Source organism: Castor canadensis, chromosome 6 (genome assembly GCF_047511655.1).
Source record: "Castor canadensis chromosome 6, mCasCan1.hap1v2, whole genome shotgun sequence".
NCBI lineage: Eukaryota > Metazoa > Chordata > Mammalia > Rodentia > Castoridae > Castor > Castor canadensis.
Window position 1 is genome coordinate 112,245,201 of NC_133391.1, and position 144,179 is coordinate 112,389,379.

The window sequence follows — 144,179 nt, forward strand, 5'->3', positions numbered from 1 at the left end:
AGACATGGCTAGCTGTATTACTTGGTTCAATGAGTTTTTCCCTTTAGCCACAGTCTGAGTTTTTACGAATATCTGGGACTGAGTGTTAGAAATTTATCTTTGAGGAGAACCTCTCTCACCTGTGACTCTGAGTCCACTGTGGTATGCTTTCTGATAGGTTGTTGCTGTAAAGAAAAGTTGTTATTTTACATTGACACCTGGCACTCTGGAGAGCAAGTCTCTGAACTGTTCTGGGCCTCAGTTTCCTCACTTGAAGAATGAGGGATCTGGTCTAGGTTAAACTATGTTTTTCTACTATGAGATGGCTGAAGTGACATTAATGCCACTTATCTTCTTTACCATTTTTTATTTTTTTAGTAATACTGGGGAATTGAACCCAGGGCTTTGCACATGCTGGGCAGACATTCTCCCATTGAGCTACTTCCTCAGCCCCAAATATTATTATTATTATTTTTTACTTTGGCTGTACTGGGCTTGAACTCAGGACTTTCTGCTTGTAAAGAGCCACTCTACTGCTTGAGCCACATAATCATTTCCAACCTGAGTGGCCTGGGCCAGAACCCATTGCTTTTCTAATGAGATAAGAGTCTGGTCTAGTCATAGAGATAAAGTCTTGAATGTATTTGGGTATCAGTACAGCTGTTTAGATGTTTTTAAATTTCCCTTAGATCTGATAACTGGAAGGGGACATACGATTTGTCCTCTTCCTACCATTGCCTGTTGGAGAGGGAAGCACTCGTTAAGAGGTTCTGAGTATTGGAGTAGCTTAGAAGGTAGAAATTTGTATAGGGGACCTCAGTTTACTTTTTTACTTTTATAGAAAAGGTATAATTGGAGTATGGTACTGTAATTTAAGGAACTCTGTGAAGGCCACTTCTATTGGTCACCCAAGGCATACTGAGGCCAACCTCAGTACAAAGCTTCCAACATCTACCAGCCAAAGACTGGAAGATGCAGGTCCCATCTAGAAAGAACAAAACGTTAGGATCCTGTCTTTTAGCTAACAGCAGGTGGCCTCTTTAATAAAGATTACCTTTTTAACAAAGAAATCATTTGTAAAGTTGGAGAAGGGCATTCGGAGGGCATTCAGGCCAATAACAGTACCATACGGGACAACTAGTGTTACTATTTGGAGGGAAAAGTTTATGTTGAGGCCAAAGGTATAGAAAATTCTAAATGAGAAGTTTAGAGACCACAGTAATGTCTATTTTGTTATTTCTGGAACTATAACGTGGAGCTAACAATTGGTTTACAAGGGCTGGGTCTGATGCCCTGAGGTGTGAGGTGGGGCTAGGAGCAGGACTTGTGCAATGTGCCACTCCCTCCACACACACCTGGGACAAACGACCTGTCTGCCTAGGCCTGATCCTGTGGCCTGTTACCCCTCCCCCTTTCCCGTGTACCCTGTGCATGTTTATTCTAGGGGAAGTGGCGGCAGGCTGCAGCCATCGCCACGTGTGGCTGGTGGCCCAGGATGTACTGGGTCCTCTTTATGGATTTTCTTAGGTATGGCAGGCATTTTTGCTGTGTCCAGGAGCCGGCATCCTGTGCACAGGTGCGCCTGTTTGCTTCCCCTCCTCCCCTTGTGGGGGCGGAGTTACAGCATGAGCATGGCAGCTGCAGATTTTTGTAAGTGGTTTGGTAAAGCAGCTGACTCAAAGTTACTTTAGACTGAGAGGCCTGGCAAACTAATTGGAATAACTTAAGTCATAAGGTTTTTCATGGGAGGCAGGGTCCCAGTAAGCCCAGGGAGGGGAAGGCAGACAGAGACAAAGGACTTGTGGTGAGACCATGGAGGAGGCAGAAGGTGTGCTGACATCTTAGGTAAGGGAGGGGAAGGCAGAACCTGGAGGCATGACACACCCTTAAGGGATTAGCCATCACCTGTGTCTCTAGGTTGCTCCCATTGATTGGTACTGGCATCTTTCAGCAAAATGAAACCTCCACTCTTGGTCGCAGGAAGGGAGCATGAGCTCTCCAGAGCTGGAACTGCCTTGAGGCCAGAATTGGCAAGGAGTGGCTTGCTTAACTCCATGACGGGGAAAGTTTTTCAGGAAGATAGGAGGAGATAGGTATAGTAAGCAGTGCAAGAAGTCTGTTTACATGGGGAAGGAGGAGGTTTGGGAGAGGAATTGGCTGATTTAGAAACTGGTTTACAGGCTGATAGAATCTGCACAGGGGAACAGAAAGTACAGAGGGAGGGTTTGATGCAGAGATAGGGAAAGGATTGGACATAGGAAAGTTCCTTCCATTTACCAGCATGCTCACAGAGATTGCATAGGTCCCTTAAAATATTGGGATTGAAAGTGCCATTAAGTGGCCATTTGGAAGTTTTATCCAATGGATATTGGGGCCAGGCCTGATTACAGAGAAAAATGAGCTTTCATGGCTTAAGATCAGGCATTAGGCAGAGGGGCCCAAGGTTGGCCAGGAGACATCCCATTGGGGAGTCTGAAGGAACTTGGGATGGTCCAACTCCCATGGTGAAGGCCTGACCTGAGTATAGATATGGTGGGCATCCCTGAAATATCAGGTCCTCAGGAGAGAGAGAAATGTGGAAAACAACCCTCAGAAGGAACATTTTCACTACTGGGGGGGGGTGGCGGGGAGTTGGTCCACAGTCCCAAGTGGGGAACCCAGTTCCCGGGACAAGAGCGAGCTGCGACCTAGCGCTAGGGTTTTCAAGGAAATGAGAGAGAGACCACAGCTCAGCGTGTGAGGAGGACTCACTGAGGGAGAGAAGACCTTAAGGGAACATTGGCCAGTGGTGGATGGCTGTTGGAGGTGTGCTGGGGTGGAGGAACTTCCCTGTGAGCTAATGAGAGAGTGGCGCTTTCTAGGATCGGGGGTCCTGGTAAAGCAGCTGAGATCCCGGAGGAAAGCCAGGAGAGCAAGTTCAGTGCCGGGAACTCAACCTGGTCCCGGGTTTCAGCACCAAATGTTAGGAAAAACGCAGCTCTCAAAGAAAGCTCACAAGAAAAGTCACGTCCATAGAGCAAAGTTTAATGGCAGGCCCAAACTGCCAGACTGGCCAGGGAAAAGATGGCACAGCCCTGAGTCTGGGCAAGCAGTGGCTTTTATAGAAGGGGGAGGGTAAGGAAGTTAGTACAGGTGCAGTATTCTCTGGTAGGGGTGGGGCTGTCTTAGAGCGTGGGAATTTGTTTAAGGGCGGGGCTGCCATTTTGGCTGATTCACAAAATGGGGACATTATTGTTCTATCAGGTATCTGTTGTGACCAACCCTTTAGATACTGGTATTTGACTTTCTATACTTTGGTTTAGTCATTATTTTTATCTTTAACTCAATCCTCCATATTCCCTAGATTTTTCCCTAGCTCAATCAGAAAGATTTCAGAAAACACTTCACTTTTGAAGTCACTAAATTTTTTTATTTAAAAATGTTTAAACTTTTAAAATTAAAATAGTTTGATATACAATTGATTTTAATTAGGTTGGGTGCACTTCTGTAATGACTAATGTATATTTAAGTGTATATAATTCAGGGTGTTCATAGTATTCAGAGTTGTCTTACCCTCACCACAGTCAACTTTGAGAAAGTTAACCCCCCTCAACCCTAGGCAACTACTAATCTACTTTATATCTCTTTGAATTTGCCTATTCTAGACATGTTATGTAAATGTTATGATTTCACTTAGCATGATGTTTTTAAGGTTCATGTTTTAGCACGTGTCAGTGGTTTTTATGGTGTAATAAATTCCATTATTTCAATTTATTGATTATATTTTCCATTCTTTTATATACCACATTTTATCCATTTATTACTTGGTGAGCATTCAGGTTGTTTCTATTTTGTGGCTGCTATGAATAATGCTTCTATTAACACTGATGTTAAAATGTTGTTTAAAATGGACATATTTCTCTTATATTTACTTAGTAGTGGAATTGCTTATTCAATCCTAACTTTATCTTCATGAGGAACTGCAAATCAGTTTTGCAAAACAGCTATGCCATTTTACATTCCCACCAACAATGTATAAATGTTCCAGTTTCCACACATCCTCACCAATACTTGTTACTATGACTTTTATTGCAGCCTTCCTAGTGAATATACTGTAGTATCTCATTTTTTTCCTTTTTTTGTGGCTGTACCGGGGTTTGAACTCAGGGCCTCATGCATACTAGGCAGGCATTTTACCATTTGAGCCACTCTGCCAGGCTGTTGGGTATTTATGAGATAGGGTCTTGCAAACTATTTTCCCAGGCTGACCTTGAACTGCAATCCTCCTGCTCTCTGCCTCCTAAGTAGTTAGGGTTATAGGCGTGAACTACTGGTGTCGGTAGAAACAGTTCTGTACACAGTAAGTGCGTGTACTTTAACAGATAAATGATTTGTAAATGTCTCCCTTTTGCAGGTTTTCTTTTCCCTTTGAGGATGGTATCGGTTTTGCAGTACAAAAGTTTCTATGACCTATTGGCCAATATTTTCATAGAGTTTACAATAACTGACTCAGAATTTCTCATCACTGTGCATTTTTTAGAGCTGCATGTAGCATGAAATGATGTCTCAGATTTTCTTTAAAATATCCCAGCAAAGAAATAATGATGAAGCAAAAAGGCAAATTTTGATAATTTTTTAATCTAAGAATTGTTGAGTTTCATTATACTATTTACTTTCGAGTGCTTGGAAATTTTATGATAAATATGTACCTAATTACTTTTTTGGCACAAAGAAGGGGTTTCATGGGTTAAAGGCTTATGGTGCTTTGGGGAAAGAACAGTATATATACAGAGCCTTACAAGGATTAGAATGTGAAAATGGGCATTCACATTCTAATTGAGAAGCTGAGACTGCTTTCAATGAATTATCCAAATAGGAATGAATAGTGTAATATTAGTTCTGCGTTGATGTGATGTGCATTAAAGAAGTGGAACAAGAGGTTACGTATGGAAGTGTGACTTTCGCTTCAGTATTCTTAACTCATTTTCAAATAAGAGTATAACTGTCCTTAGAATTTAGTTGTTTTCCCTTCAGCAATATATATTCATATATGTGTATATATTTGCCTTCTGGTGTCAATTTTGTTATTGACAAGTTTTCTGCCAGCTCAATTGCTAATTTTCCTCACTATAAGTAGTCCATATTGTATTGACTCTCCATTACCTGTAATTACCTTTAAATATACCTATATTGATGCTTGGCTTCCCCCTTAGTTTGATCTTTGTCTCAGGTGTATTCCACAAGTCATCAGACATTCTCCTCCCATACAATGCTTAAGAGTAATCTTGATCTACCAAATTGCCGTCTTTCAATATATTCAATCTTGCATATATAATTGGATGCCAAACCCAGGGATACAGCTACTATAAACTTTCTAATTTTGATTTAAAAAGTAATTCAATGAATTTTTAATGGTCATTAAGATGAAAGTTAGTTTTTGAAAATTTAAATGTTTCATATCTTGGTTCCTTTTAGCTGCTTACCATTTTTTAAAAAATTACCTTAAATTTGCCAGCTATTGTTGCCAATTATCCAGTAAACTCTGTTTGCTTGCAGTGTTGAGTGAAGAGTGAATCATCAAAACACAGATTTGTGGGGTTCAAAATGAACTCAGGTATCATCTAGATGATGAACTGTTAGATGTGCTGAGATGGGTACTGGTCAGGAGATTTAGATTCTAGTTTCACTATGTGAGCTATACCTTTATAAATAGCAACTGTATCCTAGAACTAGAACTTCATTGTTTTTTTGTTTGTAGAAGGAGAAGCATTGTTGTAGAAAAATCTTTACACTTCCTCTAGCTCTGAAATTATAAACAAAGCCATAAAAAAGTCTACAAAAGCTGTTTCATTTTTCAAAGTGTCATGATTGCTACAAAGTTTTTTTTAATTCCAATTCAGTTAATTTCTAGCTGTGTGACTTTGGGAAAATTACTCATTCTGAGCTTCTTATCCAGTCTATAAAATGCAATAATAAATCACTTGTTAATTGTCCTTGTCCTGAGGTCTGCTTTGTCTAATAGCAACATAGGCACTCCAACTTTGCTTTAATGATTGCAAAGTATATCTTTCCCATCTTTTTACTTTTTAACCAGTATGTACTTTTATAAGTGATTCTTATGGATAACAGTTTTGTTTTTTAAATTCAACCTATGTCTTTTGTCATATTTAGACCTTTTACATTTAATGTAATTTTTTAAATGACTGGATTAAGATCTCCCATTTATCACTTTGTCCCTTATAGTTTTCCTTTCTACTTTTATTTTGAATTACTTTATGTCAGCTTTTAAAATATATCTCCTTGTATAGTTTTCTAAATGGTTGCATTCTTCTTAGAATTTTTTACCAAGTGAAATATAGAAACCTAACACCATAGAGGTCCACTTACTGTCCCCTCATTAGGATGCAGTTCTCATCAGTATCATATCTGTATACATTGAAAATACTATCAGATGGTGTGTTGAAAATCTTTATTCCAGAAGTTTTATATATATATTTACATGGTGGGAAAAAAAAAAGTCTGTTTCCTCAATCATTCTCCTCTTTTTCTGGAGCTTCTAAGACATGAACATTAGACTTTTTAATGTCCCTCAAATTCCCAAAGTTCTGGTTTTTGTCTTTGTTTTTACTTTTTATTATTCAGAGTGGATAATTTCTGTTGGTTTGTCTTCACATTCACTGACTTTTTCTGCATTAATCTCTATTCTGCTGTTGAGACACTCCAAGTTTTTTGTTACTGTATTTTCAGTTCAAGTTTTTCCATTTGGTTCTTTTTTTTATTGTGCTGGGTGGGGGAACATTGTGGCATTTACAAAAGTTCTTTTATCAAATATGTCATACTTGAATTCACCCCCTCCACCATTCTCCTTTATCCCCCTCCCCTATTCCTGGAATAGTTTCAACAGGTAACATTTTTCCATTACATAAATGTGTACATAGTATTTGCACTATATCCACCCTCCCATGCCCTTTCACCATCCCCTTGCCCCTCTCAATCCTTCCCCCTCTCAATGATGCCAATTCCCCACTCAGGTAGGACCTATTCTGCTCTCCTGTTCTGTGATTTTGAAAAAAAATTTTTACACAGGGAGTTTATGACATTTCCATGTATGTATGCATTATAACCCAAATTGGTTCTATCTTAGTCCCTTTCTTATGGTAGTTTCAACATTTTTAAAAATTCTATATTCATTCTTGTATAGAGTATCTCAACCATATTCGTCTTCTTAGCTTCCTTCTTTTACCCTCCCCCTCTCATATGTGACCTCCCCTTAGCGTGACCTGTTTTTCATAATATTGCTGTGTTTGTATTATGTCTATATTCCATATATGAGAGAAAACATGCAGCTTTTGGCCTTCTGAACATTATTAACTTCACTTAAGATGATGTTCTCCAGTTCCATCCATTTATCTGCAAATGACAAAATTTCATTTTTTGTGTGTGGCTGAAAGGAATTCCACTGTATATAAATACCACATTCTCTTAATCCATTCATCAGTATTGGGGCATCTTGGCTGTTTCCATAATTTAGCTATTGTGAATGCTGCAAAAAACATGGACGTGAAGGTGCCTCTATTGTAACTTGACTTACATTCCTTCAGGGATAGCCTTAAGAGTGGAATTACTGGATCATATGGCAATTCTATTGTTAATTTTTTGAGGAGCCTCCATACTGTTTTTCATCGTGGTTTTACTAACTTACATTCCCACCAGCAGTGTATGAGGGTTCCTTTTCCCCCTGCATCCTCACCAACATTTTTTGCTGTTTGTGTTCTTGATACTAGCCATTCTAACTGTAGTGAGGTGGAATCTTAGTGTGGTTTTGAGTTGCATGTCATTTATGGCCAGTGATGCTGAGCATTTCTTCATGTGTATTTTAGCCATTTGGACTTCTTCCTTTGAAAAAGCTCTGTTCCGTTCATTTGCTCATTTCTTCATTGGGTCATTGCTTTTTTGGGAGTTTAGTTTTTTCAGGTCCCTGTATGTTCTGGTTATTAATCTCTGGTAAGATCTATAGCTGGGAAAGATTTTCTCTCATTCTGTGGACATCCTCTTCAATTTAGAGACCATGTCTTTTGTTGTCAGAAGATTTTTAATTTCATATGGTCCCCTTTGTCATCCCTTTTTCTTAGTTGCTGAGCAATTTCAGTTCTATTTAGGGAGTCATTGCTTATACCTATTAATTCCAATGTATTCCCTGCTCTTTCCTGCACTAGCTTCAAAGTTTCAGGTCTTGTATTAAGGTCCATAATCCACTTTGAGTTGAAATTTGTACTGGGTAAAAGACATGGATCTAGTTTCAATTTTCTGCAGCTATCCAGTTTTCCTTTTTATAGCTTCTTTGCTGAGGACTTTTTCTTTCCATTTATTTCAATAGTGTTATCCTTGCTTTGTGAAACATGACTAAATTAACTAGTTTTAAGTCTTTTTCTGATAATTCTAATATTTAGATAATCTCAAAATTGATTTGGCTTATTGTCTTTCCCCTTAAGGATTGTTTGTTTCCTGAATTCTTTATATGTTAATTAATTTTGGGCTGTTTCCTGGATATTTTGAATATTATGAGACTCTATGCTGCTTAAGTCTTCAGAATGTTTTTGATCTGTTTTAGCAGATAGTCAGTTTCTAGCCTCATACCACCCTGGCCAGGTATAGGTGGGCTGTGGTTCCAGTGTGTAGTTTTCAGCGCCTTTGTGGATCTATTCTAGTATTTGTCATTTGTGCACCATCCAGTGGTCAGTTTGAAACCTGGATGGTGCTCTATCGCACATGCACATTTTAGGAGTGATCCCAGGCCTTTATACATAGATTTAAAGGTTCCTTTTATCAGTTCTCTTCTATTTGTGATACAACCTACATTCTCTGGTTCACAGATTGCCATTCTTGGTGTTCTGACTAGAAAATCAGGTCTTTAGCCTCTCCACACCGTTGCCAGTGTTCCACCCTGCAGTGCTTACACCAGTGGGGAAAGAGATGAGGCAAGGCAGGGAAAGTGCATGAGGCTCCACTTTGTTAGACATGGTTCTACAGGTGAAGGAGGGGTGCTGCTGCTTTTCTGAAGCTTTCCTGAAATACTGTTTTTATCATCACTGAGTAAAAACAGTTTGACTAGCCGGGCACTGGTGGCTCATGCCTGTAACGCTAGCTCCGTGGGAGACTGAGATTGGGAGGAGTGAAGTTCAAGACCAGCCCAGGCAAAAAGTCTGAGCTTCCATGGCAACCATGGCTAGGCATGGCAGTGCACGCCTGTCATACCAGTTACAGCAGGAAGTCTAAAACAGGAGGACCACAGTCCAACAAGTCTGTGCAAAAAGTAAGACCCTATTTCCAAAATGATCTGAGCAAAAAGAACTGAAAGTGTGGCCAAGCACTGGAGCGATTGACTAGCAAACACAAAGTCCTGAGTTCAAACTCCAATACCAGCCCCCACACAAAAATAGTAGTTTGACAAAAGCAACAAACCCTTAAGATCCTAAATATAAACTAAATAACCCAAAGTAACTGACTTGGTATAACTGTATTCAGGTGTACTACATTTTGTTTAAGAAGTGAGGGGTGATTGGTCATTATGGAAAAACAGTGTGGAGGGTTCTCAACAATTACAAATAAGGACTGGAGGTGTTGCTCAAGTGGTAGAGCACCTGCTTTGCAAGTGTGAAACCTTGAATTCAAATTCCAGTTCCACAAGGAAAAGAAAAAAGAAATAAAAAAGAAAAATTATAAATAAAACTATTATATGATCCACTAATGCCACCACGTGAGTGTGTATCTAAAGGAAATGAAATGACTATGTCAAAGTGTATCTTCACCCCCGTGTTCATTGCATTATTTAAAGTAGCAAAATATGGAGTCAAGCTAATGTCCATCAATTAGATGAATGAATAAAGAAACTGTGGTATATACACAAAATGAAGCTCAGCCTTAAAAAGGAAGGAAATCTTGTCATTTGTAGTAACAGGGATGAACCTGGCAGACAAAGTATTATGCTAAATAAGACAGGCACAGGAAGACATTGCCTGATTTCACTTACATGTGGAATCTAAAAATGTTGAACTCAGAAGAGTACTCTCTGGTGGTTGCCAGAGGCTAAAAGGGTGGAGATGGAAAAACAAACAGATCAATCTGGACATACTGGTTAAGGATACAAAATTTCAGTTAGGAGGAATAAGCTCAAGAGATTTAAAACATAGGGACTGTAGTAGTAACAATGTATTATAAACTTGAAATAAAATGAGGGGAGAAAATAAGACAACACATTTTTATCTGCTGTCATTGCACCTAATCTTGGGATGATAGTAATCTTGGGATAAGTAAGGGCTGGAGTGGCTCAAGTAGTAGAGCACCTGCTTTGCAAGTACAAAGCCCTGAGTTCAACCCCAGTCCCACCAAAATAAAAACAAATAAAAATAACTACCTGTTGAGACTAAGGAGTGGGAACAACAAGGTAGATGCATACAGGTGCGAAGCAAAACTTTTAACAGTTACGTTTTAATATTTTTTTGATTTTTCAATCGTGTATTACATGAAACATTTTTTAAATCACAAAGAAAAAAATAAAACCAAGGATGAGCTGGAAGTTTAATTTCAAAATATATTATTTTAGAATGTGAGCCACACTACCAAAGTTAGGCTTTGGTATCATTTCACAGATTCTCAGGTTCTCATCTTATTGGTATGGCCATCCTCCTGGATTGTTTTCCAATCACACAGTCAAGATTCATCTCTCTCTTACAGCAATTAAAAACTTTTGCTGTATATTAATTATTTGTTTCAAACACTCAGCTCCAAGAGGGAAACAAGTGTTTTATTCATTTTGCAAACAATGAAACTTAATAAACTGCTCTGCACATAGCAAACACACAGACACACACCCAGTTTGTTGGATAGCTGTATAAAACAAAGGTGCTATATTTTGCTTCCTATTTCAAAATTCAGAGAAAAAGTTGTATTATAACATGTAAGACCAGCTAGGCACCAGTGGGTCACACCTGTAATCCTAGCTACTTGGAAGGCAGAGATCAGGAAGATTGCGATTTGAGGCCAGTCCAGGCAAATAGTTAGATCCTATCTAAAAAACAGCCAACACAAAAAAAGGACTGGTAGAGTGACTCATGTGGTAGAGTGCCTGCCTAGCAAGTTTGAGGTCCTGAGTTCAAACCCCAGTATTGCCCCCTCCAAAAAAATCATAAGACCAAAAACAGATCATTGCAGACTGAGTAAAGGAGTCATTCTATTTCTTTATACTTATCAAATTAAAATTAAGTACCAATGTGGAGAACATGACCAAATAAGTAGCAAATGCATTCAGAAATCTACATCTACAAAAATGCTTTAAAATGTGACTCTAAACTTAGGCACATAAATCCAATTTTTATTAACTGCAGACACTTTATGAAAACAAATCCAAAATTATCCCACCATTAAAGAGCTTTCAACCATTTGGTTATTTTAAATTAAGTTGAGAATTCATAAACTGTGCAATTACACTAAAAAATAAGTATATACTATACTGCAAAATAAATACACATTATACAAAGAAACCATAAATTGAGGTGGATATGCAACTGCCTTTATAGTACACCATTTGAATAATTTTCACAAATTATTGTATGTTATCATTTTATTTTAATATCAGCAACATTTTACACTGTTTATGAAGTAGTAATTTCCACAAGACTGATATTCTCCAAACTGTGTCTTTGGCTAGTGCTACAGATGTGATTCAGTTAGTCCTGAACAGATTAAACTCTTTGTTTCTCCTAGCTTGAGATCTTAGATCCTGAGTTACAGACTTGATTTGATCTACAAGTTGAGATACTTCATAAATATTTTTCTTACAATAGGACTATTTAGTGCAGCTTCTTTTTTTAAGATATACAATGAGTGTTTTTGATACAAAACATATATTCCGCATAAGAATAAAAAGGCATCAAAATAATCATTAGATTTTATATAACTTAAATGACACTTTTTCTTTTTTTTTTTTTATTATTTGAAGTAAAAAGGAAAGCTCTGTAACAGTTTCAAATACATAGACTTTAACTTATTTTAAATACCCTGGTATAAAAAAATAACTACCATATAAAGAATTTTAAATATGCAAAAGTAATTTGCTCATTAAAATTTATATTTCATACACTGGTGTTAATGAAAATATGTAGAGTTGTCAAAACTTTCTAAGGATTAACCTGAAAGTTAAAAAACCTGTTTCAGGCTTTATTTATTGCTACATAATGACTACTTCAGGGGTCATCTGGCCTGTCGTCAATCAATCTAAGAAGTGATAAATACAGTGGTATACTTTGGAAAGAAGAAGGAAAGTTAATGCACTGTGATACAAAAATATTACCTATTTATAAATTATTAAAGATTTATAAAACACATTCCAAATCATATGTTACTATAAAAACAATATATTTAAACATAGAAGCACAAAATCCTGAAGCACCCACAATTGTTTTAAGAATACCCATTTAATCAGGAAAAACAATATATAATAATTTGAAAAGAAAAAAGGCAAAATTCTGATTCAAATCTAAACAGAGTTTTTCTAATCATGGAGGTAGGACTCCATTCCATTTAAACAAATAAGTTATCAGCTTTATTCAAAGAATTATGTCTAAGATCTTGAAACTGCTCTGTGCCATTGGAATACATTTTTAACAGAGTTTAGAAACCAGAATTCTAACTGGCATATACACAAAACAGATACTCCTTCATAAGGTCACATCTGAAAAGAGCCTTCATTAAGATCACTGTTGTCATAAAGAGGTACAACTAAGCGCAGATACTTTGGCTTAATATTTAGATAACACAATAAATGCTACAAATTTCTTAAAGGCAGAAGAAATCCTTGTTATTTTAATACCTGTGTTAGGTGGAAAGCTTCAAAAACTGTAGATTCCTTAAATTCTTAAGATTATTCCTGCCTACAAAGCAAAGCTTGTATGTTTTAATCATCAAATTTGTGTTTGTGGCATTTCAGCTTTAGTACTAGAATAAGTTTAAAAGATCAGTTTGCAATATAAAATACAGCATATCATTTCACTAAAAAAGGTTTTCTATAATGAAAAATACTAACTCTATTTCTAATGGTAAACTAGAATTCGATGTCCCACCATGGATCACAGGTATCAGAGCACTATCGAGATCATTTAGGTAATGCTGTGGCAGAAGCTGGCCTTCACATCCTGCCTGAAATTCAACCTGGAAAAAAAAATCTTGATAGGGTAACTCTAGAAAATTAGCAATCTTGTTTATCTCGGCAGATAAATACAAAATTAAAATTTTTTAAATATTCAGTTTAAGCTTGTTAGTAAAATACTCAATTTTTTTTAAACTTCTCATTCTCCCATATCTTTTATCTACCTACTCCATAAAATATAACCGTCCCTCTCACAGATATCATATTAGCATTATACTTTAGGTTTTCTTTCAATAAATACATAAATGCACGAGAAGGCTGAGGCTTTTAATAATTACCAATATTACTTAAAATAATAATGGCATTTAAAATATTTCAAACTGTTGCTGGAAAAATAGTTAAAATTAGAATTTATTGTTGGTAAAAATTATATTTGACTAGAAAATACATCCAACTAAAAAAGAAAACATTAACAGTGCTTACTCAAATAAGCAATAGTTATAAGGAGCTTCCTTGAAAAGCAGGCTTTTAACAGTGTAATGAAAACAAAACTCCCTCTCTCCAGTAGGAAGTATAACATAGCTTGGCAGGAGAAAAGCAAACCAGCATATGAACCCATGCTTAGATTAATTTTTTTTTCAGTAGTGGGGGAGGGGGTTTGAACTCAGGGTCTTGTGCTAGCTAGCCAAGTGTTCTTCCACTTAAGTCACATCCCACCCCACGATTAACTGTTCTAATGAAGAATTTGCTTTGCAAATCTATCCTGGATGTTAGGAACAGTTACAAAATAAATATACCTAGTAGATATGAACAGAAAATTTAAAGAAAAACAAATAGGTCTTAAATATAAGATGAACATCATTTATTGTTAAGAGAAATATATATTGAGATGATACTGGTGTATCATTTGTCACCTAATAAATTGTCAAAGTTAAAAAATTTTATTAGACTGAGGAAGGTGTAGCTTAGTATTAGTACAGCACCTGCCTAGCATGCATGAGGCTCTGGGTTTGATCACCAGCACTAAAATATTTTTTTAAAAAATAGTTTAATTATATACTATTTTGATAAGGATGTGGGAGAAAGCTCTTTCTCAGAAATTGCTGGTGGAGATATAAATTAGTATATGGTAGTATCTACCAAGAACATACTTGGACCTGGCAATTCTCCTAGGAATTTCTCTTATGGCTGTACTCACATTTGTGCAAAAGCATAATACTGTCAACAACCTATATTTAAATCAATATACACCAAATAAGGCATGAAGAGCTAGTTAAATTATTATCCATTTATTTAATCAACTACTACTGTACAACTAGGTATTAACATGCACTATCTCCAGAATATATAAAAGCATGACAAAATGGTATAAAAGAGAGGAGACAAAAAGGCCACATACACTTATTTGCTTGTACATGTATAAAATCGCAGAGAATATGTAAGAAATGAGTAACACTGATTGCCTGAAGAGTCTGGAGGTGAAATAAAGAGTTGAGAGTTAAGGGTAGGAAGGGGATCTTTCCAGAGCTGTTGCCTTACATAGTTCTACTAGGAACCATTTACTTTATAATCTGGAGTTAGTATCTCCAAGGTCTACCAGCTACACAGAATACAGCGTGAATGTTGCTCTTTGGAAATGTTCACTGAGATTATCATTTTACATATATACTTTTAGACTTAAAATTTTAAATCACGTGAATGCAGTCAGAGTAAGTAAATTTAAAAACTGATCTGTTAGGCAGAATAGTCACAGGTCAGTAAACTATAGCCTGCAGGCCAAATGTGGTACTTCTGGGTAAAAGGAATTTCACTGGATCACAGCCACACTCATTTATTTGGATATTGACAATGGCTGCTTCCCACTACAATAACAGAGTTAACTGTGAGAGAAATTCTATAGCCTATACAATGCCTAAAATATTGACTGTCTGGTCCTTCACAAAAAAAATTTGCTGGCTTCTGCTGCGGAGATTAATAGACACATATATGTGAAATGTGTAGCACATATCTGATGCTCAACAAATTTTGGTTCAGGGGTTGGGGATGTACATCAGTGGTAGAGTGCTTGCCTAGATATGTGAGGACCTGGGTTCCATCTCCAGCAAACCCCAAAAATATAATAAAATATAAAAAATGTAAATAAATAAATATAAATAAATGAATATAAATAAAAGGTTAAAGAAAAACATTTTGATTATTTTAATATACAATATATTCATTTTAAAATAACACCAGCAAAAAAGGTCTTACCATATCAGTGTCAATGGAAACTCTGAGTCCAATTTTATTCATTCGATTACTCTTTAGAGTTTTCAGGTGGGGGCACAGTGCAGCGCTACAAGCCATGGCTATTTCTTTTGCAAACTGATAACAAGTTGGCAAAGTAGATAAATCCTGGTCCTTTAGAAAATAGAACACCTGAAATGCATTTAAGTAGGAAACAGTCATGATTAACAGTAACTTAAAGTGCAACAATTGCTGCTTTCAGTTTTAAAAAAATTCCAATGTTCCATGAACATCACTAGTTGAGAGCATTCTGTATCTACAGCCTAAATCTATACTATAAATAAAAATTTTAAATGAAGAATTGAAGATTATGGGAATGGCTCAGTAATTTTTGTCTAAAGTTGACTTGCATCAATGAAATCTTTATTAACTCTGAGAGTCCATACTATATGGATATCTATATGGAATTAAGATCAAAGAAATAATGTTCTATAGTTTCTATATTCTCTATAGTGCTATCTATCTTGCACATACATAAAATCACAAAGATTACATAAAAAATGAATGTGCTGACTGCCTAATCAGACAATACATGTAAGATGAACATCATTTATTGTTAAGAAAGATACATACTGAGATGATTCTGGTGTATCATTTTTCACTTATCAAATTGTCAAAGTTCAAAAGTTTTATCAGATGAGGAGGGTGTAGCTTAGTGGTAGTAGAGCACCTGCCTAGCATGTATGAGGCTCTGGGTTTGATCACCAGCACTGCAGGATGAGGGAATATAAAGAAGTAGACCACTGGGTTGGGAATCCATAGTTCTATAGTTTCATACTCTCTTATTTAAAAAAAAAGGAACATGCAAAAATAACTTTCATATATGAATGCTGATTATAATGTCAGTAGAAGATTTTATTTATTGTAACATGAAAATAATATGGTAAAATAACATATTATAGTACAAACAAATATAGCAATGTTGCCAAAACTTAACTATTAGTTTGTAGGCAGTACTACCATAATGACAGCCTAAAAACCCTATGGAAATACAACTCTTGCATGTAAGAGACAGTCTTGGGTGAAAATATGTGTTTCAAAGTATAAAGTAAAAAGTGTAATAAGCTTCACTTAAACATTCAGAGGTTGAGTACATACTATCTGCAAATTGAAAAATAAAACTTTTTCCATTACCTCAGTACATTTTACAATCTTCTCATCAGTTTCAAAATCTGTTTCAAGTTTTATTTTTTCACTTGGAAATCCTTGTAATGATATTCCATCCACTGAACTGATAACACTACAGAATAAAACATAATACGATAGGATTATTATCAAAGTGCTTTTTATGAAATGAATTAATAGATTTAAACAAATGAAATAAGAAAAATTGAGTTTTATAGTTAAAATGATGAAAATATATCTCAATTATACACAAAATAAATCTGTAGTTCATTTATCATAATTTCTTGATTACATAGTAATCTTTTCTTACTCATCAATAAACTATACTGTGCTTTTTCATATACTCAATTTGGGCTAAATTTAAAATAACTTAAATAGTCTCCTAACAGAAAAGCTGTTTCATGAATTCAAAAACTCCATTTTTTGTTGTTGTGTGTTTTTCAAAAACTCTATTTTGGAACCTGTTAAGCATTAGCCCTCTTTTTCCTTTCTTTGCTCCAAACCCCTGAGTCAATTTCCAAATTTAGAAAGACAATGGGTAACTGAAACATAGAAGTGCCAGTACTAACTGTAAGGTCTCTAATAATACACACACACACACACACACACACACACACACACACACACATACACACATTACATATATATGTGTATTTATAGTACAGCTTATATTTATAGTAAATTAAAATAATTCACTCATCCAAAGGGGATCCTTACTTACTTGGCAAAAATAAGGACTGACAGAAAAAGTGTACCTTCTCTCATCCCTGTTAGCAAGCCCACATTATTACCCAATGGATGTTTTAACATTGGACCCCTCCCAAAATGACCACCCATTAATAGCATCCTGACCAAAAGAAAAAACACATGAGGCTGGGTAGGTAAATGTCTGAAAAAAACCAGACTGTATTAATTAGAGTATAAACATTTAAATTAATGGCATAATTCTATACTCACTCATAAATACTTAAGTATATTAAAAGGAAGTTGTCCTTCCCCCTCCATCAAATCAACTACATTTTAGTAACAATAAATTCCTACCCTTTATTTACTTTTTCTTCAGAATCTACCCAGCAGATATCCACATATTCTCTCAGGTCTACTGCATCAACTTTCCCACAAGTAATTTTAAAGTCCTTTTGCTCTCGTAGAGCTAGCCGCAAGGCATCCATGGTCTCTGGAGTTATTTGAACCATTAAGCCATCTAAAAATGAGAGTTATGTTTCACATTTCATTTTCCAAATATCAATTTTATGCCTAAACCAGAAAATTTGTCAAAACATTTTCAGTGCAAGATATATGGTTTAAATCTTTTATTAGTCATCTTACTCATTTTCCACTAGGAAAATAAAAATATTTCACAAAGCTAAGGATTCTTTATTTTTAAGGGTAATCATATGAAAGATAAGAATTTATGCTCTGGCTATGAAAGAATAACTATCCAACAGCACACCAAAAACATTATATATTAATAAGTAAGATTCATCCTAGAAATGCAAATATAACTTGACATACACAAATTAATAAACATTATGTCACATCACCTGAATAAAGAACAAAACCACACAATCATCTTAAGAGATGTGGAAGAAGCTTTTGATAAAATTCAACATCTCTTCATGATAAAAACCCTCAATAAATTAGGTAATAAGGAATGCATTTCAGCACAATAGAGGCAGTCTAAAACAGCTAACATTGTACTGAAAGGAGGAAAGCTGAAACCATTTCCTTTAAGATCAGGAACAAGATAAAGATGTCCATTTCACCACTCTTCACACAGTATTGAAAGTTTTAGCAACAGCACAAACAAAAGAGAAAGAAAAAAAGGGGGCATCCAAATAGGAAAGGAGGAACTCAGATAATCCATTTGCAAACTACATGATTTTATAAATAGAAAATCTTCTACCAAAAAACCCGTTGGAACTGATTACCAAATTCAGTACTGCTGCAGGACATAAAATTAGCATACAAAAGCAAGTAGCATTTTAAAATACCAATAACAAGTTTGATGAGAACAAGAAGGAATAAGTTTAATCAGTGAAGTGAATAATTTCTACAATGAAAGTTTCAAGACACTAATGAAAGAAACTGAAGAAGACACAAAAAAAATGGAAAGACATTCAAGCTCATGGATTGGAAGAATATTGTTAAAATGTCCATAACATCCAAAGCAATTTACAAACTCATCTAAATATCAGTGGCACTCTTAACAGAAATAGAAAAAACATTCCTAAAGTTCACATGAAACCACAAAGGACCTTGAATAACCAAAGCAATCCTGAACAAAAAGAACAACGCTGGAGGCATCATGATACCTGCAATCAAAGCATATTACAAACCAATAGTAAACCCAACAGCATGGGTTATAATAATAACTGACATACAGACCAATGGAACAGAATCGAGAACTTAGAAATAAACTCACCCATCAAAAGCCAACTGATCTTCAGCAAAGGTGCCAAAAACATACATCAGAAAAAAGAGTCTTTTCAATAAATGGTACTAGAAAAACTGATATCCACATGCAAAAGAAACTAGAGATCTTCTACCATGTATAAAACTCTACTCAAAATGGATCAAAGTCCTAAACTGGAACTAGGAAGCTACTAGCAGGAAAATATACAAGAAACACTTCAAAATTTCTGTATAGATAATGATTGTTTGGGATAAGAACCAAAAGCACAGGGTAACAAAAGTAAAAATAAACACATATCAAACTAAGAGGCTCCTATACAACAATGAAAGCAACTGGTAAAGCGAAGAGACAACTAGCATAAATATTTACTATTTATCCAACCAGTGATTAATATCCAGACCATACAATATCCAGAACTCAAAACATCAATCGTCTGAGATTGAGTTTGATTGAAAAAATAACAACAGCAAAAAAACCCTAATCCAATGCTGGACATGGTGGCACATGTTAGTAACCCTAGCACTCAGAAGGCTGACTCAGAAGGATCATGAGTTTGAAGCTAGTCATGGACTACATAGTAAGTGCAAGTCCAGCACAGGCTACAGAGCAAGACCTTGTCTCAAACAACAAAAATCCAATTAACAAATGAGCAGATAATCTGAGGACATTTCTCAAAAGCAGATTATATAAAGAGCCAAAAAGTGTATGAAAAATGTTCAACATCACTAGTCACCAGGGAAATGCAAATCAAGCCACCAAAAGATATCATCTTACACTAGTCAGAATGGCTATAATCAAAAAGACAAAAAAACCAAAAATGCTGATAAGGATAGGGAGAAAAAGAAACGCCTCTAATTAATTTATTTTGTGTGATACTGGGGACTGAATCCAGGCCTTACACATGGAGACACTGTACACCTATGTTTATTACAGCACCATTCATAGTAGTCAACAGATTAGACACAGATATGTGGTATATATATATATATATATATACACAATGGACTATTACTCAACCAGAAGAATGAAATCCTGTCCTTTGCAGAAACATGGATGGACATGTTAAGTGAATAAGCCATGTCCATAAAGACAAATAGCACTTGTTTTCAATTATATGTGGAAGGCTAAAAAAAAAAAACAAAACAGCTGATTTCAGAAAAGTAGAGGTAAAATACTGCTTACTACAGGTTAATAAAGGTAGGAGGTAGAGGGGATAAATAGAAGTTAAATAACAGGTACCAAAATACAGTTATAGATGGAATACATTTTAATGTTCTACATGCAGAAGGGCAACTATAGTTCACAACCATTTTTTATATATTTTATAAAGAACTATAAGAGAGAAATTTGAAGTTTTCCAACACAAATAAACGATAAATGTTTAAGGAAACTGAAATGTTAAGTATTCTGATTTGATCATTACATATCACATATGTAACAAATTGTCACACTGCACTATACATAAATACTAATAATTATATGTCATTTTAAAAATAGAGGAGGAGGAATCCACAATACGTAACATTACATAAACTACAAGTTAGTTAGAAAAAAAGATACACGACCCAGTATAAAAATGAACAAAAACTGAATGGTCATTTCACAGAAGAGGTCACATATGTGCCCATTAAATATGTAGGAAGATGGTCTACCAATTAGTAAATAGGAATATGTTAATAATGACCATATGCAGAAATACCTATCAGATTCACACAAAATAAGTAGTCTGATAACACCATGTGTGGAGAATATGCAGACCAATGAGAAATCTTACACCTTGATGGTAATATAAACTGGTCCAAATACTTTGGAAAACAATTTAGCAGCATCTTATACAACTAAACGTTTACTAAGCTAATTGGCCCAGAAATTTCACTTCTAAATATATATTAGGGAAACTTCTGAACATATGCTCACGGCCAACATATATACATAAGAATGCTATTAGTACCATTGTTTGTAATAGTAAAAAACAAGAAACAATCCAGAAGCTCCTTATCAGGAAATAAACTGTCACACTTTTATAAAATATTTAATACCACTGAAAATGAATAAGCTACAGTCACAGGCAACGACATGCATAAATTTTAGGAACATGAATAGCATTGTGTGAAAACAGTAAGTTTCGAATGATAACAGTATTATAAACCTAAGTAAGCATAATTAAGTATTATGTTGTTTAAGTGTATGTACATACAAATAAAAAATGTTAAACAACATTTTTTAATGTTGTAAATGTAAAGATAGTATTAAGTCTAATAGCTAATTGTTGGAGGGAGAAGGAAGGCCAAAGAAGATCCAAAACTGGTGATGTTCTAGATCTTGGGTTGGATGATAATTTCACATAAGTCTGTGGTACTGTTCTTTATAACTTAAATATATTCTTTTTGTAAGCATCAAATGTATATTTAAAGGTAATGGAAAAAGAATTTTACATTAAAACAAAGATGAAGCTCATACCTTCAACTATGCTGGACTTAGCAAGAAATCCTGATGATGTTTTTAGAGCACCATTGAATACCACAAAACTTGCACCTGTCACTGATAATGAAACATAACAATTATTTATGTGTTATCTTTCTTAAAGTTATGTGATATTTTTTGAAACTCACATTTTACGGACTCAACAAATTTTATGCTATAAAATATTAGAAATCCAGTAAAAGCCACAGCAAATAAATTTAAGATAAATATTGCAGAAAAATAATTTTATGTTTTTATCTAATAAATGATGTATTGTTCTATTTAAAATGTTTGTGCCTGTGTCAGTGAGGGTATGGGAAATCAAACATTCACGACTGGGGAGAGTATAAATCAGAACAGCCTCTATGAAACCCACACTTGATAAATGCACATTAAAATTACAAACAAATATAACCTTTGACAACCAATTCCACCTCTAAGAACTTACCCTAGAGATGGGCTCAATGGTGTATAAAACAGCATGTGTACAAGGTTATTTGGAGTAGCATTTTTATAAATAACTGAAAAGTTGTAACAATTTATGTCTATTAATAAGGGACAGTTAAATGATGGGCACATATAAAATGGAAAGTTATGTGAAATGTGAAAGCTCTTTACCAACATAGAATAATCACTAAGAACTATTAGAAACAACAAAAACAAGGTGAACAATGGAACAAATGTTATAACTTGTCTTTAAAAATGGGATAAAAACATGATGTGAATGCATATATGTATTTGTCTGAATACATATTAAAGCAAAAAATGTCTGAAAAATATACCACAAACTGATTAACATTGGTTTGGTGACTGTGGGAGGGTTTAAGAGGATGGCTAGGTAGTTATGGGGAACAAAGAAGAGGTTTTTTCCATTATGGTGTAAATATTTATACCATTTGAATTTTATCTAAGTACCTACTCAACAAATATTTTAAAAAATCATTAAATTTAATGACAAAAATGCCAATTAAGTGTTAAGTAAAAAAGCCCAATTCAAAAATATAAGTATTAGTATAAAATTATCTATTAATAGAAGAAGGAAATATAGTAAAATGTCACTATGGCCTTATCTTGTTGGCACCTTTTTCTTTTTCTACTTTTCAAAGTATATTTTCTAAGCTTAATGCAAATGAGTATGTTACCTTTATAATCAGAGAAAAAAAATTTTTGTTAGCAGCCAGAATATCCGGTTATTTTAAATATGTCTTCCTATAATAATGTATTCATTTTATGGAATACTTACTTCAACTTAACTTTGAATTTGTTAGCCCCTCTACTGCAAGGGTCTGCTAACCACAGCAGTCACTGAGGCCACTCAGCCACCGCTGAGCATAGCGTCACTCACAGATGCTGCTCATTCCACCATCTTTGTATCCCCAGCCACTTACAATTTTACAAATCATTCTTCATCCTTGTCTACCTTGTGCCCCCTCCCCCAAACTAAGAGGAGTTGGAGCAGAGGCTGAGCAAATGTGAAAAAGTCAGATTCCCACACTGTGGAATACACTAAACATGAAGATACCAAAAAGAATAGTCTTCCAAGCCTAACATAGCCAGAAAGAAAAACACAAATTAAAAATTAGAAAGCAGTTCTATCAATCTGCTATTTATGAAGCTGAAATTTTAAGCATATAGTTTTAGTATAATTCAGCAAATAAGTAAAATATATGTATATTTCCCCCTTTGAAATGAGTTATAAGAACTGAGGTAGCTTTATACATTATACCTAGGAGCCATGACTCTTACCTTTTCTAGGATGGCCAGTAGCACTGTTGGCTTGTGTTTGATAAACTCCGTCATTCTGTACACAGACTAGATGAGAATCTGCTTCTGTACTAAAACTAGCTCCAATGCTAATGACATGTTCATTAGAAGAATTTATTACTTTCATTACCTGGAAAAAAGTAACCACAACATTTGTTTAGAAAAACTATTAACATTTTTTTAAATTTTTATTTTATTCGTATGTACATACAATGTTTGGATCATTTTTCCCCACTCCACTCCACCCCCCCAACTCCCTCCCTTATTCCCCTTTACCCCTCGCTACCTGGCAGAAACTATTTTGCCCTTATCTCTAATTTTTAGAAAAACTATTAACATTTTGTGCCTATTCTAAGAGACATTACTGACCAGCTCTGTAATTTACAGGCTGTGGTCTAAACAACTCCCTGGGAATATGACAGAAACCAGTATTTTATAACAGTTACCTCAATTAATGGATAAAACAATAAGGGAAAAAGTTGAAAAAATGGGATTCAACAAGTTATTAACAAATACTAAAATTGCAATTTTGTATTTATTGCCACTGTATATGAGATTGCCTAATTCAAAACAAAAAATTAAATTGTACACAATTCTAGAGAACTCTAATGTTCAACATTTGTCTTTAAAATTTGAATAAACCAATTATACTTACATCACTGTATTTCTTCCGAGGTATTTTTATACAGCTTTTCCCCATTTCCATATGAATCAGTAGTTGGTCTATATTATGCAAAGTATACTGGTAGTTTCGAAGGTCCTACGTAAAATAATCATGGTTCCATTAACCTTAAACTATTGACTATGAACATTTGCCATCCATTAAATCTTTTTTTTAGTAACTATCATTTTTAAGACTCCTGACACAGAACTATCAAAATCATCCAGAAAGCCAGTACCAACTTAAAAAAAAAAATAACCAACCTTTCAACTACTCTATAATAATAATAAAGAGTATCTATCATTCTCAAGAAGAATTCTGTAGTGTTGGGGACATCCCCTCTTTCCAATTCCAGATCTTCCAAAATAGAAAAGGTCTCTGGCTATGGTTTTTATAAAACTATCCCCCAAAGGCCTATGCACTAAACATCTGATTACCAAGCCTACGGTGCTATTGGGAGGTGGTGGAACCTTTGGAGGTAAGGCCTAGTGGAAGAACGTTAGGTCCTTGGGGATGTGTCCACAAAAGGGAGACTAGAATTCTAGTTCCTTCCTGTTTTTCTGTCTGCTATCCAGTCACAGTAAAGTAAGCAGACTTCCTCTGTCAAGTGCTCTGGTACCATGTACAGCCTCAAAGCAAAAGTGCCAAAGTGACTATGGACTGAAACCTCTGAAACTATGGGTTAAAATAAACCTTTCCTCCTTATAAATTGATTACCTCAGGTATTTTGTCAAAGTAACAGAAAGCTGACTAACGTAGCCTTAAAACCAAACATGGATAAACGAAAGTCAGTTCACTAAATGCCTTTCTATGACAAGTAAACAAACAAACAAAAATTATAGATAGGAGGGAACCTATTATAAATGAGGAAACTAGAGTCATAATTTGCTCAAAATCACAAAACTAATTGACTTTACTAAAGCTTCAGTAATTTTAGAGTTCTATATAGAGATCTCACATTATCTAAATATGTAAAACTGCAGCAAAACTAATCAAAACACAGTCAGAATCAGAACGTTCTTTAAAAAGCAATTCATCAAAAACAAAGCCTATTTATGCTAAATGAATTAGGATTTACTATAAATGAGTCTTCATTATACCAAACATGCCAAATTAAAACAGAAAAATGCACTGGGTAAAATCTGTTAAATAAACATTTACAGTAACAATATAAGAACACTTAATATTAACAGTTCGTTTACTCACCACAAGTAAGTTCATAATAGTGTGTCCTATTTCTCCAAAGAGAGGTTTTCGGCCCCTAATGCTTGTTAGAGGAACAGGATATGCTACATATAAGAAAGAAGAACTGGTAACTATCAATAAGACCTCTCCTCCCCCACCAAAAACAAAAAGTTTTAAGTTTATTATTTTCATTCTCATTTTTTAAACAAACATAATACATAAATACCACCCAGTCAGTTCTTAGGGAAAAGTGAAAAATGACATTAACTAATTATCTTACTTAAATCTATAATAATCCAATGAGTAAGTAGTCTATATCTATTTATAGATTAGAAAGTTGAAACATAAAGATGAATAAACTTGCTTACAGAAAGTAAATTAAATGGTGAAACAGATTTCAAAGTAGGCTTGGCTGATTCCAAAGCATTAGTCATGTCATTATACATGTTGCTTCCACAAAACTATGGCAGGTAGAAAATTACAATAATTGCTTAGGTCCCTATAAAATTCTGATAATTTGGAGAGAAATACAAAACATTAAAGACTTTAAAGGCATGCACAGTTAGTATTCAATTGTGCTGATTTATAAATGTTAATAAACTTTTATAGTCTTGGATCAGCCTGACAAAAGGAGCACACAGACTGAAAGAAACCAATGGAGAAGAAGTGGAATGGATGTGGGGCCAGTTACCTAACTACTTTTTCTTTAGGGCACAATAAATACTGAACATAGAAGAGAAAAAAACACCTTGCTGGCAATGCAGCATGCACCTTGAAAGAAAAGGAAGATGAAAAAAGGAAGGCAAGATTTTTTTCTACACTGATAAAACCTTCACACATTTTTAACCTTTAGTCTTCAGCTTAGGTCATAAGCAAACTAAACTTTCTAATACCTATTAAAACAAATATACTTCCTTCTGGGAAAACACTGCATACCTGACATCTACTTTAAAGACTTAGGTCAGAACAACCACATCTGCTATCATAAACATATTTTGTAAATTTAAAAGGGCAACTAAGTTATTTGGAGGTCAGAGGGTCTAGCCTAATAAAAAAACATAACATTAGCATTAAAAAACATTAAAATGACACGATATGCTTAAGATAAATGCTGACTTTTTACCTCATCCTTTTGTAAGTGAGGAACATTCTCACAAACTGTTAGAGGTAATTGTATTTAAAACACTATTCCCAACAGGTTGTGGCTTAGAATCATATGCTATCATACAAAGGGACCTTATAAATCATCTAATCCAATTTATAATAACATTCCAGACAGATGGTATCAACATAAAAGTACAGACAATCACCATTTGAAAAGCACTAATTTTAAACAGTTATTTTCAGTCTTTAATTTGGGGGCTTTAACTTTTGCCATTGGCTTTTTGACATGTACATTATCTCTATACCAAAATTCAAGTCATGTCTAAAGAGGTATGAGCACCACAAATTTCAAAATGCTAAGTCTATCTAAAATTTAGCAGGACAGGGCTGGTGGAGTGGCTCAAGTGGTAGAGTGCCTGCGTGAGGTCCTAAGTTTAAACTCCAATACCACCAAATAAATAATAAAATAAAATACAACTCAGCAGAACATAAAGAATAGAATACAGAAAATAGCTAAGAGTACTTAATTTCCACGTATAATAGATGATTTTCCCTCATTACCATTAATCAGCTGCCATAGCTTTGCAATTTCAACCCCTGTGATCTTCCAAATTTCAGTGTAAGAAAATCAATCTTATTATTTATAGGTGCTACTGGCCAAAATACTTACAGACTATATGTCCTATAATGCTTTATGATTAACTAGTATATTGACTTACTCATCCATAAAAATAGCATTCAAATATCAGAAATAAAATATTAGGCTGAATGCAGGAAATGCTTAACTCAAAATGAAATACCTTAAGCTCTTTGGCTTTCATAGGAAAAAAAACTCAGATAAAAGTTAAATTTGTTATTTTTTTTTTTACAAAGTTAATAGAATCATATACTTAGATCCTAAATGGTAAGAAACCTCTATCCTAAATGTTAAATAAATCCTAACAAAGTTAAATAAAATTTGTCAAATAGAGAAATTTAAATTAATTTTCATTTTCATTCAAATTGCCCACTCTCAAACAGAAATGATCAGTTTTATATCTTCTTTACATTTAAGTTTCCTCTAAGAAAATACCTAATAAATTATTTAGAAATAAATGTTTAAAATTCATCAGCTATGATGTACTACACATGCAACAAATACACTATTTCTTCAAAATACTCAGGAATAAAGATATGGAAAGAATTCAACAAGTCGAACACTAGAAATGATTTTGAAATTATAAAACTAACAATATACAAAAACCTAGGCCATTGCAACAGCTTTTAAATTTCTAGTTGTGTATATATGTAAACGCACACATATATATAAACAAATAGCTTCTATCATTTTATTTATTTATTTATGATACTGGGGTTTGCACTCATGGCCTCAAACTTGCTAGGCAGGTGCTCTACCACTTGAGCCACTCTCCCAGTCCCACTTGTATCATTTGAAAATAATAAACTGAAAATCAGAAATATAAAAATAAGAACTTAAAGCTTAGAAAAATGGTAACCGCTATTTTTAAGAACTTCTTTCTCTAAAAATAGCTAACCCCTTGGGTTTTTTTGTTGTTGTTACTGTACTAGGGTTTGAACTCAGGGCCTCATGCTTGCTAGGCAGGTGTGGTAAATTTGAGTCACTTCACTAGCCCTTTGTGTTGGGTATTTTCAAGGCATGGTCTCTCGAACTATTTGTCCAGGCTGGCTTCCAATCTCAAGCCTCCTGATCTTTGACTCCTGAGTAGCTAGGATTACAGGCATGAGACACTGGCATGAAGGTTAACGCATGATTACAGTCAGCAGGTGAATGCAATAGCACTGATAATCTAAAAATCTTTGTTTGGCTTTATAATACAGACAAATTGAAAGGGACGATAATTTATTTACCTTCTTAAAATGTACGTAATATAAAAAACTCAGTAATACATAGTTTTAAGAAAACTTTAACAAAGGTAATACTGTCAAAGTTTTCTATGTTTTGTTTTGAAGTTTAAAAAAACATTTAAGGTTAGTTGCTATAATGTATGAATGTCTAGAAACTTCATGACTTACCAATGTTGTCTAGATTAACTTGGTATACCAAATCAAAAGCAGTTCCATTAATCTGTTAAATTTTTATTTTAATGATTTCCCTGAAATTCTTATTTTACATTTGGTGTATTTGAAAATATGTAATTTCATTTATTACTCTCAAACTTACCTTTATATTCAGCTCCCAATCTCAACATTAAACGCATAGGAAAAACTTTGGCCCAAGGAATCTCCAGCTTCTGGATGAGAATTCCACAAAGAAAAGGACTACTTGGTAAGGGGAGATCATCAAGTTTCTGAAAAGTAGGTGTAATAAACAGAAATCCTCCATGATCCTTGCTATTGAGAAAACTCTCAGTAAAAGTGATATTGTCCAAGTTTTCTATGTATTTTCCTGAAAAAAAAAATTATTTGAAAAGATTATAAGTTGTTATTTTGTTATTGTTTTGGCAAAACATTCTGAGTTTGAAATGTCCCAAAATAAATTTTCTCAAGCAAAGTCAATGTAGATTTCTTTTTTCTTATTTCTTCTCTTTTGTTCTCATTCTCTTTCTCTCTCTTTTTGCAGTACTGAGGCTTGAACTCAGGGCCACACACTTGTTAAACACTTGAGTCATGCCCCAGCACTTCTTGTTTTAGCTTTTTTTTTTTTATATACAGTCTCGCAATTCTGCAAAGAACTGGTCTTAGACTGTCATCTTCCCACCTACGCCTCCCTCATAGCTGGGATCACAGATTTGTGTCACTACGGTTGGCATACTGATGAAGATAGGATCTCACTAACTTTTTTGCCCAGGTTGGACTCAAACTGCAATCCTCTGGATGTCCACCTCCTGAGGAGCTATGATTACATATGTGTACCACCATTCCCAGCCTTCTTATTTCTACTCTTAAAGAAGCATCAAGGCTGGACGTGGTGGTACACCCTTGGAATTCCAGATACTCAGGAGATGGAGATTGGAGAATCGAGGTCCAAGGTCAGCTCAAGCCAAAAAAAAAAACTGAAATACTTTATCAAATAAGCAATCTAGGTGTGGTGGCCCATGCTTATAATCCCAGCTACTCAAGCAGTAGAAGAAGGAAGATCACAGTCTAAGGCCAGCCCTGGACAAAAAACACAAGACACTATCTGAAAAATAACTAAAGCAAAAAGGGCTGGGAATGTGGCTCAAGTGGTAGAGTGCTTGCATATCAAGAGCAAGGCCCTGAGTTCAATCTGTACCCACCTCCCAAAAAAGCATATACTGAAATCTATAGCATATATTGTTATAAATGGTAAGAAACGTGTACATTAAAAAAAAATCAAGGATCTGAATGCCAGTGGTTCATGCCCATAATCCTAGCTACTTGGGAGGCTTAGGTTGGGAAGATGGTGGTTTGAAGCCAGCCCAGACAAATAGTTCTACTGATCCCATCTTCAAAATAACCAGAGCAAACTGGACTGGAGGTGTGGCTCAAGCAGTAGACCACCTGCTTTGCAAATGTGAAGTTCAAATGCCAATCCCACCAAAAAAATAAATACATACATACATACATAAATCAAGGCAGCAGATATTTCTATTTTTTAAATTAAAAAAAAAACTATACACAGACACTAATCAAATAAAGGGCTACATTTAAGTGCCCTAATAATCATTAAAAATGATTAAGTGCTTTTATGAAATCAGCCATCTCTTCATAGCAATGAGTTATAAAGAGTGCCAGTGAGGCGAACTTTAGTATAATTAGCATAGTCAAAAGCATTAATTCCTTTAACTTAATTCCTCCAGTCTGAACAGTTCAAAATAGAATGCCATACCTTTTAGAGCATTCTTATACATGGTGATGAAAAGTTTGAAGATGTCCTTAGGAACTGTATCTTCATTTGGCAAACATAACAACAGGATAATAATTTCTGCTTGTCCCAAGCCATGCAATCCATTGGTTGAGAAATACCAATATTTATCTGAGGAATCTTGAGTGACAAAAGCATACAATTATAAATGTCAACTTCTATTAATCTAAGAAACTAAAAGTTGCTTTTGCATGAAGCACAACTTTTCAAATTCCTTATTTTCTCAAAATTCTCCTCACAAAAACTTTGAATTGTGTAAGACTCATGTAACAAAAGAAATAAGATTATCATAGGAAGTTAAGGAATAAGTAACACTAAAGATGCATTAATGCTAAAGTACAGTGGGTTAAAATTGTTAGTTTTAAAGAGAATGAGAAGCTAATAAATGCATTATTAAGTAGTGAGGATTATTTATTTCTGAGGATTATTTGCTTCCTTTTAATGACATGTTACATGTCATTTACTTTAAAATTGTCTTTATTGCTACTAAGTCACAATTCCTGCTTATCTCATTTATTAATAAAAACCCTTCAATTTATCTAAAAGCTACAGGAGATATGGTTAATTGTATAGTAAGCATCAAAATATACCTCAGCTATAAGGCCACGACCCTAGCCTAGGATGGAGTAAGGGATGCTACTTAAAACCTGTAGCCTTGTATATCAAGTACCACTGAATATATAGTTACACAATTTAGTTATAGTCGTATTTGGCAAAAAAAAAAACCAATATTCAATGCTGCTTATTTTTTCACTATTTTCATTCAAAATCTAGTTTCACAGAAGTCTTGCTTAGCAATTAAGCAAAGAAAGAGGCATCTTGACTTACATAATACTAGTTTGACATTCACAAGTAGGTTAGCATTTAGGACAAATGTGACAGGATGAAACTCTTCACCTTCAAGAAGCAACATGATCTGCTCGTGAGATGGCTGTTCTTGTACTACAGACACTAAACAATAGAAGTAATATATCAGTCAGGATATATATCCTCTTAAATATGCTAATAATGAAAAAAAAACCAAATGCATAAATCCACAAATTTAAAAACAAAAGGAAGCATGTTTCATAGAATCAATCAATATGCTGTACAACTGTTCTACACTTAGTTTTATCTTTCTATCTAGTATAGTGATACTGTAATACGTGATGTATCTTATGTAGTGTATACACAAATGTCTTGATTAAACAGTATATATGTAAAATTTTAGCACCTCCAAAGTTTTAAAGCACTTTTGTCAAAAGTGCATTTTAGTTTGCCAGTCACTCCAATTCTAACTTCTGAAATATACAAATATGTGAAAGTTATATGCCTGTACCAATGACAGGCAGTAAAAAACAAAAACAAAACTTGACAATCAATAAGAAAATTTGTATGACATGCAAAGAACAGAGCTTGATGTATTTTTATCTCTACAGCTAAGTTTAGGAAAAGGCCCCTATAGACATACTAAGAACAAAGATCCTAAGCTTCATTCCCCCCCATTATCATACAGAGAACCAGCACCTCATGTTTCAGGATGCAACATAAAGCCTGGGGTGGTATCTATCCTAGGCAACCACTCTGAAGTAGGAGCTAGCCACATAATCTTTAGCTTGAAAAGGACCTCAGAGATAATCTGTTTTCTCTTCTTTTACAAAGGAAAATGAGGCCCAATGAGATTACATAACATGCTTCAAGTCATACATGTAATAACTAGCAAATGAGGAACTAAAATCCCTAGTTTTGTCATCCAATCTAATACTGTTTTTCTATAGGTACCATACTTAAAAAAAAAAAAAAGATATAGTAACAAAACCCTAATATAATGGAAACATTTTTAAGTCTCAGTTTCCCTATTGTATGGCTCTTTGACTCATTCTAAAATTTAAATCATTTGGGATTTGTTTTTATATAACAAGACTTTTTGTAAACTGAAGTTATCAGCCCTAGTACATATTATAATAATATTGTCTAATAATTAAAAAAAAAAAAAAATAGGCTGGGGGTATGGGTCAAGTGGTAAAACACTTGCCAGCATGCTTGAGGTCTTGAATTTAACACCCAGTGTTGGTGGGGAAGGTCAAGTGCACACAAATGCATTTCATACATTGCACAAAAAATTCATCAGTACATTCTTTTAACTTTTTTCTCTTTATATTTTAAGTAACCACTATCCTACCTGATCCCTCTTCTCTGGATGCAACCAAAAGCGGAGGCAAACTGTCCTCATCGTCAGGTAGAAGACTAATCTTATTACGAACATACTTGTCAACAGCACACAATAACCTATAATCTGAAATACTAGCAACAGCTAAATTGCTGTTAAGTATGACACCAGTTGGATTAGATGGCCCCTCAATTTCTGCAAAAACATCATCATCTAGAATAAAAGAACCAGAAATTGGTAACCCTTCAGTTCCTATGTTTATAGGCAATTTTTCCACAGATGAAACATGAGAAATAGGACTCTGAATTATCTCATTTCTTGTAATGTCTCCTATTTCGTTGTTTGGGTTTCCCACCGTTGTAGAATGAGTATGATTCCCTGTATTTACAGTCTGTAAAATACAGAATAAAAAATTAAATCAGTTCACATTCTCTGTTCAACAGTGAAATGTTGATCTCTATAACCAAACATAGCTTTTTAATAAGAACAAATAAAAAACCAAATAGGTTAGTAAATTCTTCTGAAGTCAATTTCCTTAGAAAGAGTACAATTTTACTTCAAGTTTTAGGAGCATAGGGCATTAAAAAGCATAAGGATTTATTTTACTGTACAATTAGATAGGTATTAATGACATATAATGGTTTATATAAAGATTATATATTATTGGGGGGAAGTGAGGTGACACAATGTATATACATGTAAGTAAATGTAAAAATGGTAAAATAAAAGGAAGAAAAAGATTATATATCATTACATATTATATAATGACAGAATAATTATAGACTGCAAAATGAGGCAGGAAGTTGAGGATCCTATACCATGTTACATAGTGAGCAACTTAGTTCAACTCAAGGCCTCTCCTCTTCTTATGCCAGTCAAGAAAAGCACTGGGAGGGTAAGGGAGAATGAAAAAGAGGGAAACAAGGAGGAGGGAGTGGTAAGGAAGCAGAGTGGTAGATATATTTCATAACAGCAACCACCTAGTAGTAGTACTATTACTACTGCTTCAAGATAGCCCTTTCTTTTTAGACTACCCAGAATAAATACTTCTTCGGTTTTTTCTGGTTTTTTTGTTTGTGCAAAACAGTAGCAAAGCTTTATGGAAAAAAGGGGAAAAAATAGGCATGGCAAAAGAAAAAGCAGTGGGCCCTGGCCAGGTGGCACAAAGGTCAGAATAAATATTAAATGATAACAAATAAGACCTCAAATGATATTTACTAGGCTGTTTATGATTGTCATTTTGTTGAAATATTGATTAAAAGTAGGTGCTAGCAACATACATTTGGTAATATGCCTATATATTAAATCTAGTTCAAGAACTCTTACATTACAAATTGCATAGATTATGTATCTTCTATTTAAACCAAGCACATTTATGCAAATGCAAGCATAAATATTACAATGTGATACTTTCCTGAACATTTGAAAACCATTAAATTAAAGGAGGGGGTGGGGGCAGTGGGGAGAAATGAACCAAGCCTTGTATGCACATATGAATAATAAAAGAAAAAAAAAAAAAGAAAACCATTAAATTACTATTAGTCTAAATTAAATTACTAATTCTCAGTTACATTTCCCTACACCAAGGATTCTCAAAACGTGATCCAGGGATACCTGGGGTCCCCAAGATCCTTTCATTAATCAATGAGGTCCTAGGATTTTCTTTATATAATTAATGAATACAACATATCACAACACACTATATGTAGAAGCAGATGTAAGAATCTGTTTTCTATTAAGCCAGATGAAGAAATTTGCAAAAACTTTTTTTTGTTGTTTTTTTGTACAAAAACTTAAACTACTCTTCTTACGAATTATTTGTTATTAAAAATACTATTTTTCCTAAAAATATTATTTCTATTAATTATTTTTAATTAGAAAATATTTTTAAATGTTCTCAATTTTAATTTTAAATACAGTAATCATCAGTAAGTATAACTCATACAACCTATAGCTCTTTAGGGTTCTCCATAACTTTAAAGAGCATACTATGGTCCAGAGACCAAAAAGTTTGAGAACCATTGCCTTAAACTAACATTAAAAAAATGGTAAAATCTAAAACACATTTACTACTTCACTATATCAATAGAGGCATATGTCAGAGATATTGTGGACACAGTTCTAGACCACTGCAATAAAGCAAGTCACTTGAATTTGTTGGTTTCCCAGGGCATACAAAAGTTATGTTTACACTATATTGTAGTCTAGTAAGTGTGTGATGGCATTCTATGAAAAAGCACATATCTTAAGAATATTTTATTGTTAAAAATGCTAATGATCATCTGAGCTGATAGTGCTGATAGTTGCCACAATCTTCAACTCATAAATAATGTCATATCTGCAAAGTGTGAGGAAGGAAGCACAATACAATGAGGCATGCCTGTACAGTTCTTATGTTAAGAAAACATAAGTACTCTAATAATCACATAAAATTATCTACAAAACAAATTTTTATTCAGTGAATAAATTACTTAGATTCTTTACCACTGGCACATCGGGTAAGACAGTGCTAAAATCTTCAGAACATCTTTTACTTCCAGATGATAATTTTGTTGTGTCTGCAACTTCACCATTAGGCAATATGCCATCTGCAAACCACACTCTCTTCTGTTCTTTGGAGCACAGTCCTAGAATCAGTTGAAAAAGCAAATCATTTTAGTTTGGTAATATTGCAATGATGTAATATGAAATGGGTCAAGAAATGTTTTCAAAAGCTTATACAATTCATTGGCAAGCCCTGCATTCTCAGGACTGCAAAAGCCTAGAAAAAATTACTTTTTGTGATTCATCTATCCTGAGTAGAGTTCATTTTTATGTAACTCATACAAAGGGAGCATATTAGACCAGGTATGGCTGTTGGAGCCACATGCCCTGAAAAGGAAGGTTCAGAGAGATTACATCTTAAAGATACTGGAGGAAGATGTAAAGTCTATATTATTGAAGCTAAATTTCTGAGTGTGGAGTAGTGATTTAGTCAGTTTTCCATTGCTATAACAAAATACCTGAGAAAACAACTTAAAAGTAGGAGATATTTAGTTCGACTCATGGTTTCAGTGATCATTCCAAGGTTGTTAGATCCCATCAGAGTGGCCTATGGCAAGGCAGGATATCAAGGCAGGAAGGGCATGGGAGAGTAAAGTTTCTCACCCAATGAAAACCCAGGAAGCACAGAAAGGGAAAGCAGTAAGGGGTAGGGAGAAGACACCCTTTCCAGTGCATACCCCCAGTGACCCTCCTCCAACTAGGACTCACCTCTGAGTCCCCAAAACCTCCCAATATTATCATCAAATTATGAATTCAGCAATGGATTAATTCACTAATTAGGTCATATCCCTTGTAATCTAATCATTTCCCAAAAGCTCCACCTCTCAATACTGCACTGGGGACCAAGCCTTCAACACATGAACCTTTGGAGACACTTGTGGGGACTGAAAAAAATTTAGGGACTAAGGCACAGAGATTAAAGTGGGGATCAGAGCATAAGCAAAGAAAAACATACAAAGGACAGATAAAGAAATAAAAAGTCTAAAAATAGAAAACAGGATCACTTGTACACTCAAGAGATCGCTTCTTACTTTCTTTTAACATAACATGGTAATATTCTTTGTTTTACAATATGATCTCAAACTTTATTACTACTACTGTTTATTCCCAATTTTGGAGGAAATGCTAGGTATCACCATAAATATTTGTTCTGTATTCTATAAAATATTCACAGAGGAAGGTTATGAAAATTAATGTTAAGTGATTTTAGAACAATATGAAAATACAAAAGGTGCAACATCTCCTTTCCAGAACAAAACAGAGTTAACACTGAAAAAACTGGAATCATACACGAGTGTGTATGTGTGTGTGTGCGCGTGTCTGTGTGTCTGTGTAACATGGTAACATGCATGGATATATTAAATAAATTATCTTTCTTGTATTTGCAGTATTTTATAATTTAATAATTTAGGTTGTCAATATAATATGTAAATATTTTAGATACAAATTTACTCATCTTTAGAGCTTTACTGCGCAGCTATATATGCTGAATCTCCTTATTTCAGTTAAAAATGGAAAATAGTTACTGAGTAATAAACGAAAACCCAAAACAGGTGTCAGAAGGAATCAAATTTTCCTTTAGCTGATAATTAGTAATTTTCTAATAAATTACTGCCTTTGTTCCCTAGACTAATGTTTAAGAACATATGTGGGCTTTACTCAAGATCCAAACAACAAGTTGTTAAAAAACAAAAATGAAAAAACAACAAATAACTCAGATTTAAAAATATGTTTTATGGTGGTACACATCTGTAATGTCACTACCCAGGAGGCCAAGGGAGTAGGATCATTTGAGTCCAGGAGTATGAGACCAGCCTGAGTAACATATTAACACTCTGCATCAAAAAAAAAAAAATTAAAAACATTCTATTATTGTGGTAAAATATACAACTAAAACAGATTTTTAAAGGAAAGGAGACATGTCAGTTATTTATTGTCGGAGCCAGCAGTGAGACCTTTGCCTCAGTCCCTTGGAGCTTTCTCACAAGGCCAGATGCCAAATCACACAGGCATGGTCCCACTGCTGGTTCCGACAATTTACCTGTTGTCCCTAAAACCCAAGCCCACGTTTGGTACTAGGTTGGAAAGTACAATTCCCAGCCTTCTTTACTAGCTAACTGGCTATGGACACGCTCTAACAATGGCAGGATGGGGGAAACCAGAAGAGGGAAGAGAAGGGATTCTTTTGCTCTACTTTCTGCTAAGACTCTTGCAGCAGCAGTACCATCCACCATCACCATCAGATACTCCTCACATCAATCCTGGAGCTCTCCTTCAGTCATCTGAACACAAACCCTGTGAGACCCCTTGATGGTTACAGCATTTTATGGTGTTTCCCCAGAGGTCACAGCTTCAGTCTTGTGGTACTCCAACCCCATACTCCCAGGTCTGAGAGCCAAGCAACATCTTGTACCCTGCTCTGGATTCTAGTTATACTTGTCTTCTCCCTTTCATTTCCCCAACCCTAGAGGTGGTAGCTTAGTTTTTTTCTTTGTTTGGGAGGCAGTACTGGGGTTTAAATTCTGGGCTTCGTTCACACTTGCCAGGCAAGCACTCTACCACTTCAGCCATGCCTCTGTTTTGAAAGACTAGTCTTCCAACATACATGTGTAACCAATTCCCTGTATTAAATCCCTTCTGACATTTAGTCTTATTTATCTTTAGTCAAAGACTCAGTATTTTTCTTCTTGTTACCTTCAACACTTGGATGTTTGAGTGCTGAGACAGGCAACACTGTAGGTGAAGGTATACTGGATGCTTGGGTCTCCTGAAGTGGCTGAACAGTGGCATATTCATCAGAATTAGATTTAAGACTAGAACCAGTTGGACTCATCATTCTTTCAAATGCCTGAGCTATAAAGGGGAAAAGAATAGTATTAAAAACTCAGATGTTTTGAACTTCAAAGTAAATTATAACAATTATTTGATTTTCCAAGTTGTAAGGAGAAAGAACTAAACGGCCAATCAAGAAAAAGAAGTGGCACTTGGCAAAAGATACTGAGTGACTAGCACAGATTCCTTGCTTTAGTTGGCAGCACTCCACTTTGATAAGCTACTTATGACTTATTTCAGTATTATATTTGGCACAGGTTTAGTATCTACTATCGAAAATAATCTTTTCTAATATAAGTGTCTCTGTTTTATACTCCTGGGGACAGACTGATTCTTTAAGACATAAACCATTATCATTCCTTGGTTTAAAAGTCCTGTAATGGCTAACTGGATTGAAAATTTAAGTTGTTAAAATGACTCATTAGCTCCTGTATGATCTGCATCCCTACCTCTTCCAACTTCCTGCTTACCTATTTTCTTCATTTCTTACTACAATCCCACTCACTCACAGTGATCCAGCCACCCAAGGCTTCCTTGTTCTTCAACAAGTTTAATCGAGCTCTCCCCTAACTTAGGGTCTTTGTTCTTATTATTCTGTCTGCCTAGAATGTTCTTTCCATAGGTACTCAAATAGCTCTAGTGTCTCACTTCCTTCAAGTCTCTATTCACATGTCATATTATCATAAAGCTTTACTTGTGACCACCTTATTAAAAAAACAAAACACTACTTCTTGCCACTAACTTGTTACTACTTATTCCTTACACTTTAAATTTCACTTTAGGATATTATAATTATCTGATATCCTGATTACTATCCTTCTCTCCCCACATTCATAAGCTCTGAAAACAAGACATCTATTTTGTTCTCAGCTGGAGTACAGAATAGTGCCTGAGTATTGCTGAATGATTTTTTTAATCAAAAAATGCACAGCAGCACTGGTAGCTCTCCCTTCAGCATTTCTCCAAACCAATCTATTGTGACTACTGCCACAGCTAAAACAATCTTGCTTAAGAGCCACTGAATGACAGCGCTTTTAAGAAATGGCTTCCACTAACCAAGTGAAGTCCATACATCATACACTGAGTTTCAAAGTTATTTCCACCTTGCCCCAAATCTATCTAACACCATTCACATGCATGTTTTCTTAAAGCTCAGACAATCTCAACACAACATTTTCATTATCCACAATCTCTACTCAATCTCTTCATATTCACTGAATATGTCTCACAACCCTTGAATCATCTTTCTCTTATTTGACAGTAATATCTAAATGATCATCTCTATCATCTTTAACCCTATAGTTGATGTTAAGAAAACTTTTATTCATATTTTCTTGTATAAATTAATGATAAATAGCCACTTAAATGAAACTGTATGCTATAAGATACAAAAATAGAATAAATAAAATTGGTAACTAAATAAATTCATTCCACAATATTTATAAACCAAAGTTTGACCTTAGTATTCTATTGAGTGCTAATCATTTTATCTTCTCCCCTCTTGGGACTTTACACTCAGAATATGTCTGAGTATAAAGACATATACATCACCCATGAATCTGACCTGTCAACTCATATAATATATCAAATCTTCATGACTTTTTTTTGTTTTGTGGTACTAGGGCTTGAACTCAGGGCCTTCACCTCGAGCCACTCTGCCACCCTTTTTTGTGATGGGTATTTTTGAGATAGGGTCTAGCAAACTATTTGCCCGGGCTGGCTTCAAACCGCAATCCTCCTGATCTCTGCCTCCTGAGTAGCTAGGATTTCAGGTGTGAGCCACCAGCACCCAGCAGTTTTATTTATTTTTTTAAGTGGGGGAGATAAATATGCGGGAGCTTGCTCTAAAATTTCTGAATTCCAGCAGACTTCTTTGGCTAGTATAAAAAAAAAAAACCCAAAACAACTATGAGTACTTAGCCTCTTCAAAAACAATGATGGTAATATGAAAATATTTTTACTCTATGAGAAGTATTTATACTCTATTATCTTCCAGAGCACAGGTCAACAGCAGGGAGTATAACAGCTTACCTCAGGCTAACAGACTCACATCAGAGATTTTTGGAGAATTGCTGAAAAAAATTATCTTCATTCAAAAGAGAAAAACAAATTATTATCAGGTAATTATTCTCCTTGCTGACAGGGAGCAGTGCCTGAGCTAGTGCACAAGCCTGGTAAAAACTGCCCCAAGTAATTTTTGCTGGGAATTCAACTGTCAACAAATCTTTGAAAATGCAAGTACTCAAAAGAACAAACATGTACTTAGGGGGGAACACAATGTAACATACACAACATAAAACCTGTGAGAACTCAAAGAAGACCACGAAGAATACTGCTGAAAATGAAAACTAGCTAGAGAGCCAGGGAACAATGAAAGCACACACATAATATTCTAAAACTAAGACAGAAAAAAAACATGAGACAATAATGTACAAATGCCATGGCAGTCCTATGAGTTTATAAAACTGAATGTATTACCACCTTATATCTAATTCTCATTTCAGGTTATTTTGAAAGGATATGAACTAGTATCTTGCCTTATGCCACTTACTGGTATTTTATAAAAGTCTAGATCACGATGATGATGGTAACAATGATAATGACAAAACAAATAGGCAGATGAAATGTAGCATTTAGGGACTTGGTACCTGTTAAAAGTTAATGAACTGCCACTCCAGAAACTGAATGCTTCCTTTCCAGACTGGTAGTATTAATTGTGAGAGTGGAACAAAAAGAAGAGAAACCAAGCCTTGGGATGTCCCACCTAAGTCAGATAAGTCAACACTAGGTCCTTGCCTTAAGAAAATAAAGAAGTTTATCTTTGTCACAATCCAATTGTCTTTAACATACATCAATTACTAGAAGAAAACATGTCAGGTCAATACTCACCTTTATTAATAGTCTCATAGCAGATTACACATACTCTTGCTTCCTTTTCTAGATACTGAAGTTTACATTTCCTATTACAACAGGCACCACAAAATACCTATGAAGAATAAAATACCAAATCTGTTTTTGTTTCAAGCATATTTATACCTACTAGACACGGGGGAGGAAAGGCCCAAAACTAATTAACCCAAACCCATTTTCCTTATTATATGATTCATTTTTCTACCATAATCACAAGTAGAATTTTTTTTTTTTTTGTCAGTACTGGGGTTATGAACCCATGGCCTTGTGCTTGCTAGGCAAGCACTTGACCATCTGAACCATACCCCTAGTACTTTTTGCTTTATTATTTTTCAGACAGAGTCTTGCACTTTTTGTCCAGGCTGCCCTTGGACCATTATGCTACCACTATTCTTCCTGCATTGTTGAGATTACAGATGTGCCCCACTGTGCCCAGCTTGTTTGTTGAAATGTGGTCTAACTTTTTGCTCAGGTTGGCCTCAAACTACTATCTTCTGATTTCCACCTACTGAGTAGCTGGGGTTATAAGCATGTACCACCAGGCCTAACCCATGAGAATTTTTCCATGATTTTTTTTTTAACTTAAATGAGGTTTCAGTGATTTATAACCATCTCTCTGAAAAAGAGGCAATTCCTTTAAAACAATTTCATTAACTGGAACGGGAACTTACTTCAACAAAATACGTTTTTCATTTAAAAACCTGTTGGGGTTGAGGATATACTTCAGTGATGAGCTTGCCAAGTACGTGCAAGGCCCTGGGTTTCATCCCTAGTGCTGCAAGGAACAAAGCTTTTTTTGTTGTTGTTCTATTTTTGTAAGTAAAACATTATTTTGCTTAAAATGAGTAGGATGGTCTGAAGCCAACATACTACTAAAACAATGCTAAATAAAAGGTGCAATATTATTTCTAAGGCAATTTCCTTACAGTTTATAGCAATCTCTTTATCCTTTGACTACTCTAAGACAGACAGAATGAGGGAAGGTATAGCTGGCGTTCTGTGTTTCCCTGGGCAGTGATCACAACACTAGCTCCAGAGTAGTCTTAAAACTAAATACTCAAGGACAAAGGGGGATGGGGCTGAATTTGGAACACCAGTATTAGACAAATAAGGACAGTATTCTCAGATTTCACTAAACTTACTTATAAGTGTTCCTTATTTCTCAACATATAATGAATACATATCACAACTATCAAGGAATGTGCAAAATGGTAGTGCTTCATGTACTTTCATGATAGGGAGGTGAAAAACACTAATTTTTTTAACTAATTCAATCATGAAGTCACCTGTTAATCAGTATTTTTGACATTACATTTCATTAAAAATGTCTCAAAAAAATAAAAGACTTGGCTAGGGATATAACTCAATGGTAGAACACTTACCTAGTATGTGTAGTATATACAGGCCCTGGATTCAATCCCTGGTACTACAAAAGAATAAAAGGAAAATGTTTTTCTAACTTACTTTTCCACATGCTCGGCAGTGGTGTCGCCGTTTTGTAAAAGTAAATTTGACTTGGCATTTCATACAGTTTGGAGCTTCTGAATCAGGAACCCAAGTCGGTTGCTTCTGGCCCAAAACCAATCCTTCTTTGCAAGTGTTTTCAGGCAGAGAGTCCTCATTTGCAGCTACAAAACTGGACCCACTTTCAAAATTACTTTCTATATCAATGTAATTAGAGTTGAAGCTAATCTGAGGATCATTTGCAGGATCCGCAGTACAAGTGGTTGGAGCCAAGGTATTTGCTATGCTGGGTTCACTTTCTAGCATTTTTGGAACATCTGGGTTATTAACTTCCTTGGAACTCCTTGTTCTTGATGGAAGGCTAAGCAGTTGCTTAGGTCTAGCCCCTCCAACATGAATAGACTGACTGTTAATATCAGAGACTGGTAATTCATTTATGTCAGACTTACTAGTAGGTAACCCTTGTTCAATTGGAATTATGCTTTTTTTCCCTGCAGATAGGCCACCATTTTCTGTTGTATTCTGTTTATCAACTGTTTCATAATTCATATTACCATCATCACTTTCTCCAGTAGCTCCTGCGTCAGCATTGAAATATAAGTCATTGACATTTCTATCATGTAAGCCTTCCATATCTTCCTGACTCATTTGAGATTTTGAATCACTTACATTTTCTTCGAAAGACTTTATGTTAGTGGTCTGAAGATATTGTCCCGTCAGAAAAGCATCAAGTTCAGCGTCACTAATTAGTGTGCTACTTTTCATGCTTTCATCAATATTAAAATAATCTAAGTCTTGCCCATCCATATCACTGCTTGAAAAAGTGAGACCTTCACAACGGTCAGGAGACTCTAGGCCATTAGCACCAGGGAGCTCTGCCTGAGATTCTTCAGCTATAGAATTGGTGTTATCAGGGTACTCCAATGATTCAACTCTGATTATCATCTGCTCAGGTTCAACCTTTCCTTCCCCCTTCTTTTCATTTACTGGCTGAAGAAGTATGGCTTTGCATTTTTCCTTTTTCAAAAGATTGGTCTCCCTGAAGGGCTCCCCATCTAGAACAGAACTCTTCTGGTTTTCTTCATGCGTAGTCACTGCCTCTTCTTCATGATCTTTAGATTCATTCAGAGGTAAAACATCATCCTGTGCCTTACTGTCAATTAATGATCCACACAAAGTCCCAGATAATGGAAGGCAGGACAAGGAAGAGTGTATACCTTCACTTGAATCTTGTAAAGTTGAAGAGCACTCTTGGGTTCTACTGTTATTATCTTTAAGGTCTAAATTTTGTGAGTATTCTTTTGCAGATTGTTTTATAAACACAGCAGTTCTATCTTCCTCAAATGAAAAGTCAGGTAATTTGGATTTTTCTTCTCTTGAATTTGAGTCATTTAGGCATAAACCTTCATTAGTTGGAAGACTGCCAGGTAAAGTACTCGTGCTGCCTCCTTCTTCTAAACATTCTGTGGCACTTGTAACTGCCACATCTACCTCCTCTTTTACTAAACAGCCATCATCTTCTAATAATTCACATGGCAGGCTCCTACTCTGTGGGTTATCTTTGACATCAAATATGTTAGAACTTTGCTGAGTGAAAACAGATGACTTGTCAAAGTCAACAACTAGTTCTAACTGGTTAGAGATCTTTTTGTCCTTCAAAATTTCTACTCCATTGTATTTACAAGACTCTGAAAGTGTTTTATCTACTTTTATGCCCAACCCTTTGGTTCCATGAATTTCTCTACTTTGTAATTCAGAGTTGACATTATTCTGTTTTTCTCTAACAGTATTACTACCATGGTCTGTTGAAGAAACAGAAAGAGTACCTAAAACTGAAGCTGAATCCAATTCAATCAAAGAATCTACACTAGACTTAAAGTCATCTGGCAGTAATTTTTTAATGTCTTCTTCACTATTAGTTGCATGAACTAAGTTACCCATGTCACTTATCAGGTCACAGACAGGTTTACTACATCCTCTTATATATAAAGGCTGGATTTCATCTGAAGTATTGCCATCCACAGAAGAAAGGAGATCAAGTCCAGTTACATTTTTTTCATTCTGTATAGAAGTCGGTTCCTCAGGTGTTTTTTTATTCAGGAAAATCTCATTTGTTTTACAGCATGTTTCTGATGAAGCACAACTATTCAAGCATTGTTGGTCCTTTGCTAGCAGTGAAGTGAGCTGTGAAGAAGCCAACTCTGAAGAAACTGAACAGGGGTTAGAATTATATGCATTTTGTGCATCTTGAAGATAATCTTGTTCATCTAATTAAAAACAGAGATACAAAATCATTCAGGAGACCCAAGTCAAATAAAAATTATTATGAAGACAGTATGTTTTCTAAGATTTCTAAACTAAACTTTTTATTTGAATTTAAAGTATTTTCTGTTTTACTTTTGAATAGAAATGTCATAAAGTGATAAAAATTCCACTCAATAACTCATTTGCATATAAAAACCAGACTAAGGAAGAGCTGAGAAACAATCTAAATGATATGTTTTGCCCTCTAGTTTCCTAACTTCATTTGAGGAAATATCATTTCTCATGGTAACGAAATCTCAACTTATATATAGTTCTTCCAAGTTGTTTTTAGCTTACTCATATGTAGGTTTTAAAGATTTTTTTTTACAGCTACATTTGTAACTGCAAAGAAACATCTAGTTTCTGTCTATTTCTGGCTATTGGTTCCTGTCTATGTAAGAATAAACTAATGTTATAATTTAAACAAGTGAACTTCTTAGGGAAGATAACTATGTTACTAAAATTGAAATAAAATTTTACTAAGAGTACTCTATTCCTGAGATATTTTAAAATTCCATTAAGGGAAAGTGGAAAAGCAACAAACCTGGGTTCTGCTCAAAATCATCAAGGAGTTTGTCCAAGTCACTAACAGCTGCTTTGAAATAACTGTCCATCCTACCTGTAGACTTATTCAGAATTTAATTCTTGTATGTCTAGAAAATAAAAAATATAGTATTTCATTTAATTCTCAAACATGTAGGTATTATGCCACCTATTCCATGCCAAGAAATACAATCAAGAAATAGAAATAAAAATAAAATTTAATAGTACTCCTTAGAGGAATCTACAATTTAGGTTGAAAATGTCTTTATGTAAAAATGACATGAAAACCAACTCCTACAATATAATATTGGCATATATAAGCTAATATGAATTTTAAAACACTCATGTAAATAACTCACAGGTCAAAGAATTCATGACGATAAAAAGATAAAAATGCTTATCAACACTACATATCAAATAATATATGCTACGTACAAATAAAAATACTGCATGGAAACCTAAAAGTTAGTTTTATGAAAAGATAATAAAGGAGATGATCTCTAGTTTGAGGCAGGAATCTATCAGCGATTAATAGGATAATATCAAAAGGACAAAGAAACTGAGTCAAAGGGGCTCTTACTAAGTACTTCGTCTTAATAAAGACTACAAAAGACTGAAAAGGAATCAAATAGATTTTTTATGAAAAGGAATCAAATAGATTTTTTAAAAATCCAGAGGCCATGATGATACTATAGTCAAAAACAAAACACTAACCTATATTTCCTTAATAAATTAAGTAAAAAGAGCTAGGAGTTTATCCTGCCCTGGTTTACAAAATATATTTTAGGGTGATAAAATAGTTACTGAGTGAAAGTTCTTTAGGTAAGAACTCCAGTTAATAAATGCAGAATGATTTAAAAAATTAAATCATCTCTTCATAGTTCATAATGCAATAAATGGACTAAGCAATGGTTATCAATGAATGTTAAACTGTTAAGAGGAAAAGGTTCATGGGAACTTCACACTGCTGGGATCAGATCAATGCATTTGAATCTAATGATCAATTTCACCATCAATAAATGTGGAAGAACACCATCACATAGAAAATACTCCTGCCTAAAAAAAAGCTGACCCTAAATCTAATCAAACTTTTAGAACTAACTGCATGTTTTCAGGAAATTCAAGCACAAAAATACAAGTTAAATGGCATAAAAAACAAAGCAATCATCGAAGTAATACAGAATGTATAGCACTAACACAATGTTCTTCAAATTGTCTAAGGTCAATGACTAGTTTTTTTATACTTTCAAATTGTTGTGAACTCATACTTTTATAAAATATATAAAACAATAAATTTTGTAATAATAAATACAAAGAATACACATTATTAAGCAAATTTAAATGGCTGCCTGAAGTGGACAACAGGAGTGGGAAATAGGGGATAAAAGACAGTGCCATGAGTTTTGGTTACCTATAGTCCAGAAAAGAAAATCAGAGACAGAAACAAAAATACTTTAAATACAGATTAAAAAGATAGAGAAGAAAAGAAAAATGAATGAACTGCAAGACCTATATGAAAAGATTACCTAAAATACAGCCCAGAGAATGAGGAAATGCTAAGTATTAAAAAGAAGTTAAGAGGCATAAAGGATGGAATGAGAATGGAGTTCCATAAGAAGAGAGCATGGAACAACTCTATTTAAAGATAATACTAGAAATTTTTCCAGACTGATGAAAAAGTCAACAGATACAGTGAATGCACTATACCAAAGAATATAAATAAAGAGAAACCTATAGTCACATTACAGAAAAACAACTTAACCCCAAAGATAAAGAGTCAGAGTGAAAAGGTCACTTCAAAGGAATAATAACTGTGCTGGCAACAAACTTAAAACAACAGGTATACTTCAGAGGTATTTTCAGTAACAATAGTATGACATCCTAATTCAATAAAGCCTATTAGTTTCTTTGTAAATTGTGATTATACCATACATATAAAAGAGTACACAAAACACAGAGATCAAGCCAATAAAAGGAATTTGGAGGAAAAGACAATACTTTAGAAGAAAACTTCTTTAGAAGAAAACTTCAAAGAATATTCTTAGAGAGAAAGAAGCAATGCAACTAGGAAACAGGAACAGGAGCCATAGATAAGGAACATATGGAGAACAAAAATGATCATGAAAACTGATCACAGAAAGCTTAAATAGAGGTTTGTGGGTTGCAGTGGAGGCAGTGCTTACAGGGACACTAATAACATTAAATGCATATATTATAGCTACTTGGTAAGTGAAGGCAGGAGGATCATGTATTCCAGGCCAGCAGGGGCAAAGTGAGATCCTATCTCAGAAACAAAATACAAAGAAATACAAAGAAAAGGGCTAGGGAAATGGCTTAGTAGGTAGAGCACTGGCCCAGCATGTGTGAAACCCTGTGATCCCAGCTATGTGGGAGGCCATATAGAGGAGTACTGTGGTCCAAGGCTGGCCTTGGGCAAAAATGGGAGACCTTATTTGAAAAACAACTAAAGCAAAAAAGGACTAGAGACATGGCTCAAGTGGAAGAGCACCTGCTTAGCAAGTGCAGGCCCTGAGTTCAGTCTCCTGTACTGCAATAAATGAATGAATAAATAAATAAATAACCCAACACTTGTTCGTGATAAAAAACCCTCAATAAATTATGAGTACAGGAGAACTTCAATTTAGTAGAAAATATTTATGGCTAACAGTATATTTAATGCCAAAAAACTACTTTCCCTCAAAGACGGGTGGTGAAGGAAAGGATGTATTTTCTTACCTCTCCAATTTGATGTAATCATAAAAGCCCTAGCTAGTGCAATGAAACAAGAAAAACAAAACACTTTTTGGATAGAAATAAAACTGTCTCTGTAACATGATTTTCTACATTGAAAAAATCCCCCAAAATTAACCCCCAAAATGGATTAAATGAAGCAAGGTTGCATGATATAAGGTCAATGCACAAAAGTCACTTGTGTTTACATATTTGAGAATGAACTGGAACTTTTAATTTAAAAATACTATTTACAACAGCACCTTAAAAATGAAATCGCTCAAGTGGTACACTTGCCTAGCAAGCACAAAGGCTCTGACTTCAAACCCCAGTGCTAAAAGAAAGAAAAGAAAGAAAGAAAGAAAGAAGAAAAGAAAGAAAGGGAAGGAAGGGAAGGAAGGGAAGGAAGGAAAGGAAGGGAAGGAAGGAAAGGAAGGGAAGGAAGGAAAGGAAGGGAAGGAAGAAAGAAGGAAAGAACTAGGCCAGGCATAGTTGTGCATGCCTGTGGTCCCATCTACTCAGGTGGTGGAGGTAGGAGGATCTCAGTTCAAGGCCAGCCTGGGCAAAGTTAGCTTGAGAGTCTATCTGAAAAACAAACTAAAAACAAAAGTACTGAGGTGTGGCTCAAGTGGCAGAAGGCTTGCTTAGCAAGCATGAGGCCATGAGTTCAATTTCTAGTACCACAAAAAAAAAGAGAAAAACATAGGCATTAGTCTAACAAAACACGTAATAGCCATACATACAAACCTACAAGCTAGTAATTTTAAAAGAATCACAATAAATGTTCATACATAGAAAGACTCAATATTAAGATGTCAGTTCTTCAGAACCTCATCTCCAAATTCAATGTAATTCCAAGCAAAATCCTAGAAAGATACTTTGTAAGACTCAAGAAATTGATTCTGAAGTTTATATGGAGGGGCAAAGGACCTAGATCAGCCAACACAACACTGAAGAACAAAGATGGAGGACTCACACTATCTGATTTTAAGATATACAAAAAGGCTATAGTAATCAGGGCAATGTGATGCTGACAAAAGAATAAACACACACATTAATAAAAGACAATAAAGACCTCACACTTACATATACACAGACAAACTGCCTTTGACAAAGAAGCAAAAGCAATTTAATGGTGGTCTTTTCAACAAACACTGATGAAAAACTGGATACCCCTATACAAAAATATGAACCTAGGTACAGACCTCATACCATACATAAATGTATTCAAAACAGATAATAAACCTAAACATTAAAGGTAAAATTGCAAAGCTTCTTGAAGAAAGCTTAAGAGAAAAATCTACAAAAACTTTAGGTTTGGTGATTAGCTTTTAAATACAACACCAATGCCATGAGGGCAGCAGTTTGAAGCCAGCTGGGGCAGATAGTTTGTGAGACCCTATCTTGAAAAAAAACATTACAGAAAAAGGTCTGGCAGAGTGGCCTGAGCTGGAGGCCCTGTGTAGAAACCCCAGGACTGGAAAAAAACAAAAACAAACAAACAAAAAACCTGAACCTTACTAAAATTAAAAACTTAAGTGGCTGTTGATGTAGCTCATTGATAAAGCACTTGCCTAGCATGTTATGACTCTGGGTTTGATACCCAGAAACAACCCCCCCAAAAAAAAAATTCCTGCTCTGAAAATTAAGTGAATAAGAAGGCAAGTCACAGACTTGGAGATATTTGCAAAACACATACCTGCTAGAGGACTGGCATCCAAAATCTAGAAAGAACTCCTAAAATTCAGAATCCAAAGAAAGAACTCCAATTACAAAATGGCAAAGAGGGATTCCAAGATGGCGGCTAGAGGTAGGAAGCAGAAAGTGGCCCTCCTATAGTGAAATCTTGGAGAGACGCCGGAGACACACTTTGCAGGCATAATCACTGAGAAAAGGCATAACTTTGACCCCTCCACATCTCCAGCCGGTGCAGAGAATCTCCACTTCACGTTAAACGGAGAAACGAGGGGGGCCCCCGGGGCCGCCAGTGGCCGGCGCCCATACGGCTTGGGAAGACGCGGACCAGGTGAGCTCCTTGGTACCGCGGTTCCCCCACAGACAAGCCTGGGCCAGAGCAGCATAGCCCCCTGGACAGACTGACCTCCACCCGGGAAAAAAAGAAAAAGAGAAACTGAGTAGTAAGCAATAAGAACAGTTAAGACACGCTGGAAAGAGGGTGGGGCGCCCTGAGTGCTGAAGATTGGGGGAAGGGAATCCTCCCCGGGACTGTAAATAAACAAGCTGGGCGGGCCAGAGAGCCTCTGGCGGGAGCGGGGCGCGCACCCAGCAACCAGGAGCGGGGAAGCTTGTGAGAGGAGGGAAGACCCACTTCCCACGTGAACTGTAAACAAACATGGCGGCCGGCAGGAGCAGCAGCAGCGCCCAGTAAGCAGGAGCAGGAAAGCTTGTGAAAGTGGCAGTGGGAGGAAAACTTCAGAGGAGAGGGGGGAAGACCCACCTCCCACATGAACTGTAAATAAACACGAAGGCCTGACAACACCGGGGCAGTGTCACCTTTCCCAGTGCTTGGAAAGGGGAAAGCCTGTAGCAGAGGCTCCTGCACAGGAGAACTCTGAGCAAACAAAGCCTGTGGGACCAGGGGAGTGCTAGCTCACCCCAGAGATCTGCATAAATAACGCCGCCAGCTACAGGCTGAGAGCAGCAGGCAGGCAAGCCACAGTTGCAGATACCACTCTCAGAACTGCCTCCAGACACTTCTTTTTCTTTTTCTCCCTACCTTTGATGAGAGAACAACTGAATTACACCTGCAAGCCGAAAAACTTACTGAAACTGTATTGCATTTGAACTGGGGACACTTGGTGGGGCTTTTTTTTTTTTTTCTTGTGTGTGTGTGTGTGTGTGTGTGTGTGTGTGTGTGTGTGTGCAGTTTTGTTCTACTTTATGCATCCCCTTTGATGAGACAACTACAGAACAATATCTGAGGCACCAACTCCAGGACTGGAGATTGAGACGGACATCCAAATTATTAAGACTGAAACTGCATTGCATATAAACTTGGAAGTTTTTTGGTTTTTTGTTTTTTTTTTTAATTTTCTATTTTCCATTTTATTTTAATTCATTTTTATATATAGATATTACTTTCATTTACTTATTTTTTAATTTTTTTATCTTTGATTTTCAATCCTCTCTCTCTCTATTGCCTGTTCAGCTTACTGTCGATTAGTACACTAACACTCCCTGTTTATACCTTTGAAACTCTCTTGTCTGATACCTTGTTCTGCTTTCTCCCTCTTGTCTGTGTATTTGTTTTCCCCTTTTCTTTAACTTCTTGCTTTCCATCTCAGCTCACTCTTCCATTCTCAATATTACCATTGTTATTATTACAAGCTAGAAAATACTTAATTACACACAGTACAGGGACAGTAACAACACCAAGGACAATGACGGGAAGACAGAAAAAACAGGGAAACCAGTTTCCCCACAGCAAAAAATTAGTACAAGAACCAGAGGGGAATGAAGAGAACAGAAACTCAGAGCCAGACTCCAACAAAATGAAGATAAACTATGCCAAAGGACCCAATGAAGCCCACAAGAATAATTTAAAAGAAGACATACTACAAGTACTCAATGAGAATTTTATAGAGATGATACTGGATAGGGTCAACTAAAATGTACAGGAGACACTCAAGAAATTCCAAGACAATAAAAATAGAGAATTTGAAAAAGCAAAAGAAGAAATAAAGGAAACCATAGAAGCACTGTATAAACACCAAAGTGAAAGAGAGAACACAATGAATAAATGGATAAATGAACTCAGGACAAAAATAGACAACAACAAAGAAGAAAACTGCCAGGATATGGAAAACCTCAGAAAAAGAACGAAACAGAACTGCAAAACAAAACGGAAGGCCAATCCAGCAGAATAGAACAAACAGAAGACAGAATCTCAGAACTTGAAGATGAAATGGTAATTAAAGGAAAAACCGAAGAACTATTAATTAAACAACTCAAGACCTGTGAAAAGAAAATGCAAGAACTCACTGACTCCATCAAAAGACCAAACTTGAGAATCATGGGCATCGAAGAAGGAGAAGAGGTGCAAGCGAAGGGAATGCATAATATATTCAACAAAATAATAACGGAAAATTTCCCAAATCTAGAGAAAGATATTCCCATACAGATGCAAGAGGCCTCCAGGACACCAAACAGACCAGATCAAAACAGAACTACTCCACGACATATCATCATTAAAACAACAAGTTCAGAAACTAAGGAAAGAATATTGAAGGCTGTAAGAGAGAAAAAACAAGTAACATACAAAGGTAAACCCATCAAAATCACAGCAGACTTCTCAACAGAAACATTAAAAGCAAGAAGAGCATGGGGTGAGATCTTCCGGGCACTGAATGAAAATAACTTCAACCCCAGGATACTCTACCCAGCAAAGCTATCATTCAAAATAGATGGAGCAATAAAAGTCTTCCATGAGAAGCAGAAACTAAAACAATATGTGACCACAAAGCCACCATTACAAAAGATTCTGCAAGGGATCCTGCACACAGAAAGTGACACCCAACTTAACCATGAAAAGGCAGGCAGCACCAAACCACAGGATAAGAAAAAGCAAGACAGTAGAGAGTAACATCAAGTTAGGTACACACAATCAAACCTTCAAACAACTAAGATAACTAAATGGCAGGAATCACCACATACCTATCAGTACTAACGCTTAATGTTAAAGGACTTAATTCACCCATCAAAAGACACCATTTGACAAAATGGATGAAAAAAGAAGATCCAACAATTTGTTGCTTACAGGAGACTCATCTCACCGACAGAAATAAGCATATGCTTAGGATGAAAGGCTGGAAGAAGATTTACCAAGCCAATGGCCCCCGAAAACAAGCAGGAGTAGCAATACTTATCTCTGACAAAGTAGACTTCAAACCTACATTGATCAAACGAGATAAAGAAGGACATTCCATACTAATAAAAGGGGAAATAGACCAAAAGGAAATAATAATCATCAATCAGTACGCACCCAATGTCAACGCACCCAATTTCATCAAACATACCCTGAAAGACCTAAAAGCATATATAAACGCCAATACAGTGGTTGTGGGAGACTTTAACACTCCATTATCATCAATAGATAGGTCATCCAAACAAAAACTCAACAAAGAAATCCAAGATCTAAAATATGCAATAGATCAAGTGGACCTAGTAGATGTCTACAGAACATTTCATCCAACCTCTACACAATATACATTCTTCTCAGCAGCCCATGGAACCTTCTCCAAAATAGATCATATCCTAGGGCACAAAGCAAGCCTCAGCAAATATAAGAAAATAGAAATAATACCATGCATACTATCTGACCACAATGCAGTAAAAGTAGAACTCAACAACAAAAGTAAAGACAAAAAACATGCAAACAGCTGGAAACTAAATAACTCATTACTTAATGAAGAGTGGATCATCGATGAAATAAAAGAGGAAATTAAAAAGTTCCTGGAAGTCAATGAAAATGAAAACACAACCTACCGGAACCTATGGGACACAGCTAAGGCAGTCTTGAGAGGAAAGTTTATAGCCATGAGTGCATATATTAAAAAGATTGAAAGATCCCAAGTCAATGACCTAATGATACATCTCAAACTCCTAGAAAAACAAGAACAAGCAAATCCCAAAACAAATAGGAGAGAAATAATAAAAATGAGAGCTGAAATCAACGAAATAGAAACCAAAAAAACCATACAAAGAATTAATGAAACAAAAAGTTGGTTCTTTGAAAAAATAAACAAGATCGATAGACCCCTGGCAAACCTGACTAAAATGAGGAGAGAAAAAACCCAAATTAGTAGAATTAGGAATGCAAAAGGGGAGATAACAACAAACACCATGGAAGTCCAGGAAATCATCAGAGACTACTTTGAGAACCTATATTCAAATAAATTTGAAAATCTAAAAGAAATGGACAGATTTCTAGATACATATGATCATCCAAAACTGAACCAAGAGGAAATTAATCACCTGAATAGACCTATAACACAAAATGAAATTGAAGCAGCAATCAAGAGTCTCCCCAAAAAGAAAAGTCCAGGACCTGATGGATTCTCTGCTGAATTCTATCAGTCCTTTAAAGAAGAACTGATACCAACCCTCCTTAAACTGTTCCATGAAATAGAAAGGGAAGGAAAACAGCCTAACACATTTTATGAAGCCAGTATTACACTTATCCCAAAACCAGGCAAAGACACCTCCAAAAAGGAGAACTATAGGCCAATCTCCTTAATGAACATTGATGCAAAAATCCTCAACAAAATAATGGCAAACCGAATTCAGCAACACATCAAAAAGATTATTCACCACGACCAAGTAGGCTTCATCCCAGGGATGCAGGGGTGGTTCAACATACGAAAATCAATAAACGTAATAAACCACATTAACAGAAGCAAAGACAAAAACCACTTGATCATCTCAATAGATGCAGAAAAAGCCTTTGATAAGATCCAACATCATTTCATGATAAAAGCTCTAAGAAAACTAGGAATAGAAGGAAAGTTCCTCAACATTATAAAAGCTATATATGACAAACCTACAGCCAGCATTATACTTAACAGAGAAAAATTAAAACCATTCCCTCTAAAATCAGGAACCAGACAAGGATGCCCACTATCTCCACTCCTATTCAACATAGTACTGGAATTCCTAGCCAGAGCAATTAGGCAAGAAGAAGGAATAAAAGGAATACAAATAGGTAAAGAAACTGTCAAAATATCCCTATTTGCAGACGACATGATCCTATACCTTAAAGACCCAAAAAACTCTACTCAGAAGCTTCTAGACATCATCAATAGCTATAGCAAGGTAGCAGGATATAAAATCAACATAGAAAAATCATTAGCATTTCTATACACTAACAATGAGCAAACAGAAAAAGAATGTATGAAAACAATTCCATTTACAATAGCCTCATACAAAATCAAATACCTAGGTGTAAACCTAACAAAAGATGTGAAAGACCTCTACAAGGAAAACTATACACTTCTGAAGAAAGAGATTGAGGATGACTATAGAAAGTGGAGAGATCTCCCATGCTCATGGATTGGTAGAATCAACATAGTAAAAATGTCGATACTCCCAAAAGTAATCTACATGTTTAATGCAATTCCCATCAAAATTCCAATGACATTCATTAAAGAGATTGAAAAATCTACTGTGAAATTTATATGGAAACACAAGAGGCCACGAATAGCCAAGGCAATACTCAGTCAAAAGAACAATGCAGGAGGTATCACAATACCTGACTTCAAACTATATTACAAAGCAATAACAATAAAAACAGCATGGTACTGGCACAAAAACAGACATGAAGACCAGTGGAACAGAATAGAGGATCCAGATATGAAGTCACACAACTATGAGCAACTTATCTTTGACAAAGGAGCTAAAAATATACGATGGAGAAATAGCAGCCTCTTCAACAAAAACTGTTGGGAAAACTGGTTAGCAGTCTGCAAAAAACTGAAACTAGATCCATGTATATCACCCTATACCAAGATTAACTCAAAATGGATCAAGGATCTTAATATCAGACCCCAAACTCTTAAGTTGATACAAGAAAGAGTAGGAAATACTCTGGAGTTAGTAGGTATAGGTAAGAACTTTCTCAATGAAACCCCAGCAGCACAGCAACTAAGAGATAGCATAGATAAATGGGACCTCATAAAACTAAAAAGCTTCTGTTCATCAAAAGAAATGGTCTCTAAACTGAAGAGAACACCCACAGAGTGGGAGAAAATATTTGCCAATTATACATCAGACAAAGGACTGATAACCAGAATATACAGGGAACTTAAAAACTAAATTCTCCCAAAACTAATGAACCAATAAAGAAATGGGCATGTGAACTAAACAGAACTTTCTCAAAAGAAGAAATTCAAATGGCCAGAAAACACATGAAAAAATGCTCACCATCTCTAGCAATAAAGGAAATGCAAATTAAAACCACGCTAAGATTCCACCTCACCCCTGTTAGAATAGCCATCATCAGCAACACCACCAACAACAGGTGTTGGCGAGGATGCGGGGAAAAAGGAACCCTCTTACACTGTTGGTGGGAATGTAGACTAGTACAACCACTCTGGAAAAAAATTTGGAGGCTACTTAAAAAGCTAGACATCGATCTACCATTTGATCCAGCAATACCACTCTTGGGGATATACCCAAAAGACTGTTACTCCAGAGGCACCTGCACATCCACGTTTATTGCAGCACTATTCACAATAGCCAAGTTATGGAAACAGCCAAGATGCCCCACCACTGACGAATGGATTAAGAAAATGTGGTATCTATACACAATGGAATTTTATGCAGCCATGAAGAAGAACGAAATGTTATCATTCACTGGTAAATGGATGGAATTGGAGAACATCATTCTGAGTGAGGTTAGCCTGGCTCAAAAAACCAAAAATCGTATGTTCTCCCTCATATGTGGACATTAGATCAAGGGCAAACACAACAAGGGGATTGGACTATGAGCACATGATAAAAGCGAGAGCACACAAGGGAGGGGTGAGGATAGGTAAGACTCCTAAAAAACTAGCTAGCATTTGTTGCCCTTAACGCAGAGAAACTAAAGCAGATACCTTAAAGCAACTGAGGCCAATAGGAAAAGGGGAACAGGTACTAGAGAAAAGGTTAGATCAAAAAGAATTAACCTAGAAGGTAACACCCACGCACAGGAAATCAATGTGAGTCAATGCCCTGTATAGCTATCCTTATCTCAACCAGCAAAACCCCTTGTTCCTTCCTATTATTGCTTATACTCTCTCTACAACAAAATTAGAGATAAGGGCAAAATAGTTTCTGCTGGGTATTGATGGGGCGGAGCGGGAGGGGGCGGAGTGGGTGGTAAGGGAGGGGGTGGGGGCAGGGGGGAGAAATGAACCAAGCCTTGTATGCACATATGAATAATAAAAGAAAAATGAAAAAAATAAAAAATAAAAAAAAAAGAACACAAAAAAAAATGGCAAAGAGTTTATGTTTGTGAGACCTCGAGTTCAATGACTAGCACCACAAAGAGGGGGTGATATGAACACAGACAATATGGACTCACTTATGTCAAGACAGAAGCGAGGGACACACCCATTCAAACTGGGAATACCCACAGACACCCAAAGGTGTAACCAATCCACCAGAGGTACTTCTCCACATCCTCCGAACAGTGTATAGAGCAGCACCAAGGAACCATTCCTGTGTGCCTCTCCTTACCAGTCTTCTCCCTGCTCTGGCGGGTGACCTCCCTTGGTTGCTCTCAATCTCCAGTGTCACAGCACTGGTCCACCGCAACTAATACCTTCTAGCTGTGGCCTCCCACCACAGGTCAGATGCCAGGTCACTGTGGTAGCCTTCCCCCCACCACACCCCAGTCTTACTATGGACCCAAGTGCTCCCAGGAAAGGTGAGTCTCCTCCTCACTTTCACGAAAACCTGTTTTCCATCAGTGACACCGAGGACCCCTTCTCCCTTTGGTGAGCCCTTCCGTGTGTAACAATTCCCTCAATAAATATGTGTACTGAACTTGTGGCTCAGCGTCCTCCTTCACGGGTCACCAAGCCAAGTGTGGTTGAATGGGACACCGCCACTGAGTGCACGCTTTTGTGGGCCTGTTCACTACAGTGGGGCAAAAGTTCTGAAAAGCCAAAGAAGACGTACAAGAATATGAAAAAATGCTCAACATTATTTGTCTTTAGGAAACTGCAGGTTAAAACAAGATTATTAGAATGTCTAAGCCCTCCAAAACTGACAATACCAAATGCTATGAGGATGCTGAACAACTGAAACTCTCATTTATTGCTGGTGGGAATGCAAAATGGTGCAATCACTTTAGACAAACAGTTTGGCAATCTCTTACAAAACTAAACATAGTCTTACTATAAAATCCAGTGTTCAGGCTACTATGTATTTACCCATACATTGATTTAGATGTGAATGCATATAGCAGCTTTATTCACAAACTACCAAAAGTTAGAAACAACCTGTCTTAAAAAAAAAAAAAAGCTTAGACACATAAGATCCCCAACAATTTGCCTGCCATTCAATCTTTCCCAGGAAGCTACTAAAAAATATGCTCTTTCAACATAAGAGAGACACCAAAGAAAAGGTTAATTTGAAACAGGCTATTCAACACAGGAAAGAAACAAATGGAATTCACTGATGAATGTAAAATTGACAGCTGTGCAACAGGCCTAGAGAGCAACTCATCAAGATGGAAGCATGGGACAGACCATCATGGGAAAGATGTTGCAAAACAAACAATGAGATTATCTCAAACATCTGAATCTATAAAAATGTGACATCTTGTCTGAGTGGTTGATATAGCAAATAAAGAATACAAAAGATATATTAAAAAATATAAAACATATATTTATAAAGATACCTGAAAGGTAGATATACAATTCAGATAGTTATTAACTCTAGGAAAAGGGCACATAATATTTAAATAATTAAAATTAGGTAAACAATAAAATTCAACATGTAACTAGTTTGAGAATATTCCAGGAGAGGAGAGAAAGGTGTAGGGCAGTATTTGAAGGTAGGAGTTGATGCAATTAACCTAAAATCCCATCTTCATAATATGAAATAATATCTAAAACTAGAGTAGGGTAGGAGTGGGGAGGGGAGACAACTGTATGACTAAACATGTTATAGAAAAACCTGGAGATGGACAGCCTTTCTCAACAAAAGTTTGGTAAGAAACTAAGGTATCTACTTTATGTAACAAATTAACTTCCCTCTTAGACATTTAAAGTGTTACTAGTTAGTTAAGCACCATCCTTGGGAGAATTAAGAAACTGTTTCTCAAATCATTTTCTGTGCTCTGTGATTCCAAGGGCAACAGGGAGCTCTGATTGAGAAAGGATGCTTTCCAAAGTGGGATTGAGGGTGAGAAGGACAGGGCAGAGGGCTGTTGTTCTGCACTACAAGCCTGTAGTATTACTTAACTTGAAAGTATATATGGATATCTCTTTGATAAACATAAACCTTAAAATTCAATATAGGAAAAAATAGTAAAGGAACTCTAAAACATAGAACTGAATGGTCTAGAAATAGTTTAACACTAGCAAAGGTCTAAGAACTTTTTTAAATAAATTATGGAATTCATTAAATATCACCTATTTAAAGGGCATCTCTATGTAGTAATACACTACTTACTAAGCACTACATTATTTGAGATGTTTAAAAAGATACAAAATAAAACAATCCAACAATTTGTAAAAAGTATGACAGTGTAAATACTGTACATTGAGAACTTTTAACATGAAATCATATAAGCTGTATATACTTATCATTTCAATCAACCAAAATGGGTTTTTTGGGGGGTTTTTTGGTGGTGGTACTGGGGTTTGAACTCAGGGCCTCATATTTGCTAGGCAGGTGCTCAACCACTTAAGCCACTTCACCAGCCTCCAAGATTCTTTTTTGGAGCAAAAATCTACTACATACAGTAGAAAACACAAGTGAAATAAATGATACAATATACTCTCTGTTTTAATGTTTATTTATGAGCACATATAACTTGTTTGAGGTAATATTTTTACTTACTTGGCCATTTATATGATCTCAAATTTCCCAAAAAAAAAATCTTCATATTTACTTTATAAAATAAGTTTAAAAAAATCTCTTCATATTGAAAAAATTGGTAGCAACATAGATTAATCAGAAAATAAACCAATAAGGAGCATCCTAAAATGGTTAAGGTAAGAGACAAATGAGGACCTGAGCTGAGACAGTGCAATGGAAATGAAAAGGAAACAGACAGAAAAACAGCCAAGGAATGAGAATTTTGGGAGAGTGAAATAAGGGGAAGGCTGGGATTACTACCAGGCTTCCATTATGGGTAGCACCACTAATCATGGCAGGCAACGCAAAAGGACAGGAGCCTGACATTAGATAACTAAAAGTCACAATTCATGTTCCCAAAACTACTCTGGATAAAACGTTGCCCTGAGTTATGGTCAGGCAGGGTGGTTCATGTCTGTAATCTCAGCTATTCAGCAGGCAGAGATTGGGAGAATTATGGTCTGAGGGTCCAGTCTCTGGCAAAAGCGAGACTATATGAAAAATAATTTTAGTTTAGCAGAAAAGGACTGCAGCTGGGACTCAAATAATACCAATACTGTGGGAGGTGGGGGAGGACTTTGCTCTGAGTTGTATGTACTTCTATAGAAAAATATCCAAATGTAATGTTAAATGAAAGAAAATAAAATTGTAAAACCTTAGGCATAATATGCCCATTTTTATAAATAAGTAAAAACAGTATTAGCAAAACCATAGGGGAAAATATGGAGGGAAAAACATCAAACTTAGCAATACTACTATAAATCTAGAGACAGGATTATGTAAGTCTTTCAAACCTACACTGTAGGTCTCTATTATTTTACTTTAAAAAAAAAAAAGCATGTACTTTTGTAAACAGGGTAAAAAGGATAATTTTATTCCTTTCCTCAAAAGTTTTAGTACATATCCTTACAATATAAAAGGTAATAAAAATATGTCAGAAAAACACTTGGACACTGGTTTATAAATGCACAAATAATACCAATAGACAACAGTAAGATCACGAAAAAATGATCAAGATACCACCCAAGTATCCCAGACCCTTTTTTCTTTAGCATGGTACTGGGGTTTGAACTCAGGACCTACACCCTGAGCCACTCCACCAACCCTATTTTTGTGATGGGATTTTTTGAGATAGGGTCTCATGAACTATTTGTTGAGGCTGGCTTCAGACCATGATCCTCCTGATCTCTGCCTCCTGAGTAACTAGGATTACAGGTGTGAGCCACATGTACCCAGAAAAACAAAACTTTTTAAAATAATGAAAGTACTCAATGTGATTTTTATAAAAGCATCTCAAAGTTGCTGACAGAAAGTAAACATATACAATGTCAGGGAACAATGTGACAATATGTATCAATAACCTCAAAAAGATTCCTCATATTTGATCTGGTAATTCTCTCTTTAGAAATTTAACCAAAGAATTCAAAACTATTGAAAATATGTAAAAAAAAAAAAAATTCACCAATCATTACTTGGAATAATATAAACACCAACATTAGGACACAACAGAAAAGTACCTAGACATCAAAAGTAATTTTATGCCTATCAAAAAAAAAAAAAAGATACACTGTATGACCTTCCCAATTCATTTCCAGAGAAACACTAGCACCTGTATAGAACACATCACAAAGAACTTTCAATGTTGCAAAGTTTTTAACAGTGTAAAACAGAATCTGACAGCCTATTAATACAAGAATGATTAAACCAGCTTTCTCAATCTGTGTGCAAAAGACCCCTGAAAGTTCTTTTAGCATCTTTGGTGGTACTCCGCTTTCCAAATACAGATCTGTGCAAGGATGATTTTCTTCATATGCTTCAATGTAAGACTGCACACCAAATTGAACTAAGAAACAGATATTAAGAATTCAGCTCTGTCTTATGGTGCTGGACATTAAAATAATTTGCCTAAATGTAAAAGAATGCAAGTTATTTTTCAATAAAATTTCAACATTTAATTGGTTGTTATTTTAAATGAAAAATTAATTTCCTGAGTTTTAATTTCCAAAATGTTAAATATACTGCAATAGAAAACAAAAATTATTTTGGCCCTCATAATTTTTAAATGAGATAATCCCCAATCATAATGTTAAAATGAACTGTAGAACTATCCTATTATGTAACATAATAGGGAGAACAACTAAATGGGAATTTAGTTTTACCTTTTATTTAACCACTTAAAAAGGTATTTTTGCTCACGTATTACTTGTACAATCGAAAAGTCAAAATTATGTTTGTGAGGCTTTTTTAAAACATGGGAAAAAGAAGCAACCCAACTGTATACAAAAATCTCATCATCTTGGGCTGGAGGCATGACTCAAGTGGTAGAGAGCCCGCCTCTGAGTTCAAACCTCAGTAGCACCAAAACAAAAAAACCACTCTTCTTCTTAAGAAAATGTACAGGGCAGGACGCCAGTGACTCACTCCTGTAATCGTAGCTATTTGGGAGGCTGAGATGGGGAGGATAGTGGTTCCAGGCCAGGCCTCCTCATCTCCAAAAAACCAGAGTGTAATGGACAGGAGGTGTAGCTCAAGTGGCAAGGCGTCTGCTTTACAAGCATAAAGGCCAGAGTAGAAGCGTCAGTTTCCTCCCCCCGCCCCCCAAAAAAAGCAAAACAAAAACAAAAAAGCCCTTATCTTAATTAAGAAAACATACAGGAAAAAAGACTCAAGAAAAAAGTCAGTATTACCAGTGGTTGACTACCTTTACTATGATTTTCCTTTTTTCCTTATAGTTTTCAAAGTATGCAGTTTAATACCCAAGGAAGAAAAAAAGAAATTACGTGAAAAATTATGTAGCGTTCTACTGGATCAAACCATCAAACTCAAAGGACAACAAATTCAGATGATGAGTAAATGGGGGGACCTAATTAGGTCAACAAATTGTTTTTCAAGTAAAAAGATTCTCTGCACAGGCCCGGAGCAGAAGTGGTGGGGGACACCGTCACATCCCTGCGGTGCCAGAAGAGAAAAGGCAGGGTGCAGGGTGGGCGCCGCGGGCGCTCGGGCGGACGACATTCGTCCGCGGACCCCGGTCCTTCCAGCGCAGAGGCCACCGCTCCTCCGGACCACGGCCCCTCCCTCCGCCCGCCTGACCCCGGGTCGCTCCGGGTGGGAGGGACCCGCACACGGCCGCGGAACCACCCTCACGGCCCGGCGAGCCAGGGCTGGTACTGCTCGGCCGCTCAGAGCCCGGACCCGGTTCCCTGAGAAAAGGGAGGTCCGGAGCTACCGCCCGGGTCGGCGAGTCTGCAGGCCACCCCGCCCCCTCCGAAGCTCCGGGGTGAGGAGAGGCCGAGGCGGTCTCCTCGGGGGCTCTTACCTCCCCACACCCCTGCGGAGCTCCCCGGGCACTGGACACTGCCGCAAAGAGGAGCGAAGAGCGACCCCGATCGGCCGGGCGTCCCGGGAGTGCGCGACGTCGGCGCCGGGCTGATTCCCCCTCCCAACCTGGGCTCAGCCCGCATGCGCAGACCACGCTCCGCGCTCACGCCCCCGCTCTCGGCGGCGCAACCTCGCCGCCACTGCGCCTGCGTGCTGCCTCCGGGTCCGAGCCCCGGGCCGGCGTCCGACCGGAAGTGCCTCAGGCAGGTCTCGGTTTCCCACTGGACGGATGCCCTGGAGCCGGGCCCTGGAGGCGAGTCACGTCGGCGTCCGTCTTCCTTTGCCCTTCGTTGACCTAGACGCCCCTGTCCCTGCCCGCAGCCTCCCCCTGCCGAGCCTATGTGGACTCCGGTCTGTACCGGCCAAACCCGCCTGCCCGGGGGCTGGCCGGCCTACGCCTGGCGCTGTTGCCTCTTGGAAAACCCAGGTCTTTACTTCAGATTGGTTTTGCAACATCGACACCCCCCACCCCGGACACACACACTCCCCCACCTCAAGATCCCCTCAGTCCAACCGCGGGTTCCAAGGCCGGCTGGATGGCCTTTGCCAGCGACCCCTCCCTTCTCTTCCTTGCTTTACTTCTGCTTTTCTAACAGTGGCGACGAGAGCAGCTGTATCCTGTCGACAAACAAAAGCTGACTTCTGGGATGGAGAAATGTCCCTCACATGATATTTGTGTGTTGGAACTTTGCTATTTTTACCACAAGGTTTCTACAAATTTAAGCGGGAGAACACACTTCTGGGTGGGATCAGGATTCATTGCCGAGGGTGGGTAAAGGGGTATCTGGGCAGGAGGTTTTAACAGCTCACAATTCATACTAATCTTTACAAACTTGCAAGAGTTATTTCGAGTATTCCACTCACTGTGATTCCGAAAGATTAGGGAAGCAGGGCTCATATCCCAAATCTGCCGTTTACAACTACACTTTGTGATCTTTCAAAGACACTTAGTAATGATCTCTAATCTTGGTTTTCACAAACTGAACTGGAATTGTATGATTTCAATTGGAGAGCAAAACTTTTGTCTAAAATAACTTATTAAGTATGCTATGTGACAATGTATTAGATACTTTGCTTACATCATTTAATCAGCGTAATTCTACAAAGTACAGTATGCATTTCTTCTCTACAATGTTAGGTACTGTTCACAGACAAAATGGGGGCCACCGCCCCTATTCATACTAAGGACAGAAATGTTTGTATGGTACAGTGTGAAGACAGAGAGAGTACAAATAGAAAAGTAAAATATTGATACCTTAAGTAGATAAATGGAAACATTATATACATAAATGGTCAATTCACAAAATACAAACTTTCAATGCCTACCATATATTTTACTAATGTTTAAATTCACTAATAATAACTTAAAGACAGAAGAGATCTATAGATCTGATCAATATGCTTAAAATGTGAATAAACTCCACTGGTGAGAGTAGAGTGAACACATACCTTACTGAGAATATAAATTAGTACAAATTAGGATACATGATGGGATTTTGGAAAGTTGTCAAATCATATCAAGAACCTTACAAATTTCATATGACCCAGTTCAATTATTTTCCTATTGGAAATTATAAGGAGATAATACAGAACAAAAATATTTATGTGGAAATTTACCACGGCGATGGTCATATTTTAACATTGACACCGGTCTAAAATCCAATATCAAGAGAATGATTAAAAAGATTATTGCACATATATGATTAAAACTATTAAAATTCCATTTGCAAAACCATGAAGAAAGTATACCAAAATGTTGACAGTAGTCAGGTCTACTTGATTGATACATAGATGTTATTTCCCTGGACATTCTAAATTCTAGACAGATAGATAGATAGATAGATGATAGACATATAGATAGATTATAGATCGATACATATAGAAATATAGATAGAACCTTTTTACTCTGAAAAAATGATGTAACAGATGTGACAAGTTTGTCAATGAATGTAAGAGTCCAGTAATGCTATTATGTACGGTCTGTGGAGTCAGACTACCTAAATTTAAATTCTAGCTCCGTCGCTTATAAGCAGTGTGACCTGAATTTGTTAAACTTAGAGACTTCTATACTCAGAGTGTGAGAGAACAAACACATTGCATGAGATAATCCATGTAAAGTGCTTAAATGGTATGCTCAGTCTAAATGAATAAGTGCTTTTTGTGATGATTTTATTTCTTTTAGGAAATTGTTCAATTATATTCATACTGTTAATGTCAGTATCCTAGGAATTTGACTCGTGCACATCAGTTCCCTAGAGCACAATTACCTTCAAATATGTTTTAAAACAGAATTTCTTAGCCTACTCAACCTAGAACAAGATTTGACAACTACTTCATCTGGTTGCCACCTTAGGAAGGCCTGCTTTTCTTTTTTTTTTTTTTTTTTTGAGGATAAATGTTTGTCCACAGAAAGTTTATGGCCTTTGATTACCTTTTAAGGCCAAATATTTATTAATAAAACTTAAAATTTTAAGCTAACAAAAACAAATGGCAATCATTTTAGTAGATTTTTAGAAGTATAATACACCTCCCTAATTATACCTTGGAAGATTAATTTGTAGAATAGTAAAAATGAGACGAAATTAACCAGCCAACCAGACTTTAAATCAGTAACAATCAATTTAACCTAGTAGTTGTCATTGGTGGTGGTGGGAAGTGACTTTTGCCTTGGAGAGGACATTTGACAATTTCTTGAGGCATTTTTGGTTGTCACAACTGAGAGAAACTGTTGACATCTAGTAGGTAGAAGCCAAGGTTGCTGCTAAATGTCTTATAATGCATAGAATAACCACTGGCAACAAAGAATTTTCCAGTCTAAAATATTAAAATATTAATATTCCTGGTTAACAATTCCCTTTTGCTTTGATAACCACAGCACAAATGTGAGTTCAGAAACTCAGGGCTAAGTTTTGAAATCCTGCTTAAGTCTTTACATCAGCGAACTTAAACTTTGTACAAGTAGAACAGAAAGCAGTTAACTAGAGAGAAGAAACCTACAATAACCAGTTTTATGGAGCAGACATCTGGTCAGCTGTAGTCCCAGAGAGCAATGCTTCATACTTACTGTTTAGTTCCAACATGCACATACACACAGTCACTTATAACCATGAACAGTTTACAAATAGCTATCATTTATTGACCAACTACTACTTTTTAGCATTCCTGAGTGTAAATGTTTTTTTCATCTGTGAACACAACCTGAAGTTCAGGAATTCTCCCTGCCGTTATGGCTACTGCATTAAGCACAACAGCACTTACCTGTGGAAACCATTATCATAACAGAACACTGAAGAACACATTTTCTGTCAACAGTCTGTTTTCTTTCTGTACAGTGCTGTAATTTGCCATTGGTTGTTGGGAGGGTTGCTTTTCAATTCTCAAAGGAAAATTATAATTGTGGTACCCACAAGACATACTGTGAATTCTTTGATGTAATACGGTAACTGTATTTCCTTTAAGTTATAAAACCCCCAAAGCTTAGATAACCAAAATTTCTTTCTTAGTATGCTTGAAATCAATGAAAAGGAGAGCTGGGGGTATAGTATAGCTCAATAGTAGAATGTTCATATAGCATGCACAAGGCCCTGAGTTTGATACCCAGCACCACAAAAAGAAATAATGACAAAAACAAATAATGAATTAATAGCATAAGGATTTATTTGTTGATAAGCCTGATAAAACTTTTGAACTTTTGACATCAGTAGTAAAAAAGAGAACTAGCATATGCTCATTTCAACAAATACTGTTTATGAAATGCAATTGTATTGTTTCATGTGATTCTCTAGTAAAATTCTGCGATGCTTATGAATTAGCAAAAAACAAAAAGAGAAAGTTGCAAGGCTTTTTAGGATGAAACTGTGTTTTATTATGTTAAGGCGATGTGATTTCCTTAACCATTTTAGTAAATGAAAATTTATTCAATTAACCTGGTCTATGGACTCCCTACATATCTGTTAAATAAATCAAAAGAAATGGTTAGTAAGCATATACCTTGAATTGCTTTTTTTGTTTAATTGTGATTTTTGGCCCAGAACTATGTGCTATCTTTAAAAAAAAGCAGTTGTTACTATGTAATAGGTTATATTCCTTTCGTAACAATCAAATTCAAGAACCATAGCTATATCATTTTGCAAATTCATGTTTTTGTAATGTTAGTAGCTATGTTAGTTTGCTTCTAGACTGAATAATAAAGTAAAGAAGCTACTAAAAACTCAAGTGCCTTTTATATATAAATGGCATTGTACTTTGTATCACTTTTTACTTGTTTATGGGTAATGGAGAACATTATGCTAGAAGCTGGAAGAATTATAAAGGTAAGTAATTCATGGTTTTAACCCTGAAGAAGTTCACAATCCTTTATGTCATTCTTTTATTTACTAACATAATTTGAGAGATAGAAGATGGTAAAATTACAAGGTCTTTGTGTAGATCCCTAGTAATTAGATGTTCTGTGATTTCTTTCATTGATTGAAATGAAGAAGAAATCTGCACATAAAATGCAGTGTCAAATAAAATATTGCCAAAAAAGAACCCTTGGCAAAGTTTGGGGCATAATTGCTTTAAAAAAAAAGATTATATTAGCTTTGATCTCTATCAAAAAGATCAGTTAAAACTAAATGGTTTCTTCTTTTCAGGAAACCATCCCTGTTGAAACATGTTTGGCCAAGTTATTCCTTAGATTAACTAGTCACTGCTGTAATCAGCAACAGCTTTTAATTTTGAAGAATAACCAGAATACTGATGTTTTTAAGAAATTTAAATTCCTCAGTAGTAAGAACTTCTAAATTATTTGCTTTCCATAAGTAACTTGAAGAAAATACAAAGGGTAAATAAAACTCAACTATTGAAAAAATTCATTTTTCTTGTTTCTTGGCTGGTCTTGTGTTAACAAGCAGTTTTAGGACTAGAGATTCATTGCCTTGGAAACACAGAATGTGACCTGGAACTGCTAATTAACCAGTAGTATTTAAGTGCTATGTAGCCATGTTAAATCACTAATGTTACAAGGAAAAGAAGTAGCACCTTTTTTTTTTTTTTTAAGAGAAGGCCTGGTTAAAATTATCTGCTGGCCCAGGGTCATTCAGATCACCTGTTTGGAGCAATATCACTGCTGTCTTCTGACCATATCCCCTAAAACACATATTTTGTAACTTTGTGGCCAGTGTGATAAGGTTGTTAAGTCATGAGCAGCTTTGGTTTTTTAGCAAAGCCACTGCATAATTGGTGTCACATACTTTCATAAAGAGACACATAATATCTTGTCAACATCTCTTTCTGTGATGAGAATGGTTAACAACCATTGCTAATCACTGCTTGGATCCATTCCTTCCTTGCTTTGGGGTTTAACAAGTATGAAGCCCTGAGTTCAAGTACCACCAAAAAGAAAAAAAAGCCCATTGTATTTTTGTAAACAAATCTAAGCTCTTTTTTGGAGGGTGTGGTACTAGGGCTTGAGTTCAGAACTTCACTTGCTAGGCAGGTGCTCTGCCACTTGAGCCACTCCAGCAGTCCTGTTTTGTGTTGGATTTTTTCGAGACCGGCTCATGAACTATTTGCCTGGGCTGGCTCCAAACCATGATCCTCCTTCTGAGTAGCTGGAATTCAGATAGGAGCCACCGGCACTGGGCAAACCTAAACATTCTCAATGTCATATAATATCTTTTGACCATTGCAAATATTTAATAATAAACAATTATGTTTATTATTATCCCAAATGTTTAATCATAATGTTAAAAATATTAAAATGGTCACAGTAATCATAATTAAGTTTAAATAAAATTAGAATGTAGTTATAATTCTAATGTTAGATTTCTACTTTCCTATTTTCTCATCAAGTCATAGCACAGCTTCAATAAGAAACCTTTTAAAGTCAGGCATAGTGGCACAGGTTTGTAATGCCAGCAGTTGAAAAGTGGAGACAGGAGGATTGCAAGTTCATGGTCCACCTGAGCTACATGGTTAAGACCCTGTCTAAAATAAATAAATAAATAAATGAAATCTTTTAAAAATATTACTTTATCCAAGGATAGTCACAACTGAATTTCTCTACATATATGTTAATTTTATGTTTAGAAGCGGGCACAAGGAAACTCATCAGCACTCAAATATGTCAAGATAAGATTGATAATATCAGGCAATCTATCAAGAGAAGAGCCAACTGTTGATCATTAATTCCTCTGCCAGCAGCATGTGAACAAGTCAGAGAACTGAAATTCAAATCTGAGAAATGAAATAACAGTCTACCGTTTAGTTACTTTAATAATCATATTTTGTGAGAATAAACCCAAAACATGATTAATATCCTTTCTGAGTTACATAAGTTCAACACTGTGTACAATTAGCAGAAAAAGTTTGTGGGGTGGTCATCTCATTTATATTCAGGAAAAGAGGTTGCACTTTCAGACACTGAGAGAGTTTTTTAACTTTCTTCAGCTGGAAAAAAGAGCACCATAGGGTGCAGAGACTAAGTCTTCAGGCATGCAGTGACCCTTTCGACTTGTCTATGACTGTTACTATTGGAAGTCCGTGGAAATATCCCCTGAGAGTTGCATATCTGAGCCTGCCTGGAGGCTTAGTGCCCAAGAGGCAGCCTGCAGGGCTGTACAACAATATCCTGAAGTCCACAGAGTAATGGCAACAATGACAACCAAGAGAACCAAGGTCCAGCTCAGCCTCTTTATTTTGACATTTATAGAAGCTCAGAATTGCTTTGGGACTCCACTTGAGGGAAAGAAGATGGTCCTCAAAATGACTGATTGGATTTTCCCTCCGATGTCCAAACAGGTTAACTTTGATTTAGAAAATAAGGGGATGTGATGTTTCTTGTACCTTTGCAGTGGGGAATAAAATTCATGCCCATTATATGGAGGTTTATCATGGTGATTTCTCATATGCACAGAATGAAAATTCCAACCCCTAAGAGTCCATTCCAGATCTGTCATCAGCTTTTTTATATCACCTTTTTTTGGTAACAGAATTGGTGGTCAGTTTGAAAAACTTTATTTGACTTAACACCTTCAAATCAAGAAAGAAAAATAGTAATAAGTAAAAGAATCTTTTCTATATGCTTTACAATCAACCTTAATTTTTTTTTTTAAAAAAAGAGCATCTCTGAGAACTTTATAACCCAAGCTAAAGTATAAGGATAAACACACACACACACACACACACACACACACACAGAAGTTAAAAAAAGTTGCACCAAATATGAAAAAGTAATTGTCATCTGCCTCCTTTATCCTCTTGAATTAAGACTTTGCAAGACTGTCTGCTGTGCTGGACCCAGGATATGTAAGGGGACTGGGTAATATAGGACCAGATTGCATATTTCATCCTGCATTATTTTCTTCCTATTATGGTTATTTCCATGCCCATTTCCTTCCTAACATCAAGGACTCCCGGACAGGATCCCTGGCCTTAATTAGCACTATTATTATTTTTCTAAATAGAATTTTCTTCTATGACTTCTAATCTATTTTCATTTCAATGATGGCCTGTTATTTCTATTACAGTCTGTGCTTTTCTTATTGTCCTTTGATCTATTAGTTAAGATTAGAGTTGGGAAAACACATCAGTAGATTCCAAAATATGAGTTTTATACTAGATGCTTATGTTTCTTTTACATTAACATTCAGAGACAGGTGGTCTAATGATGCCATGGACTTTTGCTCACTGAGATCAGCACAGACTTTGGATTTTTCTAAATTTTTGCTTTGTTGTGTTTTATTGTCTGTGGCCTCTGTTCTAAAGGTCACCTCAAGGTCCAAGATGACTACATAAGTTGTGTCAATCATGCCCATATTTCAACCAGCACAAGGGAAGAAAGAGGTATAGAGTATCAAGGGGTACATGTAAGCTATTCCTTCAGGAAGTGTTTCTGAAGCTCTTTCAGGACACTCTTACTTATGTCCATTGGTCAGAACTATTTCTGCAGGCCTCATACAATTGTAAAGAAGACTGGGGAATTGTTCTTATTTTGGGAGGCCTGTGCCCAGCTGAAAATTCTAATGGAAGAATGAATGGAGGAAGTAGCAGTGCTCCCATCCTCTCTTTGATGCCATTGAAAGCACCCTTGTTGCAGAGCACACAGGCTTCATCAAATAGCATGGATCTGAACAGGGTCTGCATGATTATCCCAAATAAAGGCTGCCTTTCAGTCTCACTGGAATACAGCATTAACTACTACATTGTTAGTGTATTACTCTTCATCTACAAAATCAAATACGAAAGCCCTCCCTCTTCCTCACTGTCTCTTCTCCACAGCACACTTTTTCAGAAATAATGTGCTCCACTGACTGCATCTCCTCACTTCCTACTCATCTTGAACCTTCCACCAAATGGATTCTCCCTGCTGACTCTACTTTCTTGCTTAAGGCCAACACTAGTCATCACCACCCCCAATAAAACTAAATTAGTCATGCTTTTTTCTGTCATCTTCCTTGGCTTCTCAGCAACTGGCAAAGTGGGTACTTCCTCTTTGAACCTCTCTGTCCCATCAAATTCCAGGATGCCAACGCACTTCCAAAACCCTTTGTAAACTGCTGCAAGTATCTCCTCTATTGGAACACAAAATGATGGCTTTCCTCAGAATTCACTTTTAGGTCTTTCTCTTTCCCACCACTAAAAACACATGACTTTATCTACTGCAGGCTTCAGTTACTGTCATGTGCTAAAGACTTCCTGATTTCTTCTCTGAGTCACAGACACCAAAGTTCAACCAATTACTGATTACTTTTGCTTCTATCTCTCACAAGAACTTCATACACTACTTAGCACAATGTGTGTTACATAACACAAACTCAAAAATGGTAGCTAACTGACAAATACACATACATAGTCCTAGTAAAAAGACAGAGTATAGAATTTACTTTCATTTATAAACTCAGCATTTTTATGTGTATGATGTAACCTAATAATATTGTGCTCTGTGAGACACAAAGAAAGAAATCCCCATATCAAAACTTCAAGTTAAAGAATAACAAAAAACTCTCAAGTTAATTTCTTTCTCACTCAACCAGTTTTTCCTCCAGTGCTTACTGAATCAGTGAACTGTACTCATTTGCTCATGACAAGATTTTGGGAGACATCCACTATGCTACCTTTTCCTAAACCAACACACACTCACCTAACATCCCTGACCTATGCACAAAATAAGCCTATAAAGTTTCTCATATACCTCCAATTACTCCTTAAACTCTCAGCCCCAGCCCTTGAATATGACTTACTAGGTGCTAGATGATCTGCTTTCATAGACCTCATCCTCTCTCGGAGCTCAAATTCTCATCTCTCTCTCTAGCTTACTACTTTGTCTCAAGCCAGGTGGCTTCCATGTTCTGCAAACAAGTCAGTCTTGCTCTAGCATCAGGGTCTTTATGTACTCTTCCTTCAGAACAGAGCACACTTCCCCAGCTTCCTTACTTTCTCTAGCCATTTTATCCAAAAGTCACTTATCACAGAGTCTTCCCTGACCGTCTTACCCCAAAATTTATCACCTTATCCCCTAATCCTTTATATCTGTCTTTCCAACTTGATTTTTGTTATCTTAGGCCTACAATTATCCCTCCACATCCACAGATTCTGCATCCATGGATTTGCCCAACTGTGGATTGAAAATATTCAGAAAAAAAATTGCATCTCTACTGAACATGTACTGACCTTTATTTCTTATCATTGTTTTTTAAACAATACCACTTCTTAATGGCATTTACATTGGTATTAGATGTTGTAAATAATCTAGAGATAACTTAAAGTACATGGGAGGATATGCCTAGGATATGAGCAAGTGCTACACTTTTTCATACAAGGGACTTAAGTATCTTTGAATCCTGATATCCCTGGGGGATCCTGGAACCAATCATTTGTAGATTGACTGAGGATGACTGGATCCCTATCTAGCATCCCATATATTTTACTTACTTGTCTTGTTTGATATCTTCTCTCTAACAGGAGATAAACTCCGTAAGAGCAGGATATTTTTTACAGGGATAATTTTGTTTACGACTGGTTCTCCATCTCCTAAAATAGTGCCTGGCACATTGTACATACTCAACAGTATTTGTCAAATGAATGAACGAATTTCTTCAATAGTCCCCCCATGACTATTCCTTAGCTCAAACAATCATATATATCTGCTTTGCATCAACCCTGAGTGGAAATAAAGTTACCTAAGAAGAATATGGACTAAGAACATAATTGTGACAGAAAAAATATTAATGGACAGTATTAGACTCTGAATTGGGATCGATAATAAGTAAAAACTGACATGTATGGGTTTCTTTCTATGTGTCAGATTGAAGCAGGCTAGAATTAGGGAAAGTTCGGGACTCTTAGAACATACATGACTTAATATTGTATTTCAAGATGAACATTCTTCTCTTTCTCTGAGCCTCTTTTTCAGTTGCAAATTTGTGTAGGTTCCTTCCCCTCACCTGGCTCAGGGACCACATGCCCCTCCCTACTCATCCATTATTGGTAGTTAGAAATCACCAAATCCTGCTCTTCCATTAGTTAGCATAGGTTTTAAAAGTACCTGAAAAGAGAGGCATGCTGTCTCTGCTTCCAGCTTCCTCCTGGTCCTGCCATACCCCTTTTGGAATTCCCCTCCCTAACTTTAATAAACTCCATTACACCCACATGTTCTGCTTGGATTCTTCCACGCCAGAGTGCAAGGACCAAGATCTTTTGGATAGAGACACCTTTGCAGTTAACAAGATCATGTTATAAGTGTTAAATTTATCAGCACATTTGTCACAACATCCTATCAGGTAGGTACTTTTATTAATCACCCTTAATAAATGAGAAAACTGAGGCACACAGAGGTTAACTGACTTGCCCACTTATTATTAAGTAGCAGACTCAGGATTCTAAACCAGGGAGTCTTAGTCAAGGGCAGAGGCTCTTATCCAAACTATAAAGTATTGATGAATTTGACACCCAGGAAGTTACTGGTAACCTGAGAAAGAAGAATTTTGAAGGAAGGACTAGAATGTTGTGATTTGGGGAATTAATAATAGGTAAGAAATGGGTGCAGGGAAGGTTAGAACAATGACAGTCTTCATCTTGCAAACTAGTGAGTAAATCCTACTTTTATAGTTAATGGGTCAAAGAATGCAGCTTTTAACATGTTTGAAGTTGCTGAGAAGATTTGAGAATAATAAGTAACCATTTTGTTAGGGCTGGGGATAGGAGCAAGAAGAGGTGTGTGTCAGGGGTAAGTGAGCAAAATCTTCATCTCAGTGGGGAGTGGTAACACACAAAATCCCAGCACTCAGGAGTCTGAAGCAGAAGGACAAGGAATTTGAGGCCAGCCTGAGCTACACTGTCTCAAGCAAAGCAAAGTAAAACAAAAAAACTTGGTTTCAAATATCATCAAGTCAAAAGACAATATCTAAATGTGATTAATTATGATATACTGTATAAAAGGATATACTATATATGCATACTATTTACAAACATGGAAGTTACTAACAAAAACTGACACTGTGAAAGTGTTGGGTAAAATAACTTCCAGTTGGGAAAGTTGGGATGGAGGACTGTTTTTATCATAAATTTTATTATATTCAGTTGCTTTGTTTATAAAATAGATATAATAATAATATTACCTAGCTTATTGGGTTGTGAGGATTTAACGAGATAATGTCTATAAAAAGTTGAAAATGGTGTCTGGAACTGTTCCCAGTCCTTGGGGTATTCCAGATGTTCCTCAGGTTCTTTGGAGTGCAACCCCAGGTGCATCACAAGAACCACAAAGAGTGTGGAGACATGAGTGATTTGTTAGCAAAGCAGAATTGCAGCACACCTTGAGGCATGAGGTATGCAGATGGAGAAGGACCAACCACCTCAAAGCTGTCAGGGTTTGGGATTTTATCCAGCAGGGGTGAGATTATTAGGTAGGAAGAAACTGACCCTCCTCTCTGGCCCCTCCCCAAATGGTTTGACAACTGTGTAGTGTCTGCAAGGATGTGGAAGAGGATTTGATTCTCTTTGCCTTTCCCGGTTTAGGGCCACCAGTAAAAGGTTATACAGCATCATGACACCCTTGAGGCCGATGCCCAGCCTTGGTTTGGGGAGTAGGCTATGTGAGGAGGATAGAAGGCGATTATCTTAATTGTAGCTTCAAGGTGTGGGCATTTAGGGTTTTAGAATGGAATCTTCTAGCCTGTGGTATTCCTCTTCCCTGCTTATGTCTACTTATTTGTCTTTGCTACAGGACAAAGTAAAAACAATAAATATTAGCTCTTATTTTAAATTACTCAGTTATTACTCATTATTTTGGTAAAATGTTTTTTAATTTTTATAAAAGTAAGGAGGTGGGCTAGAGGAGTGGTTCAAGTAGTAGAGAGAGCAAGCACAAGGTCCTGAGTTCAAACCCCATTACCACAAAAAAAAAAAAAAAGAGAGACAACACTCAGCAAAGATTGTTTCCAGAATCTAATGACATTAGATGTTTAGTGTAGGTTAGTTTCAGTTTAGTGTAGCTTAGTTTTAAAATTAGAAAAATGAGTATGTATAGTTTAAAGAATTGAAGGGGTAAGACCCAGAGAATAGGAAGAAGTTTAAGGTTTAGGAAATAAAAGATATAATTGGTATAATAAGGTTACAGAAGAGGAAAGCAAATTGAATTTTAAAGTAGATATTTTCTTTACTTTTAAAAAATTACTCATGGATGGCGGCTAGAGGTAGGAAGCAGAAAGCGACCCTCCTATAGTGAAATCTTGGAGAGACGCTGGAGACACACTTTGCAGGCATAATCACCGAGAAAAGGCATAACTTTGACCCCTCCACACCTCCAGCCGGCGCAGAGAATCTCCACTTCACGTTAAACGGAGAACCGAGGCCCCCGGGCCGCCAGTGGCCGGCGCCCATACGGCTTGGGAAGACGTGGACCAGGTGAGCTTCGCGGTACCGCGGTTCCCCCACAGACAAGCCTGGGCCAGAGCAGCATAGCCCCCTGGACAGACTGACCTCCACCCGGGAAAAAAAGAGAAACTGAGTACTAAGCAATAAGAACAGTTAAGACACGCTGGAAAGAGGGTGGGGCGCCCTGAACACTGAAGATTGGGGGAAGGGAATCCTTCCCGGGACTGTAAAGAAACGAGCCGGGCGGGCCGGAGAGGCTCTGGCAGGAGCGGGGCGCGCCAGCAACCAGGAGCGGGACAGCTTGTGAGAGGAGGGAAGACCCACTTCCCACGTGAACTGTAAATAAACACGCAGGCCTGACAACGCGGGGCAGTGTCGCCTTTCCCAGTGCTTGGAAAGGGAAAAGCCTGTAGCAGAGGCCCCCCCCCCCCACAGGAGAACTCTGAGCAAACAAAGCCTGTGGGACCAGGTGAGCGCTAGCTCACCCCAGAGATCTGCATAAATAACGCCTCCAGCTACAGGCTGAGAGCAGCAGGCAGGCAAGCCACACTCAGATACCACTCTCAGAACTGCCTCCAGACGCTTTTTTTTCTTTTTCTCCCTACCTTTGATGAGAGAACAACCGAATTACACCTGCAAGCCGAAAAACTTACTGAAACTATTGCATTTGAACTGGGGACACTTGGTGGGGCTTTTTTTTTATTTTTTCTTCTGTGTGTGTGTGAGTGTAGTTTTGTTCTACTTTATGCATCCCCTTTGATGAGACAACTACAGAACAACATCTGAGGCACCAACTCCAGGACTGGAGATTAAGACGGACATCCAAATTATTAAGACTGAAATTGCATTGCATATAAACTTGGAAGTTTTTTGGTTTTGTTTTTTTTTTTTTAATTTCCTATTTTCCATTTTATTTTAATTCATTTTTATAAATAGATATTACTTTCATATACTTATTTTTTATTTTTTTTATCTTTGATTTTCAATCCTCTCTCTGTCACTCTATTCTCTGTTCAGCTTACTGTCGATTAGTACACTAACACTCCCTGTTTATACCTTTGAAACTCTCTTGTCTGATACCTTGTTCTGCTTTCTCCCTCTTGTCTGTATATTTGTTTTCCCCTTTTCTTTAACTTCTTGCTTTCCATCTCAGCTCACTCTTCCGTTCTCAATATTACCATTGTTATTATTACAAGCTAGAAAATACTTAATTACACACAGTACAGGGACAGTAACAACACCAAGGACAATGACAGGAAGACAGAAAAAACAAGGAAACCAGTTTCCCCACAGCAAAAAATTAGTACAGGAACCAGAGGGGAATGAAGAGAACAGAAACTCAGAGCCAGACTCCAACAAAATGAAGATAAACTATGCCAAAGGACCCAATGAAGCCTACAAGAATAATTTAAAAGAAGACATACTACAAGTACTCAATGAGAATTTTATAGAGATGATACTGGATAGGGTCAACCAAAATGTACAGGAGACACTCAAGAAATTCCAAGACAATAAAAATAGAGAATTTGAAAAAGCAAAAGAAGAAATAAAGGAAACCATAGAAGCACTGTATAAACACCAAAGTGAAAGAGAGAACACAATGAATAAATGGATAAATGAACTCAGGACAAAAATAGACAACAATAAAGAAGAAAACAGCCAGGATATGGAAAACCTCAGAAAAAAGAACGAAACAGAACTGCAAAACAAAACGGAAAGCCAATCCAGCAGAATAGAACAAACAGAAGACAGAATCTCAGAACTTGAAGATGAAATGGTAATTAAAGGAAAAACCGAAGAACTATTAATTAAACAACTCAAGACCTGTGAAAAGAAAATGCAAGAACTCACCGACTCCATCAAAAGACCAAACTTGAGAATCATGGGCATCGAAGAAGGAGAAGAGGTGCAAGCGAAGGGAATGCGTAATATATTCAACAAAATAATAATGGAAAATTTCCCAAATCTAGAGAAAGATATTCCCATACAAATGCAAGAGGCCTCCAGGACACCAAACAGACCAGATCAAAATAGAACTACTCCACGACATATCATCATTAAAACAACAAGTTCAGAAACTAAGGAAAGAATATTGAAGGCTGCAAGAGAGAAAAAACAAGTAACATACAAAGGTAAACCCATCAAAATCACAGCAGACTTCTCAACAGAAACATTAAAAGCAAGAAGAGCGTGGGGTGAGATCTTCCGGGCACTGAATGAAAATAACTTCAACCCCAGGATACTCTACCCAGCAAAGCTATCATTCAAAATAGATGGAGCAATAAAAGTCTTCCATGATAAGCAGAAACTAAAACAATATGTGACCACAAAGCCACCATTACAAAAGATTCTGCAAGGGATCCTGCACACAGAAAGTGACACCCAACTTAACCATGAAAAGGCAGGCAGCACCAAACCACAGGATAAGAAAAAGCAAGACAGTAGAGAGTAACATCAAGTTAGGTACACACAATCAAACCTTCAAACAACTAAGATAACTAAATGGCAGGAATCACCACATACCTATCAGTACTAACACTTAATGTCAATGGACTTAATTCACCCATCAAAAGACACCGTTTGACAAAATGGATTAAAAAAGAAGATCCAACAATTTGTTGCTTACAGGAGACTCATCTCACCGACAGAAATAAGCATATGCTTAGGATGAAAGGCTGGAAGAAGATTTACCAAGCTAATGGCCCTCGAAAACAAGCAGGAGTAGCAATACTTATCTCTGACAAAGTAGACTTCAAACCTACATTGATCAAACGAGACAAAGAAGGACATTCCATACTAATAAAAGGGGAAATAGACCAAAAGGAAATAATAATCATCAATCTGTACGCACCCAATGTCAACGCACCCAATTTCATCAAACATACCCTAAAAGACCTAAAAGCATATATAAACGCCAACACAGTGGTTGTGGGAGACTTTAACACTCCATTATCATCAATAGATAGGTCATCCAAACAAAAACTCAATAAAGAAATCCAAGATCTAAAATATGCAATAGATCAAGTGGACCTAGTAGATGTCTATAGAACATTTCATCCAACCTCTACACAATATACATTCTTCTCAGCAGCCCATGGAACCTTCTCCAAAATAGATCATATCCTAGGGCACAAAGCAAGCCTCAGCAAATATAAGAAAATAGAAATAATACCGTGCATACTATCTGACCACAATGCAGTAAAAGTAGAACTCAACAACAAAAGTAAAGACAAAAAACATGCAAACAGCTGGAAACTAAATAACTCATTACTTAATGAAGAATGGATCATCGATGCAATAAAAGAGGAAATTAAAAAGTTCCTAGAAGTCAATGAAAATGAAAACACAACCTACCAGAACCTATGGGACACAGCTAAGGCAGTCTTGAGAGGAAAGTTTATAGCCATGAGTGCATATATTAAAAAGATTGAAAGATCCCAAATCAATGACCTAATGATACATCTCAAACTCCTAGAAAAACAAGAACAAGCAAATCCCAAAACAAATAGAAGGAGAGAAATAATAAAAATAAGAGCTGAAATCAACGAAATAGAAACCAAAAAAACCATACAAAGAATTAATGAAACAAAAAGTTGGTTCTTTGAAAAAATAAACAAGATCGATAGACCCCTGGCAAACCTGACTAAAATGAGGAGAGAAAAAACCCAAATTAGTAGAATCAGGAATGCAAAAGGGGAGATAACAACAAACACCATGGAAATCCAGGAAATCATCAGAGACTACTTTGAGAACCTATATTCAAATAAATTTGAAAATCTAAAAGAAATGGACAGATTTCTAGATACATATGATCATCCAAAACTGAACCAAGAGGAAATTAATCACCTGAATAGACCTATAACACAAAATGAAATTGAAGCAGCAATCAAGAGTCTCCCCAAAAAGAAAAGTCCAGGACCTGATGGATTCTCTGCTGAATTCTATCAGACCTTTAAAGAAGAACTGATACCAACCCTCCTTAAACTGTTCCATGAAATAGAAAGGGAAGGAAAACTACCAAACACATTTTATGAAGCCAGTATTACACTTATCCCAAAACCAGGCAAAGACACCTCCAAAAAGGAGAACTATAGGCCAATCTCTTTAATGAACATTGATGCAAAAATCCTCAACAAAATAATGGCAAACCGAATTCAGCAACACATCAAAAAGATTATCCACCACGACCAGGTAGGCTTCATCCCAGGGATGCAGGGGTGGTTCAACATACGAAAATCAATAAACGTAATAAACCACATTAACAGAAGCAAAGACAAAAACCACTTGATCATCTCAATAGACGCAGAAAAAGCCTTTGATAAGATCCAACATCATTTCATGATAAAAGCTCTAAGAAAACTAGGAATAGAAGGAAAGTTCCTCAACATTATAAAAGCTATATATGACAGACCTACAGCCAGCATTATACTTAACGGAGAAAAATTAAAACCATTCCCTCTAAAATCAGGAACCAGACAAGGATGCCCACTATCTCCACTCCTATTCAACATAGTACTGGAATTCCTAGCCAGAGCAATTAGGCAAGAAGAAGGAATAAAAGGAATACAAATAGGTAAAGAAACTGTCAAAATATCCCTATTTGCAGACGACATGATCCTATACCTTAAAGACCCAAAAAACTCTACTCAGAAGCTTCTAGACATCATCAATAGCTATAGCAAAGTAGCAGGATATAAAATCAACATAGAAAAATCATTAGCATTTCTATACACTAACAATGAGCAAACGGAAAAAGAATGTATGAAAACAATTCCATTTACAATAGCCTCAAAAAAAATCAAATACCTAGGTGTAAACCTAACAAAAGATGTGAAAGACCTCTACAAGGAAAACTATACACTTCTGAAGAAAGAGATTGAGGAAGACTATAGAAAGTGGAGAGATCTCCCATGCTCATGGATTGGTAGAATCAACATAGTAAAAATGTCGATACTCCCCAAAGTAATCTACATGTTTAATGCAATTCCCATCAAAATTCCAATGACATTCATTAAAGAGATTGAAAAATCTACTGTTAAATTTATATGGAAACACAAGAGGCCACGAATAGCCAAGGCAATACTCAGTCAAAAGAACAATGCAGGAGGTATCACAATACCTGACTTCAAACTATATTACAAAGCAATAACAATAAAAACAGCATGGTACTGGCACAAAAACAGACATGAAGACCAGTGGAACAGAATAGAGGATCCAGATATGAAGCCACACAACTATGAGCAACTTATCTTTGACAAAGGAGCTAAAAATATACGATGGAGAAATAGCAGCCTCTTCAACAAAAACTGCTGGGAAAACTGGTTAGCAGTCTGCAAAAAACTGAAACTAGATCCATGTATATCACCCTATACCAAGATTAACTCAAAATGGATCAAGGATCTTAATATCAGACCCCAAACTCTTAAGTTGATACAAGAAAGAGTAGGAAATACTCTGGAGTTAGTAGGTATAGGTAAAAACTTTCTCAATGAAACCCCAGCAGCACAGCAACTAAGAGATAGCATAGATAAATGGGACCTCATAAAACTAAAAAGCTTCTGTTCATCAAAAGAAATGGTCTCTAAACTGAAGAGAACACCCACAGAGTGGGAGAAAATATTTGCCAATTATACATCAGACAAAGGACTGATAACCAGAATATACAGGGAACTTAAAAAACTAAATTCTCCCAAAACTAATGAGCCAATAAAGAAATGGGCATGTGAACTAAACAGAACTTTCTCAAAAGAAGAAATTCAAATGGCCAGAAAACACATGAAAAAATGCTCACCATCTCTAGCAATAAAGGAAATGCAAATTAAAACCACACTAAGATTCCACCTCACCCCTGTTAGAATAGCCATCATCAGCAACACCACCAACAACAGGTGTTGGCGAGGATGCGGGGAAAAAGGAACCCTTTTACACTGTTGGTGGGAATGTAGACTAGTACAACCACTCTGGAAAAAAATTTGGAGGCTACTTAAAAAGATGGACATCGATCTACCATTTGATCCAGCAATACCACTCTTGGGGATATACCCAAAAGACTGTTACTCCAGAGGCACCTGCACATCCATGTTTATTGCGGCACTATTCACAATAGCCAAGTTATGGAAACAGCCAAGATGTCCCAGCACTGACGAATGGATTAAGAAAATGTGGTATCTATACACAATGGAATTTTATGCAGCCATGAAGAAGAACGAAATGTTATCATTCGCTGGTAAATGGATGGAATTGGAGAACATCATTCTGAGTGAGGTTAGCCTGGCTCAAAAGACCAAAAATCGTATGTTCTCCCTCATATGTGGACATTAGATCAAGGGCTAACACAACAAGGGGATTGGACTATGAGCACATGATAAAAGCGAGAGCACACAAGGGAGGGGTGAGGATAGGTAAGACACCTAAAAAAACTAGCTAGCATTTGTTGCCCTTAACGCAGAGAAACTAAAGCAGATACCTTAAAGCAACTGAGGCCAATAGGAAAAGGGGACCAGGAACTAGAGAAAAGGTTAGATCAAAAAGAATTAACCTAGAAGGTAACACCCACACACAGGAAATCAATGTGAGTCAATGCCCTGTATAGCTATCCTTATCTCAACCAGCAAAACCCCTTGTTCCTTCCTATTATTGCTTATACTCTCTCTACAACAAAATTAGAGATAAGGGCAAAATAGTTTCTGCTGGGTATTGAGGGGGGGAGCGGGAGGGGGCGGAGTGGGTGGTAAGGGAGGGGGTGGGGGCAGGGGGGAGAAATGAACCAAGCCTTGTATGCACATATGAATAATAAAAGAAAAATGAAAAAAAAAAAAAAAAAAAAAAAAAAAAAAAAAAAAAGAGCAAATAAAAAATTACTCATTATGCTGTGAAGTTTTTGAGATCAGATATTGCCTTATTAATCCTTGTCAATTTCAAATAGGACATACCTAAAATGCAGTTGTTATGCAATAAATATTTTTGGATGAGTGAATGAACAAGGGTGAAAAATAAGTCTAGATGTCCCCCTTCTCCCATGATGGAGCTGTATTTTGTCCAGCTGAATTGTGGTATTCATGATAAAAATCATAAGATGTTCATGATGAAAATCATACATTTGATTTGGGATGATGAGGAGTCCAGGTTTCTCTTATTTTTGCCTTGGCTGATCTGGACCACTATTCTCCTATTTATGCTTCCTGCCCTAGCTGAGGTGACAGGCACATGCCACTATTACCATGCTGAGTGGTCTAAGAAGACTCTAGTCCAGAAGATCCGAAGTTCTTGTGTCACCTGAACAGAGAACTGGACAGATACATAAATTGCAAAACAGTAGCAAACCTTTATTGAAATAAAAGGGAAGAAAGAGTAAGAGGATGCACTGTAAGAGAAAAAGTGGTAGGCTCCTGCCAGATGGCATGAAAGCATTGATCTCTTTGTTTAAAAACCAGTTTCTACTTTGTAAGGTGAGAAACTCTGGGCAGTTCTTAGGGAGGTGCCAGGGTGGCTGACAGATTTAAATAACACACCTTATTACATAACATGGGGTATTTTGGACATGCACTTATGCTGATTTCCAGGCCTTTAATTGTATGTATGAGGTACTGCTGATATTCATAAGGTCTTACGTAGAGGACACTGCAGGAGAGGTCAAATTGGGAGCAGGCTTCCCTTTTACCAGGCAAATTCGGCTCAGAGGTGCCCCTTTGGACACTATCTTGCAAAGATATTTATGACTACCAGGGTACTTACAATTTAGAGGGGATTTCTTGCTCTAGAGGTGGCTCAGGGTGGGTCTGGGGGAGTAGTAAAAAAAAAAAAAAGTCTAGCATGGAGGTATCTGTTTGCTTAAGAGAAGGAAGTCCCATGATGGGTTATTTTGCCTGTTGCTAGCCTGCCTCACCATCACATCCAACTTTTTCTGTTAAGATGGGATCTCAAACTTTTTTGTCACAGCTAGCCTGGAACCACGATCTTTCCAATCTCAGCCTTTCGCATAGCTGGGATGGCAGGCATTTGCCACTGTACCTGGCCAGGAATGTTGAGTATTTCTTCATGTATTCATTAGTCAGAGAGTCATGATGGCCTCCAATGGAGTGATTTTAGAGGAAGAGGAAAGGAATGAAACCTGATTGCAAGAAGCTAGTACTGCAGTTTGCTGAACTGCCTTGATGGTGGAGGCAGTTAACGACACAAGTGGCTTAGTACACCCAAATTAAACACTAAGCAAAGTAGGTAAGCCCAAAATAACTTGACATAATAACGAAATGAAATGGAAGGCTCAAACTGGAAAGTTTCCCTGACAGCCATCTCTCAATTGATACTAAAGCTGGCAAAACCTGAACTACAGAGAAAAATGCAGGATTTATCGCATGAGCAGTGAACATATGTGCTTTGAGTCAAACTTATTTGCTCTGATCCTATCTGTGGTGTGTGACCTTCAACACTTCACTTTCCAGAGCCTAGTTCTTCTGATCCATTCCAATATGTTGTTCTCATGTGTAAAGCATGTAAGAATAATACTTAGCAAAGAGCAGGTATTAGAAAAAGTCTTAGAAGTTGCTATTAATTATTACTGAACAGGTTATTGGAATTCAAAAAGTGATCTCTTCTCCTAAAATGAAAACTGAGAAATTAGTCCTTTAATCTCAACTTAAGAAGGGACATTGCTTGCGTAGACCAAAGGAGCCTTTTGCTAAGAAGTTCCAGTGGCCTACAGGGATATGTAGAGTCCAAAAATCATACTTTTATATACCTGAAGTTCTATAAATGAAAGTTTAAATTCAGGAGTAGAACTATCATGCCAATGATAGTCCACTTGCATATCCCAATGATGTCTCATCTATAAAATGGCAAGACTACATTTTTGACTTCCTCTTTCTTCCCTTGTTGGACTCCTACATGTTGTCTCATATTCAGACTTGACTCTTGGAAATCACCATTGCTTACTCTTCTGGCCTCATTCCCTACACCCAATCCATTGTTAAGTCCTGTCTACTCCTTTCCCTCTCCACTGCCATTCCACCATCCAGGCCATTCCTATCCATCTACTGTAGCCCTTCGCCTGAGCTTCAGCTTCTGCTCTGATCTCTCTTCCACCCATTCTCCACAAAGAAGCTATAGTCCTATGGCAAACCGAATTCAACAACACATCAAAAAGATCATTCACCACGACCAAGTAGACTTCATCCCAGCAATTCAGGGGTGGTTCAACATATGAAAATCAATAAACGTAATAAACCACATTAAAAGAAACAAAGACAAAAACCACTTGATCATCTCAATAGATGCAGAAAAAGCCTTTGATAAGATCCAACACCATTTCATGATAAAAGCTCTAAGAAAACTAGGAATAGAAGGAAAGTTTCTCAACATTATAAAAGCTATATATGACAAACCTACAGCCAGCATTATACTTAATGGAGAAAAACTGAAACCATTCCCTCTAAAATCAGGAACTAGACAAGGATGCCCATTATCTCCACTCTTATTCAACATAGTGCTGGAATTCTTAGCCAGAGAAATTAGTCAAGAAAAAGGAATAAAAAGAATACAATTAGGTAAAGAAACTGTCAAAATATACCTATTTGCAGACGACATGATCCTATACCTTAAAGACCCAAAAAACTCTACTCAGAAGCTTCTAGACACCATCAATAGCTACAGCAAGGTAGCAGGATATAAAATCAACATAGAAAAATCATTAGCATTTCTATACACTAATAATGAACAAAGTGAGAAAGAATGTATGAAAACAATTCCATTTATAATAGCCTCAAAAAAAAAATCAAATACCTAGGTGTAAACCTAACAAAGGATGTGAATGACCTGTACAAGGAAAACTATAAACTTCTGAAGAAAGAGATTAAGGAAGACTATAGAAAGTGGAGAGATCTCCCATGCTCATGGATTGGTAGAATCAGCATAGTAAAAATGTCTATACTCCCAAAAGTAATCTACATGTTTAATGCAATTCCCATCAAAATCCCAATGACATTCATTAAAGAGATTGAAAAATCTACTGTGAAATTTATATGGAAACACAAGAGGCCACGAATAGCCAAGGCAATACTCAGTCAAAAGAACAATGCAGGAGGTATCACAATACCTGACTTCAAACTATATTACAAAGCAATAACGATAAAAACAGCATGGTACTGGCACAAAAACAGACATGAAGACCAGTGGAACAGAATAGAGGACCCAGATATGAAGCCACACAACTATAACCGACTTGTCTTTGAGAAAGGCACTAAAAATATATGATGGAGAAAAGACAGCCTCTTCAACAAAAACTGCTGGGAAAACTGGTTAGCAGTCTGCAAAAAACTGAAACTAGATCCATGTTTATCACTCTATACCAATATTAACTCAAAATGGATCAAGGATCTTAATATCAGACCCCAAACTCTAAAGTTGGTACAGGAAAGAGTAGGAAATACTCTGGAATTAATAGGTATAGGTAAGAACTTTCTCAATGGAACCCCAGCAGCTCAGCAACTAAGAGATAGCATAGATAAATGGGAGTTCATAAAACTAAAAAGCTTCTGCTCAATGAAAGAAATGGTCTCTAAACTGAAGAGAACACCCACAGAGTGGGAGAAAATATTTGCCAGCTACATATCAGACAAATGACTGATAACCAGAATATATAGGGAACTCAAAAAACTAAACTCTCCCAAAATTAATGAACCAATAAAGAAATGGGCAAGTGAACTAAATAGAACTTTCTCAAAAGAAGAAATTCAAATGGCCAAAAAACACATGAAAAAATGCTCACCATCCCTAGCAATAAAGGAAATGCAAATTAAAACCACACTAAGATTCCACCTCATCCCTGTTAGAATAGCCATCATTAGCAACACCACCACCAACAGGTGTTGACGAGGATGTGGGGATAAAGGAACCCTCATACACTGTTGGTGGGAATGTAAACTAGTACAACCACTCTGGAAAAAAATTTGGAGGCTACTTAAAAATCTAAACATTGGTCTCCCATATGATCCAGCAATACCACTCTTGCAGACATACTCAAAAGAATGTGACACAAGTTACACCAGAGGCACCTGCACATCCATGTTTATTGCAGCACTATTCACAATAGCCAAGTTATGGAAACAGCCAAGATGTCCCACCACTGACGAATGGATTAAGAAAATGTGGTCTTTATACACAATGGAATTTTATGCAGCCATGAAGAAGAACAAAATGTTATCATTTGCTGGTAAATGGATGAATTGGAGAACATCATTCTAAGTGAGGTTAGCCTGGCCCAAAAGACCAAAAATCATATGTTCTCCCTCATATACGGACATTAGATCAAGGGCAAACACAACAAGGGGATTGGACTTTGAGCACATGATAAAAGCGAGAGCACACAAGGGAGGGATGAGGATAGGTAAGACACCCAAAAAACTAGATAGCATTTGTTGCCCTCAACACAGAGAAACTAAAGCAGATACCTTAAAAGCAACTGAAGCCAATAGGAGAAGGGGACCAGGAACTAGAGAAAAGGTTAGATCAAAAAGAATTAACCTAGAAGGTAACACCCACGCACAGGAAATCAATGTGAGTCAATGCCCTGTATAGCTATCCTTATCTCAACCAGCAAAAACCCTTGGTCCTTCCTATTATTGCTCATACTCTCTCTTCAACAAAATTAGAGATAAGGGCAGAACAGTTTTTGCCTGGTAGAGAGTGGTTAGGATTGGTAAGGGAGTGAGTGGGGGTGGGTAAGAGAGGGGGGAGAAATGACCCAAACATTGTATGCACATATGAATAAAATAAAAATTAAAAAAAAAAAGAAGTAGCCATAGTCCTCATTTAGAAACCCTTATGGGATTATCTGATATTCCTCTGTTTATAATCTGACAAGGGTATGAAGTAAACATCTAAATTTTTTATGATTTCCCAGAAGGTTCATCAATTATTCTGCCACTAACTAGAGAATAGTTGCCCTTTTTGCCATTAATTATGATGATACATATATATTTATTATATATTTTAGTAGATGCTTGTAGGATATCTATTTTAATCCTTTGATTTGTCATGCTGTTGAAATTTTAAAAGATTTATAGATTTTATATTTTTCCTCTCTATTTGGGCTATTTTCCACAATTCAAAGGAGAACACTTGATAATCTTTCAGATTTTGATGCCTATTAAATATCTATTTAGCACAACCACAAAATACATGGCCTACATGGATTATTGTAATACCCAACTATAATCTCACCTAAGTAATTTCTAGTACTAACCATATATAATTAATATAATTATCATGTTATATATACAGTCATATTTCCATAATTATCAAAAGATTGTTACCTCATTTTCTATAAAACTGGCACAAAATTAAAATGATATAGGCTAATATTTAGCATGAAAATCATAAAGATGACTCACAAATGCCTGATTGCCAGTATTCTCTATAAGTTCTAAGCACTATAATAATCCCTTTATAATTTATTTATAAATTATTATAATAGATTTATAATTTATTTCGTTTATACATCTAGCAAGTATAAACTCCTAGCAAAGTCCTACCACAATGTTTTTGGATTGAAATTTTAAAAATCTATTATTCTAAATTTTGCATAGAAAAGTTAGATACATAGAAAGGAAAGCAAAGCAAAAGAAATAGCTTTCAAATGTCAATTGATCACTGTCATTTTTCTTTTTTTGAGACAGAGTCTCACTATGTAGCCCAGGCTAGACTAGAACTACCAATCCTACAGCATCAGCCTCTGAAGTGCTTGGATTATAGGCATGCCCACCACACCTGGCAAAAGACCAAGCTAATCCAGTATTGTTGTGAGGGAGACGATGTTAAATGGATTAACAAAACCCCACAACCTTCAGACCCACTGGTTACTGCCATTTCTTAAATAAGCATACTTACAGATTCTATTTTTCCCTTAGCTAATCTAAGGTCTCCCTTATTTAATGTTTATTTATTTTGGTGGGACTGGGTATGGTATCTTAGTTAAGTGTTCTTGGATAGCTTAACATGATAAGGGATTCTGTATTGAATCAATGTAACTTTTAGAGTTAAAATTGGGGAATTTTGGGCTGAGGATGTGGTTCAAGGGTAGAACACTTGCCTAGCATATGTTTGATATGGTTTGATCTCCAACACTACAAAAAAGGGACAAGGGGTGAATTTGAATAAACAGGATCATGTAAAGCTTAGCATTTTGAAGCTTTAAAAGTGATTTTGAATGAAAATTTTTCCCCGTACAATTTGATCTTTAATCCACTTTGCTGTATTTTTCTTTTTTTTTTTCTGTGGTTCTGGGTTTGATCTCAGAGCCCCGCACTTGCTAGGCAAGCACTCTACACCTTGAGCCAGGCCTCTAGCCCCTAATTTGTCTTTGATTAGCTAAAACCACTTTTTTATTATCCATCAAAATATACTGAAATTTAAAAATGTATAAGCTTGTCAGTAAACCATAGATCATATAATCATATTGAGAGAAAAATAGTACTATAGCTTATAATAATAATTTTTAGTCTTTCATTCCTTAACTTGTCAATGAATATAATTAGGTTTTTACATTTTCAGACACATTCTTTATTTAATATTAATAAATATAAATTAATTAATAAATATAAATTAATTAATATGAGATTTAAGAGAAGAAACTAAGACAATATCTCTTTTATTGAGGATCTTAAAATATAGTTGATGAGAATAAATACAAATGTTGTATTTGTTAATCTACTCATGTATTTGCAACATATACCTAATTATATGTGCACAAACAGCAACTTTAACCTCTTCTAGGGATAAGAATAAGTGGATATAATGAGTCATTCTGCACCTTAGTCATTTACAAAATAAGGATAATGATACCTCACAGGACTGTGTAAATGCCCAACGTAGGTGTACTTCTCAAAAGCTTTCAGAAGCTGGTCAAACAAGGTGCTATGATTATGAGTTAAATATAAAAATAATTTGTTTGTAAAGGATAAAAGACTAAACACATAACTGACATTTGTTAAGAAAGACCTTGGTTATATTTAAAGGACTTTGGGGAAACAGAACACACAATATTTTAAGGAGATGAACTTGGCAGAAAGCACCTCCACAGGAAGAACAGCCTTAAACAAACAGACCCTTAGGAAAACATGAATAGGCTGAGGCACGGCAGTGATCAGAGCTCCTACAGATGTTCTAACAAGGTTGAACAAATTTGGATTGGACAAAACCCTAATGGAATGAAAGGAAAGACACTAATAAAGTCTATCAGCATCAAAGACATCTGTGAGGTTATCCTGATTTAGTTTTTTAAGAGAGTTTTTTCAGAATCAATCATATCAAAGAGTCTCTCTCCTGGCTTCTACTCTTTCTTTGTGACAAAAGTCCTCAAACTAAACACAATAAATCCAACTGAAATGTGGAGACAAAAGTACTGATCTTTCTCCCACGGGCAGTTTTCCCACAAAGCTGGTGAAGTAGAAGTTTCAAGGTCCTGAGAGAGACCCTTGCAACAAGTTCACACGGTTATAAAATTTGTAAAGTTTGCAAAGATTCACTTCTTTTCTTATTTATAATAAATATTTGCTTTCATAAAAGGCCTTCCAAATTATATGAACTTCAGGTCCCATAAAATCTGGATCACCCCTGAATAATAGGGTAGAATGAACTAATATCAACTCATTTCTAAATAGATGAGGAAGCTTTGGTGAAGGCAGGACAAGCAGGATATGGTAAAGAAAAAAGGAATTTTAGGGCAAAGCTTGGAACTGCTAATGCCTATTGGCAGGATCAGCCACATAATTTTCCAGGCCTGGGGAAAAATAAAAACGTAGAACCCCTTTGTCAAAGATTATGCAGAATTTCAAGATGGCGACATTGGCACATTAGACTAAACACAGGGCTCTTCTAAGCCAGAGCCAAATAGACTGCACAGTTCACACACCCATGAAGCCATCCCTCCCTGTATGTATCTTTATGCAACACAGGCCCTATATGAGCAACCCTTCAATTAAACATCTCCAGCACTGCCGGCAACAACAAAAAAACTGCTTAAAGGACCCTGTGCCGCTTAGTTTGAATAGAAGTTGCCAAGTGGGGCCCAATGTTGCCACCTCTGTTGATTTTTTGAGGTGGTAGGAATCTGGATTTCTGAGTTCAGTCAGCTAGTTTTTAAATATTGACAATCCAAATTATTTGAAAACCACTGTAGAGAACGTGTCAAATGTTCTGTGGGTTAGTGGTAGTGACTAATATAGCCTATGAACCTTTATATGGCATCTTTGCTTCAGAATGAGAGAGGTCTGGACTGCAATTCTGACTTTTCTGCATGGTAACGTATGACCTTTTCTGCGATTCATGTTCCTCATCTAGACCAGAACGTGGTATGTAGAAAGTGCTCCATAAATTTTACTCTCACACAAATATGCTGATTTCTCCTGGAGTTACATAATTACCATAGCAGGCACATCTTCTTACAGTTAGCAGTAGACATTTTTACCTAAAGAAAAATTTAGGAGTATTTTTGTTTCCTTTGAATGCTGTGTAGATGGTGACTAAGGAAGGGCCCTCTCAACCAGTTCAACTGGAGTAACATAGTAGTTGAGACTTACGTGTTTATTTCATTTCTTTCATAAAAAAACTATGGTAGCTGGGCATGATGGTGTGTACCTGTGATCCTAGTACTCAGAGGCTGGGGCAGGAGGGTTGGGAATTTCAGGCCACCCTGGGCTATGTAGCAATTTTTCTCAAAACAAACAAAAGCAAGGACAATGATGACAAAATAGCTATGGCTTTAAAAAATCAGACAACTGGAGTTCAAATCAATAATCGATGAAATCGTAACTCACATCTGTAATCCTAGCTACTCAAGAAGCAGAGATCGGGAGAATCCTAGTTCGAGACAACCTGGGCAAATGTTCATGAGACTCTATCTTGAAAATATCCAACACACAAAAAAGGGACTGGCAGAAGAGCTCAAGCAATAGAGTCTGCTTTGCAAGTGTGAAGTCTTGAATTCAAAGCCCTGTCCCACCAAATAACAATAATAAATGAAATCCATGTACCTATTTCTATTATCTCAAAAGGAAACATTTTAAATAACTTACCTCATAGTGTGTCTTTAAGTGGTCAAAATCCAAGTCTTCTCCCTAAGAAATTTGCAGAGATGGTGAAACTGTTTGAAATGGAAAAAGTTTTACACCACTGCATGGATAGTGTATGAATCTACAGAGTGTCTTGAAACAGTAAGTATTTGCTTCTTCCTTATGCATCTTAGGCTCTGTCATGATTCAAGACCTAGCCTAGACCCAGCTAGGCTTGACTCCAAGCTGTAGGTAGGGTCCAGGTGTGCTCCTTGAATATCTTACCTTCCTCGGACCAGCAGGATATTCTACTGGCAAAAGACAGAAAATCAAGAGGCCAAGCCAGTCTACTCATCTCAAGTCTTTACTTACAAGTCTTCGTACATTCATTGGTCAAAGTCATCCGGCTAAACCCAAGTTAAGAGATGAGAAAATACACTCCTGCTCTGGGGTCTTGGTAAGAGTGTGGATATGGTAATAGTGGAATAAAAACTGAGTTCAATCATTCAATATGTCTCAGACACCTTAATAAAACAGATTTTAAAAAATTTTTATCTTATTCATATGTGCATACAATGTTTGGGTCATTTCTACCCCCTTGCCCCCTTCTCCTCCCTTCCCCTCCCCCACACCTCCCTCTCCCCCCTACCCCCTCAATACCCAGCAGAAACTCTTTTGCCCTCATTTCTAATTTTGTTGAAGAGAGAGTATAAGCAATAATAGGAAGGAACAAGGGTTTTTGCTGGTTGAGATAAGGATAGCTATACAGGGAGGTGACTCACATTAATTTCCTGTGCGTGTCTGTTACCTTCTAGGTTAATTCTTTTTGATCTAAACTTTTCTCTAGGTCCTAGTGTCCTTTTCCTATTGGCCTCAGTTGCTTTTAAGGTATCTGCTTTAATTTCTCTGCATTAAGGGCAACAAATGCTAGCTAATTTTTTAGGTGTCTTACCTATCCTCACCCCTCCCTTGTGTGCTCTCGCTTTTATCATGTGCTCAAAGTCCAATCCCATTGTTGTGTTTGCCCTTGAACTAATGTCCACATATGAGGGAGAACATATGATTTTTGGTATTTTGGGCCAGGCTAACCTCACTCAGAATGATGTTCTCCAATTCCATCCATTTACCAGCAAATGATAACATTTTGTTCTTCTTCATGGCTGCATAGAATTCCATTGTGTATAGATACCACATTTTCTTAATCCATTCGTCAGTGGTGGGGCATCTTGGCTGTTTCCATAACTTGGCTATTGTGAATAGTGCCACAATAAACATGGCTGTGCAGGTGCCTCTGGAGTAACCTGTGTCACAGTCTTTTGGGTATATCCCCAAGAGTGGTAATGCTGGATCAAATGGTAGATCAATGTCTAGCTTTTTAAGTAGCCCCCAAATTTTTTTCCAGAGTGGTTGTACTAGATTACATTCCCACCAACAGTGTAAGAGGGTTCCTTTTTCCCCGCATCCTCGCCAACACCTGTTGTTGGTGGTGTTGCTGATGATGGCTATTCTAACAGGGGTGAGATGGAATCTTAGTGTGGTTTTAATTTGCATTTCCTTTATTGCTAGAGATGGTCAGCATTTTTTCATGTGTTTTTTGGCCATTTGAATTTCTTCTTTTGAGAAAGTTCTGTTTAGTTCACTTGCCCATTTCTTTATTGGTTCATTAGTTTTGGGAGAATTTAGTTTTTAAGTTCCCTATATATTCTGGTTATCAGTCCTTTGTCTGATGTGTAGCTGGCAAATATTTTCTCCAACTCTGTGGGTGTTCTCTTCAGTTTAGAGACCATTTCTTTTGATGAACAGAAGTTTTTTAGTTTTATAAGGTCCCATTTATCTATGCTATCTCTTAGTTGCTGTGCTGCTGTTTTTGTGCCAGTACCATGCTGTTTTTATTGTTATTGCTTTGTAATATAGTTTGAAGTCAGGTATTGTGATACCTCCAGCATTGTTCTTTTGACTGAGTATTGCCTTGGCTATTCGTGGCCTCTTGTGTTTCCATATAAATTTCACAGTAGATTGTTCAATCTCTTTAATGAATGTCATTGGAATTTTGATGAGAATTGCATTCAACATGTAGATTATTTTTAGGAGTATAGATATTTTTACTATGTTGATTCTACCAATCCACGAGCATGGGAGATCTCTCCACTTTCTATAGTCTTCCTCAATCTCTTTCTTCAAAAGTTTATAGTTTCCTTGTAGAGGTCATTCACATCTTTTGTTAGGTTTACACCTAGGTATTTGATTTTTTTTGAGGCTATTGTAAATGGAATTGTTTTCATACATTCTTTCTCAGTTTGCTCATTGTTAGTGTATAGAAATACTAATGATTTTTCTATATTGATTTTATATCCTGCTACCTAACTGTAGCTATTGATGATATCTAGAAGCTTCTGAGTAGAGTTTTTTGGGTCTTTAAGGTATAGGATCATATCATCTGCAAATAGGGATATTTTGACAGTTTCTTTACCTATTTGTATTCCTTTTATTCCTTCTTCTTGCCTAATTGCTCTGGCTAGGAATTCCAGTACTATGTTGAATAGGAGTGGAGATAGTGGGCATCCTTGTCTGGTTCCTGATTTTAGAGGGAATGGTTTCAGTTTTTCTCCATTAAGTATAATGCTGGCTGTAGGTTTGTCATATATAGCTTTTATAATGTTGAGGGACTTTCCTTCTATTCCTAGTTTTCTTAGAGCTTTTATCATGAAATGGTATTGGATCATATCAAAGGCTTTTTCTGCATCTATTGAGATGATCAAGTGGTTTTTGTCTTTGCTTCTGTTAATGTGGTTTATTACGTTTATTGATTTTCATATGTTGAACCACCCCTGAATTCCTGGGATGAAGCCTACTTGGTTGTGGTGAATAATCTTTTTGATGTGTTGTTGAATTCAGTTTGCCATTATTTTGTTGAGGATTTTTGCATCAATGTTCATTAAGGAGATTGGCCTATAGTTCTCCTTTTTGGAGGTGTCTTTGCCTGGTTTTGGGATAAGTGTAATACTTCATAAAATGTGTTAGGCAGTTTTCCTTTCCTTTCTATCTTGTGGAACAGTTTAAGAAGGGTTGGTATCAGTTCTTCTTTAAAGGTCTGATAGAATTCAGCAGAGAATCCATCAGGTCCTGGACTTTTCTTTTTGGGGAGACTCTTGATTGCTGCTTCAATTTCATTTTGTGTCATAGATCTATTCAGGTGATTAATGTCCCCTTGGTTCAGTTTGGATGATCATATGTATCTAGAAATCTGTCCATTTCTTTAAGATTTTCGAATTTATTTAAATATAGGTTCTCAAAGTAGTCTCTGATGATTTCCTGGACTTCCATGGTGTTTATTGTTATCTTCCCTTTTGCATCCCTGAGTCTGCTAATCTGGGTTTTTTCTCTCCTCATTTTAGTCAAGTTTGCCAGGGGTCTGTCAATCTTGTTTATTGTTTCAAAGAACCAACTTTTTGTTTCATTAATTCTTTGTATGGTTTTTTGGTTTCTATTTCATTGATTTCTGCTCTTATTTTTATTATTTCTCTCCTTCTATTTGTTTTGGGATTTGCTTGTTCTTGTTTTTCTAGGAGTTTGAGATGTATCATTAGGTCATTGATTTGGGATCTTTCAGTCTTTTTAACATATGCACTCATGGCTATAAACTTTCCTCTCAGGACTGTCTTTGCTGTGTCCCATAGGTTCCGGTAGGTTGTGTTTTCATTTTCATTGGCTTCCAGGAACTTTTTAATTTCCTCTTTTATTTCATCGATGATCCATTCTTCATTAAGTAATAAGTTATTTAGTTTCCAGCTGCTTGCATGTTTTTTGTCTTTACTTTTGTTGTTGAGTTCTACTTTTACTGCAATGTGATCAGATAGTATGCACAGTATAATTTCTATTTTCTTATATTTGCTGAGGCTTGCTTTGTGCCCTAGGATATGATCTATTTTGGAGAAGGTTCCATGGACTGCTGAGAAGAATGTATATTGTGTAGAGGTTGGATGAAATGTTCTGTAGACATCAAGTAGGTCCATTTGATCTATTGTATATTTTAGATCTTGGATTTCTTTATTGATTTTTTGTTTGGATGACCTATCTATTGATGATAATGAGGTGTTAAAGTCTCCCACAACCACTGTGTTGGTGTTTATATATGCTTTTAGGTCTTTCAGGGTATGTTTGATGAAATTGGGTGCGTTGACATTGAGTGCATACAGGTTGATGGAAAAGGAACCTTCTTACACTGTTGGTGGAATGTAAACTAGTACAACAACTCTGGAAAAAAATTTGGGGGTTACTTAAAAAGCTAGACTTTGATCTACCATTTGATCCAGCAATACCACTCTTGGGGATATACCCAAAAGACTGTGACACAGGTTACTCCAGAGGCACCTGCATACCCATGTTTATTGCGACACTATTCACAATAGCCAAGTTATGGAAACAGCCAAAATGCCCCACCACCGACAAATGGATTAAGAAAATGTGGTATCTATACACAATGGAATTTTATGCAGCCACAAAGAAGAACAAAATGTTATCATTTGCTGGTAAATGGATGGAATTGGAGAACATCATTCTGAGTGAGGTTAGCCTGGCCCAAGAGACCAAAAATCGTATGTTCTCCCTCATGTGTGGACATTAGATTGAGGGCAAACACAACAATGGGATTGGACTTTGAGCACATGATAAAAGCGAGAGCACACAAGGGAGGGGTGAGGATAGGTAAGACACCTAAAAAATTAGCTAGCATTTGTTGCCCTTAACGCAGAGAAACTAAAGCAGATACCTTAAAAGCAACTGAGGCCAATAGGAAAAGGGGACCAGGAACTAGAGTAAAGATGAGATAAAAAAAAAATTAACCTAGAAGGTAACAGACACGCACAGGAAATTAATGTGAGTAACTCCCTGTATAGCTATCCTTATCTCAGCCAGCAAAAACCCTTGTTCCTTCCTATTATTGCTTATACTCTCTCTACAACAAAATTAGAAATAAGGGCAAAATAGTTTCTTGGGTATTGAGGGGGGGGAGAGGGAGGGGGCGGAGTGGGTGGTAAGGGAGGGGGTGGGGGCAGGGGGAGAAATGACCCAAGCCTTGTATGCACATATGAATAATAAAATAAAATAAAAAAACAGAGACAGAGAGAGGATTGAAAATAAAAAATAAAAAGAATAAAGATAAGAATAAAAATAAAAAATAAGTAAATGAAAGAAATATATATATATATAATAAAACAATATAAAAAATAGAAAATTAAAAAAAAAAACAAAAAACCCTCCAAGTTCAAATGCAATGAAGTTTCAGTCTTAATAATTTTGGTGTCTGTCTCAGTCCCCAATCCTGGAGATGGTGCCTCAGATGTTGTTCTGTAGTTGTCTCATTAAAGGGGACGCATAAAGTAGAACAAAACTGCACACACACACCAAAAAAACCCCACAAAGTGTCCCAAGTTCAAATGCAATACAGTTTCAGTAAGTTTTTCAGCATGCAGGTGTAGTTCGGTTGTTTTCTCATCAAAGGTAGGGAGAGAGAGAAAAATAAAAAGAATCTGGAGACAGTTCTGTGAATGGCTATCTAAGGCTCCAGCTCACCTGCTCGCTGTTGTCAGCGTGCTGTTGCTGGAGGCGTTATGTATGCAGATCTCAGGGGTGAGCTTAACACTCACCTGGCCCCTCAGGCTTTGTTTACTCAGAGTTCTCCTGTGCGCGAGCCGCTGCTACAAGCTTTCCCCTTTCCAAGCACACTGGGGGAGGTGACACTGCACCTGCTTTCTCTGGCCTGCATGTTTATTTACAGCTCATCTGAAAAGTGGGTCTTCCCCCCTCTCCTGTGGAGTTTTCCTCCCACCAACACTTTGACAAGTTTTTCTGCTCCTGATAACTGGGCGGTGCTGCTCCTGCCAGGCGCCTGTGTTTGTTTACTGCTCACATGGGAGGTGGGTCTTTCCCCCTCTCCTGTGGAGTTTTCCTCCCTCCACCACTCTCACAAGCTTTCCCACTCCTGGTTGCTGGGCGCAAGCCCCCGCTCCCACTCCCGCCAGCCCAGCTTGTTTATTTACAGTTCCGGGAAGGATTCCCTTCCCCCAATGTTTGGTGCTCAGTGTGCCCCACCCTCTTTCCCGCGTGTCTTTATTGTTCTTATTGCTTTTACTCAGTTTCTCTTTTATCCCTGGGTGGAGGTTGGTCTGTCCAGGGGGCTATGCTGATCTGGCCCAGGGTAGTATGTGGGAGTACCGCGGTACTACTAAGCTCACCTTGTCCGTGTCTTCCCAAGCCATCTGGAAACGGGCGACTGGCGGCCCGGGGGCCCTCCTGGTTTCTCCCTTTAACATGAAGTGGAGATGCTCTGTGCCAGCTGGAGGTGTGGAGGGGTCAAAATTTTGCCTCTTCTCTGTGGTTTTGCCTGCAAGGTGTGTCTCCAGCATCTTTCCAAGATTTCACTATAGGAGGCATGCTTTCTGCTTCCTCCCTCTAGCCGCCATCTTGGAATTTCCCCTGCTATCTAGATTTTTAGGTGTCTTACCTATCCTCATACCTCCCTTGTGTGCTCTCACTTTATCATGTGGTCTAAATCCAATCCCCTTGCTGTGTTTGCCCTTGATCTAATGTCTGCATATGAGGGAGAAAATATGATTTTTTGGTCTTTTGGGCCAGGCTAACCTCACTCAGACTGATGTTCTCCAATTCCATCCATTTACCAGTGAATGATAACATTTCGTTCTTCTTCATGGCTGCATAAAATTCCATTGTGTATAAATACCACATTTTCTTAATTTATTCATCAGTAGTGGGGCATCTTGGCTGATAAAACAGATTTTTTGAGCTACACCTTTCAACCTTATTTTCCATAGAACATTGTTGAAGTTTTTCCACAATTTTTCAGTCCAAAATGACTGTTGTGGGTATTCTGGTATGTCACAAAAACAAGGGCAAGTCATGAAAGTAAGTGTTAGAGAAAATCCACGTCTACCTCATAAAGAAAATCTCTACTTTGCCTACTCATACCTTTTCCTATGACCTACTTACATGCAGACACAAGGGTCTTTGTCCTACAATGCCACTCTCACTTGGACCCCATCTGCTTCCAAAGCTTGTGGCTCTGCCTTCATCAGCTACACAGATTACCAGCAGTCCTAGATCCTCTTCAGAGTTGGTTTTTTTTTTGGTTGTTGAACTTATATGAAAGGCTTAAGTCTAGGGTAATGCATTCCATAATCCTCCAAAGTATTCTAAGTATTTTCCTTGAATTCAAATTAGATTCCAAGAAGGTTCATACTTGAACTACATTACTTAGACCTTCACAAAGTCACCAATACTGAATGGAGTTTCAATGTTATACTGTCAGTTTTTATTAAAGTAATTATAAGATAATCATATAAAATTTGATTTTATATTTGTTTGATTTAAATTTGGTTTGATTTGTTTTTGTTAAGCTGTCACTTAGGTCATCTTACTGCTCAGTGGCCACTTTGAGACTCTTGTCAGAAGTTGCTATTCAAATTTATTTACATATTTATTTATTTACTTATGTATATTTTAGTTTTTGAGATGGGGGTCTCGCTACATAGTTCAAGTCTGACCTTGAACTCTCTAAGTTGCTATTTTAACTTAATGCCAGAAAAAATTATGTTATGTCTTGAGAAATAGGTAAGCATCTTCATTTCTAAAAGTTATGAAATCTATCATTTTTGTTTGGTCCTTAATATAAGAAAGTTAGGAGGTAAATCAAATGGTCAACCACACTAAATACACAGACTTTATGATCACTCTTTATCTTCTTTCACGGTTAATTCTTAATTTCTATCTTATTGTTTGTAAACATATAGATGAGAGATTTACATAGCTAGCTAGCTAGATAGATAGGATAGATAGAAATTTCTCAGGGCCTCACAGTTGCTAGGTAGGTGCTCTACCACTTGGGCTATTCCACCAGCTCCGTTTTGTGTAGGGTTTTTTTCCACATGGGGTCTTTCAAACTATTTGGGGTAACTTCCAATGATCCTCTTGATCTCTGCCTCCTGGGTAGCTAGGATTACATGTGTGAGCCACCGGTGCCTGGCACAAAAAATCTTTTAAAGGAAGAGATATCTTGTACCATGTAATGTATTTTTTTTAATACTAAAGGAAAATCAGTCATTATCAAGGCATAATATTGGAATTAGGGTTAAAAGTTTAACAAATTTAAGAAGATTACTTAGAATTGTCTTCTCAGAATTTGAATACCACTGTTGTGGAAGTTTGCTAGCTGAGATACAGGACTCTTGAGGCAATTAACAGTAAGCAATGTTTTATTGTGCCAGCACAGACTCAGCGGACTCATGTCCAAAGGCTGAGCCCCAAGAACAAAGGGGTGTCTGTCACCTTATATACCCTTGCAAGCAGGTTACAGAAGCAAAAAGCAAGGTCTAATCCATATATGGTTATATTTAATTTTATTGGCTACTTTATCCTAGTGCTATGTGACTTTCCCCTCCCTGGTGCTACATGACCTTCCTCATGTTCAGATTTCTCAGGTTTTATCTTTCTGCTATGCCATCCCTACCTTCCTGCTACTTTCTCAGGACTCAGGCTTAGTCTGTTTTCTTCTGATCCTCCTCCCTGCTACACCACAATAACAAACATTTAAATATATTCTAAGCTTTCATCTTTTTTTTTTTTTTTAATAGTACTGGAGTTTGAACTCAGGCCCTCATGCTTGCTAGGCAAATGCTCTACCACTTAAGCCACTCTGCCAGTTCTAGCTTAAAACTTTCTTAAAAATGATGAACAACAGGTTTCAATTGTGATTTGGTTGACATTACTAATTGCATATCATGAATTCTAGTGAATAAAATAAATTAGAATTTTTTTCATATGGAAGAATTAGCAAAAATATAATCTCTAAAGAATATGATCTGGTTTGTTTAAATTGAAAGACCTCTTCAATTATAATTCTATTCTATATTTTTATATTTTCTTAAGAAATGCAATACAAAAACAAAAATTGCCATATAAAATTTATAGACATATAAAGCTAAAAGTATCAAAAAAAGCTATTTCATTAAATAATTTTTTCAAATTAGTACAATATGCTTAAAAGCAATTTTGGCTTACAGAAAAATTGAGTAAAGAGTGCAGAGTTCACATACACTCCCTCTCCTCCCTCCCACAGTATTATTTCATTTTTAATGGAAATAATTTGTTAAATTTTTTCAGCCAAAACTGTTTGCTTTCACCGTTAATTGTTCCCTCTGGTATCGTCCACATTTAGTGTTGGCTAAGTAGGTTAAATAGATAAAGTCATGTGGTTTTATCAACACTACCAATACTATTTTTTTTCTAGGGAACTTTCCTTCATTTATCTACAGCTTTTATTATCTATTTTTTCTCCACTAGGCCTGGTACTGTTGACATGAGACAATAAAGTATAAAGAGCTGATTCTGCTCTTAATTTGAAAAGATTATTTTATTATTACAATAAGCCATTGACAGCTATGACCTCCAACAACCTCCTTTTTCTATTCATACATACCAGGTGGTTAAAAGTATAACAATGGTAAGTGAAAATGACAGCTCATAACACACAAACTGGGCCTGGCTGAATAAGCGTACTTATATTTAATGGTAAGAAGTATAAAATTATACTTAATCACTGTTATTAGAATAATAGTTTGACACCCCCTTAAGGTACTCTCAATGTGTTCTGATATTCTTTTTACACATTCTATCCCTTTGACACTACCCCTTTGTGTCAGTTTTAGTGTCTGGTTCTTTTTCTTCAGTCGCTGCTCACAGGTAATTTAGGGACCATTGTCAGGTACATAAACTTGTTTCTTTACTTTTCTTCAGAAATCCCACTTGTTTTAAGAGAATGTTTACCAGGTGTTAGAGATAAACTCCAAAAGAATTCTTTTGTTTTTTTCTTTCAGTACTAGGGTTTAGAACTCAGGGACTAGTGCTTGCTAGGCAGTTGTGCTACCATTTGAGCCACTCCATCAGCTCCAAAAAATCCTTGACTAAATTCTGAGGATGATCTCCTTGGTTCTTGTCTTTCCCAGAGCCCAGCATTGAACCTTGGCTGTTTAGTGGGTGGAATAAAAAGTATAACTGAAGCCAGGTGTTGTAAGCACATGCCTGAAATCCCAGCACTTGGGAGGCTGAGACAGGAGAATCAAGAATTTGAAGCCAGCCTGGACTACATAGCAAGATCCTTCCTCAGAAATATAACCTCCCTCCCCCAAATAAAAGATGTAATTGAAGTGTGTGCCGGCAGAGCTCATGGATTTGCAGGGGTGGCTTTGGAGCGACTGTGGACTCAGGTATTCCTTTGGGAAATCCCTAACTACTGGTGTCCATAGGCATTTTCTCTTAAGTTAGTCATTTTCACAAAGAGTAACATGCCAGTCCCTAGTGGTTGGGATGAGGGTTGAGGAACAAGGATTGAGTAAATCCTGGCTGCTGGCTCTCTCGGAATAAGATGAAAGAAAGATGGAATTTCACAATTAGATGTGTTAACCTTCGCTTAGTAACTTCCCTGGTTTCGGTATTGTGCCTCCTGCATCATTTAAGAAATAAACCGAAATGGCAGTTTGTAAGGATCTTTGAAGACAAAGTGTTTAAAATCAGGCACGTTAAAAACCAAAGTCTTACTATCTTCCCCAAACCTTCTCTTCTCACACTTCCCTCATCCTGATAAATGACTTCATTCTTCCAGATGCTCAGAATAAACTTGGGCAATATCCTTCATTCCTTTCTGCTCCCCTCATCTTTGTACCCAATCCATCAGTAAATCCTCCTGGCTCCACCCTCTAAATATGCCCACTTCTCACTATCGGGTGCAAGCCATCACCCTCTCTGGTCTACTGCAGATTGTTCAGTGATTTTTTTTTTAATCCATGGGCCGTGAAGAATCTATTCTATCTGGAATAATCACCTTCTACTTGCCTTTGTGTTTTCCTGCCATAGCTTTCTTTTTGTTTTTCCATACTAATGCACATTAATTGTACAATGTGGGGGTTTTATTGTAGTATTTCTGTACGTGCATATAATGTACTTTGAGCATATTCTCCCCTTCCTGTCATATTTTTCTGTTCTGGATCTGACTGCTGATGCTCTGACACAAGACATCTAAATCTCCTTCCTGTCTAGTCAGTTTTCAATCTCACTACTTTAGACCTGTCCTGTGGCAAGTCCTGGGAAGACGCAGGGCACTGAGATGCAGAAAAGAAAAAAAATGAAAGCAACGAACCACTGCTTTGCAACTCTGTCCTAGAACTTGTAAATAATTCCACAAAAAATAATTGTGAATGCATGATGCTGGACATTTGTCAGTTCATTCTCAGATACGTTCTCTGTCCTTCTTCTGCTTTGTTTTGGATTGCAGGCTGCTGATCTCTTAATATTCTTTAGATAAGTGTCTTCCCAAGGCCCGAATGTTAAAGGCTTGGTCCTCAGCTCATGACTCTGTTGGTAGAATCTTTAAGAGATGAAGCACAGTGGGAGGTCTTCCGGTCATTGGGGGCATGCCCTTGAAGAGAACATTGGGTCCTCAACATCTTCCTCTTAACTCTCTTCTACACACTGCCACCATGATGTGCTACACACCCCTAAGCAACAGGGCCAATCAATCACAAACTGAAATGTCCAAAAGTGTGAGCCAAAATAAACCTTTCATCTAAATAAGTCAATTATCTCAAGTGTTTTGTCACAGTAATAGAAAGCTGACTAACACACCTTGGAGAAGTTGCATTTCTCTGACTTTTTGACAAGTGATTTCTAGTTAGGCTTGGACCAATGGAGAAGCAACAACAGGAGATCAAAGGCAGAGAAGGGGGAAAAGCCAGGGTATTTTTTTGTCCTTCTCAGCTTCATGTGGCATCTCAGTTCCTTACCATTGCTCCATCTTTCTCCAGCTTTCCTAAGCACTGGTTCTGCCACTTCCTCCCTTGGTCCTCTGGTCTTGGGAGCAGCAGCAATTTTCTACCATTTGCAAATTCTATGTTGTCTCACTCACCTCTGGTTGCCCTCTCAGCAGTCTCATCCCTTTGTGACTATTTCCCCACACAGAATCCCTTCAATTCAAAACCTCACTTCTATTTTCCTGCCTGGACCCTGTCTGAGATGGTTGCCTCTCACATTCTTGCCAAATACTGCTAAGGCCTGCTCTAGTTTTATGCTTATCATCAGACTTTTCCTCAAATGTATGACTGATGTTTGTTTTCACATCTACTCTGAAAGTTTAAAACAAAATTCTCCACCTTCTATAAAAGTGAAATAGTTTTAGAAGCTGAGTCTGAGTATTTCAAGACCAGAAAGAGCAACTTCCATTTTGAAAAAAAAAATATCTGTCAAGTGTTGCCTACTAAACTGGATGTTTCAAAAACATTTTTCTCAAATCTTCATTATCACCTTACTACTATTCTCTATCAGAAAACTAAGGCCCCCAAGAAGTTAAGGAAGATTATGTAGCTGGTAGGTGGTGAGGTTTGGCTTCACATTTTCCCCTGTGTGACAAAAGTGCCTTCCCCTACTTTGATCACATGATAAAGCGAGAGCACACAAGGGAGGTATGAGGATAGGTAAGACACCCAAAAACTAGATAGCATTTGTTGCCCTTAATGCAGAGAAACTAAAGCAGATACTTTAAAGCAACTGAGGCCAATAGGAGAAAGGGACCAGGAACTAGAGAAAAGGTGAGATCCAGAAGAATTAACCTAGAAGGTAACACACATGCACAGGAAATCAATGCATGTCAACTCCCTGTAGAGCTATCCTTATCTCAACTAACAAAAATCCTTGGTCCTTCCTATTATTGCTTATACGCTCTCTTCAACAAAATTAGAGATAAGGGCAAAATAGTTTCTGCCTGGTAGCAAGGGGGTGGGGGGGGTTTAAGGAGGGGGTGGGGGGAAGGGGGGAGAAATGACCCAAACATTGTATGCACATATGAATAAAATAAAAATTTTTTAAAAAGTGCCTTCCCCTACTCTACTGTACTTTTCTAGCACACTCCACACCGACCTTTACATCCTTGGCACTTGCTCATCCTTCTGACTTTAAGAAGCCCAGGCAGGTTTTGTTATATCCTTACATAGCAATTTCAAGGCTACATAAAAGAAATATAAATTTAGGAAATACTTAGTTAAGAGTACTGATTGTACCTTAACATGGTACAATTACAACGTTAATTTGTACTTGAAACATCATTCCAGACATTATTTGTACACTTGAACCATGGAAACAAAATCTACTTAATGAGTTAATGCTGTTATCTATCACATGTCACCTTCCTTGAACACTACCATGAAGTTAATGCAGAATAGTGATTTCCAGTTATTCTACAAAAAGTGGGAAAACAAAATCAGTTATTGCTTTCTGAGCTTAGTGAATGGAAGCTGCCTCCCAAAGAAGCTGCCACTTTAGCAAAGGAACAGGAGCTAGAAAGAGGTCCAACCCTAATGGCTTATGTATTCATAAACATGTCAGCTGGCACATACAAGTTTGTCTGTGAAGGACGAGGTCCAAAGAAAGTAGGAAGAAAAGCATGAACCAAAGAAGTGCTGAGGTCGGCATACCACATGGAAATTAACAACAGATGAGGAAAAAAAAATCAATTTCATTTGAAAGCAAACATGGCCCCTACCTTCATCCTTTTTAATGTCAACCTTTTTTTGGGGGGTTGGGGGGAGGCTGTCCTGGAGCTTGAACTCAGGGCCTTGCACTACCACTTAAGCCACACCGCCCACTCTTTTTTGGCTTTATTTTTCGGATAGGGTCTTACACATTTTGCCCGTGGTTGGCCTCAGACTATAACCATCCTACCTCTACCTCCTGAGACAGGGTGTGGCTAACTTTTTGCCCAAGGTAGCCTTTAATGTTGTGGTTCCCATATCTGCCCCTCAAGTAGCTGGAATTGCAGGCGTGAGCCAGTGTGCTTGGTCCCAATGCCAAACTCTTGAATACCGGTATTTGTCTCCAGTAGTTACAGATCCTCAGAAGGATTTGGCATAATTTTACAGTACCGCTGGTGTATATACACATTTGTACTTTGTGGATTTTTCTGGGACAAATTAACATTCCATACTGCTTTCTCCCTGCTGCCTGGCGTTCACTTTTGCCAGTTCCTTCCAGTATTGGCTGCCATTTTGGTGACTGTATATCAAGTGTTGACTACTAAGATAGACAGTTCAAAAATATTTTTTAAACATGTGTGAAGAGATAACAAATAAATTATATTGTTGAGTAAAACAGAAGCACTATGTAAACTCCACCACTGGAAAATAAACACCACATCACACTTCATAATTTTATCATACATTTTTAAGACAAAGAGAAATGATTTCTTAGATAGCCTATTGTTCTAAAAACACCTGTGCATCTGATTGTAAGTTAACAAAGGTGATAAGAAGTTAATTATATATCATTTATCCCAATGCAAAGTAAAGTTACATGGAGCTGAGTTTGGACTGACTCACCAAAAAAGTGATAAAAATAAAGATTCCTTTGTTTGATACTCATTTAACAAACAACAATAAATTTTTACTTTTTCAATAAAATCTGATTCTTATCATTTCAGAGGGATATTCTATTTAGCAGATTGGGCTATGCCTTTTAAAATTTTAAGTACTTTCATCTGGAATTAATTATAAAATTTTTTTCTGGACTTACATTGGTTGTATTCATTACAAAATGGATGTGCTTATTTTTATATTATTCTGTTTTTAGATCCTTCCAGGGAAAACTTTTCCATAACTTCTCATGACTAAGTGCTGCCACTAAGACAGCAGCTAATTCTATCTTGTTGCCCCAGAGCCCTTGTACTTGCTTTTGTGATTCATGCTGCATGTACTTGGGAGTGCAGATATTTCTTTCCAATGCTAATTTTAATTCCTCTGGACATATATCCAGTAGTGGAATTGCTGGCTCATATGGTAGCACTACTGTTCAGTTTTTGAGGAACTTCCATTCTGTTTTTCATCATCACTTATTTTTACAGTTATACAGTATTATACTCTACTCTGTGGATTTGTAACCCATAATTTGTTTAACAAATTCCCTACTGTTGAATAGTTGGATTGTTGTCAATATTTTTCTCCTTAAAAAAAAACATCTGGAATAAGTCCTAGGTGGTGAGTGTGTGCTAGGTAGAGTGCTTGCCTAGCACGGGCGAGGCCCTGAGTTCAAAGCCAATACTTTAAAAAAAAAAAATCTGCAATGAAAAACTTTACCCTGCTTCATTTCTTATGTGTGTTGATAAAACTGCAGCATAGAGCATAGATTCTCAGAGTGGAAATATTGAGCTACAAGGTAAACTGAATTGATAACTTGCCTTCCGTAAAGTTACGTTATTGTACTCCTCCCAATAATATATGAGAGCCTGTTTCGCCACAGACTTGCCAACACAGAATGTTCACTAAAAAATAATTGAATAACAATATTTTTAGTCCCATGATTAAAATACAAAGCATTCTTTTATTTTTCAGAGCATTCTTGGGAAGAATAGGACATTCATTTTTAAAATTAGACTGTTTACATTCCTATGCTAATCATGCTCATTTTCTTTCTTTAAGAAAAAAGTGCTCTCTTGACTCTCTCTGTTCTCTCCCTCTCCCACCCAGCAATAAAGAATCTCTTGGGGATGTGAGGGCGATCTGGCTGCGACATCTGTCACCCCACTGATCGCCAGGGTTGATTCGGCTGATCTGGCTGGCTAGGCGGGTGTCCCCTTCCTCCCTCACCGCTCCATGTGCGTCCCTCCCGAAGCTGCGCTCGGTTGAAGAGGACGACCATCCCCGATAGAGGAGGACCGTTCTTCGGTCAAGGGTATACGAGTAGCTGCGCTCCCCTGCTAGAACCTCCAAACAAGCTCTCAAGAATCTCTTGGCCAGATCACTCCTCTCCACGTGGTCACTTTGGGGCCTATATTTCCTTACATTTGGTGCCGTGACTCAGACGGGTTTCCCCACTAATCCTGGTGGGACCCCCGATTCCAACTCACCCCACAACCACCCTGAGGATGTGACTGGCCAGGACTCATCCTCCCGATCGCCCTTGCTTGCATCCAACACCGGACATTCTTTGGTGAGTCCACCTACCCTTCTTTGGCTCCCTTTACGGTCTCTTCCTTCCGTGTCTCTGGGTTTTAGAACACTTCCCATGCTTTAGGCTATCTCTGGGTGGCTCAGACGGTAGAGGGATCCCCTTCTCCGCAGGGTTTGGATTTTACAGGGTCCCGGACCCTACAAAACCTAGGCCTAGGTAATCCAAGCCGCTGGCCTCTGGCCTGCAAACCACCTGAACTCAGCAACAGCCAAGTCACGTGTGCTTTGCGTTTTTTTTTTTTCGGATATTTGTGCTGTGCAAGGATGCTTCACAGTACATAATATCCTCCTCTCCCATTCCGGGACCAGGTCCCTCATAATGGGTGCCTCTACGTATTCTCTGCCATCTGACTCCCCACTGAGATGCGTCCTCAATAATTTAGACACCTTGGGTTTGACCCCAGATATAAAACCAAAAATTTGATCCGCTTTTGCACTCAAATCTGGCCCACTTATCCTTTAGACAACCAAAGTCACTGGCCCCTTTTCGGGTCTTTAAATCCCAACCTTTTATGGGACATATAACTACTGTGAGCGATCGGGACAATGGGGAGAGATTCCATTATGTCCAAGCCTTTTCATGCCTCTGTCTAAATCCGGCTCTCTGACTTCAAATCCTCCCTCTGTACTTTCTGTTCCCCTGTGCAGATTCTATCAGCCTGTAAACCAGTTTCTAAATCAGCCAATTCCTCTCCAAACCTCCTCCTTCCCCACGTAAACAGACCATACCTATCTCCTCCTATCTTCCTGAAAAACTTTCCCTGTCATGGAGTTAAGTAAGCCACTCCTTGCCAATTCTGACCTGGAAGCGATTCCAGCTCTGAGAGAGCTCATGCTTTATTCGGTGACCGGAGAGTGGAGGTTTCATTTTGCTGAAAGCCTGCCAGTACCAATCAATGGGAACAACCTGGAGACACAGGGATACCAGCCTCTCCAAAACGCCAGGATAGTTGGCTGACACCCACCATGCGGAGGTCGGAGGATTGGCTCGAGACTCTTTATGACTGTGGCTGCAAGGGACCTTCATCAACTTCAGGGAAGAGGAAATCTTCATTTTTGGAGCCTGGGTGTACGCCCTCATGAGGCTCAGCACCCCAACACTGTTTGCCAACTGACCCTCCCTTCCCCTACGCCGCCCCTTGCGAGCTCGAAGAAGCCAGAGTGAACACAACTCCCCCCTTCCTTAACAAACAAAAAAGGGAGGAATGTTGGCAATAATGGTGCCCATAGGTTTCAGTTCTTACTGCACCCTTAAGCTTCTGTTTTCCAGGGTCACAGTCCTGCCTCCCAAGGTCACAATCCTGCCTCAAGTCTAGCTTGAACCCTCCTTCTTCCCCAACCTCCAATCATCATGAACCATAAGATCCTAACCAATCAGATCATGCTGAGTCCCACTGAGGGGTATTTAAGCCCCTGCCCCTCTCTCCCTCTCTCTCTTGGCTCTCTCTGCCCTCTCCCTCTCCCACCCAGCAATAAAGAATCTCTTGGCCAGAAAAAAAAAGAAAAAGAAAAAAAGTGAGTACAGAAATGATGAGACTATCTTGTGTCTGTTCTCTTTACTGAAATTTTAGTTCAGTTTAATTATTGATATTTACCAGCACAGACTCAAATCATGCATTAAAAAAAATCCATATTTTAAAAAGATTTAGCTATGCAGTTAGAAACATTCTTTTGAATAAAAATTAGTATGAATACCTAAACTTCTTAAGTTTGCAAATGGCTTTAAAAATATGTAAAAGCAAAAATAGAAAAGACAACAGTAATTACTAGCTCACCACTTAATCGTACAACTTAAAACAGAAATGCATTGGCAATTCTATGGTCTACAATCGGCCCTGGATCAGTCAACAAAAAAAGTGGTTGTTACCACCATTTATTAACTTGAGGCTTTTCAATTCCAGTTGCTAGTAAGTCTATGGCATTAATTTTCTACCAAATATCTAAGACCATACATAGGTAGCAGTATGAAAATTTGGGGTTGAATTCTGGCTCTGCCATTTATTGGTTGTATGACCTTGAGTAAACTAACTTCTCCAAGCCTCAGTATTTTTACCTACAAACTGGGGATAATTGTAGTAGTTATTTCATAGAGAAAACTAAAGCACATAGTGCTTGCAAAGTACTTATCAGAGTGTAGCACACGGCGTGCCTTCAGCTAATAGCAAATATTTATGTGCTCTGATTTGGAGTTCTTTCCAACACACTATGCTGCATTTCTAACCCTTCCTTGAGAATACTGACTAAGAAATTATTATCTAGATATTGGCATCTTTTATAATTATTCATACGTAGGTGGCTCCGTGGCGCAATGGATAATTATTCAGACGTGTTGTAGCAAGTGTTCTGTTATGCTTTCTGAGTTTTTCTTCTTTTCTAAAATATACTGGTAATTTCCTCATTTCCTAATATGGACTTTTCCTTCCATTGTGTCTTTTTGGACTTGGTCACTTCTTATTATTTTTATACTAATGTATTTTCTACTGAGTGACTTTTGACTTCTGTGTTTTTCCATGAATTTTAATTTGTGAACACATTTAATTTTAATATGAACACATTTTATATTGTAGATTTGGTCTATCCTGGTGCAGATAATGGTCTCATTATTTCTGCCTTTTCATCTTCGGTTTAGAAGCTATCGAGTTTGCTTTTCAGCCTTTGGAAAGGCTTTGTTCATCTGATTTTGCACCTTCACAGTGAAAATATTTTTTGCCTTTTCTGGAATAATAGTGGGGTTAGTTTTTTCTTTGTTACTGAAGATACATGACAGCCTGTAGGGTTTGTGGCATTTTTATTATGTTGGGTTTTATTCTGTATGTTACAGTATTGATTGTTTTTTGTGTATGGATTTTTTTCATTTTTCCTTAAAAATACAATGGTCTATTTGTTCAAAAAAATACTGACTAAGAGTTGGGTGTGTGGCTCAGTGGCACACTACCTGCCTAGAATTGCTTTGAGGCCCCAGGTTCAATTTGTTGCATGGGGAAAAAAAATCTACTTAAACTAAAAAACAAAATCCCACAGCAAATCAGATCAGTTGTGAAACAGACCTTACCTGTGAAGCCCAAGAGGCTCAAATGACAAAAACAGACTCTGCCCAGTAACCTACTAGCAGATTGCTGGTTTCAAACCGAGTTCTGTAGGACTTTAGTAGGACTTTAAGATTCTAAGAGAGTTCTTTAGGGGGCTGCAAATAATTGATTAGAATTTCATATTAGGTTTAGAAAACAAGCTGAATTTTTAAGTGTGTCACACAAGGATAGTCTGCAGGTTACCAGCAACTCGATATTTGCCAGGCCAGATGATTCATTTTTGCACAGACCTTGGAATGAAGTTTTCTCTGCCAGCTGTTTAATTGAAAAGCATCCAGAAAGCTAAGCTATTAACTACCTGTCAGAATATAGATGAATCTTAATGTTCTGTGTACTTGGTAGTCAAAACAAATCCAGGTATAAGTTAAGTGCCAAGGCCATCGAGAATTCTACAACCTCTGATTTCATATTTGGGCTGATTAAACAGCCTCCTTGTTCTTGCTGATTGATTTCCTAAAAATACATGCTATTATTTGGCATCACAAATTAAATTCACACCACAAATCAGCTCATAAGATTTTGTCTAGGAAAAAGCAGTCTCATGTCTAAAAATGTATGGAAAATGCTTTCTCTTAGACAAAGTGTGGAAATGTGTTTAGGACAGGAACAACAACAAAAAAGAAGTCCATTCTACAGGCACAGCTTTTTCATAGAGGAAAGAAAAGTTGAAAATGAATACTAACAGGAAAATCTAAGCTGCTAAAAAGAAAAAAATAGGATAGGACTTTTGGGTTTTTTTTTTTTTTTGGTATTGTACTATAGGTTGAACCCAGGGCCTCGTGCATACTAGGCAATCACTCTAACACTGAGCCTTACCCATAAGACCTAAAATGAGAATTTAATAAAACTTATGGTGAGATAACGTAGAATAAATGTCTAAAGGTACAATTGAAATATTTACATACACATACATATATACATAAATAAATAGATCTGTAAGTCAAAAATGTTGAATGTTAACATTCAAGCCTACCATATATGTAGTTCAAGACTTCTCTGTCTTGTTCAAATTCTATTCCTGCCTATAAGACAATTATTTACTATAGAGAGAAAATATAGCTTCATGGAAAATGACTACTGAAAAACTAAACCAGTATGTGTGATTAGCCAAGGAAAAAAATTTAATTACCAGAAAAAATTATTTGGAGTGTGGGGCACCGATGGCTAGGGAGACAGAGATCAGGGGATCACAGTTTGAAACCAGCCAGGGCAATAGTTCACAAGACCCTGTCTCAAAAAAACCCAACATAAAAAGGGGCTGGTGAAGTAGTACAAGTGGTAGAGTGCCTGCTTAGCAAGCATGAGGCTCTGAGTTCAAACTCCGGTTTTATAAATAAATACATAAATAAATGAGCAAAACAAAATAGTACTTTGCAATATGTATTATTCTGTTACTTTAGAGATAAGACATATGAAAGGTCTCTTGAAGCCTCAATAAAGACACTGGTCAATATCTTTGATTTAATGTCAGAGTAAAATTTAAATTGTTCAGTTATAAATTGTGCAGAGTTGTATTAAGAAAATACATTACAGAGATGGGGGCATTACTCCAGCAGTAGAGTACCTGCCTAGCAAGAACAAGGCCCCAACGTCAAACTCCAGGACTGCCAAAAAAAAAAAAAAAAGAAAATACATTATATGCTTGTCCCCGTTCCTATGATATTCTTTTTAAAGTCTGTGGATCAGGTGAATGCTTTCCCCAATGGCATGGAAAAGTGAAAGCTGCAGGTCATCCCCGACTACAAATTTGTGGTCAGAATGGCAGACAAAGGGATTGAGAACTAGGTATTGTCTTAAGAGCCAGGCAAGTAGACAGGGCTGGGGAAAGAGAAGAACCAGAACTCCTGGTCTGTGAAACAAACAGCTTTATGCTGGGCTTCAGCACACTGAGGCCTGCCTGTTTTACTTATCCTGACAACAGGAATGTACTGCAGACTCACACTTGGGAAGGAGGAAGCACACAACTTCTCTCGCTATCTACAGAGGAATTGTGAGATTGATCTGGGCTCCAAGCCTTATGATTTGAAGTCAAGCATCATATAGCCATCAGAAAAAGAGTCCGCATGCTGTAACACTAACCCCATACATATAAAAATGTAATGTTCTTTAAGGAGAATGCTACATTAAATTGAAAGCAGATAATACACTACCAACCTTTAAAAGTTGAGGTCCTGAATGTGAAAAGCCTGGAGGCAGGAATTGTATTAAAGTAAAAGTGCCTAGAGAAATATTCACTAAGGGCATAAAAAAAATACTAAAAAAAGAGTTTAGGAGAAATAATATTTAAAGGTTTATCTGTCATAATTTTTATTTATAGAATTATATATGTATGTTTTCGAAATTTGTCCAATAACACATTGCCCATGATAACGCCAGATACAAAATTGATTGTTCATTTTTAGAAAATATACAAATAAAACAATATCTGGAATTCAATTAATAATTGTAATTTATTCCTGGAGATTCTGCCATTCAGATAAAAAGCTCATTTTTTATGAGGAAAAATGATGATACAGTCCATCTCATCCCAACATAGCCAAGCAGTTCTCACAAATAGAAATATCAATGGAACAATGAAAACAAAATGATATGAGCAATGAAAAACATTTGCAGATAAATGACTACAGTTTTTACATAAAGTGCAGCAAATGAACGTGCTTTGTATTCGTAAAGGAAGGAAAGTTCTTGTTTTGATGGAAGACACACATGAGGAGTTTTTCTCTGTAAAGCAGTGGAGAGTGAGATGATCCATTTTGGGGCAGGCAAACCCGTGGTGATGCAGGTGTGGAAAAGGAGTGATATCTTTCCTAGCATCACAAAGGGGAATGACCCACACTCTACAACAAAAGACAGATTAACAAGAGAAAAGAGAAACAATTTTTTTTTTGGTGGGACTGGAGTTTGAACTCAGGGCTTTGTGCTCTACTGCTTGAACCATACCTTCAGTCCATTTTGTTCCAGTTATTTTGGAGATGAGGATTTCATGATCTGTTGCCAGGTTCTGTTGCCTTGAACTGTGATCCTCCTGATCTCAGCCTCCCAGGACACTAGGATTACAAGCATGAGCCACTGGTGCCTGGCTTAACAAATTTATTTCATCATACTTTTATGAAACATGGGAAACCTCAGACTGAAGATGGAAAGATCCAGGTGAATGATGCATTTTTATGCTTAGGTATCATGAAGCATGGACAGCCATGTGGAAACACGATTGACAAAAAGTACAGCCTGATGGTTATAGACTGGGTGGGAAAAACACAAGGCCTGTCTGTTCAGTTACTTGTGATAGCCCTGTGCTATCCTTCCTTCCTTCTGCATATGAGGCAGAACCCTTTCTAGAATGGGAGTCTTAGGCCCTACAATCAAACAATGTAGGTCAAAGAATTTCTTTATGGCCAACTCTTACAAAGAAAAAGTGGGGTGAACCAAGCCCCTGTGGCTCACGCCTGTAATCCTAGCTACTCAGGAGGCAGAGATCAAGAGGATCCCTGTTTGAAGCCAGCCAGGGCAAATAGTTCATGAGATCCTATCACAAAAAAAAGAAAAAAACAAAACAAAACACAAAAAACAGGTCTGATGATGGAGTGGCTCAAGTGTTAGAGAGCCTGCATAGCAAGTGTGAGACCCTGAGTTTGAGCCCCAGTACTGCCAAAGAAAAGAGAAAAGTGGGGAGAAGTTAGAGTAACCCTTTTAGAAGAAGTTGGTTCTGGTTTCTATGACCCATTCATAGAAGAGGAGTTCTAGCTCTATGGCTTGTCTTGGGGGAGAACGAGGGGTCCACAGAATGTCAGAGAGAAACTTTGCTTCTGAGACCCTCACTTTGGTGTTATTTTCTAAGCTCTGACAGTAGCTAATGGTTTTTTTGCACATGGACTGCTCACAACTAACTGAAAAGGTGTTGCCATTATGATAAAAAAAAAAAGTATAGATTGTGGAGGCAGGAGACTCAAGAGTGGAGGCCAGCCCTGGCAAAATTAGTGAGACCCTATCTCAAAAACAAAATGAAAAAGAAAGAAAGAGGCTAGGGGCATAGCTCAAATGGTAGAGAACTTGCCTAGCAGGCGTGAGACCCTGGCTTCAATCCCCACAACTAAGATAAAAAAAAGTATTTTTTAATTCATTACCTTGTGATGCTGGGGATCAAACCCAGGGCCTTTTACAGGCTAGGCAAGTACTCTACTACTCCCCAAAAAGTACTTTAAAATTTGGAGAAATATACATAATGTCCACAACACTGCGGTCATCATCAGATCTTGGATTATTAGCCACTTTTACTTTTACTTTTTCTTTTTTCCCTTTGATGGTGGTACCTAGGCTCATCATGCCCCTCAGCCCTTGTTGCTTTATTTTTCAGATAAGATCTCAAGCTTTTTTCTTGGGCAGACTTTGGACCATGATTCTCCCACGCATGTCTCTCAAACAGCTGAGATTACAGCCGTGAACTACCAAACCTAGCTTGTTTGTTGAGATGGAAGTCTAATTAACTTTTTGCCCAAGCTGGCCTAGAATCATGATCCTCCCAATCTCCATCTTTCAAGCAGCTGGGATTCCAGTGTTCACAAAATATAAAACTGAAGAAAAAATGTTTTTTGTAATGTACGATCAAAGGTTGATACCCTTGTTATATATGAAGCTAATATATATGGACTGGTGAGACTGACTACGTCATTTCTGGAACTCTACATTTTGTGGAGCCCGAAAGGTAATGAAATGTGGACCTTTTGTCCAACATTGCTGACAATTTTGAGATGGGCACAGCCAAGCATTAGGTCAGGTGTGAGGACTTCCTCGGTAAGGGCCGGGTGTGACCATACAGGTCACATGCCCATGAAGGCTGCTCTCCAAATTGGCAAGAAAATTATTAAGGGTCTAGCATATAATGGGCAAAGGAAATGAAAAGACAATTTAAAAAATTAGGATAGTTAAACCACTAGTCATATTTAAAATGTTCAGACTCACTAGCTACAGAATCGCAGATAAAAATAATATGCCGTCTCCTCTCTTACCATGTCAGAAACTGTATCTCCAATTTCAACAGTTAATGCTGTTCCTGGGGAACTCGAAACTGAATTAACCCTACGGAAAACAACTTGATGCTGTGTGGAAGGAGCGCTCAAATAATTTTCACTTTCTTTTTGGTACCAGGGCTTTGCACATGCTAAGTATATAGTCTACTCCTAGAACTAAACCCAAACAAAACAAAATATAAATTAAAAAAAAAACATTTACTGTCAGGGACAGTGATGCACTCCTATGATCTCAGTTACTCAAGGGATAGAGGCAGGAGTACCTCAAGCTCAAAGCCAGCCAGGGCAAAGCTAGCAGACCCTATTTCAGAAACAAACAAACAAGAAAAACGTCTGGGCATGTGGCTTAAATAATAGAGTGCTTGCTTAGCTCTGGGTGCAATCTCAGTACCACAAAAACAAAAACAAAGAAAACAAAGCAAAATAAAAACCCACTTAATCCTTAAAATCAGAACAGAACGCACACATCAGCACCTAGTTTCTCATGAGCTGAAGTTTCATAACAGGCAAGGTCCACCCAAAATGATGTGTGCTTCCCTGGGAGAGAAGATTTAATTAAATATAGATTAGTGGTTAGTGGTTTCCTCTAGAAGACTGTAATTGTTAGAAAAGAAAACATACAACCGACTGTGACACTCTAGTGATGAATCTTTGCCTGAGGCCTTTACTTATGGTAAGAAATATTTTTAAATGATTTCCTACATTGATCAGGTTTGTAAAAGAACATTATAAAAATAATAATGTTCAGGTACTGATGGCTTAGATCTGTAATCCTAGCTACTTAGGAGGCAGCCAGGCAAACTCGAGACACTATCTTGAAAATACCCAACACAGAAAAGGGCTGGCAGAGAGGTTCAAGTAGTAGAGCTCCTGCCTGTTTAGCAAGCATGAGGCCCTAAGTTCAAACCCCAGTACAGCGCGCACGCGTGCACGCACATACCCGCACATACCCGCACACACACACACATTACAATAATAAGGTGGATACTGTGATGATGATGATCAGTCCACCACTCTCCTTCACTCTGACTCAGAATATCTGTCCCCTTTATGTAATACTTAACTTCTTTTTTGCTTGCAACATTAGCCACCCCAACTTTTGGACCCCTTGTGCTTGAATTATTTGCTATTGTTCTCTTCCTTTCTGGCCATGCTTGCTGATGATTAGTTCTGATTCTCTCAACCTGTTTCTGCTGCCCAAGAAGCAATCAGACTTTAGCTGGGAGGCCAGAGAATCTTTGAGCCATGGGTACCTTGGTCCAAAAGAAAGCAACTCTCTCCACCTTGGAAAAGAAACAGTTAGTGCCAGGCAGGTTAGGACCCAGATCGCCTCACTATTGTGCAATGCTTCTTTGATTTCACCATTTTTTAAAAAATATAAAGTGTTCCATACTTTTTTTTATTGGAAAAGCTTTAAAGGCTCAAAGCATGCCAAAAAAAAAAAAAAAAGGGGCGGGGGGACTTAAAACATTGTGGAATCCTTGGACGATCGGTCTGAGTACCATGATGAATCTCTTTCAGGAATAATTACAAATAAATTAAAGAAGTAAATGTGAAAGAGAAGAAATTAGAAAGGACTTCAGAAGACATTTATAAACTACTTGTTCTTGCTAAAATATTATGCAGAACAGTTTGTTTTGCTTTAATCTGTGAAACTGCTAGGCTTGATGGAAAAGCTTTAACAGAGGTCCAAGTACTTTGGAAATCAAGAATCTCTAGTTCATCACTGTGAAGAAATCACTGAGAGAAATTCAACGAAGAAGTTTGTGTGACTTTTCCCTTCTCCTAGGAGGATTATCTAAAAAATATTTTTAAATTGTTGTTGCTATTGGACAAGAGTATACTGATAACAGGAATGAACACCTAAACTTCCAAAAGCATAGTTTGATTTTAAATCAGAAATTTGATCATCAGGTAGAGAAAATACAAAGTTACTAAGACTGGAGGCATGGCTCTTGCGGAAGAGGGCTGCCTAGCAAACACAAAGTCCTAAGTTCAAAACCCAGTTCTAGGGAAAAAAAAAAAGAACGTGGGACTAGTAGTTGGCCAATACTGATTCTTGTTCCATATGTTTACTGATTTCACACCTTGGCTTTTGTTTTAATGTCATCAGGGCTTTAAGTCCCTTTCAGACATAAAATACCATGATACTAATCTGAATAAATTTTATATTAACTAAAGGAATATGATAGCTTATTATAGATTGAAACCCATATGAAACACCTTTCAAAAAGTATTACTTTTAGAAATTCTTTTTTTGCGTGTTTTAGAATTGAATAAAATATAAGTGCGACCTGTGTAGGAGAACAATTATACATACAAAACATTAAAGTCAATGCCAAATCTAGATGATCTGATACACCAGAGCTTACCTGATGTATTTAAAGCTTAATTAAAAATAGTTTTTTAGCATCAATTTCATTTCTGATAACATGAACTGTATATCTGGTAGAGTATATAAATGAAATGCACAATACTTTATTAATCAAAATGGTTGGAGCTGGTGGAGCAGCTCAAGTGATAGAGCACCTGCCTAGCAAGCATGAGGCCCTGAGTTCAAACCCCAGTACCAAAAAAAAAGATGGTTGGAAAACAGGATAAGATGATAGTTTCCATTTGAGGAAAAGACAGATTAAAAAAATACGTGTGATCCTTTAGTACCCCAAACACTACTTAAGTGTGGAAGTAACTTTTTTCTTTTCTTTTCTTTTTTTTTAACTAAGGGCTACACGGTAGGCCCTTGGTGTCCACAGGTATATGGTTCCCAGGAGCCTGCCACTGAGGAAACACTGCATGCTCAGGATGATTGATTCATTTTCCCCATAAAGTCGCTCAAGTCCCATTAAAGCCATGACACCTTTCAACACATCTCAAATTTTCTCTTTATCACTTCAATTAAGCACATTCACTTTTACTGCTTTGGTGCACCTTCTGCTTTTTGGGAGGCAAATTTTCACAAAATTAAGGGTGGGGAAACACTCAGCAGATCACACAATTTAAAATCAACTTACGATAACACAGGACTAGCTGAGAGCTTCTCCACCTCAACTGAATTGTCTAATGCGCATATGAGAATTTAAAATTTTTGTTTTTGGAAATTCTTTTGATTTTTTTCTACTGAATTTGGTCAATACCAGTTTAAAAACTCCACAAATGAGGTGGATTTACCGTAATAAGAAAATGTTGGCTGCTAGATTGTTTTTTGTTTGTTTGTTGGGGAAGGGGGCTTGGCTTACAGTTTTCTTTTATTTTTTAAAACTTTTTTATTACTATATAATAGCTGTACAGGAGGGTTCATTGTGACATTTCCGATTATATATATTTTGTACCCTGGTTTTTTCATCCCCTCCATTATTCTCCCTCTTCCTCAAACTTCCTTCTTAAAATGACTTCTACAGGTCTCAATGTTCCATATTCATACATGTTTAGAAAATACATCAACCATATTCATCCTTTCTTACACTCCCCATTTTCTCTGTCCCACCCACTAGTTCCCTCCCTTTAATGAGACCTGTTTTACATTCATGTCCTTCATTGTTTAAGTGTGTGTTCATAGCTCAGCAGGGTTTTGTCTTAGTATCTTACCTGTAAGTATATTGTACTTTAACTAGTCTACCCAATTATTACTCTTCCTTACCCTTTCCCCCTACTCAGTGTTGTTCAACAGTTTTCAGTGCATTACGCTGTGCCTTATCTCTATAAACATGTGATGTATTTCAATATTATTTACGATCATTCTCTTCTTTTCCTCCTCCCTTTGTCTCCTCCAGCAGCTCCACTTTTATTTTGGAAACAGGTTTTTATATAAATACATATATATCTCCATTATCATATACACATATACATGATAATGCTTGTGTTTGGATTTGGATCTATATTCCACATATGAAAGAAAATATGTGATCCTTGTCTTTCCGAACCCGGCTTACTTCACTTAACATGATATCCTCCAGTTCTATCCATTTACTTGTGAAAGACAAAATTTCATTCTTCCTTATGGCTAAATGATATTCCACTATATACATATATATTAAGAAAACATTTTATGTATATATATATATAATGACATAGATATATGCATATATATCTTAATCCATTCATATTTTATTAATCCAGTCATCATTTGCAGAACATCTGGGGTATTTTCATAGCTTGGCTGTTGTGAATAATGCTACAGCAAACATGGGTGTGCAAGTGTCTTTATTGTAACCTTACTTACATTCCTTTGGATATATGACTAGGAGTGGCATTGCTGGATTATATGGAAGTTCTACTGTTAGTGTTTTGGGGAGCCTCCATACTGTTTTCCATAGCAGTTGAACTAATTTATATTCCCACAAATAGTATGTAAGTGCTCCTTTTTCCCTGCATTCTCCCCAACATCTGTTATTGTTTGTCATTGATAATAGCCATTCTAACAGGAGTGAGGAAGAATCTTAGTTTTTGATTTGTATTTTCTTTATGATCAGAGATGGTGACCATTTCTTCATGTGTTTTTTGGACATTTGGACTTCTTCCTTTGAAAAATTTCTGTTCAATTCAATTACCCATTTCTTCACTGGTTCTTTGATTCTTTGGGAGTTTAACATTTTGAGCTCCCTATAAATTCTGGTTATTAATCCCTTGTCAGATGTATAGTTGACAAACATTTTCTCCCATTCTGTGGGCAGCCTCTTCAGTACAATGACCATTTCCCTTGGTATGCAGAAGCTTTTTAGTTTCATGTTTTCCCATTTGTCAGCAATTCCCAATTGCTGGGGCAGTGGAGTTCTATACAGGAAGTTATTGTTTATGCCTGTATGTTCCAGTGTACTCCCTGCTCTTTCCTGCAGTAGTTTCAAAGTTTCAGGTCTTTGATCCACTTTGAATTAATATGTGTATAGAGTGAAAAACATGAATATTTCTTCTGTCTTCTATATGCAGATGTCCAGTTTTCCCAGCAACATTTGTTGAAGAGGCTATCTTTTCTCCATCATATGCTTTGGGTCCTTTGTCAAAAATCCAGTGGCTGTAGCTGTGTGTCTTCTATTTTGTTCCATTGGTCTTTGTGTCTATTTTTGTGCCAGTACCATGCTGTTTTTACTGCTATGGCTCTTTAATATAGTTTGTGAAGTCAGGTATTGTAACGCCTCCAGTGTTGCTCTTTTTCCTCAGTATTGACTGGCTATTTGAGGTCTTTGTGCTTCCAAATGAACTTTAGGGTGATTTTTCAATCTGTGAGGAATGTTATTGAGATTTTGATGGAAATTGCATTGAACATACAGATGTTTTTGGAAATATAGCCATTTTCAATTCTGCCAATTCATGAGCATGGGAGATCTTTCCAACATTTGTAGTCTTCAATTTCTTTCTTCAATGGATTATAGTTTTCATTGTAAAGGTCTTTCACTTCCTTTGTTATAGATCTATTTAAGTGGTTAATAACCTCTTAGTTTAATATCAGTTGTTCAAATGCATCTAGAAATTTATTCTTTATTCTTATAGATTTTCCAATTTATTTGAGTGTAGGTTTTCAAAGTATTCCTTAATGATCCTCTGGATTTCATTAATGTCTATTGCGATATCCCCTTTTTCATCTCTAATTTTCTTAATTTGGGTCTTTTTCCTTCTCCACTTAGTCAGAGATTCACTAAGGGTTTATCAATCTTACTTGTCCTTTTGAAGAACTTATTTTTTGTTCGTCAATTCTTTGTATAGTTTTTTTTTTGTCTCTATTTTGTTGATTTGGGCCCTTATTTTTATTACCTCTCTACTGCTGGTTTGGGGTTTAGCTCATTCTTGTTTTTCTAGGAGTTTAAAATATAGCAATAGGTCATTTATTGGAGGTCTCTCTGTGGTTTTTTTTTATTCATTTATTCATGTACATACATTGTTTGGGCCATTTCTCTCCCCTGCTTCCCACCCCCTCGATTTTCCCCCCATCCCCCATCACGTCCAGGCAGAATCTGTTCTGCCCTTACCTCTAATTTTGTTGAAGGGAAAACATAAGCAATAATAAGAAAGACAAAGCAGTTTTGCTAGTTAAGATAAGGGTAGCTATACAGAGAGATTCCTAGCATTGCTTCCATGTACAAATGTATTACAACCCAAGTTGATTCATTTCTAACTGACCTTTTCACTAGTTCCTGACCCCCTTCCCATATTGACCTCTGTTGCTTTAAGTTTCTGTATCAGTTCCTCTGCAGTGGGGACATCAAACACTTTCATGTTTTGGGTTTCTTACCTATCCCCATACCTCCAGTTTGTGCTCTCCCCTTATAATGTGACCCAAGTCCAACCACATTGCTGTATTTGTCCTAGATCTAAGTCTGCATGTGAGGGAGAACATACAACTTTTGGTCTTCTGAGCCTGGCTAACCTTGCTCAGAATGATGTTCTCCAGTTCCATCCATTTACTTGCGAATGATAAGAGTTCATTCTTCTTCATGGCTGAATAAAATTCCATTGTGTATAAATACCACATTTTCTTAATCCATTCATCAGTAGTTGAGCATCTTGGCTGTTTCCATAACTTGGTTATTGTGAATAGCACTGCAATAAACGTGGGTGTGCAGGTGCCTCTGTAGTAAGCTGTGTCACATTCTTTTGGGTATATCCCTAGGAGTGGGATTGCTGGATCATGTGGCAGATCAATGTTTAGTTTTTTAAGAAGCCTTTAAATTTTTTTCCAGAGTGGTTGCACTAGCTTGCATTCCCACCAGCAGTGTACCAGGTTTCCTTTTTCCTCACATCCTCGTCAACACCTGTTGTTAGTGGTGTTGCTAATGATGGCTATTCTAACAGGGGTGATGTGGAATCTTAGTGTGGTTTTGATTTGCATTTCCTTCATGGCTAGGCATGGTGAGCATTTTTTATGTGTTTTTTGGCCATTTGAATTTCTTCTTTTGAGAAAGTTCTGTTTAGTTCAGTTGCCCATTTCCTTATTGGTTCACTGATTTTGGGAGAGTTTAGTTTTTTAAGTTCCCTGTATATTCTGGTTATCAGTCCTTTGTCTGATGTGTAGCTGGCAAATATTTTCTCCCACTCTGTGGGTGGTCTCTTCAGTTTAGAGACCATTTCTTTTCTTGTGCAGAAGCCTTTTAGTTTTATGAAGTTCAATTTGTCCATCTTTTCTCTTAGTTGCTGAGCTGCTGGGGTCCTTCCTTAATAGAAGGAAGAAGTGTTTCCTGCTCCTTCCTCTACTAACTTCAGAGTTTCACGTCTTATATTAAAGTCCTTGATCCATTTTGAGTTGATACTAGTACAGGGTGATAAACATGGATCTAGTTTCAGTTTTTGCAGACAGATAACCACTTTTCCCAACATTTGTTGAAGAGGCTGTCTTTTCTCCATCACATATTTTTGGCACCTTTGTCAAAAACAAGGTGGACATAGTTGTGTGAATTCATATCTGGGTCCTCTATTCTGTTCCACTGGTCTTCATGTCTGTTTTTGTGCCAGTACCATGCTGTTTTTATTGCTATTGCTTTGTAATATAGTTTGAAGTCAGGTATTGTGATACCTCCAGCATTGCTCTTTTTGCTGAGTATTGCCTTGACTATTTGCTTATCATGGAAGAATTTTATTGCTCCATCTATTTTGAATGATAGTTTGGTTGGATAGAGTATCTTAGGGTTGAAGTTATTTTCATTCAGTGCCTTGAATACCTCACTCTATGCTCTTCTTGCTTTTAAGGTTTCCATTGAGAAATCTGCTGTGATTTTCATGGGTTTACCTTTGTATGTTATTTGTTTTTTCTCTCTTACAGTCTTCAATATTCTTTCTCTATTTTCTGTGCTTGTTGTTTTAGTGATAATATGTCGTGGAGTAGTTCTATTTTGGTCAAGCCTTTTTGGTGTCCTGGAGGCTTCCTGTACCTGACTGGGCATAGTTTTCTCTAGATTTGGGAAATTTTCTGTTATTACTTTGTTGAATATATTATGAATTCCTTTTGCTTGCACCTCTTCTCTTTCTTTAATGCCCATGATTCTCAGGTATGGTCTTTTGATGGAGTTGGTGAGTTCTTGCATATTCCTTTCACAGGTCTTGAGTTGTTTGATTAATAGCTCTTTCGTTTTTCCTTTAATTTCCATTTCATCTTCAAGTTCTGAGATTCTGTCTTCTGCTGGTTCTAGTCTGTTAGAGTGACCTTCCATTGTGTTTTGTATTTCTGTTTCATTCTTTTTTTCTGAGGTTTTCCATATCGTAGGTCACTTTCTCTTTAATATTGTCAGTTTTTGTCCTTAATTCATTTAACAATTTGTGGTGTTCTCTGTTCCACTTTGGTATTTATTTAGGGCTCCTGTGAGCTCATTTACTTGTTTTGGTGTCTTCTCATATTCTTGGTTTTTGTTGTCTTGGAATTTCTTGAGAGCCTCCTGTACGTTTTGGTGGATCATGTCTAATAACATCTCCATGAAATTCTGAGTGATTTCTTGCAGAATTTCTTCTTTCAGGGTGTTCTTGTGGGCTTCACTGGGTTCCTTGGGATAGTCTATCTTTGTTTTGTAGGAGTCTGGAACTGGGTATCTGTTTTCTTCACTTCCCTCTGAATCATGTAGTAATTTATTTTTGGGGAGAAAATGTTTTCCATCCCTTTTTCATCTTCCCATCCGTTCCACTTGGTGCTGTTTCTGTCCCTGGTCTGTGTGTAATTTAGTATTAGCTAACTTATAATAGTAAAACTAACAAAACCAAGAAAGAAAGAAAAGAAAGAAAAAGAAAAAGAAAAGAAAGTAGAGAACCAAAGAAATCAACAGAGAGAAATGGTGGACAAACAGTGAGCAAGACAAACAAATGTTTAGAAAGAAAAAAAAAATTTCTAGGTTCAGGAGCAATAAAATTTCAGTCTTAGTAGTTCTGGTGTTACTCCTTCAGCATCCAGTCCTGGTGTTGGTATTTTAGCAGAAGTTCTGTCTTAGTCTCACCAGGTGGTTATGGAGACTGACCAATTTTTTTTTCTTTCAGTGGCAGCTGCTTAGTCAGCTCCTCCCTCTTTGAGGTGTGGCTTGTCCTCAGGTTCCAGATATCAGCTAGCTGTCCTGCTTTGGAGTTGGGTTCTCGCTGTGTTGGTTTATTGGGGGCTTGTTACTTTGCCTCACTCCCTTTCTCTGGGGCAAGGTCAAAGATCCATCAGCTGGATCTCTGCTGTCAGCGTGTTATGCTGTTTTCTTGACTGTTTTTCAATTTTGCAATGTTGTTTGACATTGGATGTAGCTCACTGGTTCAGAAGACGCGCTTTCTGGACCACTATCTGCCCTATTTCAGGCAGCATCTCATCACTTGCCCACTGTCAACCCACCTGTCTTTCCAGGCTTTGTTTACTGAAAGTTCATGGGGAGATCAGCTCCTGGTCCTTCCCCCTTTCTCTGGTGCACTCAGAGCACCCTGCCCTCTCTGCTGCGTGTTCCTTTTCAGTTTCTTGTTTATTATTCAGGTTTTTTTTTTTTTTGCAGAGTGGGGGATCAGTCTGTCCAGGGGGCTCTGCTGGTTTATCCCAGGAGTAGCTGTGGGAATACCACGTGCTGCTTATTTGCTCACCTTGTTGGTCTGCGTCTCCCAAGCAGTTTTGGAGCTGGGGTCTGGAGGTGCAGGAGCCCTCCTGTTTTCTCAGTGTGAGGTGGTGTGAAGAAGCTTTGTACGGGCTGGGGGTTCAGGGTGTTGGAGTTTTGCTTCTTGCTGGCTTTTTTCTGCCAAGTGTAGCTCCAGCATCTCAGCAAAATTTTTGATTTACAGAGCTCACACTGTCTTCTTCCTCCCTCTAGTTGCCATCTTGGATCATCCTCTGTGTTTTTAATGTAGGTACTTTTAGCTATAAACATTCTCTTTAGCACTGCCTCTGTGAATCCCAGAAGTTCTGATAGGCTATATTTTCATTTTTATTAGATTCCAGAAACTTTTTATTTTCTCCCTTATTTCTTCAATGTCATGCAGCAAGGTGTTTGGATATTTTCTACTTAAAAAATATTTTTTCGATTTTTATTAGCATATATTCATTGTATAGGGGAATTCATTGTGCCAATTCCCAATATTCTTACATTGTACATTGGTTAGATTGCCCTTTCTGCTTTTTCTTTAGAGTTCTAGTTTTAGTCCATTGTGGTCAGACAGAGTGCATGGAGTTATTTCACTTTTCTTTTGTTTGTTAAGACTTGCTCCATTGTGCCCTACAATATGGTCTATTTTGAAGAAAGTTCCATGGGATGCTGAGAATAGTGTGCATTGTGCTGCTGTTGGGTGAAATACTATGCAGATGTCTGTTAAGTCCATTTAATCTATGGTATTATTTAATTCTGAGGTTTCTTTGTTGATTTTTAAAAAATTAACATCAGTTTTGAGAAAAACACTTTTATTATTATCACCACCATCTTATTTGTGCTGGATTATGTACCGAAGGACCAGATCTACTAAAGAACATCTAAGTAACATTTCTTTATGTTTCAAGAGATGAAAATAACTATACAAGGTTAAGTAAAAAATACACAAGACAGTGGACATGAAAAAAAAATCTATGTATGAGATTTTATCTCACCCACAGCTTTAATATATTTGAAAAATGGGATTCATGAATTAATATTATCCTTCTATCATCCTGTCAAGTTTAATGGAAGTGGGTTTAACCTGATTACAACAATAACACCAGTATCAATGATCTAATATTTAGAAAATATCATACTTTTCAATAAATTAAAGTCAGTGCAACACACGTGCAAGCTAGAATGCTAGCTGTTTGGTGAACAAGGACCTGACATCAAAACAAGTCTATAAAGTCCCAAACTTTAAAAGTGATCTTTTTCAAACTGTATCCATTCATGTCACTGAAGATGTGAGACCCAAACTTATTCCTTTTTGTGTGTGGGTTTGTGATCTTGACATTTCATAATAAGCATCAAGATTTTTAAACACTTCTTGTTGCTTCAAAGTCTTGTAAATTTCTTCATTAGCTGAGCTACATCCAGCTTCATCTTCACTCTTAATACCCATTAATTTCCTAAATTTGACATTTTGGTCCTTGCTTCCAAAATTCAATTTCTCCCATATTTCAGCACACTGAGATTTGTCCCCTTCTCTCTTGCCTTGCCAAAGCAATTTCCTTTTTTTCTCCTGTTCAACAAACTTCATTGGGTTCACAGCTTCTGGGTTATAGTAACTGGGCAGAGCTATTCCTGACTCTGCCAATGCTTTAGCTTTCAGGGCTGCCATTTGAGATGCCATTGCTATATGAGGAGTCACTTGTGTTCCTAAAGCCAATAGGTCAGCAACATTGAGACCAGAACTTCCAGTGGCTGCAGCAGCAGCAGGTATTTCTTGCTGGTTTTGCTTTTCAACCATTTCCTTTTCTCACTGTTCTTGTAACTTCTTTGCCCTTTCCAATCTCCTAACTTCCTGTGCATTCATTGCTATGTTTCTGCCTCTGAAGGGAGGGAAACTAGGAGTCCGGCTTAAGCTTCTGCTAAAGTTTCGTGGTTTTCAGTTCTCTTCTCTATTGACTTCTACTCCTTGTCCTACTCCTGCTTCTAGTCCTGTGCCTGTGTCTTGATCTTGAACAGAAACAGATCTGATCCACTGTTTTCTTTCTCTGCTTCTGGACCATGACTTCTTCCTTTCTCTGCTTCTGGGTCGAGACTTCTGCTCCCTGTTTCTACTACAATGGCACCTGTCACAGGACCTAGATCTTGAGTGACTTCTGCCTCGTGATGACTTTGTCTTTCTGTTTGTGTCTGTCCTCACCATTTTCAGATGAATTTAGTTGCTCTCTTCCTTTATCAGAAGAATGTTCTTTGTCATTATGTTCCTCAGACTTGTGTTTCTTAGAGGATTTGTCTTTGGATTCATGTCTTCTTGCTTGTTTTACAAAGTTGGTTCTTATGAAATAGGCTTATTATTTTGCTATCTTAGTCTGAGGCGTCTTCAGTTCAGTCTCTTCATGCATTAGCACACTCTTTGCTTCTGCTCTGGCTCCTGTGTTTTTTCATGATCTGACTTTGGTTTTCTTTCTCTTGACCTTCATTGTGAGCTTGAATAATGATGTTTTGAGTCTCTAGGAGAAACAGATACATCTGACTGCTCTTTTTTCTTATTATGTCTGGGGATGCCTTTTTGGGGCTGGTCTATCTTGTTCTGTAACACTAGCTGCCATAGTCTAGAGTCTGGCTACTAAAGTGGCTCTCTTCTTGCTATGTTCAACAGTACGGGCACCCTGAAGCTCCTCTCCAGACTAAGTCCCTGGCTCAAGAGACACAGATGGCACAAAAGGGATGAGGCCACTTTGTTGATTTTTTTGTTTGTTTGAATGACCTACCTAGTAGTGACAGTGGAGTATTATCATTGTGTTGGAGGTGTGTGTTTTTAAATCCAGTAGTATTCATTTAATGAAGTTGGGTATGCTGACATTAGGCACATATAGATTGATAATTGCTATTTCCTCTTGATGTATTGTTCCTTTTATAAGTATGAAGTGACCTTCTTTGTCTCTTCTAATTTAAGTTTGAACTCCATCAAATATAAGTATAGCTACTCCTGTCTGTTTTCAGGGACAATTTGCTTTAAAAATCATTGTGTATATTATTATTAGCATATTGTAGTTGTACAGGGGGTACATCATGACATTTACACAAGTGCTTACAATAGATCTTAAATTCACTCCCTCCATTGCTTGGAAAATCTTTTCCCACCTTTTACCCTAAACCAATGTTTGTTTTTGTTGGTGAGATAGGTTTCTTATAAACAATAAATCATCAGGTCTTCCTTTTTCATCCAGCTTGCCAATCTATGTCTTTGTAGGGTGGAGTTGAGACCATTAACACTCAGTGTTGATTTTGAGAGGTATGTGGTAATTCCTGCCATTTTGTGCTTTTGGGGTGTGGGTGTGTGTGTGTGTGTGTGTGTGTGTGTGTTTGTGTTTGATTCTTTGCTACCCTACAATTGTTTATCTGCCCATTACCTGAGATTTAATTATTCTCATCCTTTCATGTCTCTGTTTATCATCATCATCTGTGTGTAAAATTCCTTTGAGTATCTTCTGGAGTGTTGGTTTACTAGTCATATATTGTTTTAGTTTCTGTTTATCATGGAAGGTTTTTATTTTTCCTTAATTATGAATGATAGCTTTGCTGGGTAAAGTAATCTAGGTTTGAAATTATTTTCTTTCAATGCTTGAAATACATCATTCCATGCCCTTCTTACTTTTAAGATTTCTATTGTGAAATCTGCTGTTATTCTGATGTGTTTTCCTTTATAGCTGATTTGATGATTCTCCTTTACAGCTTTCAATATTCTATCTTTGTTCTCTATCCTTAATGTTTTAATTATAATGTGCTGTGGAGAGGTTCTATTTGGGTCATGTCTGGTGTCCTAGAGGCCTCCTGTACCTGGATGGGCATCTCTTTGTAGAGATTTGGGAAGTTTTCTGCTATTATTTTGTTGAATATGTTTCCTATGCCTTTGACTTGCAACTCTTCTCCTTCTTTAAGGCCCATGATTTGTAGGTTTGATCTTTTAATGGTGTCACAGAGTTCTTGCAAATTCCTTGTGTATTTCTTCATTCTTTTCTATATATCTTTGTTTATTATTATATTTACTTTATCTTCAAGTACTGAAATTCTGTCTTCCTCTTTTTCTGTCTGCCAGAGTGGCTTTCAATTCTATTTTTTGTTTGACTTAAGAAGTTTTTCATTTCTGGGGCTTCCTTTTTTTTGAGACTTTATATGTATATCTTTATTAAGCTCCTCCTTCACATCTTACATTGTCTTTGTTATTCATTTACCTCTTTTTTGGTATCTTCCTTAATTTCATTCAGATGTTTATTTGCATCCTCTGAGTTTATTTAGTTGTTTCTGTGCCTTCTTGAACTGCTTATTCATATTCTCTTGGATTTCATTAACTTGTTTTTGCATGTCATCTTTAAACTCCTTACTCATTCTTACCATCATTCTTTTGAACTTAGAAACTGAGGTTTTGTCACCTTCACTATTCATCAGATCATTTTTCGTGTAATGTTGATCTTTTGAGGAGTCATCTCCCCTTCTTCTTATTTCTATTTTGAGATTTGCTCATCTGTTGTTGATTAGTTGGTTGGGAGTTTTAGTTGCCTAAAATCTTTCCTTGGACATATTTTCTATGTTCTGGTAGGAGTGGATATTGGCTAAATTCTTGTGTCATTTCTGTTCCTGATGGTTTGTAGTTCCCTCTCTCTGGTATCAGAGGGATCCTCAGGTTGGTGGTTGGTGGTTGACAATTGTTCCCTTTCACTGAAATCTGGGACTCCCCCAGCTTCTGGAATATTTGTAGCCCTGTGTGCCAATTTTTAGCACTTTCAGTGGTCTTTGTGGACTGGCAGCTACTCTGGTTCAGAAAATAAAAAGAACACTCACCAGCAGTGAATATGTTCCTGGTGGTGCCCACACACACCTGAGACAGATTTGTACTTTGAAAGGCTTATTTAGAGGTTGGCCATTATATATATAGTCTGTCTATATTTTGGCAACCTCTTATTTAGCTAACTAACCAGACCAACTATCCTTGCTGCCATGAACCTAAGGTTATCTTTCAGGTTTGTGGGAACTTGGTGATCTACAGTTTCTTGGGCTGCTAGATTGTTTATAAAGTGACAAACATGAGAAAAAAATTGATTTGTGGTTTATAGAGTTAGAAGCAGAACTTCAGAGTATATTTTCAGTACTCTCAGCATGTAAAAATTTCTTTTTCCCTGTGCTTCAGTCATAACAGAACCCACAGGGGAGAATGTGATTGCAGATTGGAGGTTTTTAATCAACTTTGCTTTGTTCTGAAGGCACACACAATATTATGGGAGCTGATACAGATTACTTTGACATAATGATAATGGTTCTTGATCCTTTGCCCCAGTTCTTATCCCTGGAGAGACACAATGAGAACCAGTTGGATGTCACCCTACATGCAAAGGGGTCTGTACTGTAAGAGGGGATTTGGAGAAAATAAATCTGAGCATTTATGTACAGGAGAACAGCAAATGTCTTCCATCCACTCGAAAAGGAGGGGGAAAGCTCTGTGTTCCTCAAAAGTGGGATGGGAAGGATCTTTCTAGAATGTAAATAAATTTCTCAGTGGGCCAGATAACACAAGTGTCTCCAACTTTACAACTGAGCACTTTCTTTACTTCTGGTGAAGGTCCCAGGCTTCATCCCAACATGGAATGTAAATACTCCTCTCTAAAATTACATAAATCTCTTGTACCCTCAGAAACCATATAGTGTAACTTACCATCCAGTGCTTGGTTTTAGTCCAAGGTATTTCAATTTCCATAAAATTTACTGAGAAAGCTCTAACTGTGCAAAGTGCAAAAAATATTTTCTCTATACCCCAGAGTCTTGCAAATTCACTTCTTCCTTGTCCTTGAGCATATGGTTGTACAGCTAAAGACCCCATCTCCTAATTACTTTCAGACAGATGTGGCCATCTGATGGAGTTCTCACCAGTGGAAAATTTCATGTCAGGTGTGGCACTGTGTGCAGTATAATGCTGAGCTAGGAACTGCTGTGAGTTTGCATGTGATGCAACAGGTGCTGCCTATTTCTGTACTTGTTCCACAACTTTAAAAATCGTGTTGTTCCCTTGTGAATTTGTTGTGGTACCACTTCACTTTTAACAGAAAGTGACACTGACAGAATTTGTTCTGGTGATACACATAAATAACCAAATATAGGAAAAGATCATTTGGCCCATCCATGTTGTGGTTTCTTATTTCACAGTCATTTAGTGACTCCTGTGTGTAATTCCTACTGGAAATGGAGTAGAACAGAATCTAAGGCTAAAGGGTTCATTTGTTTTCTTAAATGAAAAAATGAAATTATTCGTGTGATCAAATGTTCTTTCCTCACAGATGGTGACACATTCTTTCAACTTTCCCTCATTGATTCCACCTTCATTCTGGAAGTATATCTCACTGTGTAAAAAGTTGTGAGTTAGCATTTCTTTTATTTCAGTTCTTGAAAGATAATTCTGGCCTCTGTGGTTTTAGATGAGAAAGTCACTGTCATTTGGACGATTACTCTCCTATCTCATGAATATTTTCTCTCTAGATACTTTTGACATTTTTATTTTGTCTTTAGATTTCAGAAATTTGATAGTATCTTGAATTTCTTTTTCGCTTTTGTTGTTGTTCTGTTTTTTAAGACATATCTCACTATGTAACCCAGATTGGCCTCAAATTCATGATCCTCCTGTCTTGGCCTCCCAAGTGCTGGCATTATAGACATGTGCCACAATACTTGGCTATCTTGAAGGTCTTTGATTATATACTATTTGGAGTTCACTCAGCTTCTAGGTTTGTGTGCGTATGCACGCATGCATTCATGTGCATTGCTGGATATCAAACTCAGGCCTTTTCACACATGAGGCAAGTTTCTTGAACTATGGATTTATGCCTTTGTTAAATGGGGACCTTTTCAGCCATTATTTCTTTGAATACTTTTTCAGTTCACACTCTATTCCTTTTCTTTTTGGGACTCTGATGAACCAATGTTAGATCTTTTGTTACACAAATTCTTGAGGTTTTTTTCTACCTATTTTTCTCTACAGCTTTATCTTCAAATTCATGGAATCTTTCCTCTGGCATCAACATTCTACTAATGAGCATATCCAGTAAGTTTATATTGCTTCTTATACTTTTCAGTTTAACAATTCCATTTATTTCTCTTTTATATCTTCTATTTCTTCATTTGTTTCAAGTGTGTTTGTAATTGCTTACTGGAGCATTTTCATAATGACTGTTTTAAATTCCTTGACAGATAATTCCAATATATATGTCATCCTAATGTTGGCACCGGTTAATTCTTTTTTCTTTATTCAAGTTGAGATTTTCCTGGTTCCTGACATGATGAGTGACTTCCTTCTATTATATCCTGGACATTTGGATTGTGAGACCAGGGATCTTATTAAATCTTCTATTTTACTAGGCCTCCACTGATAGTGTGCCAGCAGAGAAAGAAGGTGGAAAGCTGGGATGCTCATGTGCCTTCACCAACATTCAACTCCACCTGCTGGGGTGTCATGGCTTCCTGGGGTGGACAGAGAATAGTACCTGTTACCATCAGGTGAAGGGTGGAACTTCAGGATCCCCACTCTGCCTCCTCTGCATCATTCCAAAAGAGAGTGTGTGTAAGTGTGTGTGTGTGTGTGTGTGTGTGTGTGTGTGTGTGTGTGTACGGGTGGTGTCTCATTGTCACCAGGCAATGATGAAAGCTTAGGCTCTCCATTCAAAATTTGCTGATAGGGATGATGGAGATAGTGGAGTCTGGTATTTTCCATGCTGGGTTGGGACAGTTTTTGTCAAAAAATTTCTGTCTTGTCAGACTGTCCCTTTCCTCATCTTTGGCAAGAGGGGGGGCATTTTTTTGTCTACATGCATCAGCCTTTCTGGGTGATGGGCAACTCCATCCCTCACCTCAGAATATAGAAGACACAAATAGAAAACCTAGGGAACTCAACATCATGTTTCTTAAGACTCAGGGTCCCTGGTCACTCCACTTGCTTCTCTGCACTTCTCAGAGTCTTATGTTTGTTTTATATATAATAATGTCCAGGGTTTTTAGTTTGCTTAACAAGAATTAAGGGAAATGAGTCTGCTTCATGTTTTCTGGGAGCAGAAGTCCTGCTTTTTTAGTAGAAATTTCTTCTGGGTAACTCTATTGTCCCCAGAAAGAATTTTTACAGCAAAAAAACCCAAAATGTAGGGCTGGCATAGTGCTCAAATGGTAGAGTGTCTGCTTAGCAAGTATGAGTACCATAAAAACAACAACAACAACAAAAACCTGTAAACACTTCTATCCTTCTAAACAAGTTGAGAGGTCCTTCCCCAAGGGCCTCTGTTGCCTAGTATGTTCACAGTCCACCAGTTGAGGAGCAAGAAACATTAGGAAAAGTAGAGCGAGTAGGTAGAGAAATTTATGAGAACAATAAAACTATTTGTGTAGTGGTGGTTTGTCAGTATTTTTCTTTTAAGATTTTTTTTTCTTCACCATATCCCATACTTCAAAGTATAGTTGGAAAAGTAAACATAAATTTATAAAGTGAGATTTAAAAGGTAACAATTAGAGCATTATATACTTTTTACCTTCTAGAACTTCACCTCCCCCCACCCCAGATAAAGATTAAAATGAAAAGAAAAAAAAAACCCTTTTTATTCTGGTTTTTATTTAGGTCTTTGCTTAATTGGACTTGTAACTTCTTTCCATGAGTATAAAATCACTATCTACTAACCATAAAAACCAAACAGATCATAAAGGCAAAAAGTTATGAACTGATGTCCACACAATGGTTACTAAAGACCAAACTTACATAACAGCTGAGTTAATGACTAATAACACATTAATCATCTTATTCTATAGCTGTTTTTCAGTTGAACCAGAAGATCTGTCCTACGTTTGATACTCGGTTATCCCTGAAGTTTGACATGTTGGATGTAGTTTTTTGAAGATTTGCCTTTTTTCTGCATTTGATATTCTAGGAAAAGTTGCTGACCTGTCTCTTTCTTCCTATGAGAGCTCTTTTTGCAATACAAGCATTGAACCGGTTATTACAAGCTTTCTTACTAAGACAAGCATCCGAGTTTCTATAGAGTCTGCATTTTTTATGAAATGTACCCATTGTATTCTGCTTATTAGTTTCTATTCTCTCTGCTTCTGCTGGCTTTTGATTTTTCTTGTCCTGTTCATGGCTTATCTGAGTTGGCTTCTCCTGTGGTGTTCCCTCTTGGTGCTGCTGGAATTCCTTCAGAATCTCTACTCTGTGCTGTAAGATCTCACATTCATTCTCCAGCAGTGCTGCGATCAGATGCAATGAGTAGGTGTCATGGTTCAGTTTCTTCACCTGTTCTTCCAACTCATGCTTCGCAGACAGTTCATTATTTGATTGGGTTTGGGGATGGGCTTGGTTATCTTCTAGAGTTTCGCTTCCGTCTTTCTGAGATTCCTGGTAGGATTTTATTAGTTCACTGAGTTCAATGTGCTGTCTACTCCAGTGATCTGCTTCCTGGAGTAACTGCTCCATGTTGTTCCTAAGTTTCCTGTTTTCTTCTTGAATAAGAGATCTGTATTTTGCTTCATCCCTACGCAGTTGAATTCTGGTTAAGGCTTTTTTTAATTCTAAACGAGTTGACAAATGCCTTGCAGAAACTTGTACTGTGTTCTCAGAGTTCTGTTTTTTCAATATCATCTCCTGTTTCTTTGCATGTTGTTCCTTCTCTGGGTCTAAACTAATTAGCAGTTTTGTCAATAGCACTTTATTTGTTTTGTCAAGTCCTCTGATATTTTCAGTAAGTTCTGACACATTCTTAGAAGTATTGGTATCCTTTAAAGATTCTTTTGCTTCTGTGGTCTTCTCTTCAAAGCCTTCCATGCTTTTAAGAATACCTTTAAGGTCCTTTAAGAGATCACAAAACTTCTGCGTTGTCTGTGGTCCTGTTACTGGTTGCCTATTATTATTTATGGAAGGGAGGGAGCCCCAGCAAAAAGGGGGAATTGATGCAGTTTCCAACAGGGCGATGGTGATCCCAGCGTCCTTTGCCTCTTGATGAAGATCGGGAGCAGGATTAGGGGGTTGGGAGGGTGTGGACATCTTGGCAGAGTTATCAGAGCTGGCCATCAAGCTGGAGAAAAGCAGGAAACCTTAGAGATTCCAGGAAGTACAGGTGACAATCTTCTTTGCAAAAGGGTGAAGAATGTGGAAGCAAGCAGAAGTCAGGGGCCAGAGTTAAACACTGAAACTGGGGAGATGATGTTTTAGGTGGAAGGTGACATCTCAGACAGCCTAGGGGGAAGGGGTAGGAAAGGGGTCCAGGAGCTGGGGCTCCATCTTTCCCTTTACAAGGCTTCTGGTATTTATTCCCTGATCCTAGCAACCAGGTCTTTATTCTGTCACTGTATCATTGTGGCCTGTTCCCAGCTTCTGTCTCCAATGTGTCACAATGGAAGTTTCTTAAACTCCTGCCCAGGGACTCAAGCATCAAAATTAATCTTGAGCTATGGCTACTCCCCACCTCGGAAAGGTCTCTGCCAGAGTCCTTCCTTTCCTTTCTCTGCTAGCCTTTTATTTGTCTCATCCTAAGGGCATTGTGATTCCTTCCTTACCTCAACTCTACCCCTGCAGCCCCAACCTCAACCACAGTGAGTTTGTGTCCCATCCAAGAACATAGCTGAGTGAAGTCTTCCCTGGTGAAGTCCCCACTCTTCCATAGAAACTAAGGGCCTTAGTGCTCCCATTCTGGGAGGGATGCTGCTAAGATAAAAGCTGGGAATGCAAAACAGAGCCCCGCAAAGTGCTGCATCTTGTTGTAATTGTAGGGGAATGTCAGGAACCACTCCATCAAAAATATTCTATTGCATGAGAAGAGACTGTGTGGACGAGACTTTAACGACACAATTACAAATGAGATTTCTTAAATTTTTTCTTTTACAGTGTTGGAGATGGAACTCAGGGCCTTGTGTGTGGTGGGTAAGTGCTCTACCACTGAGCTGCCTCCTCAGTCCTCAAATTGAGACTTTTCTTGGCTTTCATTACAGCTCTCATTAAAACAGTCTTTGTGAACTTACTCATGAATCATTTGCATTCAGTGATATAAAACTTTAAATGTTACTTTTCACAAAAACTGGTTAAGATGACCATATCTCTAAAGTATTTGAAAAAGCTAAATCTGATAATGGGCTGTATAAAAGTAATGGAATAATTTGAAATCTAGTGTTTTCTTGTCTTTTTTGTCCTAGGAGTCAGGACCTTGAGAATATAAGGTTCACAGACCGTGTTCCTTGGATGAGACATTTTCTTGCTACCAAATACTCTAAGTACATGTTTGCTTCCAATCTTAAGAACAAACTCACACTTTTTCTCCAGAGAAATGTGCAGGGATTTTTTTCTTCCATAGCTGCCAACTAACATTAGCTTTGATTTCCCTGAGCCTTATTCTCATCTTTCAACCAGCTCCCGCCATGAGTCACTGGTGACCCAGATTCCATAAGGCCAGGTTTTCTTTTTGCCTGAAAGAGCAGGTTTTAACACATACAATGATGCTACAGAGGCTAGAGGTCACTCTTACACTGTCATTCTACCTTAAAGGTTCAATTTTGGTTATTATCTCACCATGCAACAAGCATCATTTGAGACATTTACAAAATCTCTAGGACTTTAGGAGAATTTTTCCTAATTTCTTAAATCTGGCTGAAACCAGAAAATGCCTGGCATGTATGAGGCCCTGGATTTGATCCTCAAGCTCATCAACAACAAAAAGAAAATCTCTGCTTTTTGAAATCAGTAGATATTTTCTTTTTGATCTAATAGATTATCAATGTTAATATTTGAAAGAAAATGTGTTTTCTATTTTTTTCTTTTGTTTGCAGTTTTTTGAGCTGATGGGCATAAATCTGATTTTACTCTTGGCTTGGTTACTATGGAAACTAGTTTGAAGATGGCTTAGTTAAGAGATCAATGACAGGTTTTTTTCTTTTCTTTAATCAAACAGGGGTTTAAATATTTCCTTTCTCCTTACAACTATAGTGAATTCCAATGAATATTTCTGTTAATTTTACTGATATTTGAGTTTACTGTAGTGTCAAAAGTTATACATTTAGAATTGGCCTCTTGTTCTTCCTCTCCTCCTCTTCCTCTTCCTTCATTTTTCTTTTTGACCTTTTCTCTTTCCTTTTATTTTTGCAGTGCTAGGGATCAACCTCAAGGATTCATATGCTAAGCAAACAATACCATTGAGCTACCTCCCTGGCCCCTCTTTTCTTTATTGATTTATGTTCTCAGTGGACGACTATGAATATTAAACATATTTGCATTGCATTACAATTTTAATCTACTAAGTTTCTCATAGCTTACTAGCTTTAAAAATGAAAAATAAAAGTTATTTCTAAATTATTAGAAAATCTGTATCAATTTTTCTCTTTTTAAAACCAGTTTGCCCTTGCATAAAATCTTATGCTTTTAAAAATGCATTTGCATTTCAAAATAAGTATTAAAATATAGAATGGGATACTTATGGTTTTTGTGGTGCTAAGTGACTGACCCTAAACTCAAATCTTAAGTAAAAAATTAACAAAGGAAAAAGCTGGCACTGGTGGCTCACCCCCGTAATCCTAGCTACTGTGGAGGCAGTGATCAGGAGGATCACAGTTTGAAGTCAGCCTAGGCAAATAGTTTGCAAGACCCTATCTCGAAAATACCCAACACAAAAAAAGGGCCGGTGCAGTGGCTACTTGCCTATCCTCAAATGGATAGGCAAGTACAGCACCTGCCTATCAAGCATGAGGCCCTGAGTTCAACCCTGGTAGTGCCAAAAAAAAAAAAAAATCTAGGAGGAGCTGTCTTCTGCATACCTGGATTCAGGGGCTCAAGTTATATACTTAGGGCTTGACCTCACCATTTCTAAGTTACTGTTCTCTCTTTCTCCTTGCCTTAATTCTTAGGATTCTGTCTAGATGGTGGTCACAGCAGCTCTAGGCCTATATCGTACATGTTTAACAACCCCAGAGGAAAGGAAGGTTTTCATTCCTTATACTTCCAGTAAAAGTGCCAAGGAAACTGCTGAAAAGGGTGATACACACCTGTAATCCCAGCACTCAGGGGCCAAGTCAGGAGGACTGACAGCTTGAGGCCAGCATAAGCTACATAATGAGATCCTGTCTAAGAAAAAAAAACAAAATGAAAACAACCAAAAAAAACAAACAAGGGCCAAGGAAGACATTGATTGACCTGGCTGGGGTCATGTGTTCATGGAGCCTAGAGCCAGTCAGCCTAAGGACTGACTCAGGGAGAGAAAGGCTTGTGGGGCTCTATCAGAAAATAGGGGGATAAGTGTCTATCAGACAAAACCAACAGATGCCTGCCACACGTAGCTTAAGGCAGAATAACTTTTATTTTGAAAAAAAATTTTAGACAGGGAAAAATCGCTAAAATAGAGAGTTTCCATATCACCTTCATCTAGCATGCCTAATGGGAATATCTTGTATAATCTTAGTACAGTTATCCAAACCAGCATTGACAAATACCATTAACTAAGCTACCAATTTCACGGAGTTATCCAGTTCTGATGCCCTTTTTCTGCTGCAGAATCCTTTCCTTGTCATGTCTAGTCTCCTCTAATCTGTGACAGCCTCAATCTTCCTTTGCTTTTCAGGACATTTCTGATGAGTGGTGCTTAGTATTTGGTAGACTTTGCCTTAATTTGTGTTTGTCTAATTTCTAATCATTATTATACAGAGATTATGCATGTTGGGCAAGAGTGCCACAGAAGTGTGTGTCCTTCTCTGTGTGTCATATTAAAGTGTACATGATTCGATATGTCTTACATCTAGTGAGGTGAATCTTGATCATTTAGATGATATCTGCTGGATTCATTTACTATACAGTGTCTGTCTTTCCCTTTGTAATTAACAAACATCTTGGAGAAAATACTTTGAAACTATGCAAATATCCTGTTTCTCCTCATACTTTTTACCAATTTTAGTACCTGTAGGTGGATCTTGCCTATAATTACTACAGTGATGTTCTAATAGTGTTTTTTAATTTCCTTCATTTTTCTGATATTTATTAATTAGAATTATTTGGAAAAGAAGAACTGCCTCTTTTCCTGTATTTACTTACTTATTTATTCATTCCTTAATTCATTCAACTATGTGTTTATATAAAAATGGATTAATGGATACTTATTTTATTCTTTGGGTTACAATAAAATACTGTCATTTATGTTTTCTCAAATATGTATGAATAATTTTAATATGATTGGAAATTTGGGGTATAATGAAATGTTTTGGGTATTTTTTTGGCAGCACTGGGGTTTGAACTCAAGGCCTCACACTTGCTAGGCAGGTGCTGTACCACTTGAGCCACTCCATCAGGCCTGTTTTGATAATGACTTTTTTATTGAGATAGAGTCTCATGTACTATTTGCCCGGGGCTGGCTTCAAAATGTGATCCTCTTGATTTCTGCCTCCTGAGTAGGTAGGATTGTAGGCATGAGCCACTGGCAGCTGCAAAATGTATTTTTATTTTATCTAATTATTTTATGTAATTGTAGGTTTTTTTTAAAGCAAACAGTAGCTGATTGGTAATGACTATTAAGGGTTATTCTTATATGCACAAGGATTTTAAGCATTGTGACTTGTATGGTGCCTATAGATAAGAACATGTATGTGGCTATTTTAGAGGGGACTTTTATCAAAGTCTGGAATGTTTATTTAAAGAATCAAAATACAAGTGTATTTGCTGGACCCTGCTATGAACCTTTTCCATAGCATGTCCTCTTCCTTTGACCACCAGGTGGTACTATAGGATTTAGAAATTGCAAATGGGGTGTGTGTGCGTGTGTGTGTGTGTGTGTGTGTGTGTGTGTGTGTGTGTGTGTGTGTGTGGTGTGCGTGCGTGTGTGTGTGTGTGTGTGTGTGTGGTGTGCGTGTGTTTGAACTCTGAAATGAGAGGATTCTCAGAGATAATCTCATCCACAGACTTACTTTTTTCAGAGTTTGGGAGAATAAACTCTAAGAGACTTATCTGGAGTTCCAACTAGTTATAATAACAGCTAGAATTAGAGTCCAGCTCTCTAGCCTTGTTTAAGTTTCAGGAGAGACAGGGTCTGCAGAAGAGGAGGCTGGGGAAGAATTTTTTAAATACCTGCTACTTGTTCAATGGGAAAAGGACTATGTGAAAGAGCAGGTTTACAACACCCCAGGCCTGGCTTCTTTTATATTGGCAAGGGAACTTATATAAAGCAGATGACATTTCTGTTGACAAAAAGGTTGAAACCGGAGGTTGTGAGAACTTAACCCTGTATTCTCCTAGAAGCAGCCTTTCAGTACTTGCTAATTCAGTAGGTGACTCTACAAATATTAGTAAAGCAAATGATGAGAGTCAAGGTAAATAGGAATAAATCCAACCAAAGAAGTAAAAGGCATATACTCTGAAAACTAGGAAACATTGCTGAAAGATATTAAAGATTTAAATCAATGAGAAAACATCTCATGCTCATGGGTTGATCTAAATTGATCTGCAGATTCAACACAATCCCTAACAAACTCAGTGCCCTCTTGCAAAAACTGACAAAGTCATCCTAAAATTTATTTAAATTATTTACCCAGAATAATTAAAATAATGTTGAAAAAGAAGACTAAAGTAGGAAGACTCTTATCACCTGATTTCAAGACTTATTATGAAGATGCAGTAATCAAGACAGTGTGGTAGTGGTGAAAGAAAAGACACATGAATCAGTTGCACAAAGGAGAGAGCGGAAATAGGCCCACACAAATATAGCTGATTTTTAGCAAAGATACAAAGATAATTCAACAGAGAAGGATAGTCTTTTTCAACCAATGGTTTTGGAAGCACTGGATATCTTTATGCAGAAACAATAAACTTTGAAAATAGGGTCAGAAAAATGTGATACCTTTCCTCAACCATCAGAAGGGTCATGGCAAATACTCCTGTAACAAAAGACAAGTTAGCAAGAGAAAAGAAAATTTATTTCATCCAAATTTTACATGACATAGGAACCTTCAGAAATGAAGATCCAAAGACCCAGGAAAACTATGTTTTATGCTTAGTTCTATGAAGAATGGATTGGTGTATAGAGATGTGATTGGACAAAGGGGTGTGATCGAGTAGAAACAGACAGTGAAACCCAGTAGGACTTGACTGCTCAGACTCTTCTTGGCTTCTCTGCATAGCTTTCTTATTTCTTGGGTACAAATGTTGGACAGAGAATTTGTGGCCAGCTCTTACCAGGAAAGTCAGGGTAAGAACAGAATATTTCTAGGTTTTATGGCTGGCTTTGGGGGAAAAGAGTTCTAGCTTCTATGACTTACCTTGGGGAAGAGGAATTCTGGTTTCTACGACTGCTTGGAAGTGGTGGAGAGTTGGGGAGAGGCAGGAGAAGGTCAGAGATGCTGAGTACAGTGTCTGGTGTAAAGTGTCTTAGACTCTCATGGGCAACTAAAAAGACAAAGAGATTGTATGGTTGACATGCTATCAACCTAACATTGGCATGCTTTTATGGTAATTAATAAGACTAATAATTATGTAATTGCATTAAAAGAATGGCAGAGGACTTGAATGATGTAAATAATTAATTTTCCTTCCTAATCACTATCATGTTCCTTGGTCATCAATTCTGCCTTGTTTCTTAACTTCTAATGTTAAATATTTCTTAACTTCACTTGCTAAAACAAAAAGAATATCCACTGAACAGGGCGCTGGTGGCTCACATCTATAATCCTATCTGTTTGGGAGGCTGAAATCAGGATGATCGTGGTTTGAAGCCAGCCTAGGCAAAAAGTTAGTGAGACCTCCATCTCGAGTAATAGCTGGGTGTGCTCCCATCATCCCAAGCTACACAGGAGGCTGAAACCAGGAAGATCAAGGTTCTAGACCAACGCAAACAAAAAAGGTCTCGAGACTATATCTCAACAGGAGAAAGCTGGGTCATTCAAGCCTGTTATCCCAGCAACCATGGGAGGTTTAAGGATAGGAGAATCATGGGGGCAAAAAAGTGATACCTATCTCCAAAACAACATGAGCATCTAGGGCTGGGGAATGGCTCATGTGGCAGGGTACCTGCCTACCAAGCAAGAAGCCCCAAGTTCAAACCCCAGCTCCACCAAAACAGGACAAAACACCCAAATGAAATCAATGCAAGAAGAAGAACCAAATCAGGTGTCAGGTTTTCTACTTTTGACTGTCAGGAGTAGACTGCCACCCTTTCTTATCTCTTCTGTTTCTGGAACACCAGACCTGTTCACCTCCTCATAGAGTTCTTACTGTTTACATGTCTATAAATTTCAAAATAATACAAATAGTAGGACTGCTACTGAGGCAAAATAGAGAGATGAGGTGACAGGGAAATTAAAAATAATAAAAATATTAAAAGGACCAGACACAGGAATTAAAACAAAACAATGAAGTAAAACTGAAAAATCAAAGCAGCAAGCTCTTCCATCACCTTAGCTTTTAGATGCTAAGTGACAAGAATAGGGAGCCATAACAGGCTACTGGATAGGCCTTCTCTTTTAGATGTTAGGAAGCTACAAACTCTTTGAATGGATGAAAGATTAAAGGTCACATCTGGCAAATGGAAGTCCTAAAACTCATACCTATTGTGCCTGAGATTCAGGTAAACCTAGGCCACTTGTGTTCATGTTTTTTTTTTTTTTTTTTGGTGGTACTAGGGTTTGATCTCAGAGCCTCACACTTGCTAGGCAAGTGCTCTACCACTTGAGTCACTCTACCAGTCCATGTTCATGTTTTTGAATAAAACAAGACCCATCTTAGCCACGTTTGGGGTAATAGATCCATCTTAAACATACTCTGTCAGTGCTTGGAAGCTTAGCAAAATGATTGGGAGTTGCTAGGTGACCTGGCCAGGGGTATAGATAGGAATTCAAGAAATGCCCCAGACACAAGTCACCACTTCCAGTCTTCTTTTCTCCATCTCTTGTGTGTGAAGTGCATGTGTTTCTCCCTCCCTTTCCTATTTCTCTTACTCTATCCTGTTTTACTAAAATAAGTTCTTGCTAAACTTCCACTTTGTGAGACTCTCATGTTGTGACACCCCTCAAAATGCTTTTCATCATGAATTTCAGTTCCTGTGAATTGTGTAGAAATTGGGAAACTGAGGGACCCCCTCATCCTTCTCTCCAGTAACACCTCCTCACCCTTCCCCCAGCTAAGACTCCACCTCTCTTCTCTTTCCAGGAAAACTGCTGATTGCTACTCCCACTCCCTGACTCCCACTCACTCTTCAAACTGCTAGAATTTGCCCTCTTGGCCCAATACTAAACAAAGTTCCTCAAAATCCTCCTTGTTGATAAATGTGATGGACAACTTCCCTTTCTTTTTACTGGTCCCCTCAGCAGTGTTTTACACTCAGCCATTCCAGACATACAGGACCAGAATAAGCTTTGATGTCAGGCAGCCTGAGTTCAAACTGGCTTGGCCACTTACCAGCCAGCACAGTTGGGCAGTTGCCTAATCTCCCAGAGCCTCAGCTTCCCCAGCTGTTACATGGGGAACACGTGATAATTCTGTGGACCTCATGAGACAGGCTATTGTAAGGATGAGCATGGTGCCTGGGACTTAATAAGCACTCAGTGAATTCTGACTTTTCCTTTGTTTTTGTTTGTTTGTTTAGTCAGGGTCTTGCTACATTACCCAGGCTAGTCTCAAGCTTATGGTCCTCTTACCTCAGCCTCTTGAGTGCTGGGATTACAGGTGTGCACCACCACACCCAGTTTGTGACTTTTTTCTTTTATCTTTTAATTCCCCTGACTTTCTGTCCCACTCTTCACCATTCCCCCCAAGTTCTATTCAAATTATTTTTTCCATGAATATTAAACATCCTGGGGGCCCTCTTCTGACCCTTCATCTTGGTGGTGCTCACCCCAGGAGGTTTCATTACTCCTACATGTAAATAATACCTGTTTTTTTAGTAACAGTTTTGTTGTGATACAGCATAAAAGTCATCGTTAATGTGTGCAACTCAGTGGTTTTGGCATATTAGGGTTGTACCGCCACCACCACTATCTGATTCCAGAGCATTTCCATCATCCCCCCGAAATATCCCGTGCTAGTAGCAGTTGCACTCCACCTCCCCACATGAGCTCCTACAACCACTAAACTACTTCCTGTGTCTGTGGACTTGTCTATCCAGGATGTTTTATATAAATGGAATACATCAGTATGTGGGCTTCTGTGTCTGCAAGGCTCA

General features: G+C 37.2%; 2 protein-coding genes across 3 annotated transcripts; both read right to left on the reverse strand.

The window, feature by feature from the left end:
- Window positions 1–11,308: 11,308 nt before the first annotated feature.
- Zfyve16 (zinc finger FYVE-type containing 16) lies at window positions 11,309–62,990 on the reverse strand. 2 transcript variants are annotated; one of them, XM_074077214.1, is made up of 18 exons: window positions 62,892–62,990; window positions 44,701–44,809; window positions 41,853–44,119; window positions 40,368–40,464; window positions 37,341–37,499; window positions 34,587–34,729; window positions 32,115–32,493; window positions 30,782–30,904; window positions 29,918–30,073; window positions 28,289–28,513; window positions 25,024–25,106; window positions 23,812–23,916; window positions 23,139–23,286; window positions 21,390–21,470; window positions 17,555–17,717; window positions 16,523–16,628; window positions 15,353–15,520; window positions 11,309–13,164 (listed from the first exon to the last, which is right to left on the reverse strand). In XM_074077214.1, the coding sequence occupies exons 2-18, from the start codon at window positions 44,768–44,770 to the stop codon at window positions 13,006–13,008; spliced, it is 4,632 nt and encodes a 1,543-aa protein (XP_073933315.1). In that variant the 5' UTR covers window positions 44,771–44,809; window positions 62,892–62,990; the 3' UTR covers window positions 11,309–13,005. The 2 variants fall into 2 exon arrangements, with proteins under 2 accessions (XP_073933315.1, XP_073933314.1); XM_074077213.1 differs by lacking the exon at window positions 62,892–62,990 and adding an exon at window positions 62,338–62,496.
- A 70,943-nt stretch (window positions 62,991–133,933) lies between these two features.
- On the reverse strand, window positions 133,934–135,073 carry Spz1 (spermatogenic leucine zipper 1). Its single transcript, XM_020155077.1, has one exon. The coding sequence runs from the start codon at window positions 135,071–135,073 to the stop codon at window positions 133,934–133,936; it is 1,140 nt and encodes a 379-aa protein (XP_020010666.1).
- Between the last annotated feature and the right edge of the window lie 9,106 nt (window positions 135,074–144,179).

Bases quoted from the DNA above. Each gene is read 5' to 3' on its own strand.
- Zfyve16 (XM_074077214.1), bottom strand. From the start codon at position 44,770: ATGGACAGTTATTTCAAAGCAGCTGTTAGTGACTTGGACAAACTCCTT. The intron at 40,465-41,852 runs GTAAGTTAGAAA...TATTCTTCATAG, and splicing joins ACTGCCGAGCATGTGGAAAA to GTATTTTGTGGTGCCTGTTG. The intron at 13,165-15,352 runs GTAAGACCTTTT...TTTTTTTTCCAG, and splicing joins TTTCCATTGACACTGATATG to GTTGAATTTCAGGCAGGATG.
- Spz1 (XM_020155077.1), bottom strand. From the start codon at position 135,073: ATGGCCAGCTCTGATAACTCTGCCAAGATGTCCACACCCTCCCAACCC.